General features: G+C 34.1%; 7 protein-coding genes across 15 annotated transcripts; 3 read left to right on the forward strand and 4 right to left on the reverse strand.

Annotated features, from left to right (window-relative positions):
- The first annotated feature begins 1,025 nt into the window (after positions 1 to 1,025).
- On the forward strand, positions 1,026 to 27,210 carry LOC144843169 (inverted formin-2-like). Of its 2 annotated transcripts, XM_078699901.1 has the most exons (18): positions 1,026 to 1,148; positions 6,996 to 7,396; positions 8,390 to 8,505; positions 12,888 to 13,081; positions 14,340 to 14,357; positions 15,441 to 15,585; positions 15,893 to 16,709; positions 16,818 to 16,957; positions 17,317 to 17,481; positions 17,744 to 17,829; positions 18,040 to 18,140; positions 18,231 to 18,301; positions 18,583 to 18,761; positions 18,987 to 19,107; positions 19,388 to 19,552; positions 19,691 to 19,852; positions 19,992 to 21,363; positions 25,694 to 27,210. In XM_078699901.1, the coding sequence occupies exons 2-18, from the start codon at positions 7,012 to 7,014 to the stop codon at positions 26,314 to 26,316; spliced, it is 4,860 nt and encodes a 1,619-aa protein (XP_078556027.1). In that variant the 5' UTR covers positions 1,026 to 1,148; positions 6,996 to 7,011; the 3' UTR covers positions 26,317 to 27,210. The 2 variants fall into 2 exon arrangements, with proteins under 2 accessions (XP_078556027.1, XP_078556028.1); XM_078699902.1 differs by lacking the exon at positions 14,340 to 14,357.
- Positions 27,211 to 29,061: 1,851 nt separating this feature from the next.
- Positions 29,062 to 32,959, forward strand: LOC144842561 (uncharacterized). Its single transcript, XM_078699015.1, has 7 exons — positions 29,062 to 29,166; positions 29,284 to 29,480; positions 30,122 to 30,418; positions 31,065 to 31,867; positions 32,040 to 32,265; positions 32,456 to 32,599; positions 32,707 to 32,959. Exons 2-7 carry the CDS (start codon positions 29,324 to 29,326, stop codon positions 32,922 to 32,924), a joined length of 1,845 nt encoding a protein of 614 aa, XP_078555141.1. The 5' UTR covers positions 29,062 to 29,166; positions 29,284 to 29,323; the 3' UTR covers positions 32,925 to 32,959.
- A 1,789-nt stretch (positions 32,960 to 34,748) lies between these two features.
- On the forward strand, positions 34,749 to 49,437 carry LOC144843192 (monocarboxylate transporter 13-like). Of its 2 annotated transcripts, none has more exons than XM_078699966.1 (6): positions 34,749 to 34,859; positions 38,319 to 38,615; positions 38,937 to 39,241; positions 46,527 to 46,752; positions 46,941 to 47,084; positions 48,674 to 49,437. In XM_078699966.1, the coding sequence occupies exons 1-6, from the start codon at positions 34,772 to 34,774 to the stop codon at positions 48,895 to 48,897; spliced, it is 1,284 nt and encodes a 427-aa protein (XP_078556092.1). In that variant the 5' UTR covers positions 34,749 to 34,771; the 3' UTR covers positions 48,898 to 49,437. The 2 variants fall into 2 exon arrangements, with proteins under 2 accessions (XP_078556092.1, XP_078556091.1); XM_078699965.1 differs by lacking the exon at positions 34,749 to 34,859 and adding an exon at positions 36,922 to 37,136.
- LOC144842249 (uncharacterized) lies at positions 40,110 to 44,982 on the reverse strand. Its single transcript, XM_078698661.1, has one exon. It carries the CDS (start codon positions 44,875 to 44,877, stop codon positions 40,630 to 40,632), a length of 4,248 nt encoding a protein of 1,415 aa, XP_078554787.1. The 5' UTR covers positions 44,878 to 44,982; the 3' UTR covers positions 40,110 to 40,629.
- On the reverse strand, positions 44,989 to 45,485 carry LOC144842295 (uncharacterized; the record flags this gene model as incomplete). The annotated part of the gene is made up of 1 exon (XM_078698728.1): positions 44,989 to 45,485. A coding segment is annotated over exon 1 (495 nt), but the record flags the coding sequence as incomplete, so codon positions are not given.
- Positions 49,339 to 59,149, reverse strand: LOC144843177 (uncharacterized). The gene is made up of 15 exons (XM_078699943.1): positions 59,034 to 59,149; positions 58,386 to 58,768; positions 57,765 to 57,857; positions 57,150 to 57,272; positions 56,584 to 56,700; positions 55,422 to 55,568; positions 55,107 to 55,232; positions 54,513 to 54,656; positions 54,032 to 54,280; positions 52,888 to 53,061; positions 52,415 to 52,540; positions 51,630 to 51,809; positions 51,059 to 51,245; positions 50,643 to 50,893; positions 49,339 to 50,094 (listed from the first exon to the last, which is right to left on the reverse strand). The coding sequence occupies exons 1-15, from the start codon at positions 59,084 to 59,086 to the stop codon at positions 49,853 to 49,855; spliced, it is 2,595 nt and encodes an 864-aa protein (XP_078556069.1). The 5' UTR covers positions 59,087 to 59,149; the 3' UTR covers positions 49,339 to 49,852.
- A 6,522-nt stretch (positions 59,150 to 65,671) lies between these two features.
- LOC144843172 (short transient receptor potential channel 4-like) lies at positions 65,672 to 133,920 on the reverse strand. 7 transcript variants are annotated; one of them, XM_078699909.1, is made up of 13 exons: positions 96,627 to 97,142; positions 81,421 to 81,826; positions 77,336 to 77,842; positions 76,659 to 77,016; positions 76,269 to 76,408; positions 74,617 to 74,726; positions 73,670 to 73,909; positions 72,677 to 72,872; positions 72,246 to 72,434; positions 71,847 to 71,888; positions 70,446 to 71,448; positions 69,172 to 69,244; positions 65,672 to 66,008 (listed from the first exon to the last, which is right to left on the reverse strand). In XM_078699909.1, the coding sequence occupies exons 1-12, from the start codon at positions 96,671 to 96,673 to the stop codon at positions 69,195 to 69,197; spliced, it is 3,288 nt and encodes a 1,095-aa protein (XP_078556035.1). In that variant the 5' UTR covers positions 96,674 to 97,142; the 3' UTR covers positions 65,672 to 66,008; positions 69,172 to 69,194. The 7 variants fall into 7 exon arrangements, with proteins under 7 accessions (XP_078556035.1, XP_078556038.1, XP_078556037.1 ...); XM_078699912.1 differs by having other exon boundaries at positions 70,581 to 71,448; positions 96,627 to 97,141; XM_078699911.1 differs by lacking the exon at positions 65,672 to 66,008 and having other exon boundaries at positions 69,004 to 69,244; positions 70,581 to 71,448; positions 96,627 to 97,160.
- Positions 133,921 to 136,454: the final 2,534 nt, after the last annotated feature.

Raw genomic sequence — 136,454 nt, forward strand, 5'->3', positions numbered from 1 at the left:
TCTGTATCAGCATTCTCAGAATGTACGGTTGTTAGTTCAAGTAGTTTTTATCCTGAAAAATGAATTAATAGTATTGGGATGCATCAGTTAGACAACTTTCAACCATGGTTAAACATTAATTTTGTTAACCCCAAAGAACTTTTAAAAAAACTGAATGTACAAAGGTACGTTATGCTAATATAAACATATCTATTTGGTTAAGGGTTTACACTAGGTCAATATTTACAGTGTAATAACCTGATAAACTACATAGGCGACAGACTTTGGCCATTCTACCGTAATTAGTCAGTGGTATCATATATATGTTACTGCCGTTTTTTTTATGAAACATTTTCTGCTGATTGGCTTTTGATAGATGATCAACGTACTGGCATTTAAATATTGCAAAGATTTATGGCTGTAAGGTAAAAAAACATTTACCTGAACTGTCTGTTATGCTAACAATTTTATCATGTACTAGTATTGCCAATTGCTATTTAAAGAAAACCTAGATTTCTGTGGTAACTGATTAGATGAAATTACAAATACTGTATATGTATAACTTCTAATAATAAATCTAGTTAAATAAACCCGTAAATAAAACAACAAATGAATAAGTTGAATATAGACTGACCCTTTTATAGTTTAGTCTGTTATTTATAAGCATTTTTTATTTTCATAATATATGAAATAAGAATATACAAGAAAATATATATATAAGAAAACACATAATATTTTGTAAAAAAAAATTATGTAACATTTATTAAATTAAATTGAACTTGAATTTAATATATTTTTAAAAATATTAAATTTTAATGTTCTTCTGTTTTTCTACATAAATTTACATACTGAAAGATTATTTGTATTTTAGCTAATCAAGTTCATTTAGCATATATATATATTATACCTGATCAATAATTGATTTTTATTTAATTTTTTCATTGCATTTTTTACAAGTTTGCTTTAATTTGAATGGCTGTACGGTATCTTATGAATATTCATAAGCCAATTTAAAGTTGTTGACCTTTAACCTATTTTTTTGGTAGTTAATCAGCAGTGAGCAGTTGATCACAAGTCAGTCAAGCAAAGGTACTTGGTGCTTCGCACAGAAACCGATTTAAAACTAATGTTTAAAAGAACTTCCCCTTTTGTAAACGCTGTTTGTAAAGGTAAGAGTTGAATTTGAAATATATTTGAATTACAAATACTGTATTAAATTTGTAAGAAGAAATAATGCTTGCTAGCTCCATCATGGTCATGGAGGTGAAAAGTAAGTGCACACCACCACAGGATCCAGGTATTGTGTAGGTAACTGGCAGGAGAGGCACACAGTAGCATAGAATTCTTTCAATTCACTTTAATTAGAAGTATTGGCTTAGAATTTCATTTATTGTCAGTGGATTAGAGCTTAGAACAGTGTACAATATTCAATAGTGTTTTGTTTAGACAAGCCAGTTAATTCAAGTACACAATTCATACTTAACAAGAAGGGATAGGAAAGACATTTTCAACTAAAATTGTAACCACCCGTTAAATTTTAAAATAATTTCGTAAATTAAAGTAGGCATACTAATTCTTCTATTTCTTTCTGCAATACTTCATACATGTTTTATAAATAATAATAGAATGAAGGAAAATATTTTCTTTTTATTTATGCAGACAAATTTTTTTCTAATTTTGTGTATGCACAAAATGAGATACAGTACTCCAATTTCAATAGTTTGCTATCTAGATACGTTGTAGGTTATAACATAAGCTTCAACACCACTGTATGAGCTTACTGTAACAGAAACTCCCTGCTGTAAATTTTATAGTTGCCAATTTTGTGGACTTGAAATTTAAGATACCCTAAAGCAAAACACATGTTGAATGCATTGTTTCTGGTCAAAGTTTTGAACACTTTGTATACAATTACATTCAAGATACAGTAGTAGGTCAACTTCCATGGACATGTTAAGTTCAGTTGAGTTAACTTATTGACCACAGGAGGCCCAGATCAACTCAACTTCTTTGGGGCCATACCTCATGTCCTATAGTCACAACCGTAAGTGAAGTAAACATGAGCTTTTTTACATTTTATACTATACATAATATTTAAATTACTATGAATTAAAACACATTTAATTCCTGCATTATTACTTCCTGATGATAATAAATTCCATCTATTTCGTGCCTGGCTTGCCAGGATATTATTATCAGGCAATGCCTGTCCTCCCCGCAAGAGAGATTCTGTATATAATAAAAAAAGAATATTTATTGAAACTCCATAAACAATGTACAGTTTTTGCATTTCGCTATTCTACCACACACATACACAGCTAAAAACAAGTCAGAGTAAACTTGTTTAAGAAATTATGTGTAATATTTAAAAAAATGTACTGTAAAAAAAGACTTTGAAGAGGCCATTTTGCAGTTTTAATCAAGTTAATCACTTCCATAGGAAAAACAGTTTTTCACAGACAAAATAAACGGTTAAATTCAACCAAAAACACTCATTGACTCGACCAGTCATTTTGTTGATTTAAAATTTAGTGGTTCTAATAATTTTTAAAAAGCCAAATAACAACCATATTTCTTAAATTTTCTTCTTTTTTTTTTGCATGTAAATGGAAAGTTACATAGTATTAGTAAGAAATATGAAAAAAAATATAAAAAAAAATATTTAAACAAATTGAAATGATGTTCCAGCGAAATTTTTGTATCAAATAGTTAATTTATTATTTGATTTTTATTATGTTACCACATGCTGAAACTGAGTACATAATCATCATATAGGATGTCACTAAACTATAAGATAGATTTCATCTTGTTGTAATTGATTTAAGAAAGTGTGGTAACACAATGAATAAAGCAATTATCAACAACATTTGAAATCTGTAATGTTACATTTACTGATGGAACAGGAGTGGAGTTGTACTGTAGCTGGTGCTTAAAAAAGAGCTTATAAAAAAAAATTGTCCAGAAAAAAAGTTAATTAATATGCTGAATAAGTAAAAATTCTCTCTACAAAGCAAATAAATATGGCAATAAGAAATTGCTGGTACAGTGGTAGAGGCATTTCAGCATAAATACAATTTTGTTTTTAATACAGAAAAATTCAGTAAAAATTCAGTAATGAAGCATAACTATTGATTAACTTGTATTTAAAATGCTTTTTAAAAATGGTTTGGATGCTTGATCTATGGGTCATGGGTTCAAATCGTGCATTTTATCACATGTTTAATTCCAATCAGACTTGTTTAAGATTTTTTTTTTGTAGAGCATCTTTGTTCTGTGAAACGGATTTCCACCTTTTTGGAGGACAGTGAAAAAAAAAAAATGTTTCCTAAAATATTAGGATTTATACAGTAAAACTGGCACAGGTGCCACAAATTTCCATTTTGAAGTGGACCAATACAATTTCTTGAATCATGAAATCAATAAATCCACAATAAGTACAGTGAGTTTTGAAGTTCCCCAGTGTACAGCCAGCCAATGGATGTCAACAACACTTGTAGGATATTCCAAATAGGGAAGTTGTGATGTCATCAACACTTCATCTTTGAGATGATGATGTCATTTCACCAGAAAACGATACTTTTATGTATTAATGGGGTCATGTTTCTCACCCCTACATCCTGAATTAAGATATAAAATAGGTGTACAATCTTATAATGAAGTTAGTCTGGAATAGGGATACCTTTCCTACAATCTTGTTTTTACAAATAATAATATTTAAGTACATTTGTGGATGGCATATTTTAGTAAGTCATGTTTTTTTACCTTCTTCTTGTTTTTACTTTGTTTTAAATATTTTTTATTTTATATTGATTTGTTTGTATTTTGCATAGTGATTAATATATCATTATTATATTATAATGTACAGATATAAATTCTTGCATTATTTTACAGTTATTTCTTTATTTGTAATTGTTTTACTTTTTGATGTTTATACTTTGTACAGTATAGTTACTGCACTATTTTATATTTGTCAATAGAACTGAAGTAAAAGCGAAATATAATATCCCCTCCATCATATATAATGTATAGGCCTACTGTTTATATCTTGCCATGTAAGTTTTTGTTGCATGCAAACAGCTCACTATGACGGTCGGTTGGTTGGTTGGTTGGTCGGTCGGTAAACAGCTCAAATTTGCGCATGCGACTGCCATGTATATAGCCTTGTTTTTCTTATAATTTAAGCTATCCAATCCAATAGTGTTTGAAATCTTTTGAAAAAAACTTGAATAAACAAATCAGGTAAATTTATAGGTGCAGTTTATTGAGATATTTGAGCATTATTTATTTGGTTGAATGAACTTTACATATGCTTCAGAACTATAGAATACTAGTGTTTGTATATATAGAATATCTTTGTGAGTTTAAAATGGATAGAGAGGCTTGCTACAGGCGGAATTATCCCTGTATCAACCTTTATAGGTGCAGTTTATTGAGAATATGTAAGCATTATTTATTTGGTTGAACTTTACATAATATGCTTTAGAACTAGACTACTAGTGTTTGTATATATGTCTTTGTGAGTTTAAAATGGATAGAGAGGTGGTTTGTTACAGGTGGAATGTTCCCTGTATCCATGAACAGTGTACAGTATTTACTTTTAGGTTTGTTTGTTTCTCAGCAAGGTGTAAAGACCAAGGCTTTTGTACAAGGATAAAGTAAAAGCTTTTAAGTTTTATAAATTGATTCAGTATGGACAGATCTTGTTTAATATCCAAATTAAATGTTTGGTATGTAACAAAATATGTTACTTGATCATTGAGAATAATAAGGCATTGTTAAGGGGATAATACTTTCGGTATCAAGCAAAGGTTTCCTTATTAAAAAAGCTTTTGCTAATCAAAGTTTGACTCCTGTAATAGTGTATGTAGTCTATGCCCAGAAAAGTTTCCTTTTAATAAGGGTGACCCCTGAATAAAGGTTCTATCTGCATACAAATGTCACCTATAGTAAATGTGATGTCACCATACCTAAAAGATGTCACCTCTGAATTGGTGTAAATAATAAAAAAATAATAATAAATAAGTGGTTGTTTTTATTAACTGTAATAAGCATGCTTGTATACTAATACTATTTTTAGGACAACCAATAAATATATTTAAAAGAAATAATATTGTTATTAATATCACATGATATTTCCATATGATGTTGTTTACAATGAAAACCTTATTTTGCAATCTTTTCACATGATCTGAGATTTTTATATTTTGTTCCTCTTTATTGTCAATGAACTATTTATTTTTAATATGTTCATATATTTATTATGCTACTCTGTATTTTGCCCTATTTGGGGAAATAAATGTTATTATTATTATTATAACTACAGTACAGTATGTTATCGTATGAAGTTGAATAAATATGGATTTTTTAGCACAGGTATCCTTGTTGCAAACCCTAACCTGGCCTGTGGATATTGTTGGCAGTAAATTGTTACTGCAGTTTGTTATTGTTTACAGGTGACAGTCAAATCTGTTCCAACAGGTTTTACCTTGATCACCTTCTCTGATAACATTCTTCCCCACTGAGCACCAAATTATATACAATGTTGAGAAACTGAGCCCTAAAGTAGTAGGTTATCACCAAAAGAAGGCATTTATTGAGGAAATAAATTAGTTCAACATCCAACTACAGAAGGTACATACATGTACTAACAATTATATCAAAAATAAAAATAAAAAAACTTGGGTACTTCGTAGTACTTCACATACATGTTACAGACATTCCAACCCCTGGACTTTCAAAAGCGGGACATATTGATTTTTTTCATTGCGGAGGGGTGGGGGAAGATTGTTTTGTGAGGGCCAGGGGGCGCGGGAGGTGTGGTGCGTTCTTTTTTTAGAAATGCTTCTGGACATGTAGATCTGTGCCTGGTTACTTTTCGCCTGATTAGTGTGTTTAGCCCTGCTAGCATGAAACAAATTTGCCGTGTAATAAAGCACTATGAGTATGAAGTAACCAAGTTTTTTCTTTTTTATATATACTGTATCTAGCTCTACCAATGGTATCGAGCACTGTAACTAGACGATCTAGTTATCTCTTACTTGCACATGTACAGCAGCTATGTATTTAAATAGGATTTGGGACCTATTTGTGCATTTGTTGACATGGATTTGTGGTCAATAGGATACCCATAGGCTAATAAACAGGAGATCCAGAAACGTTTTCAACCTTGACTATTTCCAAGTACTGTTTACAGTACTTTGATAGGCTATAGTGTGATACTTAAATTTAAATCCTATGGACAATACATTGCTACACTGGAGGAAGCCGTCAGAGTTCACAGAATACTTAGTTGTCCGGGTGATTCGGTTGTTATTTGGGTATGAAAGTTAAATACAGGAAACAATACTGAACTGTGTAGGTAGTTTTTAGGAAGTATTTATGCATATATTACCTTTCTATAACAGTTTAAACTACTGTAAGTCTTTTTGTTTACATTATTTTAATATTTCTAAAACCAGCTGAGAGAATCTGCACTTCATTTTAGTTGATTATCATTGCCACTTCATTGTTTACTTAAAAGTGTCCTAAGTATTGTACAGTTTTTTATTCGTTTATTCTTTGTATTGATGATTGAGTCGCTGGTATGGGCTATAGTTTAATACAATACTTTTTTTTACTTTAAAATAAAACATAGTTAGGCGATAGACCGTGTGACAGCATCATAATGCAATGAATATTATTATCACAGTACTGTTAGTGTTACGTCTAGTGAATACTGGTGGTATTCTAACTTTTGGTATATACCACAGATGTCATCGTTTAGGCTGAAGTTGCTGATTCTAATATTGTAGTCAGTTTTGTTTTGTTGACGGTATGGCTATTGTATGTCGATCTCTATACAACTTTGGAGATTGTTAATGTTACTGTATGTACCATAGCAGTATGAACTTTCACTCTACAGAATGATATCAAAGAGCTAATTGGTCAGATGTTTTGTCTTATTTACATAAATTCTGATAGAGAATTTTTTTTGCACAGTATATTTCTAACTAATTATATTAAATTTCTTTCTGCAGTATGATTGCTTAAAATATGGCATTGATGTGGAAGAAAGCAAAAGATATTCTTTTTAACAGTCCTGACCTTGATGCCACAGAAGGGAGTGGTTCAAATCTTGAGAGCAGTGATCCTGAATTATGTATCCAGTTACTGCGCATTCCATCAGTGAACAATTACAGTGGTTTAAGAAAACGAATTGCCACAGCCGATTCAGAATGGATGCAGAACTTCCTCGAAATGGACGGGTTGGGCGTGTTGCTAAACACGTTGGAACGGCTCTCGGAACATAAATACTCCGGAATTGCTAATGCGTATTTACAGCTTGGAATTGTGGGAGTCATCAAGGCTATCTTAAACTCTAAAACTGGAATGGAATTTGTTATAAATAATTCTGAAATGACTCGGATGCTGGGACGTGGTAAGTGTGTTTGATTTATATATGGATTATGGAATTCAATTTTTTGCATATATTTACATTTTTTGATTTCTTTAGAAAAATCAATATTAAAATTTATCGTGTGAAACCCTGCTGCAAGATATAGTTGATAAAGCTAGTAAAAATTAAATTTAAAAAACATTTTATAATGGTTTTCTGTTATGGTTTCTATTAAGGGACAAACAAAATGTCACCGTGTCCCAAACAAAATGTCACCGTGTCCCAAACAAGTGTCACCGTGTCCCAAAGAAAGTGTCACTGTGTCCCAAATGGATTCTACTGTATTATCGTAGTTCGTTTCATGTGAAAGTGTCCCCTGAATAGAAGTGTTCTTTAAATAAGGACCCAAAAGTCTTTATAAAAAAGAGAAAATATGAAAACTGTACTCAAAATTTTGTTGCGGTTGCCTGATTTGTGTTTGTTTACTCACTTAATTTGTAATTATTATTTTGAATTAGGTAACATTCGTTTAGATTTTCCTTATGAAGTATGGTTTTTAAATTTTCAGGGTGATTGGTTACTGTTAGGTAACATACATTATATAAATATTGTAACATTATAACTAATTACAAATGGAAGTAGGCTTTAGTAATATTATCATAATTACTGTGTACTATGTTACAAGTATATATAATTAGCTTTAGCAGGAAACATCAACATTTGACATAAAATTAATGAAAAAACAAAATATGCTTTTTTTTTATATGCAGTTTTAAGTTTTGTTTATTATTCCTACTGCAGTTACTGCAGTAAAAACGTTTTTTTTACTGCAGTAATGATTTTAGTTGATTTCAATGTAGTAAATTATTAGGATGGAATAAACAGTGTACAGCATTGTATGATTATCTAAAATAATTGATATTAAACTGTTTTAAATTAAATGTAGTTACTGCAGTAGCTGCAGTAGAATAATTTTCACATGGTAAAATAACATTTTTCTATTTTCTAATTTAAAATATTGTTTTTGTTTCTTAGCCTTGGATACCAAAAATGAAATGGTGAAAATTCAGTTAATTGAGTTGCTTTCAGCTCTGTGTGTCCACTCAATGAAAGGATATAACCAGGCTATAGACTCACTTGAACACTATAAGGTAAATAATACTAATTGTAATAGATTGTGATGTCTTGAAGCTCTGTAAAACCTTGTCTACACTATCAAACTTTATAGGACAAAAAAAAGTGATGTGCCAATATATGAACATGATGATGTCATATCACTACCATATTTGTGCATATCACTATATTTGAGCACATCACACTTTTTTTTATCATACTAGTTTGATAGTGTAGACAGAGCTTAAGAGATGATTGCAAAATGTACTATAAACTACTGTAGATATTATAAATAGTAATATGTTGATATATAATTTGTTGAATTTTGAATGAAGATCTGGTGCTAGAATTTATACAGTAGAATCCCTATTAAAGGGACAGTTTGGGGCCCAACAAAGTGCCACTTAATAGGGATGGCTGTATAATAGTGTTCATACTTCGTTGCCCCTTATTTGTGTCATCGGAATGAGGATGTCCCAAAGGAGAGGTTCTATTGTATTGGATGAATTCATTTTATATTTTCTTGTAAAATGCATTATAATCAATTTAATTCTAACGCAATGACTATGATATATTTATTAATGAAGCCATTCACCCATATCCACTTTAAACCATTATGATTCAAGTGACTGTTATTATGATATACAGAATAAGAGATGTTTTAAACAAACGAAAGTTAGTAGACCGGAACTTTCGCTTCGAGAATAAAAAAGGACTTTTATATTGGTAATTGTTTTGTACTCTGTAAAAATATCATTATTATCTATTGTTATCATGACATCAAAAATATGTCAAACTATGTACACCTTATTTTCACACTTTGTGTTTATTTTTAAGGGTTAATATTGGTCATGTTTACTTTTTACAAAATTATATTTGTTCATGTTTTACCTTTAGTCTAGATTAAAGTTGATATTAATAGTGGGACTGATTTATGTATTATTTTCAGTATTTAGTTAGGTAAAATAAATTTTATACATCTTCGGTAGGGTGAACAATATTTGTTCATGTTAAGATGTTATGTGTTTAAACTAAGTTTGATACAATACTTTCAAGCTCACATAGCCTAGATTTTTTCATGATTCACAGTCAATCTCTGTATTTTTATTTTTCGCATATGCGCCCGAACTGTGCAAGGAGAAGGCCGACGAGAATCATGTCTATTTCCTGTGGCCTATATAAGATCATTGAGGTTTTTTATACCTCCATGATAAGATCTATTATCCTCAATAATCAATAATACATACATACATACATATGGGATCCTCCTCTTCTACGTCGTAGAACTGGAGTCGAAAACCTATTCGGCATCAAATAGCCTACTAAGGTGATCGTTAAGATTTTTCTTTGATTGTGTATGGCTTTGGCTTGCCTGATTTCCATACTTAAAATATAATTCATGTTTACATTCAAAGTCATGATTATAAATCAATTATTGTATTGGTTGTAGATTATTTCCTTGTGATGGATATAAAGACACTATGATAATTGTTTTGTTACATCTGTTTCATATTCTGTAACAATCAATGCAGTATTGTTCAAATTCTATTTATAATATATTCATTATTCTCTTGAGATGAAAATCTCAGTATCTCAGATTCAGTAAATTTCCGATATGAAATCATATTCCTATTTTCTTTTATTAAAGTGTGCTGTTTCACATTAAAGATTAGTATGATGGTAATTAAATTTAAAGCGATATTATTTTATACCATTTGTAGTAGCATACTCCATACCCTCGTAACCTCACTCATGTTAGAGTCCATATGTGATGTTATTGTTATTTTGAGTGAGTCAAATGGCCAAGCGGCTAAAGAGAACAAAATCGGAAAGGGTTCGACTCTCCTAGTTCTGGTGGTGGAACAAGTCTTCTCGGATAAGGACTGTAAACCGTAGGTCCAGTGTACACAGTTATAACCTGTGTGCACTTTAAAGACCCAGTTCATTATTCGAGAAGAGTAGGGGTTACCCCGGTGAACTGGTTTACAAAATAGCCCCTGTATCAGGGGGATTACCCCACCATCTGATAGGACGGGGATTAATTTACTATTGGTAATCCTTGGCCACATAGCCTAAAGACATAAAATAAAAAAAATAAATAAAAATATTATTTTCCAGATGCGGAACATTGTCTGAGTCGAAAAAATGACTCGGCACCAGAATTGTCCTTTTTTTAAAGTCTCTTTTCGACCATTTAAAAATGAAGTATTCTAGAATTTCTTAGAAAGAGTTTTGAAATTAGCATATTTTAAAGGTATTATCTGGGCATTTTTTTGCTGTATCTTTGTACTATACCATTTTTATCAAATTAATAGCTATCTTCCATACTGTAGTATAAACAACTTGGCATGGCTGGTTATATATTTATTGCACTGTAATGGAATATAAAATTCAATATTGAATATTATTATTAAAGCAATTGTAGAGAATGCTATTATCCAATGTATTGACCATGAATATTGAATAGATAGTTAGTCCCTCCATTGTATGTCTCAGTATAGTTTATTTCACTTCTCTATTGTTAAATTAATCTATTGATCTACGAGTCAAAGTTTAAGTACTGTATGTCTGGTAAAGAGTTTCTGCACATACTAAGAAAAAGAATAAAAGACAAATGTATTATGAGGTTTTCCTGGTTATGTTGCCTCAAACCATAGAGATTATAGTGAACAATATCATCCAGTATGAATAATGTGAAGGGAGAGTCTAAAGATTGTATGTAAATAGAGTTTAGAACTATGTCCTGATTCATTAAGTCTTGCTTGTTACCTGGATAAACAAATATAACCCTGTTTATAAGCCTTTTCTCCTCCAACCAAGAGGAGAACATCATTTTAAAAGAATGTACCAACTTTGAACGCCCCTCCCTGTTTAGGCCTTTTCTCCTCCAACCAAGAGGAGAACATCATTTTAAAAGAATGTACCAACTTTGAACGCCCCTCCCTGTTTAGGCCTTTTCTCCTCCAACCAAGAGGAGAACATCATTTTAAAAGAATGTACCAACTTTGAACGCCCCTCCCTGTTTAGGCCTTTTCTCCTCCAACCAAGAGGAGAACATCATTTTAAAAGAATGTACCAACTTTGAACGCCCCTCCCTGTTTAGGCCTTTTCTCCTCCAACCAAGAGGAGAACATCATTTTAAAAGAATGTACCAACTTTGAACGCCCCTCCCTGTTTAGGCCTTTTCTCCTACAAGAGGAGAAAATAATTTGAAAAGATGTACCAACTTTGAAAGCTCCTCCCATGTTATGTTATAAATTTACTTAATTTTGTCATTGTCATGATTCAAATGGAATAAAATAAATATCAATATCATGATATCAATACCTCACCATTTAGAAAATATTGCATTACATGAATGATATTCAGTTTTTTAATAAGCATCCCAGTTAGTGATTTATTAACAACATAGCAATCAACGTGTCTATTTAAAGTCTATTGCCAAAATAAGTTAATAAAAGACTTGAAATAAACAAGGGTACTCATAAATAATAATGATATTCAGTTTTTAAAATACTAATTTGATAATATCATATCCATAGTCATATTTAATACAGTAGATAGAAATTCTGTATTTATTTTTTTTAGTATTTACTTTTTAACTACCTAATATATGTAAACAAACAAGTAAACATGTTTATGTATATTTAGTATTCAGAAGATCCAATGAATAATTTGAAGTAAAATAAAAACAAGGGTACTGCTCCAAATAAGGAGACACCATTTAGAGAATTAAAAGTTTCGATCTATTGGATTATATCTGATTCTTGAAAATGATCACATAGATCGTAATATTAAAAATTCTTTATCTGATTGTGTATTAGTACCCTTGCTTTATTTCAAGTCTTTTATTAACTTATTTTGGCAGAGACTTTACATAGACAGTTTTATTGCTATGTTGTTTTAATAACTAACTGGGATGCTCTGTCTTGCTTGTACAGTAGCCTATGTACCATTTCAGACACTGTTATAACTACAATAATCAATAATAAATGTTATTTATCAAATAAAAACAAAGTACAGAAAACATTTTCTAAAATAATACATAATAAATGAGAAAAGGGATACCCCACTGGAAGCTTAAGCTTTAAAATGTGGAGTCCAGTCAACATATTTAAATAAGATAAGGTAAGAAACATGTAAAAAAAACAATATGATAATGAGCAAAAAGGCATTTAACTTAACGATTGCAGTTATAATTTAACTTAAAACATATATATTATTAACTTAAACAATAATTAGTAGAAACAAGGTATTCGTGTAATTTTAAGTTAAAACAAGATATAAAATTAATAATTTTGAGTTCTTTTTAGAGAATTCCATATTTTGGGTCCTTGAAAAGTTATATCATGCTTGCCAACCTCCGTATTTAAGCAATCATAAGCATAAGCAATATAATTCTTTTCCTTATATTTTACAGATTACCAAACAACAACGATATAGATTTAGTTTCATAATTAATGAGCTAAAACAGGATGTCATTATACCGTATAAAGCTTCGTTAATTGGATTTATCAACGCAATACTTATATCGACAGAAAATTTTGATGAACGCAATCGTTTAAGAAATGAATTCATTGGTTTAAAGATTTTGGATATCCTCACCCAGTTACGGTATATATAATTTGTTGATATTGTAGTGAGGAATCTAATGTGATCTTCCCTGATATGCTACCCCAAATTAATTGCATTTATTGGTAAATTAAAACTGTTATTATACATTAAATATGATATGTGTAATGAATGAACAATGCCGTAGCCACCAGTACGGTTGGTAAGGTTTCAACTTTTCACAGAGGTCTTTGACAACCCAGTGGCTTGAACAGAGATTGTTCCCTTTTTTTGCAAAAACTGCACCACTTTATTTCTTGTGGCTACATCACTGATGAAATTGTTCATACAGTATCATATTGAAGTCTAAACACACTATATTTTGTGTTTATGCCAGCCTATTTAACTTAAAAAAATATAAATACAAATAATTGATTAATTATAACATATACATGTATCAGAAATTTACACTAGGCTCCTCACTAAAATAAATAATTTTTATTATTCTTATGGTAATATTGGAAATTAACCAAATTACTCAAAATAAAAAATAGATTCTTTCTTCTAATTGAATAATTGCCTTTGTTTAATATTTGAATATTATTTACATATTGCATGCTTAAAAGTTTAATTTGTGTTAATGTAATTCTTTTTGAATAGTTTTAAATTTATATTTAATATTTAATACTGAAACTTTAAACTTTGCTTAATATCAATGTTTAGGTTTTCTTAATATTTTGATATTAAATCATAACTATAATTGTCTTAGTATGTATGTCTGTACATACAATGTTGCAATGCTTTACTTTGTTGTGGTATAGGGTTCGAAATACTGGGTTTGATGCTTAATTTGCATGTGATTTACATATATATTACATTAGAATAATGAATGTGTTAACTTCCTAGAATTGTGTTCTTTCAAAATAGAGGGGGCTATAATGATTTTTCATTATAACCCTGAGCATTTGCCTAATGGTGTGTTGGGCATTTTTTGAAAGTAGGCTCAGCTAACTTCCTTCAGTCCCTATTAAGTTTTCCTATTACCCACCATGAAAAATGTTCGCAACCCACTAGTTCTACTAGTAGCCCTACTGTAGACTACTGGCTTTTTAAATCCCAGTAATCATACATTAATTCTTGGCAGTCAACACATAATGCTACCATGGACCTATCTAATGTATAGGTCCATGATGCTACTAATTAATGATTTAGATATTACAGCACTTTTAATTCTTCAAGATGCCATGTTTTATATTGCTTAATTCTACTGTTTCATTTGTTAACTTTTTCATGTTTTTGTCAAATAATATCTAACTTGAAGACTGGACTTGCTGGCAAGGTGAGGAACGCAAAATATTTGTTGTTTGTTTGTGTTCTTTTATTTATCAATGTTTTGATACCATTGACTTGTGTTGCACAGTGCACACCCCATGACTGACATTGGGGAAAGCAAGGCATCTAACAACAGGACACTGAGCTCGCCTTACCAAGATGGAAACTTTGATCTTATGTCTAGCTGCAACAAATACCAATAAAACTGTACTATGCACATATTCCCTGTGGCACAATATCTGTTAATGGTCGTGGAGCAGCCACAGATAAACCATTTGATCTCCGGAGCTCAGTATCCGGTTGTTAAATTGCCTTAAATATAACAATATTTTTTCTTTTTGTTTTTGGGGAGAATTCTGTTGCTATTTAATGCATGACGCACTACATTTTGTTTATTGTTATTAATGTTTCAGCATCAACATCATATTATAATAGATCAACTTTGTATATAGTTTTCCTTATACTGTACAGTAGAACCTCTATTAAAACACCTGTTGGACCCAACAAGGTGTTCCCTGAATAGGAATATCCTTAAATAATTGTGTTAAAACATATATTTTCCCTTGTTTGTTGTATGTGTAAGTGTCCCCTTAATAGAAGTGTCCCCTGAATAGGGGTGTCCCAAAAGAGGCATTCTACTATTTCTCTTTCATCTTTATCGTCACCATTCATTCATCCTTACCTCTCCATCCCTGACATTGTATAGCATGTGTTAACTTCTTTTGATTCTAAATATGGAAACTCCTTGTCTTCACTATCAAACTTTATGTGATGTGATGTGCCCATATATAAACATGATGATGTCATATCACTACCATATTTGGGCACATCACACTTTTTTTGTCAAACTGGTTTGATAGTGTAGACAGAGTTTTTCAATTGTTCTGTGCATGTGCACTGATCATTTGTATGTGATCATCATAACATTCTAATCAGTATGTCTGTAGACTTAGTATAATCCTTAAATATATAAATAAAAAGATATCATCAAACAATACCTACAAATACAGTGTCAAACATTAGCACTGAAAAGAAATCATCCTTGTCGAAAAACTGTAAAGTATTTATCATAACTTATGTTGTTTAACAGTGATATTGATAAAGATGATCCAGACTTGATAATTCAACTTGATGTATTTGATGATCAAAAGCAACAAGATGATAATGAATTACAACATCCAGATGGAATTGATCTAAACAGCCCTGTTCATGTTTTCGATGCGGTCTTCAAAAAGGTATATTTCTATGTCAACACAACACACACATTTTAATAGAGCTCTGACTACACTATCAAACTTTATGTGACAAACAAATGTGATGTGCCCATATATGGACATGTTGATGTCATATCACTACCATATTTGGACACATCACACTTTTTTTGTCTAGTTTGATAGTGTGGACAGAGCTTTACACTGGATAATCATGGCTAGAAGCTCCAATCTTGTATGGTGTTCAGCTGCCAGTATAAGACAACGTAATTATTTTAGTTTGACCCATTTAACTTCTACATGTCAATAATTGTATCAATATGTTTTCTAGGTTTGCGAAACTCCACAGGCAGCCAGTCTTTTAGCAATTCTGCAGGATTTATTGCTGCTAGAGGGTGATAGTAAAGATGCAGATGCCATTTGGAACCTTATAGAAGTACTGGTTACAAAAGCTGTACAAATGAACCAAGAAGAAATATTGAAAGTTTTCACAGAGAATAAAAACCATGTGGTTGCCATGCTACCACCAAAGAAAGTTGTAAAGAAGCAAAAGATGGAAGATGGTAAATCAGCTGGAAGAAGACGATGTAAAGACGGAAGTACACAAACTGATATGAAAGGGATCGAGTGTGAATTGGGACAAGTTCAAGGGTCAGATACTCCCAGCCCTGCTGCTGCAGCTCCACCTCCACCCCCACCGCCGCCACCACCACCACCTCCTGGTATGATACCACCACTTCCAGGTGCAGGGATTCCACCACCACCGCCACCACCTTTGCCAGGTGGGGGTATACCACCTCCACCGCCATTCCCTGGTGGTGGAATTCCACCACCACCACCTTTACCTGGTGCTGGTGTGCCCCCACCACCACCTTTACCTGGTGCTGGTGTACCTCCTCCACCTCCGTTTCCTGGTGGAGGTGTTCCTCCACCACCTCCATTTCCAGGTGGTGGTGTACCACCCCCACCACCATTTCCTGGTGCTGGCCCTCCACCACCTCCACCACCAGGTGGTTGGATAACACCAACAGCAGCAGCAACTACTCAAGCAGCTGCTCCTCAACCAAAGCCAAGTAAGAAGCTGAAAATTGTCAATTGGGTGAAAATCAAGCCAACTGAACTACAAAGACAAACCACAGTATCTGAAAGTAAGTACACACACAGCCACTGATCAACTGGGCCTTCTGGGAGACCAGTCTTTTACTGAAGAGGTATAATCAGTATAAATGAATAACAAATTTTGTGTCTTCTTTCAGAGAGCAATGTATGGATCAAAGTAAAAGAACTAGAATCACCAATGACACCAGATTATGAAATTCTTGAAGAACTATTTTGTCAGGCACCAAAAGTTGACAAGAAAATGTCTGATGAAAAGAAAAAGAAAGAACCAACCGAGGTAGACCACGCTCTACTTAACTTATAAAGCTCTGTCTACACTATCAAATAGTTTGACAAAAATGTGTGATGTGCCAAAATATGGTAGTGATATGCCCAAATATGGTAGTGGTATGACATCATGTCCATATATAGGCACATCACATTTTTTTTCACATAAAATTTGATAGTGTAGACAAAGCTTCTTACAAGAAGAACTAGAAATCTAGATAATTGATGTTTAAATTTATAAAGCAGCGAAAAAGTAAAATATTGTGAAAAACAAGTGAAATATATTGAACGAAAGGGGAATTTTTGTTGAATTTGTAGAAATATATTTAAAGAAAACTTGTTAAATCATTGAATCAATTTTTTCTCTAGATTAATCTACTTGATGGTAAGCGTAGTCTGAACGTGAACATTTTCCTGAAGCAGTTCCGTAAGCCGAATGAAGTTATAGTTGGTATGATCAAGACAGGTGACAGTGGAAACATTGGTGCAGATAGACTGAAAGCGCTTCATAAGCTGCTGCCCGAAAAAGATGAGGTATGTAAAAACATAGAAAGAACAAGAAAGACCCAGTGGTCTAATGGTAAGGGTGTCTGCATATCAAGTAGCAGAGTCCGAGTTTGAATCTTGGTTGGAGTCACTTTTTACACTTTGAGACTACTGTTTATTTTCAGCAATTTCACTGGCCAGTTTAAAGTTTCTCTGCCTTTAAATTATATATTAATTGTAGATTGTGTAATAAATATCAATATTCAATATTCTTGATATGTCTGGCTGACTTTAATTTTGTTTCTTATAGTTGAATATGCTCAAGTCATTTGATGGTGATCGTAACAAGCTTGGTGCGGCAGAGAAATTCTTAATTCTTTTAGGAGAACTGAACAGGTAAAAACTAATTACTTTTCCCTACTATGCCGCAGTGAGGGTATATGACTTTTTATAGTTATATATGTATGTGTATACATTGTTGAAATAAATGATGATGATAAATGATATATTTTCATACGTAATCCAAGTTAAGACTCAGACATTTCTTTGTTTACATATTATAGTATTTATTTATGTTTTATTGCTACAGTATTATTTTTTTTTCAGTTATAAATTAAGAATAGAAGGAATGTTGTTGAAAGAGGAGTTTACTGAAAAGATGGACTACTTGAGGCCGTCTTTACAGACCATTCAAAATGCATGTGATGGTGAGTCTTTTACATTTCAAAAGATCAGTAATGTAGTCAAGTTAATAAATTAATTATGTTTTTAATATCTTCTTATTTTATTCTTTTCAGATATTCTTAGTAGTAAAACTCTTGAAGAATTTTTATTACTTATTTTGAACATTGGAAATTTCATGAATTGTGTAAGAATCGTTTTTATTATGTTGCTCTTCTATTTTTTTTACAAAACTATACTGTATATAGATATACTTTAGAATGTCTTTTAAAGCTTTCTTAAATATATTTAAGAACCATGTTATTTAAAAACCATGTATAAATACTTTAGATATATAATACACCAGGTATGTAGTTGTTTTAAAAAGAACTGTTGACTAACATTATGCAAACTTTCAATCAATCAATCAATCTATATACTGCTTAGATGTAACTACAATATTAATCTTTGATATGGTATTTATAATAGGGTGGTTATGCAGGTAACGCTGTTGGTTTTAAGGTCACCTCTTTGCTAAAACTAATCGATACAAAAGCAAATAAGCCTAGGATGAATCTGATGCACTATATTGTAGAAAGAGCTGAACAACAAGATAAAACCATGCTGGATTTTCCAAATGAAATGGAAAGTTTACAAGAAGCTTGCAGGTAAAAGTAGTTTGATAGGAGCGAAATCTGATTTTAAAGCTTTGTCTACACTATCAAACTAGTGTGATGTGCCCAAATATGGTAGTAATATTACATCATCATGTCCATATATGGGCACATCACATTTTGTTTATAGTGTAGACACAGCGTAAGAAGAGCCAAACAGTAATAAATATTTCTTTGATTTGTTTTAACTGAATCTCCTCTTCAATTCTGTTATTGTAGATTATCTATAGATACACTAAAGGCTGATGTAACTCAGTTAGGTAGAAGTCTAGAGAAATTAGAAGAACAGATTTCAAAAGAAGATGATGAAATAAGAGAGCAGTTAAGTGCCTTTATTGAGGTAAGTACTAAAATCTTTATTTTATTCTCATCTATGGGAACATTTTTACATTGCTTGATCTACTATAATTATTATTAAAACATCAATATAAAATAAGAATATTTATTAAAATGCGTAAAAATGCAGGTAATAAATATATTAACCAAATCTGATGTTTCTAGATTTCCCCTTTCTATCGAGTTCTAAATACATACTTACTAATAATTATCTCCTAGTATTCAGTTTACAGTATTTATTCATTCAGTCAATTAAAGTTTAAGTTTAATTAATATTTTTCTAGAAATCGGTAAAAGAGGTTGATGCATTAAAACAAGAAATTGACTGTATTGAAAAGCAGAGTGTGGAATTATGTGATTTCTTTATGGAAGATCCAGGAAAATTTAAATTGCAAGACTTTTTAGGAATTGTCAAGACTTTTGCAGAACGAATCAAACAATGTCAACAGGTAGGAAATCTATTGCAGAACTCCTCACCAGGAAAATCTGGGTTTACAGAAAATAATATATTCCTCAATGCGTTTATTTCCTTTCTGTATCTAAATTAACTTTGTCAAAAAACAATTCTATTTTTATTGTTTTCCAAGGAAAATGAAAAAAGACGTAAACTTGAAGAAAAACAAAAGAAAAGAGAAGAAGAAAAACAGAGAAGACTTCAAAGTGGTGAAGGAAAGAAAAAAGGAAAAATACCAATTGTACCAGAAGAGGATGGGTGCATTGTTGACAATTTGTTAGCAGATATTCGAAAGGTATCATTTGTTTTTATCTTTCTCCATCCTCAGGGGAAAATTATATAGCTTGGCTAATGAAGTAATCATAATTATAAAACATAACTTTACTAATTTTTACTTTATCCTAAAAGTAAACAAAATTTCTTTTTATTTGTAGGGTTTCAAATTAAAACGACGTAGTCTCCAGGATGGTCTGGAATCTGTAAATCCAAACAAGAGGTTGTCACTGAAAGATACTTTGTCACCCACCATCATCAAAAGAGGAATATTTAGTGAAGACTCACCAGCTGCAAAAGAAAAAACCAAAGACGAACCAAAAGTAAATGGGTTAGATGTTGATCATCTCAGCAAGTTGAATGAAAAAGTAAAAGAGGATTCCTTAACAAGTAAAGATAAACCAAAGCAGGAAGTGGTTGAGAAGTCGGATTTAGGTGGAATTAAAGACAATCTTGAATCAAATAACAAAGATACAAGAGCATCTGGAGAGGAAAGCAGCAAGGTGAAAGAGAATGAAGATTTGATAACCAAGAAAGACACAACCGAAGAATCAACAGTCCAACAAAATGGAGAAAGTTCAAATAAAGATGCAAGCAATAAATCAATTACAATAGCTGAACCAAATCAAAATGGAGTTGAAACGAATTCTTTACACTCAAAAGATGAAAAGGCTGAAGAACATGTAAAGCATGTAAAACCAGAGCAATTAAAGACAGAATTGAATTCCACTGCAGAATCTGATGATTTATGTAATTATGATATTATTGATGTTGAGGAAATAAAGTTGTCAATACCATCTAACAAACAAACTCCTGACGAAGGAAATACAAATAATAACATAGGTGGGAATGAGACACCTATACAGACTAATGGGTCCCATCATTTCAATGGTGTGGATGATTTCAGTGAAGTTTTGGAAAGTCCTACTAACGAAATAATTGAAGAACAGTCGCCAAAGACTCGCCAAACAAATGGTTTTCATAGTGAAGATGTTGATGAACATAAAGATGTTTTGCCAAATGGCGTTAAAATAGAAAACTCACAAAAAGACTCAAACATTGACATTGACGTTGTGAGTGATAAGAATGCATCGGTTAATGGTGAGCAAAACAGACAAATACCAAAACCAGTTGAAACCAGTCTTGCTAAAACTGCTGCTACTTCTGAAACGCCACAGAAAGTTCAAGATACTCAAATTAACCGGACAAGCATTCCAGCTGAACTAGCCGTCAAAGATCAGAGGCCAGAATCTTCTGCGTCGTCAACCTCAACAAATACAGTCATCGAAGTTTTACCAAAAAGTCCTCCTGTCAAAGAAGTCCCATCAAAAGAATCTGACAATAATAAGACTGTTGTCAATGTTGGACTTGGATATCGTAATTCTAAAAGAAATAAAAGTAATGTGCAAAAGACCGAGGATGGTGGTGCGACTGAAAATGGTAGCGGAGATGCTGAACAGTTTGATCCATGGGTACAGAAAACTGAAAATGTCAATATCAAAAACAGCCCTTCAAATATATCAACATTCAGAGGTGAGTGTTGGAACAAAATTAAAGGTGTTCTGTCATTTGACAACTGATACCAACACTTAGTCAAATATCTGCATTTCTTACACTTTCATGATGTGTGTTTTTTTATTTTTGTTTTTTTTTTGCATATGGATGCTTGCCATTCCTTATAGCCATTGTGTACATGTCTAAATTTGCTGTATATAGTATCACACAAAGTATTATACAAGTCTCCTCCAATTAAATAACTTAGCTCTAATTTTGAACCTGCACTTACCGGATTATAATATTGTATATACATAATATATACTGTACTTCCATTATTATACAAAACTATTTGGTGAACTAAACAAAAAATAAATTTTATGAGAAGGCAAGAATATCAATTTACATGACTTCTTCAACTCCAATGAATATCGCATAAATATTTGCTCCTAAACATTGAATATATATAAATTTGGATTGAGGCTTGTAATTATACTTAAAAAGCTAGCATTTACTTTATCAACTTTTTATTTCAAATTAAGTTCACTTAAGCTCTGTCTACACTATCAAACGTTGTGACAAGAAATGTACCCATGTACATGATGATATCATATCATATCACTACCATATTTGGGAATATCACCACCATATTTGGGAATATCACCGCCATATTTGGGCACATCACACTTTTTTTGTCACAAAGGTTTGATAGTGTAGGCAGAGCTTAATATTGCTTTCTGTATGCTTTAACACTTGGTTATATATCACTATATTATACACTCTGCTATAAACATAGAAAAACACTGCTTTTAAATTCAAGTTTGACAATGTAATATTTGTATATTCTCTTTGGTTTTCTTTTTGCTATCTCATTTGAAAAAGTAAATGTGTATTTACTGATGTATGAATGACAAAATATAAAGCCTCATTCGCACTGAATTTTATTTGAAATTAACCAATTGGTTCGTTTGTTGACTTTAAATTGTTATTTAATGTGCTTACTGAAAGGCCACTTTGAAAACAAAGAGCAAGTGCTCTGTTCTGTGTATCAAAATCACAAAAATAATTATAGTACGAATGAGACTTTATAGTAGTATTTCATTTATCATTCAATAAAGTTTTCTTTTTATATATATCATACAAATTGTATCTGTCATTATATATTCAATTTACTAAATGCTCTTGCTGCAATTGCTTCAGTAATAAGACCTCTGATCTAGTACTAATACTGCATAATTACTGCAGTAATATAGTGAAACCTCATTTATTTTGGATTCTCTTGTTTCAACTGATGGCACAAAGAATATTTTACTTTAAAAAAAGAATTTTTTTATAAAAAAAAATGTTTTCGTAGAAAATTGATTGCAGTAAACCATAGTAATACTGTAGTAATTGTGGTATGAATATATTTTTAACAGGGTTTTATATTCTTGTGGTAAAAGATTTACACTTTATGTGCATGTTTTTGTACAGCCTTAGTTAGTACACATCAGGGTATCAATTTCTTCTTTCACTGTCATTATCATGATTTTATATACTTCTTATTTATTATAGTATTACATTATTGTGTTTTCCTCTGAAATTTCGTAAAAATTTAATATAAACCATTTAAAATGAATGAATTTACTTAAATAATTTGAAGCAACATTTTTAATGACGTCATAGGGAAAAAGAAGAAAAGAACATTTTTGATATTTCACTTATTCATCATTACATAGTAGTTTGTCTCCATGCTTTTCAATTTAAAATCTTCATAATTGAGTGCTTTATTTTTAATTTTATACTTTGTTCTTCTGTACAGATTCTTTATCCAATTAAATACTACAATCAGAAAAAAAAGTTCAAAATTATAGTATTAATTGAATAAAGATCTGTATGTATTTTTTAGATGCATTGTTTTGCTATTAGAAAATGTATATACTTTTGCATGGTTTTATTTTATATTCTTTTTCGTATTCAATAGTGTTATTGTACTAGTACTGGTTTACTGTGCATTTAATTCACCAGATTCTCGATACTGTATCTCATAATTTGTCCAGTATCATAGGCAAATTCTATAATACAGTATCACATATGTATCACATGTAAAGCCTGTATCATAGGCAAAATCCATAATACAGTGTTACATATGTGTCACATGTTATGCTTGTATCATAGGCAAATTCTATAATACAGTGTCCATATGTAGCACATTACACCTGTAATATTTTTAGGTCAGGTTAGGTGTATGGCCTATGATACAACCGTAACATGTGACACTATATTACATAATTTGTCTTTGATACTGGACAAAATTATACATACAGTACTGCGAATCAGCTATTTTTAGTTTCTGTTTCTTCTTAATTCGGTTCCTTTTAGTTGTAATTTTAGTCATTTATATATAGATATTTTGTATACAGTTTAGGTAAATTGCATTTTTAAAACTTAATTAGAGAAATGTTTGAAGATACGTTGAACGTTCCTTTAACGCATTCTATTTTTGTATATATTAGGATGCAATGTATCATGGTTAACATTTTTTTAATTTTGCTCTACTACAATTTTAATAAACGATTCCTTCCCTTACTGTTAATTTCCATTGTTCTTATTTTAACTGCAATTTACTAATTAAATCTAAATAGGAAATCCTAATCAATACACATTAGTAAATTTTCGAGTATTCACTAACCCGATATTCCCAGTGTTATATCTCCACTGTATGAAAATATTATGCCCAGGATATTGCAGGAAAATTCGGTAATACAGCATCTCATGTGTATTATCTGTATTATCACCTTTTTAGTGCTTGTAAAGGTTACACGCAATCTGGCCATTGGCGGCAAAGTGTAACGTATCGTTGCATTACATACATTTTTTGTATAGGTTATGGTCTATGATACATGGTATTGAACACCATGTGATTCTGTATTACCGAATTTTCCTATGATACTTGAGAAATCTAGATAATTGAGTGCACTGTCGGTCCTACTAAACACCACACGCTACCACACTCGCACCGGTACCACACACCACACAGCAATAATATACTGTATGTTAGGACGCTATGCTAATGTACTCTTTAAAAGAGAATATTTTGAAAGAGAAAAATGTTATTTTAAGTGTTGATAATAACTGCATTTACGTCTAGAGTTAGACGCTTGTGGCATTATAGTGTGACGTGTGGTGTTTAGTAGGACACTTCACGGATTGTGGAGTGGTTTTGTGTTTATAACCTGTGGGTTCAGGTTTTCCATTTTCGTGTATTGTTTGTTTATTGTTTGTTTATAAGCATATATGGTCTGTATTCACCACACGTAAGTGCGTTATTTCCCTTAATAAATCATTTAAATCAATAGATAATTAAGTATTCACCCAAAGTGGGAATAATGAATATACATGGCCACAGTCAATATAAAGTATAATGTTATTATGATAGGGTTGTAAGTGGAAGTTGTTTATTAGAAAGTTCATTATTCATAAAGCGTGGTTCCCACTAGCGACGCAACGTAAGCAAATGCCCTTATAATAATTGTGTTTGCCCCCGCCTGCGTGAAATCGAATCTGCGATATTTGCAGCACTATTGCGTCATCGGTTCCCACTAGTGATAACGCAATACAGCACTTTGCGTCGATATGTCGCTGCGTTGCGTTGCAGTGGGAACCCACGCTTCACAATCAACTATGTCAGGATCACTAATTGTTAATATCCTACACTAAAGCGTGGTTCCCACTAGAACGCAGGCGGAGGAAAACCCAATTATCGGAGGGGCATTTTCTTACGTTGCGTAGGTTGCGTTACGTTGCGTCGCTAGTGGAAACCAAGCTTTAGACAGGGTACCGTATGGATGATAACGTTTCACTAAATTTAATGTTCATAGATGTTATAATAGTCCGCCTTCACAAGTAATAATAAAGTTAAATGTAATAATCAGTACCGTAATACAATTTAAACAGTAAAATAAGGAGGACATAATAAATATATGCATTTTAACGAACTTATCTCCTTATTGACAAAATCATTTATTTACATATTGAATTGTATAAATTAGGTTTGACAAAAGGCCATATTTGGATTGACTAGATGTGTATACTCAGCTAGCAGATGCAATTAGACCTAAATAATAGAGCATAAATGCCAAAAGAATAAATTAATATAATAGAAGCACAAAATAAATGTCACAATAGAATTAATGAATAATAATAACGCAAAAAAAGTAAAATATTGTTAATAAAAAGCTGAATTTCACAATTACTATTAGGCCTGTAAGTGTAATCTTTTTAGAAAAATTTGTTTTTTCAACATATTTTACGATACGATATTAGTTATTGTCATTTTAACAACGAGGTACAAATTAATGTTTCATTTGGTATTTATTATTTATTTCAGGTAATAACACAGATGATGTGTCATTGAATTCACAAATTAAGGCCAATCCTACTCCAAGCGAAGTTAGTTACAACGATTCAGAAGAATCTAATAAAAAGCCGTCTAAAAAATCACGATGGGGATCGATGAAAAAGAAATCCTTAAATCCTGAACCAGTGCAAGAGGAAGGCGATCCAGTCAAGAGACGTCCGAGCTTGATTGCCCGTTCGCTAAGCTATTTGCGGAAAAAACGAAGAAGTTCGAAAGATATTGGCGACCTAGATCACAAACGCGCTAAAAGATACAACAGTGCGAAACGTAATCGACAAGAGTGCGATCCATCTACCAGCGATATCGAACCAAAAGATTCAGGGAAGAAAGAAGGAGGAAAAGCTAACAAGAAAGATAATACATTAAAAAAAGATGCTCCGTCTTCCAGCAAAACATCGAAAGGCTTAGAAAAAATAAAGGGAAACAAAGAAAAGGATAGAAATAAAGTACGTGCGAAGGAGGATAATAAATTAAAAGAAGACATTCCACCATCTAGCAACACTTCGTCAAAAGGTTCAGAAAAAATAAAGGGGAAAAAATCTAAAAAGAAAGTACAAGATGACGATAAAACAAAAAGAAAGTTTAAATTTTAATTTCCCCTATGTTTAATTAATCCGATGTTTGGGGTATTATTGTGGTAAAAAATTGACTGTCTCCATAAGTTACGAAATAGAGCTGTCTGTGACGTCATCCTTGAGTCTGACAAACTAAATTCTGACAACGTTCAAAACTATTCTACCTGACACGTTTTAATGGTAAACTTGTCCTGACTGAGATTTGAGACAACGAAGGTGTGGGAGGGGGTGGGTGTGTCGGACGGGTGGGTGGAGGTTATCAACGAATCAAAATAGATAAAATAAAAAGGGAGGAAAGCTAACAAAAGCAACTACACGCAATATGCTTTTTGGAATAAATAATGCTTATAGGGGAACTCCGGGTATTGTAATTGTTTAAAACAGATTCAACAGTAATAACATTTGTAAAATAATATAAGTAAAGGAACATTCCATTTAACATATTTTTTTCAGAGAGCTAGTTGCAATATTGTAAGAATTGGATATGATAATTTTATTTTGTATGATTTTTTATGTTTTGCGTATAGTTAATGATGAATTGTATAGTTTAATTGTAATTTATTCATAAATCAATAGCAATACATACATTTTAGTTACGTGCAAAACAACATAAAATAGCACTTTGGTTATCGTGCACGTGCCTGGCTTTGAGACTTGTTTTAGCCGACAACCCGCAGGTGATCGGGATATTATATATATATGACAAATCTAGCAGATTCTCTGTACAATATCTGTAATTTCTCCGGTATCATAGGCGGATTGTGTAACATACGTATCACATGTTACGCCTGTATCATACAAGCGCAACATATACATTGTACATTGACATTGTATTACAAAATGTGCCTATTATGATAACGGCGGACAAAATGATAAAATCACCGCTTAGTCGATTAATGCTCTTGAATAGAGGATTCAAACCGTACATGTATGACGTTATCGTAGATAGTACCTACCAGTAAATTTATGCATCTAGTTGTCTATTGAATAACAATTGGCTCTTTAACATACGTTTTTTAATATTTTGTATTTAATGATGTCTAACAATGAAATGCCTGCAATTTTAAGTAATAAATAATATTATGAATACAAAATCACCGTAAAATCTATTTTGTAAGCCTATCGTATTTATTTCATTCACATTTATTTAAAACAGTCCAAGAAAAAAACAATAATAGTAATAATAAGAGGATTTAATTGTGAAGCTGTTTGGGTGAGTACAGTAGTACTAACTTCTATTTTGTTGATTTTTGTTTGTTATACATGAAATAGACTTGTCTTTACAGTCTACATCTCACTATGTCGGTCGGTTGGTTGGTTGGTCGGTCGGTTGGTCGGTCGGTAAACACTGACTCAAATTTGCGCACGCGACTGACGTTTTGATTTTTATCTGAAAATACAGTTTAGTTTACAAGCTCAAGTAGTATACGTATGAAACGCCATATGTGCCAAAATATTTATCTTTTTACTAATATTAAGTCAAAATCCGTCTGGAACCCAGACTATACATGACATAAAACGAAGCCATAAACTTTCAATAGATGAAATACGTACCAGTAAGCTGCTGTATTATTGTTATTGAGATATCAACACCATTCATGCATCACCATCCTTTATACTTACCTTTACGAATTGTAGATCCCAAGGATCTGATAATAATGGGTATTTTTGTTATTTAAATATACTTTTTAGTTCACCTTAAAATCGGCAGATTTCACAAACCGTATTGTGATTTTGATTTCACTGCGTGTATTATTGCCAACGCCATGAATTTTATGTTGCGGGTATAATCGGTGTTAGTGGTAAGTTTAGTCTGAAATAGGTCTATCTTTTAACTTAACGTTCAGTTTGCCGTACTGATACTGCGATTAGGTCTACCGTTTGTGGCACTGCGTTTTCCGTTTGTGGTACCGTGTCGTTTGTGGCACTATGTCGTTCGTGGCACTATTTGTGGCACTGTGTTGGTCGTTTGTGGCACTATTTGTGACACTATGTCGTTGTGACACTGCGTTTTCCGTTTGTGGCACTGCGTTTTCCGTTTGTGGCACTGCGTTTACCATTTGTGGCACTGATTTTGCCCTTTGAGGGCTGTGTTTACCGTTTGAGGCCTTGTTCTTGCCGTTTGAGGCCTTGTTCTTGCCGTTTGAGGCCTTGTTCTTGCCGTTTGAGACAATGTTTTTTCCGTTTGAGCACCGTGCGACCCGTTTCAGACACCGTTTTTGCCGTTTGAGCACCGTGCTTGCCGTTTGAGACACTGTTTTTGCCGTTTAAACACCCCGTGTTTGCCGTTTGAGGCATTGTGTTTGAATATATTCAAATAAACAAACTCCTCCCCCCTCACCCGCACACAAACAAACGCCCCGTTTCCATATGAGATTCAGCTATATGGTCACGAATTTAAAACGAGAGAAATTAATTCTATCTCCGATTTTTTGTTTTGTTTTTTTAAAGTAATGTTATTTATTGAGCACTGGTGGGTAGGCCTAAGTTCTTAACAAATTAAGCGTATCGCCTCTCTAGTGTGCAGCGTGTCCGGTGATTCAGTCTGATTACCAATACAATTAAACTTGTGAATTATTATACCCTTCCGCGAGGGTACGAGCGAGGCCTTGTTGAGCTTACAATGGAATGTCTTTTATGGCTGTTTCCTGCTTACGTGTACAATAGCCCTATGGTTGAACGACTCTTGACACTTATAATGTAATAACAATATTGTCAATTATTGACTGACTTGACCTGTATTATTGAATAATCTGAATTTTATGAAAACATTTTCGAAACTAATCGCGCTCTTCGACTATCGAACACATCAATCGCGCAAAGAAAGTGCGCATAGCCTAGTGTGAAATAGAAGAAAACACACGTTGGGTACGTTGGATTTTTATTCTGTACATGCTATTGTATTTCTTATATATACAAACACTGCTGTTGAGCGTATAACAATGAATTATGAATAATCATATTGTTGTTTTTTTATCATTTAAGCTGGCAGAGTAATAGGACCAGAAGCAAGATTGCTGTCGGTATGGTGGTGCTGAGTACGTCCGTACAGCGTCGGTGGTGGTGGGCAGTTACGGTTGTGTGCATGTTGAATGGTTACTTTATATACGGCATTGTATACAGCTATGGGGTCTTATTTGGTGATCTTCAAACCGAATTTGATTCATCGACAATAGTTACAGGTATTGATTAATTCTTTTTACTTAATAGGGCCTAGCTAGGCCTAGTCTAATCATTGTTATTATTAGGCCTAGGCTTAAGCAAACGTATTTAATTGTACCATGGATTAATGATTAATCCATGATTGTACTAAGTCTACAGTAGACTTAGGCCTATGTCCGCTTTGAGTGCGGTTATTTGCCATAGGGTAAATCCAGTTTTTAAAAGAAGCACTTACAGACGGTGGGCTCCAGAAGTAGTCGTGCCTATGCCTAATTGCGTAGTCGTTAGGGCCTGGCCAGAAACTTTTTTCAATAAAAAAAAGTCGAATTTATTTCTAAAATGCTTACTAGCATTTATAATCTCTAGGTCTTTTGTTAATGTCAGCCCTCTTGTTTAAGTTCAGCGTATAATTTGAATTATTAACGTATTTGCTTTACGCCTATTTCAGTTTAAATATATATTATTGAATTATTGACCCGTTGTAAATGTTAGGCATACTTATATACATACATATATACTGATGTATATACCATTGCATACAATTCAAACTCGAAAGAGTGTTGATTTTAGTAACGTAATGCCTAAATCCATCGTTTTTTAGTTAACTGCGTAAGTATACAATGATCATTACTATCACGTGACCTTTTTTTCCCTTTAACAGGATGGGTGCAGTCACTTTGCTTAGCATGTGGTCAACTGTTCTCAGTGCCTGGTCAGATGTTGGTAATTCGGTTTGGTTATTTCAACGTCATCATATCCGCCGTTTTCATGTATTCGTTGTGTTTACTTCTGAGTTCATTCGTTCCGTCAATAATCTACATGTACATAACGTACGGTCTTGGTGTTGGTATAACGACTGGAGTTTCTACGAAGCTTTTTATACAATTCTCTTTTGAATGGGCGCCAGTTCAGTACCGAGTGAGGGCATCAACACTAGCTACTCTTGGTGGTACCATTGGTAAGAAAACAATCTGCGTATAGGGCCTACAAACGTCGCGTATTTTCTTCCAAAGATTGTCTCTGCTGAAAATCAAGATAGCTGATATTTTCTAAAATGCAACAACCTAACTCTCTTTCAAATTAAAAAAAAACACTGTCAATGGGTTTGCAAACTTGGCTTATACAATTCAGCCAAATAAAGAAGAAGAACTTCTGTTGAAATCCATTTGATCTGTGTTCCTGTCTTCGGTATGCATATTCATGTACTGGCTCTGGTGTATAAAAAATGCAGCAACTTCTGGATGTTTTAGCAAAAATCTTTGAGAGTTTTATAACTGGAGTTCATAGATAAATTATATACCTGTTTGATCTCTGTAATATTTTGGCAGTGCGTGAATGACTCAAACCCATGAATATCACTTCCCGTACCACCTCTGTCTACACTATCAAACTTATGTGAGAATAAAGTGTGATATGCACAAATATGGTAGTGATATGACATCATCATGTCCATATATGGGCACATCACATTTGTTTGTCACGTAAAGTTTGATAGTGTAGACAGAGCTTAAGTTTAGACTCCACTGACTGATTAAAGACACTCACTAAAGCAGTATTTGAAATATTTGTGAATGAAATTGTATTTTTTCTTTTATATAAAACAGGATTATTAACAATAAGCCCAGTCCTAGGAACTTTATTGACACGTTTAGGATGGCGGTGGACGTTGAGGATTTGCTCGGGCCTGGTGTTTGTAATGGGTTTGATCATTGCACCTGTGATCTACATAACACCGAAAAAGAAAAACCAAAGTTTGGAAAACACTGATGTTGGTGCATACTCGAAAGTTTCTCAACGAGATGGTGACGTTGAGAAAGAAATGAAGTCATACTCAGAAGTTTCTCAACGAGATGGTGACGTTGAGAAAGAAACGAAGTCATACTCAGAAGTTTCTCAACGAGATGGTGACGTTGAGTATAAAACGAATGCATTCACGGACGTTTCTCAACGAGATGGTGCCCGAGATGGTGACGTTGAGAAAGAAACAAAGTCATACTCAGAAGTTTCTCAACGAGATGGTGACGTTGAGACAGAAATTAAGTCATACTCAGAAGTTTCTCAAGGAGATGGTGAGGTTGAGAAGGAAACGAAGTCATACTCAGAAGTTTCTCAAGGAGATGGTGACGTTGAGAAAGAAACGGAGTCATACTCAGAAGTTTCTCAGAGACGTGTTGACGTTGAGAAAGAAATGAAGTCATACTCGGAAGTTTCTCATGGAAGTGTCGAGGTTGAGAAACAAATGACGGAGTCATGCCCTGAAGTTTCTCAACTAGAATTAACAATTGATGAAAAAGAGATGGAATCGGAGGTCTCTCAGCGAGATATACTCAGAATTCCAGAAACATGGCTGTTTGGATCAATGTGCGCTGTCGTAAGCTGTGCTACCGGCTTTACTATGATTAATCTTGTAAGTCATGTCAGATAGCGTCGTACGACGATTCCCGACGAATCGTCTCGTCGGGACCTAAAAATTACGCCCTACTATAGACTTTTAATAGATTATTGATAATTATTATTGACTGATAAGACATTTTTACTATACCAATTATGACAGAAATTATTTTGTTTTTCTTTGAAAGGTAGATTTTTCAACAAAAGCCGGGTTTACACTTAAGCAAGGCACATTGATTTTAAGCATAAATGGTGGAGCAGAAGTGATCGGGAAAGTGTGTATTGCATCGTTCATAGACAAGTTACATTTTCACAAAATATTGATTTGGCCGCACGCTTGTATTGTGGGAGCCGTTTCGTGTATTTTTCTACTCTACGTTACATCGTTTGAAGGAATGCTCATTGTGTCTTTCGGTATGTTTAAAAAAACTTCTACTGTCGTACTTGTTAGTGACAATGTGAGGATGTAGTATTGATGACGTAATGTTGTATTATTAATTTGTGTCATGAGATTTTAGCATGGAGAACCGAAATTACTCCATGGTATTATATTATACAAACTAATATAATAGAGCACTTTAAAATAATATTTTTTTTTCTATAGCTTTTGGTATAGTTAAAGCAGTATTTAATGCCACTCCATACGTTGTGGCATCAGAAGTATTCCCGCCAAAATATATCCCAAGTGCAGCAAGTCTTGGTTCGGTACCATGTGGAATCGGATATCTCCTCGCAGCTTTACTAGGAGGTAAGTACCGTAAGCCTGTCAGTAGGCCTATCATTATCATAATATGATGCACACCAAAATGTGCTCTCTGAGGCTTTTAACCACGTAGTTGTCATCCTATACTTCAGGTTTTAGCTACGACTACACTGGTTCTTATGATTCAGCCCTCTACGCCTGCTCGGGATTATACCTGATTGGTTGTGCATTGGCGCTATGCACGCTGTTATGGCAGAAAATGTGCGCAGTTGAAAGATTTCGACCTACGCATGGAATCAAACAAAATATAACAGACCCACCTTCTAGATTGAATACAAACGATAGGCCTACAAAAGACTCTTTACTTTAACTTTTGTAATTTTCATACTAATAAACAGATAAAGTAGAAATTGTGGGTGTATTCATTAAAAAAAAATTATAATAGAAAGAGCATGTTGATATATTCGAATCAAAATGACCAGTCCAAATTCAACATCCATTTGTCAGGACACGTAGGCCTACAACGAATGTCTCCTTTTCCCCGCATCCTATGGTAGCATGTTCGCCAATTTTTTTAGCGATATTTTTGATATTATAGTTTAATTTGTATGTTCATCCAGTTTTTATGCAGCATAATAAGTAAACCAAACGTTTTGTTGTTTTGATGTTGTCCTTGTTTCCGTTCGGTCTCACTCAATTTAAGGCGCCAACTTTATCTGATTTGAATGAGATAATTATCGGTTAATTTTTCTCGAGCGGAATCGGTTCAACCCCTGTTTCCAAAGGCGCTTTATCGGTTAATTATTATCGGTTAATTTGTGGCTGCGGAACACGGCCATAATGATCGAATCCGCGCCTGACTGTCGAGGGAAAAGGCACGGAAGCACATCCAACTTCTCCGCATGCGCACATCACTTGGCATTTTCGTCACTCGATCGTCGCAAATTCGAATAGCTGCCTACACCTAGAGTAGAGTATCAGGAGATTTTTTTAGAGTATCTTCTTTCATTATTTTACCGATCCATCATCATGAAACAGCTACCTACCAATTTTCTATTTTTACCAGAGCAATTTCGTATGCCCGTTTATTTTATTGTGTTCGATGGTCGATTTTGATTTTCTCTCTTTTAAATTAGGCCATGGAGGAATTTCCTCCATGATTAGGCCTATGTCATATTTGTTTCAGTAATAGTTCGATATCTATGTAGAACTAGAACGGGGGGGGGGGGGGGGTTTACTAAGAGAGTGCATAGTCCGCCTACTGTAAAATTCTCCTACAAAGATTTCACCGGAAAACAAAAAAAAACCCATTTATTTTTTGTGTCTTAATGCTGTGTGTGATTATGCTAATTTTACTACATACAACCATCGTGTATGCGAATTTGGTGTAATGGTTATGTAACCAGCCTTTCTACTAACAAGCATGTGTTTCCATATTTGTGTAATGGTATATGTAACCAGCATTTCAACTAACAATAGTTTCAGTTGACTAATATAACAATAGAACAGCAACGCCAAAAACAAACGGGTGAATTTGAAAAGAAATGGGGTTTTTAACCCGTATCAAAAAACAAATCAAATTATGTTTTACAATTACAAATCACAAATTTTTTTTTTTTTTTTTTTTTGACAAGTACGGTAGGCCTAGTATAGGTCTCGAGAAAATGCAATTAGTTTAATTACTTGTTACTTTAGGACTGCTCGCCGGCTTTTTGAAAATTGTCTCCTATCTTTTAACACAGCAGGCCTGCAAATAATACTAAAAAGTGGTCCAGAATTGGGACCCTGATCCGGATTTCCTCCAAAATTTAATGGAGTTGTCCTTGACCACAAATATATCTGTATTTTCATTTTGGTAAAGATCTTGCAATAACTTTTTTTAGTAATCCTGCTAACAAACAGACACGTACAGGCGATCGATCCTTCGCGGAGATAAATATAGCTCAACTGGCCCAAGGACAATAATTCAATAACTAATAATCGTTATAGGCCGACACGCGTAATGTATTTGAAAACCAGTTTGTGAATGACCTGAAATGATCTTATCATGATCCGATATCTGATCTGAGTCATGACGGAGCTTATCAGAGCGGAGAGACTGCTCTGGGTCTGTCAGTGCTTTATTGATGTACTGTACTTTGTTGTCGGTAGGCCTAAGACCATGACAGAACATGGGTGTCTCTGAAGTGGGTGGTGACGGCCACGGCTGTCCTAATTATGTATTGTGTCTTCGGATCATTATACTCTTATGGATTGTTTTTTGGAGAACTTCAAACGGAATTCAACTCAACTACACTAGTCACTGGTAATATATTTAATGAAGTAGGCTACGGTTCTGGGACGATTCGGCCCTGAGACGATTCGGCCCGGGACTATTCGGCCCACTTTTGGTGGGACGATTCGGCCCACTTTTGGGCCGAAACATCCCACTTTGTGGGCCGAAACGTCTCACTTTAGACCAAATTCATATCCATTTTTTTTTTATTTATCAAGTTTTTAAAGGTGTTTAACAATCCGTATTTTATTGATATTGACAAAGTTGATATATATAATATATATAATAAATTACTAAAAAAACGTAATTTTATATTCAATGTATTACAGTACTTCGAAAACCTTGTTTATTTCGTGCATTCGCCAAGCGGCCAACAGAGGGCGTAACTTGTTTACATCGTTCGCGTGACTAAAAAATGATTATTTTCGACAATGTTTTCAAAATGTTTGCTTTATTGCACCTTTATCCCTAGTAGTGCTATTTTATGCTTATAAATGCATATCAAAGCCAATAAATGTAAGTGTGCCGAATCGTCTCAGGGCCGAATCGTCCCGGGCCGAATAGTCCCGGGCCGAATCGTCCCAGGGCCGAATCGTCCCGGGCCGAATCGTCTCAGGGCCGAATCGTCCCGTTACCGTAGGCTACAGTAGTAGGTCACGGAGTAACCAAATATTAAGAAGGGGTCGATCGCTATGTGTTGTTCGCAAGTTTTTTCGATCCCAGCACAAATGATTGTACCTCGATTCGGAATTTGTAACGTCATTGCATCTGCTACATTTATATGCTCTTTAGCGTTGTTGCTCACTTCGTTTGTGCCATCAATGGCTTTCCTCTACGTCACGTATGGTTTTTGCTTTGGTATTGCCTCAGCTATTGCGACAAAACCTATGGTGAAACTAATTTTAGAGTGGGTACCTGTTCAGTATCGGATGAGAGCTACGACCATTGCGACTTTTGGTGGAACAATAGGCGAGTTACAAATATTACAGATGACCTAAAGCTACGTTTACAGTGAACCAGTATTTACATTGTTTCGGTGACCGGAGAAAATAGTTTCACTTGAAAACATTGAAAATTAATACACAAACCGGGCAGCCATAGTCGTTTGTTCCTTTGTTGATGCAGGATCCGTCCCTGATGGTATTAGTGATATTTGGCCTTAAAGATGTATTGTCCCCCAAAACATGAACAATTAAGATTAATTAATTCAGACTTTAGTAGTTTTAATAAAGTTAATTACTTCAGTAGAAAAAAAAAAAACAATACTGTTTTTAGTTATAAAATGACAAAACGGTTCAACCAAAAACCCATTTGCTGCCAGTTTTTTAGGTAAATACATTTTTTCGATCCAATTTTTGGTCAAAGTGGATAACTATTAGGTCACCGTAAATTGTAAATATTTATTTTTTCAGGATGACAATACATCTGTAATGATGATGTCATATCACTACCATATTTAAACATATCACTACCATATTTGGGCACATCACACTTTTTTGTCAAACTAGTTTAATAGTGTAGACAGAGCTTAATAGTCTTTGCATGTTTTATTCAGTTTGTGTGCAGTATAATAATATTGAAGTAAACCAAACGTTCATTGAGTTAAATTTAGTTTGCATGTCCTTTCCTTGCTTCCGTTCGGTCTCACTCAATTGAAGGCGTGCCAACGGAAGAATCGATTCAAATATTGGAAATACAAATATTATTAATAGGAAGCTTTTGATCTGCGACGACCTAAGACCTTGCATTGACGCGTTCTCGGTCGTAGCCTTAAAATAACAAACAAACAAAAATGTGAAGAAAAAAATTGTCGACGAAAATGGCGAGGAAGCACGACATCCCAACTTGTCCACATGGAAATGTAATTGTTTTTTTTCTTAATGATTCCATAACACGTTTCCTAGACAGGCCTGGTATTGTTTCACTTTATTAGACTTTCGATATCTATGTAATATGAATAGTTACCTATGGGTCATAATTCGTGAAACAAAGGGCAATACATCGTTATAGTAAACACAATTTTGTCAGCAAACGTTGTTTGTCAATGGCCTACGATTGCACAATGACCTTCACTCATGACGAAACACCTTATCTCAGACAAGCTACTTCAACAGCTTTCATGAATGTTATGTTGCGAGAACTGTAGAGCTGCGATGGGGGTGTACGAGGCGATCAGTCGGAGATGGTGGTGGGTGATGACATCAATGGCTGTCTTCATATCTTATGCTATCTTTGGATCATTATTCTCGTATGGTTTGGTTTTTGGAGAGCTTCAAAAGGAATTCAACTCAACTACACTGGTCACTGGTAACGTATGATAGTATAAGAGCACCAAGGGTCCTTTGTTTTTGTTGTGCTCTCTTAATTCCATCGCTTTGGTTCAAGTCTCTTTGGAGGCAATAACCAGATAGTAAACCTAAATAAAGTATAATGGATTTTAGTAGAAGTATTTAATAATATAATGTTAAACTCTGGTAAACTAATTTTATTTCAGTGGAGAATACATAACAGTGTAGGCATGTGTAATTAGTTTCCGATATGGAAAGGGGTGATTTATAGAAAAGTAGTAGTCGTCACTCCTGGAAAGGCACCACCGAATTATAACGGTCCTGTTAGCCTTTAAATAGGCCTATCACCGTTATAACTGGAGGCTACGAATTGTTTAAGGCCGATGTTTTATTGATTAAAGTAGGCTAATATTAATAATTTATAGGTAATCACTATTGAAATCATACAAGAAGATAAAGACACAGTAACTAGTAGTATTATCACCTAAAGTTATCTGCGGTGAAAACAATACGCCCAGTAGGCCTAGTGGTGGATCAATAATAAACAGTTTGTATAAAGTCTAATTCCTCGCTGCTGAAGAGATTGAGTTGCTAGTTCATGTTTTTAAAACAGATATTTAGGCCTCTAATACATGTACAGTATAAACATGTCATTGAGTCAAGTTTATTTCGTCATTGTTTCCGATGTACATTGTACACTGCCTGTGTGTAGGCTAATTGATCGAATTTGTTAGAATCCTCACCCAAGGTCTACTTTAAATGTAATCGCACCTTTAGCCAACTTTAGTCATAGTTCAACATATATTTTTTGTCCCTTCCCTTTTCGTCCCTCCCTATACAGGCCTATTATAGCCTATACGGTTATTGTAGGCCCTATTGATTTACAGCGATTAAGCCTAGATAGATAGATAAAAAAAATTAAATAGGTTATATGTGTTATAAATTATTTAATTTTAAATTGCTAGTATAAATATAAGCATACTAACTACAATGTGCTATAGTGTATACTTCTGCAAACTTGTATACCTAGCCAACTTTGGAAAACTTGTTTTGAGATTTGACAAACTCGAAATTTGTAAACAAAAGTTTTCCAGTGTAGACTAGAAACTAAATAAATCGTTCAATTATCAATCTATAAATCAGTTTCATCTATGAAGTAAGGGGTACCGTATAATAATGATTTATGTTTTACTGTTTTTAGGTTGGGCGCAGTCAATCGCTATGTGTTGTTCGCAAGTTTTTTCGATCCCAGCACAAATGATTGTACCTCGATTCGGAATTTGTAACGTCATTGCATCTGCTACATTTATATGCTCTTTGGCGTTGTTGCTCACTTCGTTTGTGCCATCAATGGCTTTCCTCTACGTCACGTATGGTTTTTGCTTTGGTATTGCCTCAGCTATTGCGACAAAACCTATGGTGAAACTAATTTTAGAGTGGGTACCTGTTCAGTATCGGATGAGAGCTACGACCATTGCAACTACTGGTGGAACAATAGGTGAGTTACACACATTGTAATATCAGCTCGAATAGGCATAGTACGCTAGGCCTACCCATGGAGTAAATCTTTCTTCACGGGAAATGTTACGATTGCGAGTACTACCATTATGCCTTTCTATTTCTTCAGCTATTGTATTTACAGTAGTAGACATAGTGCGCTAGACCTACTACTCTACCTACTATATAGAACCTCCACCCTTTCCCACCTTTAAAATATAGGCCTTTCATATAATTTATCATCTTCATGGGAAATGTTATGATTGCGAGTGCTACAGTATGTGTTGGTAACATAGTACGTTTTGCCTTTCTCTTTCTTCAGGTGTTTTAACATTAAGTCCTGTCCTAGGATTAATCATCGTACAAGTAGGATGGCGTTGGACTTACAGAATATGTTCAGCTTTAATATTCGTATTCTGGCTGATAGCTATACCTTTAATAAAACTAACACCAGAAACAAACCCTATAAACACCCAAACTCAACAGCAAATGAGTATGTCTGAAAAGGAAGAACAGGAAACTAAACAAGTTTCTCAACGTGATGTGCTTCGCTTTCCAGAGATGTGGATGTTAGCAGTGACCGTTGCTATCGTAAGCTGTGCTTTTGGATTTACAGCGATAAACTTGGTATGATTATGATTTTATAGCTAGCGTAAATCTTTGTTTTTGTTGTCAGAAAAGTGTAATCAAATAACTTGCCCAAAATGGTGTATCACATTATTGAATAGTAACAGCAGTAGTCCACCATATTATACTTTAAGCTCTGTCTACACTATCAAACTAGTTCGACAAAAAAGGTGTTATGTGCCGAAATATGGTGGTGACATGCCCAAATATGGTAGTTATTTGACCTTATCATGTCCATATATGGGCACATCACGTTTTTTTGTCACATAAAGTTTGTGTAGACATACGGTAGCTTTAGAGTTACACAGTCCAACATTGTTCTATTTTTTTAGGGTTTAATTGTGAGAGTATTACATCATCTATTTAGTCAGTTAAATATAAATGCATTCACCATTCGTTTTGTGTGTTGTGTGCAATAGCTCTGTCTACACTATTCAACTTTATGTGACCAAAAAATATGTGCCCATATATGGAAATGATGATGTCATATCACTAACATTATTTGAGCATATCACTACCATATTTGGGCGCATCACACTTTTTTTGTCAAACTAGTTTGATAGTGTTAATAGACGGAGCTTTACACATTTTCCGAAACTAAAAAACGAAAACTAAATACTGTAAGACACAAAAAAGAATACACTGCGTCCTCACTGTTGTTATACGACTCAATCTCAAACTTTAATGCAACGTAAGATATGGTACACACGAAACATTAATTTGTATGGTATTTGGTTCGAAATCTGTAAGATATAATAATAATAACTCGCAAATTAAGCAATTGCTATAGCGCCATCTATATGGAAATCACTCAAGCGTGACGACCGATCTACGCTACAATCAGTACAATCGGACAAAAATGAGTACGCTATAAATAACCAAACTATAGGAATACCGTCAGCGGTGGTTCTAAACAATGTAACTAACCACATAACACATGAAATATAAACACTATGATTATCAAAATTCTATGTTAATAAATCCAGGTGATCTGTAAATATGTCTACGTTAACATGTTATTTCTGTATTCTAGCTATCATTATACAAGTTTGTGTACGTAACATTTACACAAAATGGATGCCAAAGGCGAAAACTACATGCATCCTCATCAACACTTATGCATAAACTAATTATTAAATATTATAACGTTGTTTCTGATTATGATCTAACAATGATTAACTATACTACTACTCACTCTTGAGCTCTCAATTAACAACCGAAAATTAAACTGTAGTTAACAATAATATGCCGTGTCTCAGAACATCACACACGTGCGTCTATTACTGCTTCTCGTTACCTATACTAACATAAAAAATCACAACATAAATATAGAGGGCGTACTTCAATATCCTAAACGATACACTCCCCCACCAAAAACAACACTAAACTTATTGTTCTTCAATTGGAAGGATTACAACTAATCGTTGCACAGCTCGTTTTAATGTTGTTACTAAACCAGTCTCTGTATGAACTCGAACTTCCACATTCCTCACTCTATCATCAGTATTTTGGTATGTTTCTGTTACCCTGCCTAATCTCCATTTACCTCTAACTGCATTACTATCTTGTATCAACACAACGTCACCAGTCTTCACATCACGTCTTATGGTATGCCATTTCTGTCTTATAATCAATGAAGGAAAATAATCCCGCGTCCACTTCTTCCAAAACCCATTTACCAAGCATTGTATGAACTTCAGTCGATCCTTAATGCTTACGTTATCACTCCATGGTTCATCTGGTACCTTTCCAGTAGATCTGCCCAACAATAAATCATTTGGAGACAGATATGACCCATCCTGTGGATCTGTAGGATGCTTTCCAATCGGCCTCTCATTTGTTAAATTCGCTACTTCAAACATAACAGTCTGAAGTTCACTGAAGGCAAGCACCTGTCCACCGATTGCATGACTAAGCGCTTTCTTAATCCCTCTAATCAGACTCTCAGTCACTCCATTCTGCCAGGGAGCATCAGGTGTAGAAAACTTCCACGTTGTGCCATGGTTCACCCCAAAACTCCTCAACTGTTTGGCTGCTGCACTCAGCTGTGTCCCAGCATCGCTGTATATTTCTTTGGGGTATCCTCGAAGTGAAACAAACTTTCTGAACACTTGCAGGAACGCGTCTGTACTATAGTCAGTGGCTATGTCGATGTAGACTGCTCTCGTCACAAAACAATTAAAAACTACACCGTATGCCTTTCCTCGAGCTCGCTTGTTAACTTCACCTCTTGTTGTGAATGGCCCAAATAAATCAACCCCTATATACATCCATGGTGGTGATGGTTTCAGTCGAGTAATTGGTAACGGTCCCATTTTCTGAGCTGCAGTGTTTTTCTCAAACCGCCTACAAGTTACACAATGGTACTTAATGCTTTTGACCATTCTCTGTACGTCAATTATCCAGTATTTCGATCGAATCTTGGCAACGGTTGACTGCACTCCCAAATGCCCTTTACTATGGATTTCTTTAGCGTATAGTTTCGTAAAAGCGTTATCGTATGGCAACAAAGGTACTTCTTGCTTATTGTAGCTGAAATGTACGTTTCGACTTATCCTTTCTCCCACAACAATTACTCCATCTTCACGAATCTTAGGCCCCAAACGAGCGTATGTCTTGTCAAATTTAGTTTTATCTTTGGATAATAGCTTTATCATTATTTTCTGCGATTCCTTTATCCAGAAATGTTCCGCACCTTTAGTATCCTTGACCTCGATCTCTTCTAATATACTCTTTAGTCTCCTTTTCTCATACACTTTGAGAACTCTGGCAGTCACCCTTAACAACTTCTGATACTTGCTCTGCCGTCTAATTATTCTATCAGCTAATGAGTCTTCCTCTTCGATGTTCACTGCCATGACTATCTTCACTCGTTCTGGAAGGATCTTTATATTACAACTTTGTTCAATTGGCCAATTCTCAACTGGCTGTCGCAAAAACTCTGGTCCCCTTTGCCACTCACTATTTGGCCCAATCTGGGATGGATTCATCCCTCGTGTGATTGCGTCCGCTATATTAACCTCTCCTTTACACCACCACCAATCTTGAGGTTCCGTGTCTTGTTGTATCTCCCCGATCCTCGTGGCGGCAAATGTTTTGAACCCATAGCTTTGTTTTTGTACCATGGCTCGTACAATCTCGCTGTCTACAATATAAAAAACTTGGTCAAACTTAATTCTCGTCTCATTTATGATATATTGTGCCAATCTCTTACTCATCACCGCTGCACTTAGCTCCAATCGCACCACGCTAATAATCTCTATTGGAGCAACCCTGCTTTTACTGGCAACGATTTGAGATGAAAATTGTCCGTCCCACTGTTCGTAACGGACGTATGCCACTGCGCCTAACGCTTTCTCGGACGCATCTGAAAACATAATCAAACTTGGTAATATGCCCGGCTTTGCATCCAACGGTTTAACGCATCTCCTAAATTCGACGCTTGATGTTGTACTTAAATCTTCAAATAAATCTATCCACTCCGCTCTCTCACTCATGTTTATAGCTTCATCCCACTCTAATTTAGCTCCCCACAGCTTTCGAAGTAGAATCTTTGCCCTCACGGTGATTGGAGTTATCAACCCCAAAGGATCATACACAGAATTGATTTTGCTTAGGCATATACGTTTGGTTAACACTTCTGGTATCTCCTTGAAAGTACCAACGTTGTCAGTGAACGCAAGAACGTCATCACCTGGTTTCCAACTGATTCCTAACACCTTCTCTTCCTTTGGATTCCATGTTTCTTCAAGCTTTTCTCTTCCCGAGAATATCCAATGCTTTATGGCGAAATTTCCTGGCTGTATTAATTTCTCTATTTCTTCCGCTCGTTGCCTTGCTTTCTTTGCGGATTCTTCACACTCCAGAATGTCATCCACATAAACATTGTTTAAAACTGTCTCTGCGGCTTCAGGTGTTGACAGTTTCCCTGCTTCTGCCGTTTTCCTCAAAGCCACTGTTGCTATGGTGGCAGATGGACGGTCTCCAAAATTTACAGCAGTCACGCAATAGGTTTTTGGTAGGGTATTCTGGTTCAAATCTCTCCAGAGAAACCGATGACAGTGCTGGTCCAGCTGGGTGATAGCAACACTATGATACATCTTTCTTATGTCACCTACCAGTGCATGAGGTTTTTCTCTGAATCTCAGTAGAACAGCTAACAAGTCATTAACAAGGTCGGGTCCTTTGGCCCAATAGTCGTTAAGAACATGTCCCTTGTAGGCCGCACTGCTATTAAAGACGATTCGCACTGGGGTGCTGGAACTATCAGGCTTTTCTACTGCATGGTGAGAAATATAATGTATTGGTCCTTTGTATTCTTGCAATTCCGTTTCCTTTATTTCTCTCGCCACCCCTCGTTTCAACATATCTGCTATTTGCTCTTCGTATATCCTTTTCTTTGCTGAGTCTTTCATTAATCTTTTCTCTAGCGCTGCTAACTTCGCCACCGCCACCTTTTTGTTATCTGGTAGATTGTTTGGGTCTTTGATCCAAGGGTACCTCGCGGTCCATTTACCTGCTTCATACAGTAAGTTGTCTTCTATCAACTTTAATTCACGTTCTTCTTTCAAAGTGTACTTCTGCGCTCCACTGGGGCATTTGCCGCATCGACACGAACCACATTTAGGCTGACAGTTAACCCCCATACTTTCTATCGTCATAAAGTCGTCAAAGGACGTTGTCTTAACATAGTTCACTAGTATTCCTGCCCCTTCTTCCCATTCGATAGAAGGATGAGACCCTCCAATACACTGACCAAACTGGTTTTTCAGTAGAACTAGATGACCACATGCCTTGATCTTCGTCGGATGGTAACCAGCATACTCGTATCCAATTAACAAGTCGACCTCTCCAGTTGGTCTCTTGACCTGCTCAGGATATACATTAAGTATTTTGGCGAGGTTTCCTAAGTTCTGATTGCCAATTTTTGCCGTTATCTTCGGGATCCCATAGGCTTCTACTGCAACACAGTTTCCCATATTATCATTCAGTAATATTTTATATTTCATGCTGTCGATGCATTCGGTTTGCCCGCCTACTTTGTTCATGCTTATTTTCACTGGCCTTCCCTTTGCCTTTATGCGTTTGGCCGCATCATGTGTGATTAGTGACGCTGTCGCACAACTATCCCAAAGAGTGTTGAGCTCGTTCTTGCCGCTCCTCACTTTCATCAATTGTAACAAACAAGGGTCAGATTTCATCTGTAAGCTATTTTCAAGGGACGACACTGTCGAAATTGGTTCTGTGTTCTGAGTCTGCTGATGTAACAGCTTGTGATGAAGTCTCCTGCAACCATCCGTATCGCATTGCTTCTTCCCTTTACACTTAGCAATGATATGGCCGGCTGTTAGGCAGCAGAAACATGCTCGGTTTTCTTTCAAGATGTTCAGCCTCTCATCCACAGATTTGTTCAAGAAGGTTCGACAATTCTTGGTTTCGTGTTGACTTTCTTTGTGTAGAAGGCACTTTGGTCTGCTAGATATTTCTACCATGTGCATCGATGCGGCTGCTTTGGTGGGTTGGTTTGTCCGTATTGCCCCCATTGCATATTCTACACTTCTTCTTTCTCTTGTCAGAAATTTCAGTAGTTCTGGGAATCTATCAGTTTTATCGACACCGTTGGCTTCTTCATGCATATGTCGGACCCATCTTCCAAACACTGATGGTGGTAGTTTCTTTTCTATCTCTCCCACCACCTTGGAATTCGATATTTCTCTTTCTAGTCCTGCTCTTTTCAGGTCGTGATAACTTGCTTCCACTTTGTCGATATATGTCACTAGTTTGTTATCTTCGCCATCTTTAATTTCTCGTTTCTGTTCTAACTCACTTACAATTGTATCTACCAATTTCACTTTGTCGCCGTATCTCTCGTCAAGCCTTTCCCACATTAAATCAATATTATCTTCAACTGGTCCCAGAATTTTTAGCGGTGCTTGCCCTAGAGTTTGCCTCAAGGCAAACGACAATTGTTTAGGATGTGTCACAGGAATCACGAAAGTTTTGAAGTCCTCCTTAAATCTAGCGTATCTTCTAACGTTACCTTCAAATCTAGGCAAATCCATCTTTTTTAGTTGCAGTGTTGATCGCTTTTCCTTTGGATCTCGTTCATCTTCCTGAACTTTCACTGGTGGGTTTACGTTAGCTTTATATTTGATAACACCACGACGGACGTCGTTGAATCTGTTCTGTACCTCTTCTATCCATGCTGCTTGTTCAGCATCTTCTGGATCTTCTATTTTCATTTGAATCTCTACATGTAAGTCTTGGATTTTCTTCCAGATCTCAGTCATATCTACAATCAGAATCTCTAGATATTCTACCGGACTGGACTCTTCCATTGCTTGCTGTATTGTCTTTATGACTCTGGTCATAGCACCTTTCTGCACACTACGTCTTCTTTTTATCTCATCCATTTCAATGGATTGTAGTAAAGATACGAATTTCGAATGTAAGACACAAAAAAGAATACACTGCGTCCTCACTGTTGTTATACGACTCAATCTCAAACTTTAATGCAACGTAAGATATGGTACACACGAAACATTAATTTGTATGGTATTTGGTTCGAAATCTGTAAGATATAATAATAATAACTCGCAAATTAAGCAATTGCTATAGCGCCATCTATATGGAAATCACTCAAGCGTGACGACCGATCTACGCTACAATCAGTACAATCAATCGGACAAAAATGAGTACGCTATAAATAACCAAACTATAGGAATACCGTCAGCGGTGGTTCTAAACAATGTAACTAACCACATAACACATGAAATATAAACACTATGATTATCAAAATTCTATGTTAATAAATCCAGGTGATCTGTAAATATGTCTACGTTAACATGTTATTTCTGTATACTAGCTATCATTATACAAGTTTGTGTACGTAACATTTACACAAAATGGATGCCAAAGGCGAAAACTACATGCATCCTCATCAACACTTATGCATAAACTAATTATTAAATATTATAACGTTGTTTCTGATTATGATCTAACAATGATTAACTATACTACTACTCACTCTTGAGCTCTCAATTAACAACCGAAAATTAAACTGTAGTTAACAATAATATGCCGTGTCTCAGAACATCACACACGTGCGTCTATTACTGCTTCTCGTTACCTATACTAACATAAAAAATCACAACATAAATATAGAGGGCGTACTTCAATATCCTAAACGATACAAATACCAAATGCACCACGTATGCGGCAAAACCAAATCCTCTATACGATACTCTTATGCACTTGTTAACAAATAATCTTGTTTTCTGTAAAGGTTGACTTCGTAACCAAAACCGGATTTAGTCTAGAACAAGGAGCATTAGCATTGAGTCTAAATGGAGGAGCAGAATTGTTTTCTAAACTTTTATTATCAATCTTTATGGACAAAATACGTTTTCCAAAGATGTTGTTATGGCCATTCGGCGCCATCGCAGGCGCACTAACATGTTTTTTCATGACAGTCGCTACAACCTTTGACACAATTCTGATATTATCAATAGGTTTGTTTGTTTTATGTTTATGTCATCAGTATCCACGTATCTGTAGTTTTTTTCTCTTAACCTATAACCTTTAACCTATAACCTTTCAAAGTATACTCTAATACACTGCCCCTTATTGAAATTTGTAAATTAGCTGTAGATAATGAATTTATACTAATATTAATTTAACGGTTTTTTTATTACTCAAGTTCTTGGTTTAGTAAGAGGTATTTTTAATGGTAGCTCATACGGAGTTGCAGCAGAGTTGTTTGGACATCAGTACTCCGCCAGTACTGCTAGCATGGTAGCCCCGCCGGCCGGCATCGGGTATTTGATGGTTGCATTAGTTAGTGGTAAGAAAACCATTTATTTTATTAGTACTATAGAACAGGGATTTTCTCGGAAAATTCCCAAAATATCGACTTTTTAAAATTCAATGCGACAATATAGGCCTATATTGCTTTGTATCGTATTTTAGCGAAAAATAAAAGGGTCGAAATTTTGCCATTATGAAACGATATAGCCATATTTTAAATAAACTAGCAAAATTTCGTTCCTTTTATTTTTCGAAAAAACTTGTTACTATGGCTCCATAAGACGATACAAAGCAATTATATAGGCTTAGGCCAATATAACCATATTATCGCATAATAATTGAATTTTAAAGAGTCGATATTTTAGGTATTTTTCTAAAAAAATCCATGTACTAAAATAGTACAGGGATTTTTTCCAAAAATAGTAAAATTTTGTCCCTTTTATTTTTCGACAAAACTGGTTACTATGGCTCCATAAGACGATACAAAGCAATATATGGGCTTATATAACCATATTATCGCATAATAATTGAATTTTAAAAACAGGGATTTCTTCCAAAATTCCAATATTTCGACTCTTATTTTTTATTATGGCTCTATAAGACGATACAAAGCAATATATAACCTTATTATCGCATAATAATTGAATTTTAAAAAGTCGATATTTTGGGAATTTTGCGAAAAAATCACTGTAGGCTACTATAGTACAGGGATTTTTCCAAAAATGGCAAAATTTCGATACTTTTATTTTTCGACAAAACTGGTTACTATGGCTCTATAAGACGATACAAAGCAATATATAGCCATATTATCGCATAATAACTGATTTTTAAAAAGTCGATATTTTGGGAATTTTTCGAAAAAATCCCTGTACTATAGTACAGGGATTTTTCCAAAAATGGCAAAATTTCGACACTTTCATTTTTCGACAAAACTGGTTACTTTGGCTCTATAAGACGATACAAAGCAATATATAGCCAAATTATCGCATAATAACTGATTTTTAAAAAGTCGATATTTTGGGAATTTTTCGAAAAAATCCCTGTACTATAGTACAGGGATTTTTCCAAAAATGGCAAAATTTCGACACTTTCATTTTTCGACAAAACTGGTTACTATGGCTCTATAAGACGATACAAAGCAATATATAGCCAAATTATCGCATAATAATTGAATTTTTAAAAAGTCGATATTTTGGGCATTTTTAAAAAAAATCCCTGTACTATTATAGTACAGGTATATTTTCCAAAAATGGCAAAATTTCGACCTCTTTTATTTTTCTACAAAACTGGTTACTATGGCTCTATAAGACGATTCAAAGCAATAATAGACAAATTATCGCATAATAATTGAATTTTAAAAGTCGATATTTTGGGAATTTAAAAAAAAAATCCCTGTACTATAGTACAGGTATATTTTCCAAAAATGGCAAAATTTCGACCTCTTTTATTTTTCTACAAAACTGGTTACTATGGCTCTATAAGACGATGCAAAGCAATATATAGCCAAATTATCGCATAATTGAATATTTAAAAAGTCGATGTTTTGGGCATTTTTTGATTTGATAGTGCAGGCAGCCTAGCTGTAGACCTACAGTATAGGCTGACGAATTGTATCTTTTATTTCAGGATTTAGTTATGACTTGACTGGTTCGTATAACAACTCGTTATACGCTTGTTCCGCAATGTGTTTGGTCGTGGCTGCACTCTCTCTATGTACTCTAGTATACCAGAAAACATACGCAGTTGAGAGATATCAAAGTATGAGGCGCACTTCACTGGCCGTCACTAAGATTCAACGCGAAGGAAGTTACACATACAGTGCTGTACAAAAGAATTCTTCTGTAGTTTGAAAGAATCTGCTATTAACTGTACTTTTGTATCAAAATATCACAGAATGATTGCCATAGTTCTTGTATACGGCGTGTGCTAAAGCCGTGTTACTGTACAAAACTGTTTTGGGAATTCCCTATTGATAGAGAAATATTTTGGCACACATGGCATGTCATATATACTTGAGGAATACTCAATAATACTCATTATAAAAGACAATTATAGCTGGAGTTTCAGGCAAGTCTAGTACAAGTATTAATTGTATACAATTTTAAAGTTTATATAGCTTTCATAACGTCTACAATATGTTCATACTTTCAATATTGTCACTCCCCATCATTTTTGGGACGCAATACATTTCGCACAAGTTCGGAGAAACTGTTTCATAAAACCCTTCATTCCGTACACTAAACTTGTGCGTTATGTTGTATGATTATTTAAAAGTCGTAAGCAATACAGTATATTTAATCCGATATTTATTAGCAAATGTATCAAAATTAAAAATATTACAGCAGTAACAATGTAAACGGTTTTAACAAGTGACCTATTGTTTAAAACAATTCAAACTAAAGCATTTTGTAAATACCACACCAAACATATCGTACACTGTATTTCGCTTTGAAACCAGACATCCGCGGGAGCTGTGGTTTCTATGCAGATTACAGTCAGTTGATAAACTAATACAATACGTACACAACATCTTACCTATCTTTACACGGTACTCGTACGTAATTCATTCAATATTTTGAACACGAAAAAGAGTGTACGTTATCATAGTACGACAGGAAAATGCATTATTATATATACAAACTTGACACATTAGGCGACATATTTAAAATCACAGTTATGCTAAACGATTACACAAAATGACACCATAGGCCTACAGAATAAACAATTGCGGCAGCACGTTAGCTGAAAGTACAATTATTTAAATAATAACACCAAAAAACACCAAAACAGTTACATCGACCTGATTTAAGGGAAGAATTCGCCATTTTCAATTTCGCTTTGCCCGCTCGATTCATAGTCTGTAGGAAAGCAGTGAGGCTGACTTCCGCTCCAGTCGCCGCATGAATGGCACACACGTACAGGGCTTCCAGACCCTGCGTTATAATTACTATCACAGAAGAAAGTGACATTGCTTCCGTAAGAGAAATCACTACCAATTCTGACTCCGTTTTCTATAGAGCCTGGATCAGAACAATCTTGTGAGAAACCTGAAGCAAAAGACATATTAATTTAATTATATTACTGCAGCTAAAACTGATGTTCTTTGATTCTTTGATCATAAGTGAGTGAGTGTGGCCGAGCGGTTAAGACAGTGGAACCGAAATCCATAGCCATAACATTGGCAAGGGTTCGAGGCTCACTCGCTCCATGGTTCTGGTGGTAGAACAAGTCTTCTCGGATAAGGACTATAAACCGTAGGTCCAGTGTACATCTGGCTCATGTGCACTTTAAAGAACCTAGTACATCTTTCGAGACGAGTAGGGGGTTACCCCGGTGTACTAGTTCATTCATACACACACACTGTCGTGGACAGACGAATTGGCGCCGTAGTTGGCTGCCGATGTCACAATGGGACCCTTAATGGAGCAGTAGCCTTCAACTATGAAGTTTGCTCCTTAAAATTGAAGAAGATGAAGAAGTAAAGGCAAAAACACCTTCCTAAATAATTGTATAAAGATCCACTTCCGATGTAAACCCTTCCTTACTTAACTTCCTCCCTTTCACCATAAAACATGGAAGTGATGACTAAGCTTACCTTGGAGAACAAGCTTAATGCCTTGGCAGGCAGAACTATCCACCTCTCCGATGTTATTTCCGGAGAAAATGCTTCTGCCGGCTAGAGTAGCTGGACACCTTGAGTACTCCCCAGTGCCAACGACAAATTCTTGGCTCCCAGAGCAAGGTGCAGTCAGAACGATGTTACCACCCTGTTTAAAATTGAAACACGTCTGACCATTCTCGTCCGTTTGTTTAGATTGTGTATACGCAAAATCTGTTCCCGAAAGACTGCAAAGAAATTTTAAAATAATAAAAATATTATAATCGAATACGACAGCTTCAATAGTGTTAATGGTCACTGCAATGTCTCAATTAAACCAAATAAACACATAAATTGTGTAGGCCTACAAATAACTAACATATTCACAAAAAATTCATAAAAGCAAAGCCTACGTGATCATGGTATTGCCGGCTGGGCTGATACAATCGGGATCGTTGCAGGCTGTGACGGTAACGCAATTGGAATCGGAAAAAACGCGATCAGCGTTCCACCATGTGAAATGCGTCGCATTGTAAACCCACACCGTGTCACCATGTACGTTGGTCGTAACTAAACCTTCACCGTCCTCGATCCAAAGGCCTAAAAAGAAATGGTAACAATTGATAATATATTGTCACTAACAAAATGTAGGTTAGGCACTAAAGGTTGGTTCTCACTAGCGACGCAAAGTAACGCAATCTAAGAAGAAGTAAGAAAATGCCCTTCCAATCATTGTGTTTGCCCCCGCCTGCGTGAAATCAACTATGCGATATTTACAGCACTGTTGCGTCGTCGGTTCCCACTTGCGATTACGCAATACATCACTTTGCGTCGATACGTCGCTGCGTTACGTTGCGTTGCGTTCTAGTGGGAACCACGCTTAAACGGACAATGGTATTTATAATATATTATTAATATCATTGAAAAATAATGACAATGTGATTTGTTAATCACTGAAAAAATGTATCCATTCAAGTTTCTTACCTTGTTGTTTATCATAAAAATAAGCGCCAATTTTTTCACCGACGTCTGGTGCATTTTCAACAGAATTCAGGGGAAACTCTAATGTAACCTGGCCAAGTAAAGCTACTTCCTGGCGTCCAGATTTGACAAGTACTGTAATTTCAGCCATTCCAAAACTTTCCAACGGCTGACGTTCATAATCTGTAAAAGTACAATAGTTATTATGACTTAACATTTTACTTGCGTAATAGAGAGAATCATGTAACGATGACGCCACTATCTTGTTGGATACAAATTGGTTTTGTATTCGGTAGATTTTAAAAAGGAATAAGCATAAGACCAACATCATATATTATCTTGCACACAGTAAGCTAAGACTACACCAGTTTCTTGAACTCTAATGTACCGTATAGGAAGTTAAGTCAATTTAGAAAATTTAACCTCTCTCAAATTCTAATCTACCGTAATCCGTATAGTAAGTTAAGTAAATTTGAAAATTTAACTTTCTTCCAACTCTAATCTACTGTAAAGTAGGCCTAAGTTAAGTAAAATTTTAAAATTTAACTTATCTCAAACTCTTATCAACCGCATAGTAAGTTAAGTAAATTTTTAAAATTTAACTTCTCTCAAACTCTAATCAACCGCATAGTAAGTTCAGTATATTTTGAAAAATTTAACTTGTGTTTGAAAATATAAATTCGTCAGAAAGTATTAGCTTTTGCAATATTCATCAATTAATTGCAGATGCTTGTTCGCCATTTCTGTCTATTTATAATACTAATACAGTAATAACATGTTTCACACACCGGTACCACTAACAGCAGAAGCACCAACAAGTTCAGGAGCTCGAGCCAGTATCAAAGGATCACTGATGTCTATGTGTCTCAAAGCCACCTCTATTACCTGTCCATCAAGATCGTCAGAAAGTGAGCCTGTAAAAACAATTGGAAGATTATAATACGTTGAATACAGTACACTATTCATAGGTTGATCAAAATTTCCAAATACACTAGTTGTGCGATATTGATGATTATTCGAAAAATAAAATTCCCGTAGGCTACTATAAATGTTTCGAAAAATTGCCAATTTTCGAAAAAAAAATCACTGTAGGCTACAATAAATGTTTCGAAAAATTGGCAAATTTCGATCTTTTTATTGTTTGACGTAACTGGTTACCATGGCTCTATAAAAGGATGATAATATGCGCATGGTCAAACTATTGAATTTTGAAAAGTCGATATTTTCCCAATAAAATCTATGAAAATTCATATTGATTTACCTGCAGGGAATGTCACAGCGTAACCGCCATCTTGACCAACAAACCCCTCATCACCTCTTCCTGTTGAAGAGGGATTGAAGTAGAACTCCATACGCTCCGATTCATCCTTGTTGTAGGTGAAATCCTTAGTCAGTGAAACAGATGTTCTATCCAATTCAAATTTAATGACATTTTCTGAGTAAAAATGAAAAAATATTAATTAATTATGTGTAGAAAAAATTATTTTCTCAAATGTTTTCATTTTCACGCTGCTGCTTTAGCCAGCTACGTCCCAAGAGGACTACTCATTCATAAGCTGAAAGCAAGCAGCAGTTATAGAGGCCGACGTTTTTGTTTTTTTGTAAACTAGGACACGTCATGCTAAAATTACAAATCCCAAAGCAAAGCTGTCAGATAATTATTGAATTATTATCAAAACAGTCCATTAAAGTTTGTTTGTAATAGGATACTTCACACTTGAAGTATCTAGGCTTGATGAAGTGACCCCCAGACTTGACTTTATCAATAAAATAAACTAAAGTGACAGAAATCGAGTCTGTTTCATATCAAAGTAGGAATTCTTGTTGTATTTTACTTCAAATACAAGTTATTCACTTCTCTAACAAAAAAATAATATTTACGTATAAAAAGAGAAAAGAAACGTTTAATTATAACCAAAAAACCATTGTCTGACAGACAATTTAAGTATTTTTTTGCTTTAAATTACATTTTTTTCAGGTAAATAATTGTTTGGTAAACGTGAATAACTATTATGTGACAATAAAATGACACATTCAAAAACAAATTTTAAATAAAAAATAGTTTTCAGAGGGACAATATATCTTTAAAACTGTTACGTCAATAAGCGAGCAGCGTTTTTTGTAAAAAATATTTCTTGTTTACTCTGGCTTTTCACTTCTCCCTAGTGCAAGCAACAGCAGCCAGTTATAACAGTACATGCGCAGTTAAGAAGACGTTTATTTTGTAGCATTGTGGGCGGTACACGCGCTGTCGGCAAGAGACAATGGACATTTGATCTCAGATTGATTGTACTGTTGGCTATACTATACTGCGTTTAGAAACGAGGTGAATATTATTAGGACCAGGTTTGTCTTTTTGTTGTGCAATAAACTATACATCATAATGCATCTCGTTAACCACTTACTTCCTGGAACAACGCTATATGTTTTTGAGGAGTCTAAGTATCCCTTCTTGGACACTGCAACAATGAACGCTTCACCAGTGGGAACGTTGAGTTCTGCAAATCCTTCATCATTTGTTGGTCTTTTGTCGAATTCTTCAGTGACGATTGATGCGTCATCACTCATTGTAAAGATATTAACGGTTGCCGCCTCTACTGGAACCCCAGGTTGCTTCTCATCTTCTACTACGACTATTAACTTCTTCTCTACCTCTGGAAAAGTAAAGGGAATTTAGCGTTACGCAGGACATTCACGATGTTAATAAAATCTAACCTATAGCATTCAATAGCTCTGCGAGATACTGTGCGCCCTGTACTCAGATTGTTGATATTAAATAATATGGTTTTCTTTTGCCCTTATAAAATTCTTTAAATGATGAGAATTATGGGTGGAGTTGCATATTCTTTTAACGTAAAAATTGTTTATGCCTTGACAAATGCTTACTTATACAAGTGATACCATCTCCAGCATAACCAACTGGACAGATTCTGCAGACGAAGAATTTTGCCAAAGGATCTGCAGGGTTTGGACCAACATCTATGCATTCAACTCCATTAAAGCAAGGATTGTCATCACAAGTTCTTTCATCTAAAGTAAAATCATAAATACACAGATAAATACATATTTTCATCGCCAATACTGCAACCACCATATCAACATTATAATCATTAACAAAATTAACGTCATCATTAACCACATAAACGTCATTAACCACATCAACTTCATCATTAACCACATTAACGTCATCATTAACCACATTAACGTCATCTTTAACCACATCAACGTCATCAATCATCACATTAACGTCATAACTTGATAACTTCATAATAACCACACCATCATCACTATCATACATTTGGTTCGTTATCATAATCATCACATTCATATTAAATTGTTCAAAAACTGTTATTTGTATAAAGTACAGAATAATCATCCTCGTCGAAATAAGTGTTATCATTTAATCAGCGTCATTATCTCTTGTCACTAACCATAACAACTAGTGGCTATAGCAAAAAAACAACCTTCGAATATACGTACCTAACTTAGTACATTTTACACCATCACCGGTGTACCCAGTTTTGCACTTGCAGCTGTAGCCTGGGTCTTGGTTGATACAGTCTGCATTGACGCTACAGTCGTTAGGATAATCACATTCATTTCGATCTATAAAGTAAATAAATCAATACTTATATTTCTTGGAAAATTAAATAACAATTCACTTTTCAATGATGAATACTTTTAATTGCGATATCGAGAAAAACAAATCACAACAAGCTATTCAATCGCAATGATTTTACCAATCACAATCGATGCATTATCTGTAGTGGGAACCAATGCGCATTATATACGTACCTCTACATACGAGTTGTTTCTTGCCGTCAATGACGTCATAATTGAAACTAAGACCTTCAGGGCATGAACAGAAAAAGTTACCGAATGTGTTCCTACAGACACGATCGGCAGCACAGTTGTCCAGCTGCTCTTTGCATTCATCAATATCTGAAATTTTCGAAGAAGAGTATAAATAAGACCTAAAATCATGCTGTATCACGTCTTCAGTAAGTGTTTAGAATTACATATTAATAGCAATGGATCATCAAGAGTATATTATGTAACACCTAAATAAATTCCTGTCATTTGATTGGACGAATGTGGGTCACATGGCGTGCAATAGTAAGCACGATCGTTTAATAGTACTTTTTTCCGTGTACGAAAAAAAAATCTGTTTGCGTTTGGAAAATATTTGTTTTATACTATTGCTGTTGAAATACAACAGCGCCACCTATGTTGTACTTTCGCCGATATTTGAATGTTATGACTGTTTTTTGCGATGGAAGTACATGTCTGGAGATATATATGTAATAGGCCTAATTTAGTTCAAAAAGGCATTTAAATTAGCTTTAGATCGTTTGTAGGATTTTGATTAATTAATGGGAACATTCCTACAAGACGTGGAATTGTTGGAAAAAACATAATTAACCTAGATGAGTTCCAGTTGTCGAAGTGTTGCCTTTCAGCCAAGCTAGTACTAGGTCTAGCCTAGGCCTAGGCCTGTTAGTGTTAGTATTAGGCTAGGCCTAGGATTGTTTGGTCGTTTGTTGACATAATTAATACTAAATTAGGTGTGTCTATAAAATCCATATAAATATAACATTTAATATAATATTATTAAAAACCAAATGTTACTGTGTGAATCAAATGTATGCCTTCGCTAGGGCTACCTTTTAATTGATGGAAATGACAGGAATCTATTTAAATGTTATATAAAACAAATAATTAATGTTATATATTCGTGTAATGGTACAAATAATGGCATTTGGTGAATGATGAAAGGTTGAATATCAACTCGGATTTGCCTCGTTGATATATAACCTTTCATCATTCACCTAATACCATTATTTATACCATTACACGAATATAAAACATTCATTATTTGTATATTATTATTATCACATCAATTCTAAATCTGCAGAAAGCCTTATGAGCCCATCGCCTCTCCTTTCCCGTTACTTACCAATGCAAGAGAGACCATTAGGAGCTAGTCTTAGACCGTCGGGACAGATGCACCGGAAACCATTGTCGTACTGCTCACAACCAACAACGCACCTGTAAGCATCACATCTGTTATCTCCTGTTTATTCAAAAAGCATAAATAATATCAGAATGCAATAAGTAATGTAAAATGGAACAGTGATACAAATATGAATACGCTTAATCTAAAGCTCGGTCTATACTATCAGACTAGTTTGACAACAAAAATGTGCACAAATATGGTAGTGATATGCCCAAATATCACATAAAGTTTAATAGTGTAGACATAACTTTAGAATGGTCAGCATAGATATACGTTCTTATAAACTATGAAATATGGTAGTGATATGCCCAAATATGGTGTCATCGTGTCCATACATGGGCACATCACATTTTGTCGTCACATAAAGTATAATAGTGTAGACAAAGCTTTAGAATGGTCAGCATAGATAGAAGTTCTTGAAAATGGAAATTGTTAGTTACAGTATAGAAAGTTTAGATGGATGGACATTTATTACGGTACTGTATATGAAATGTTGTGGATCTTACTTGAGCAGGTATACTGATCTTGTTGAAGAACATATCCATGGTCACAGTAACACTTGTAGCTACCAAGTGTATTCATACATCGTTGGGTACAACGCCATGGCATATCACCACATTCATTGTAATCTATAGTAAAAAAAACATTTTATCAATCAATTTCTATTTATTTCCACAATATAACAACATATAACATACATTAACATAACGATAAACTAGTTAGCTAATAGATAAACTTGTATTATATATAAAATGAAAACAAAGTATTTTAGTCACGTGGAAGAGGGTCAGATATATCAGAAAGACCATCCCAATATATAACATTAAATACGAAAACAAAACATTACATAAAATAATCAAATAGAAAATAAAACAAAGCTACAGTTGGTTTCTAAAAATATAATTAGTTTAGGAATTAGAGTAAAATTTCTATGTGATTAATGGTTCGAATCTGTCGGATGATAATTTAAAGAAAAGAAATTTCAAATCATGAATAGAAATTTCTTTGGCAAAGTATTTTATACTGTAGTAACCACGATTGCCCAGAGATGAAAAGTAACGATTTCTTTAAAAATGTGTAGTTCTTTATGTTACATGAATGGAGCGAAGTTTTAAGCTTACCTTGATTGCAGATGGGACCAGTGAACCCTTTGTCGCACTGGCATTTGTTTGGACCCACACACTTGCCGTGGACACATTCCTGCTCACAGATAGCTGTGGTTTAAAAAAAAACACAAGACAAAGTGTTACCGGAAGTACGGGGCGCCGTTTGAGACCATTCTAATGTATGCTAACAATAACAGTCTGTCTGGACATCGTAGCTTAATTCTGTTCAAACTTAAATTCTTCACGACAGAAAGCTAAGTAATCTAGTTATTTCTAGTTATTAGTATGTACTGTGTACGGGTTCTGCAACCATGTATTGCGTAATCCTGGAGGATGTGCGCCTCCATTATACATTCATGTTCAGGGTCAAAATGTGTTCATATAACAAAACATCATGACGGAAGCTGCCATGGTCTGATCTTTCCTTTTAAACAAAGGATTCCTAAAAAAATACTTCTTACTTCTTACGTGTTAAATACATTAACTTTATGCTACGTATTTTAGGTCCAAAATCTGTTTTTAGATTGCTTTACTTCTAATAATCAACATTTAGTAATTTTTAACAATGGTCCAATATTAAACATAATATTTTTGATACCAAATATGTAAGGTAAGATGTACTGTTTCTATACTTACGAATACATTGACCGGCTACTCTTTTCCATCCGTAGCAACAATCTCGTTTTGAATGAATTCCATATTTACAAAGAACATTATTGATAGATGGTTTTGATTGTTTGGTAACCTTAGTTGGTCTTTCGGCAGCGGCCTCTGTAACGAAACCTTGCCCTTCAACACCGAATATTCCGCTACCGGCTGCACCCGATGGTTTCTTTGTCGGGGCTGCTTCTGTTACCTCGTCGTGGCTCACTACCCCGAATCCTCCTGATGGTTTCTTTGGTGGTGGAGCCTTGGTGGTAAGTTCAATCTCATCGTGGCTAACTACCCCAAACCCTCCTGATGGCTTATCTGGTTTTGCTGGTGCTTCAGTAACTTTACCTGAACCAGAAACTCCAAATCTGAAGGTAGATAATTATTACCAACACATTAACAATCCATACAAATTGTATTTATTTATTAAAACATATTTAGGCAGGATAATATAATTCAGAAAAGAAAAGATCACAACATTTCTGTAGCTAATTTACACATTTTCTATATACTGATTGCATTTTACAGACAGAGCAATTTGCATTACGAAAACTGTAATCAAATAAATGCTTTTAAGAAAACAAAACTATAAACCCATCGATAATTATTTTTAAAAGGTGTATTTATACTTACTGGGCCAAAGAAATTTGGAAAGAAACTGCAAATATGAATAACTTGAACCACATCTTGACGAGGAAAGTGTAAAGATTCCTAAGAGACGTCTTTCGGTACTCTACCCAGCTGCGGATGTGTCGGGTAACCTGATAGTTTTACCATGTATTTATCACTTACATGGCCACAGGAAACTCCTTAACCAATCAGACAGCAGATAATTACAATTGCTTTACCAAATGTTCTGGTAGTGATAAGATTACTTTGTTTTACCTGAGCGTCTTTAAATTTTCTTAAACGGACTGATATTAAAAACAGATTTTTCAAACTTTTATCAAACATTTGTATTAAAACTACATGTGTATTTTCTATTTTTGAACTATCCTTACATAGTCCATGGATAGTATTGTTAACATGAAAGTTTCCTATGAAACGACCAAGGGGAAATGTTTTAACAGGCGGCCAATGTTGAGGGGATATCTCGCTTTGCTGGGTCCTGAGCGGCGTCCCCTTAATAGTACAGTACTACCAAGTAGACATTATAGGACGTCATTTAACGCAATGTGGACTGGTGAATTTTGATTAAGTAATCAAGGGCAGCCTGATACAGACATAACATGCATGCCGCGTATTCCTGATTGGACATTAAGCCGTAGTACAGTAGTTCATGTGTTCGTTGTTAATTTATCTATTATACATAATTCGAATGTTTTCAATATATGAAATAAAAACCAAGAAATCATGATATTTATTATTAATGATTTACTTGTAAAGTTTTACTATTATCGTTGGCCTTACGATTCCCATTAAAGACCCACATATGACCTTTGTTATTGTTCTACCAGCTGTCGCTTCTTTTAAAGTTGCGATGACAAGATAACAGACAAAGTTTTTTGTATATTTTTAATAGAATTGTATAGTAAACGTAGGGTGAACAAAGACGTTTAAAACGACAGCAAACTTTAACGATTATAACGTCTTGTCCTTATATCTCAGTGGCTCTATTGTTTAACTACAGCTGCTGCTAATTACTATGCTTATCAGCCTATTACAATACTTAGATATATTGCAATATACATGTTAATAACTATGTTTAATGCGGTAATTATTGTAATATTTATGTAACTAGGAATCATATTCTGTATATGTAGCCTAAATCAATTGTGTTGCGTAGCACTGTGTAAATTATATATAAATCATACTGTAAATTATAGAAACAGTGCTCATATTCGGAACACGATCTCATAATCGCGTCGAGCATAGCTCATTGGCAAAAGTCAATCGAGCTATGCTCGACGCGCGCGCGATTATGAGATCATGTTCCGAATATGAGCACTGTTTCTATAATTTACAGTATGATTTTAGGAATCTTATTCGATGTACTGAATCATACTTAGATTTATATTGATTGTTTCCCGTATTTATAACTTATATAATTCGTAATTTTGTATATATTTTCTTAATTTGTTGAATTTTTCAACTTCAATTTGTGTTTCAATTTTGTTTTATAAATTGCAATAAGGTTTTTATCTATCTATCATACATGGAGTAGACTTACAATGATAAATGTTTCATACATTTAATTTATATAGTATTCCGTAGCATGTTTCAAACAAAGTTCAGATAGTTGAATAGTTTCGAGGCTATCCGGAGATAGTCCTTGTTGTTGTACCCATATTAAAACTAGGTTCTTATTTTCCCTTGAGTGCTATATTAAAAGGTACGTGAGTATTTAGGATTAGGCTTACATATACACATTTTAAAACCGGAATCAGGCATTATTATACAGTAGCCGATTGATTACACCTATTGGCAAAGTTCAGCTTATAGTTTAATTGTTGAATTGCGAGGCTGTTTTTCCAAAGATAATCCACTGTTTTATTTGTACCCATAAAACTAGATTCTTATCCCTGGAGTGATATATTAAAAGATAAGTATTAAACATTACAAATACCTATTTTAAAACCGGTATCTTGGTATATTATACAGTAGCCGATTGAATATCATGGGCCTTGAACCAATGGGATAATCACCGAATATACTTTGTTGCAACTACTTCACGATTTTATGGTTTCCATTAGTTTGTAAATCTACGCTATTTCCTTTCAAGAATTTCCGCGTTTTATCGACAACTTCCTGTTTCTGCATGTAATCAACATCGATATCAGGATTGACACGGTTGTGCACATTGTGAAAATGTCTTTTTAGATAAAATTCCAAAAAATTGAAAACTTTCTTCCAGGTAAGAGTGAGATTAACACTCGTCACTGATTTTCAAAGATTTTCCATCCGAGAGATAAGAAATATTATTCCTAACTCGAATTCAACACATCGTCAACTATACATAGGCCTACATTTCCTCTTTTTCAAATACGTTGCTCCCACTATACATTGCCTTTCTTTAAATATGTTATGTCGCATATATTTCTGGAAATGCAATGGATTAATCGCAACCATACTTTTGCTAAATCTGTACAAAACCTTATATAAGAAGAAACACTGGTTCTCTTACGTTTGAAATTAGGATTTTCGCATATACAAAGAGATCACCAATCAAAATGAATATTGAAACTAAGTAGGCCTAAGTTAAATACTGCGGTTAGTATAAACTTTATTTATGATTCATTATGGCGTCTTAATACAATTGTTTACAATAAGTAACAGGAATCTGGTCTATAACCATAACCACATACTGGGTAGTTGAACCTGAATATTTAAAAAAACACCACAACATGATTTTCTAAACGACCTTGTTTAACAGCTAAATGTAATAATGTTATTGTTTGTTTCATTCAATTTATACATTTACATTACATTTCACTAGTAAAGAGTTAGGTTCATTTTATGTTTCCAAAAAGTAAAAAGTAGGCCTAATGGTTGAGAAGGTCTCGATTTGATTTGATTATTTCAGCATAAAAAAAACAATTCACAGATAAAACACAATGAATTTATCAGGAAAGTGTAATTTCACTCTTCCCTGGAATATATATACAAGAAACAAAAAGATCAAAACATCAACAACATACAAAAACAGCGATACCAAGGATAATCCATAAAAGTCCTAAAAGACTTCTTGAGAGAAAAAATCAAGAATAAAAAACAACAAAACAAAAAAACCTAAATAAATTCTAAAGCAAGAGCAAGGATTTTTGTTTTAAAATTGCCTTTCGATTTGTTGGTTGTTCCATTATGCTGCAACCCTCGGATTATGTCACTCTGGACTGTGTTACTCCTATCTCTTCTTTTGTGTCTGCTTCTCTATTTCCTTGCATAGCTACTATCAATTGAAATTCACATCATAGGGGAATTTTAAGAAACACTGATTGTAAGTTTTTAAAATTGCATAAACACCATTTAATATTATTAATGATCAAATGGTCCATTAAAGTACTTAGATATTTTAATTCGTAGAATATATTATATATTTTAAAGTACGCCATTTTGATTATTTCCGTTGAGGATATAAAGGAGACACATTGAACACTTGCGGAATGTACTGGTACTGGTGTTATATTTTTCTTGGGCATAATATGTTTATTCACCGCCACTAGACGGGACATTAAGCTATTAATCAGATATAAAGTGTCGCAGTAAACATTATCTATTTACTTTTATGTTATAAATAAAATTCATTGAGTAAATCGCTGTTAAGAACAGGAACGGCGGGTAAATGGCATAATCTTAAGAACGAACAATTTAGGAGTAAACTCAATCTTTAATAAACTATTATATATTAAAGATGTATTGTCCCCCTGAAAAAATAATTCTTAAAAAAATGTTTGGTTGAATTTTGACCATTTTGATTTCAAATAATAGTTATCCACTTTGACCAAAAATCGGATCCAAAAAAAATTATTTACCTGAAAAAATGCAATTTAAAGAAAAAATAGTCAAATTGGCTTCCAGCAAATAGGTTTTTGGTTGAATTTAACCATTTATTTTGTTATTTTATAGGTGAAAACTTTATTTATTTTTTCTTTTTTTTTCTATTGAAGTGATTCAATGTATTAAAACTACAAAATAACCTATTCAAAGTCTGACTAAATTAATCTTTGTTTTTCATGTTTTTAGGGGACAATACATCTTTAATATATTATTGATATTTTAATTAACATATTTGTCCTTGTGTGGCCAAAATATATATTTTTTTAACGGTAACTGTTCTAAAGTATACAAGTAAACCAGCGCATTTTACAATAATAATTTGTTACTACCGGTTTTATCAAGTCGATTACGTAAAAGTCGGCCTAGCTATTCTCTTGACAAAGAATGATAATGATGGGATGATAACAATTTTAGGATCGAGGACAAAGTATATATAGATGCCCTTGCAATAACTCCTATTACAGGCAATAACTATCCTTTAATCGCGACCAGCTATGCAAATCGTTGTCTCCTTATTTGTATTGTCTACCCTTCTTTCAAGGATTTAGCATTGGTAAAAAGGAAGTTACTGTTTTGTGGACCGGTAACTTTTCCAATAAAATCAACTATTATTCAGTCTAGGCTGAGTTAACGTGTGAAAGCGACGATTAAATGTGGGAAGCAAAATCATCGAAGACCGCCTAAATGGTAATCAATAGGCCTCAATGATGTAGCCGGTATTATTTTCACACAATAGTCCTATATTCACCCGATTCTACCGTAAACTAATAATATGTTAAGGTTAAGGTGTATAGGTATTAGGCTTGTGGCATATGATACGCGTCACATGTATCTGCATAAAATGCAGATACATACAGCTACCTATTTTTGGAAAAATAGATCCAATTCAAATTGTAAAATACTGAATCAAAACCGAGAAAATAGATTTACAGTATAACAAAGCGTAACAAATATAATTGTGTATTGTTTATTATTAACAAAATGAAAGATACTCTGTAATGAAAACAATCGTGTGAAAAGCATCTTAATAAATGAAATGTACTATTTAATGAAAACAATCGTGTGAACACATCTTCCCTCATACACAATTATAGAGATACAATAACCAAAATGCATAGAAGAATTATAGAAGGACAGACGACCGAGTAGCGAGCATTATGCGTGTGGTTATACGTGGCATAGTGCAAGACAATCTATCAATGTCGTAAATATATTGTTTTAATCTAATTAATAACATATTATATTTTAGAGTTGGGATTTGGGAACTTTTCGAAACACGTTATAAACAGAACCTTTCCAAATCGCGCGCGTATTGCATGTGTTTCAAACAACTTCGTAAAATGTAAACGCAATTGCGCATGCGTAAAAACGATATTACCGTACAGTGTTAAAGTTCACGTTTATTTCGTGAACAAAAAGTTCATTATACGAAGATTCTAGCTTAATTAAATATTTTACTGAAACAGTAGTAAAACAACAGCAGCTGTCATTAGATTCGCATTAACTGACTAATGCAAGTCATTGATATACGAGCTTATATGTATTAAATAAGTTTTATGTCAATAACTTGCGATAGACCGTTAAGATGTGTCTAATAACAGCTGTAGAATCTGGATTTTAGTAACATATACAGTATTATCGTTCAATGTGGTACCTAGGCCTGCAAACTCAATCTTAAACTAGTTTTAAAAGAATTCTATTCTTTGTGTGTACCAGCCGTCGCCTTCATAATTGTTTATCTGAAGGTTTCTTTCGCGTCATTGAATATAAATATTTACATATTTGATAAAAATATAAATTAATTCAAACACACTAAAAACCTACCGTAAATGGTTTCCCCTAAAATATATATCATTTAATAGCGTAATTATCGTTTTTAGATATTATTTTTCCTATATTTTCTATAAAAAGAACATTTCTTAACACGTTTCCTCTTTCAAAATTGTTCAATTCGCAGTAAAAAAAATTTTAAGTTGCTATTTATATTTAAGAATGTTCTCGTGATTAATGTTTATTTTACCTATAAAAAACATTTTGAACAAGATTATTCTCGTATTCGTATTCTTACTACCAGTGTGCAGTATGCTAAAAGCCAGTCTTTGTCGATATCATAAGATCGGCAGCGGTATTACATTTTGGAGATGCTATTAAAACCGACACTCTCTGTACCGGTGGGACAATAGTAATAGGCCAAAGAACTTAGGCCTAAACTAGGCCTAACTAATAAGAGGAAAGACGTTGTAGTGCCTATAAATTAAGATTTTTTAAAGATATAGGCATAGTTGTGTATTCTTTTTATGATTTAGGCCTAGCCTATGTATGGAATGATTGCCAATAAAACCTTTCTGTTTGTTTTTAAACCATCACCTGGTCTGTTCAACACAAACAGTTTTGCATTGTTCGCCTTTTTACAATTAAGTTACCTCGCTATTTATTTATAAACTATATAATATTACATTTTAAATACAATAATGTACCTTCTGGAGGCACTAGTAGGCGCTGTTTAGCGATAACATGTTAGTTATTTTATTTTCTAAAAATTGAATTCTGTCAACGTCATAGAGACCATCCACTAGTTCTTTATGTAAGTTTAATAGAAAAAGAAATAGTATAATGTGTACTAGTCTAGGTTCTACATATTTTGGCACACATGGCGTGTCATACGTATACTTGAACTGAGTTACGAGTTACAAATAAATATCAAAACTCCGGCTGGTGGCGCTCTTAAATGAATACTTTCTGAATACTTCTGAGTACTACTTACTGAATGAATACCTAACAGTAGACTTTGAGAGAGAAAAGCGTATAGCGCCATCATTATTAACAAAGTTGTCTTAAAACGTATCTATTTCAATATTGCCGATTGCACATTGATACAAACTGCTGGTATTATCACACAAATTAACTGTACAATAAAACTAAAGCATTATATTCCTGAGAAGTTAAATTTACATACGTGAAGTGTAAGTATAATTACACCATGTGACTTCAAGAGCGCAGACTATATAAACAGTGCAGACTACACGAAATAATCGCGGCAGAATTGTTACCTGTTTCTGGTACTTAACCGTATAGTGTATCATCTACACACTATCGTATATATCAATGTACCTGGTATGAAAAAAGAATATAAATATGAGATATTGCTTACTGAGTTCATAATTATTTCTAAAATATCTATATTTATGAGTGCACAGGAGGTGTTAATATCCATGTTTTAAATACGAATAAGTATGTCATATAATATACAAATAAATACGAATATGTCATATAATATACAAATAAATACGAATATGTCATATAATATACAATATGAACAAATATTATACAATGTTAAAGTATTAGTATAAAAATAATTACTGTAATATGGTATATAAAATGCTAAAGGACAAATATGGCACTATTACTGAAATTATTCACTGAAACTATGTATTACCATACTCGCTCGAGTAAGTACCGCGCCCCCTACCGAGTCCCACCATGGCTATATTTCCAATGTTCTAAACTTCAATCGAGCGAGAACGGCATTTCGCACACTTTTTGTGACAAAAGTGTTATAATATAATAAAGCTATGGTAATTAACCATGAACCGTAATATTACCGTAATTCATTATGATATAATTACAGTACGTATAAGGTATCTTGATCAGCTAAAATTGATTACGTGTATCTAATTTACGTACAGTATATGTACTATGTACCATCTATGTCAATTGTCTACGTAAAACGTATTGTCATCTACGTAACACGTGTTTGTCTTCTACGAAACACGTATTGTAATCTAAATTTCTCCATGTATCATAGGAATATTGGTTATACAGCATCACATGTGTTTCACGTGTATAGTATACCATAATCTAACCCTTAACCTAATCTTACATGTTACAGGCGTCACATGTGATACAAATGAGATGCTGTATTACCAAATATTCCTGATACCGGACAAATATTGTAGTGTGTGGACATACAGCACTGAGAATCAGGAATCTATGTAACATGTACAGTATTGTCATCTACGTAACACGTATTGTCATCTACGTAACATACGATTGCCATCTACGTAACACGTATTGCCATCTACGTAACACGTATTGCTACCTACGTAACACGTATTGTCATCTACGTAACACGTATTGCCACCTACGTAACACGTATTGCCATCTATGTAACAGGTATTGACACCTACGTAACACGTTATGCAAACCATACATAGTTGGTATACGATGGATTATAACAGAAGCAACAATTATTTAAAAGCAAATTAGTAATTAGTGATTGGTTCAGACTATGGTAATAATGCAACGCAACTAATAAAGATAAACAAACAAAATAAATAATGGTAATAATAATAATAAGTATTAAAGTGGGATACAATGATGTTACGATATTATAATTATTAGATAACAATCATAAAGCTTTGTTTCCACTAGGACGCAACGCAAGGACGTAACGCAACGCAACGCAAAGTGATTTGACCAATCACAAGCGATGGATTATTCGAACAGTCGCATGTGATTGGTCAACTCGCTTGCGTTGCTTAAATAATTATACTGCAAATGAAAATCGAAATTTAGCAATACTATCAGGGCCACTATAGTTTTTTAATGTTACGATTTATTTTGTATTTATTATCCAATCTGCTTTTTTCCTGTATTTCTCTTTGGATTTAAGAATGTACAAGACACTTTTTCGTCAACTTCAATGTAACCACACCTTTTATATTTATGATTTTGATAGTAACTTTATTTAGTAAATTTGGTCAACACTTGAAATGTGTGTCCCGACTGACATACCAGGATATCAGACGGGTAAATATCAAAAATCAAAATGACGTATAAAGTTTTGGAAAACTTCAGTTTCCATCTATAGCAGTAAGAATTAAACTAGCAACTTCCTAGTGAAGATGTACAAGTGATTGATATTATTTCCCATGCAAGCTATGAAGCTAATATTATAATTAAAAGCGGCATATACTACATTCTGAAAGTATAAGAAATATGTAAAATAATTATTTGAAAGTGGGGATGGGGAAGAAATCAGTAAGGACTTAATATTAGACAATGTTTCCAAACTTATGTAAAAAGAAGCGGAAATGACGACAACAGCTGAAATAGTTTGAAGAATTATGGGAAGGTATTTCAAGATTGTATGAAGCGCTCTTGATATCTCATTGAAAGATTAGGAAATTGGAAAAAGATTTTTTCTTTTCTAAATTATTATCGGAATTAAAAAAAGAAATGTTACCAAAACCAATCTTTATATAGGAAACATGCGACGCAGTGGCCCAGATTTTGAAGTTGTTAATAGCCTAATCAGAATTAGGAAGTGTTAGAATGAAGTTAGTATAACCAAAATCTAAGAGTTAAAATAATTGTTAAAAATAATTGATTAAAGAAAATAAAAACGGCGTTTTCCTTCAGATGCTATCCAGATATGTGGTATCTATATAAATGGAAGTTTTGTATACATGTGTGCAAATAATTGTATTACGTCATCTACTGTTTTTTTGTATTCTATTTGTTGAAGATTACTTAGTAATAAAACAGGATTGACTTGCATTACGTTGAATCTTACTAAATTATAAATAAATGTAATTTCACCAATTCATGAGGCCAATGAGCTTTCATTGCGACATAGATAATTAATTTTTAATCGATCTGTGCATAATTTGGACAAAAGAAGACATAAACAAATGTGATTCTCTGTAAAATCAGTGAATATAGTGAGTTCTACGGCTTATGAATACGATGTTCACATGTTAACAGGATTAGATATTAATACGCACACAAATTCGAATAGCACCCGTCGGGAAAATAAAACAAACAATATAAAATCTAAGAATGAATCAGGCAGACAAGAAACATCACATATTCCCGCCTAGTTTTCTGAACGACTGTTTTAATCGTTGCTGCCTTGTGTATATTTGTTATACACATACAACTGTTTCGAATTAAAATAATATATTTAAAGATTTTCTTTACATTTTTTTGGCACCAAAAAGAATTTTTAGTGACCTTTTGTTTTCACTATCGAGGTCAAATGTTCTGTTCACGCTCTCAGAAACATTTGAACATGCGCAGAATAGGACCCACTAGTTGCGTTAGAGTCCCGTGAAAACGAAAGGTTGCTATTACACGACGAGTGAGGTGCACTGTATGTTGATGCACCAGTCAAAAAACTAGACATATTTGAAAATGTGATGGCGTGTGTTAATATGTGTTAATATTGGTATTAGTTAAAGGAAACATTGTCTTTCACCCTCCACCCACTTACGGGTGTCCTCGGTTCGATCACAATCAAGGAACGGAATAACGAGCTTTCGGTCTTGTTCTGGATTTCATCTCAACTGAAAAATGTGACACAACAAAAAAAGAAAACATTTATATCAAGGTTTACAGTAAATTGAATGCATCAATAAAATAATCAGGATAGAGACAATGCATTAAATGGTATAAAGTGCATATTGGTCATGTCTTCAAAGTTTAGAAGATAAAAACAAGAAAGGTAAATAGGATATCATAATGCATAGGCTTTCAAGGAGAGTACAATATTTACAGTAGGAATTGTGCAGAAAAATAAGACAACGTTTGGATGTGCGATTAAAGGGATATACAGGGATGGATCGGTATATTGTTTTTGTGTCTACTATCATTTACGACAGTTGTCATGCTCGAATTTTAAAGACGAAGCAATACAATAACACTGAAGTTATCGTAGGAATGAATACGTCATAATTACCAACCAGTCCTAAGCCAGTATTTATCTTATCTCTTCCCATTTGTTTCGAACCGGATTGTTTAGGAGAAAAAATAGCAATATTGTGTGCCTCTAAAATGTTATATAGAAAAATTTTAATTTTTCCATATTCTCGAATGTTTACACAAAGAATTCCATGATTTTGCTAGCATAGCTTGACTTAAGTTCAGCTTATTTTACCGTACGGGATTATTTATCTCTACGTGCATATTATGAATAAAAACATAATGCATGTCGTTATCATCTGTATGTGGCCTTTGTTGTATAATTGCGATATCATGTCAGGAATAATTCACCTTGCCATTATGTACATTATTATGTGCTTAGTAGATATTTACATAATTACAATTAGTTTACTATTTCAATATTTTTTTTTATAGAATTATAAAGCAAATTATCAATATTTTTTTAATGGCAAGGCTGTTGACAATATTGTTAAGCCTCAACTGAGATAAAAAAAATGTCTAAATCTCAGCTAAAACTTACAAAAGAAATAAGTTTATTTACAATCTATCAACGTTTCTGAGATTTTTCAATACTAAAACTTGCATACATTTTACCATAGAAAATTGAGATTAGTCTATGGTTGTAAAAAAACAGGGGGAGGGTACCTCAAAGGGCGGAATTTTGCATGGTCATACCATTATACACATAACGAGTAACCTGCTCGTCCGCCAATTGCGCTTTATTTGTGTTACCCCATAGAAAAGACGATCGTTTAGGAGGCCATTTAACCTTGGGGCATCCTAGGCCGTCTTTTGGAATATCTAAAAGAGGGTATGCACCCTTACGTTGGTTCATATTTAGATCGTCACCATTCAAATCATTCTCCATAAACTTGTTATCCTGTTCCTCTTCCTCGACGGAATCTTGCGATTGAAAACTATTGTTATGAGACCCAAATCCAGACGTACTCTGGGACTCACCTCCCGCCTCTGGGGACGGATTCGGACTTGGTGGTTCTGGTAGGTTTTCCGTATCAAGGGATATATCAGCTCGGTTGGCGAAAGTCTTTTCTCTCTTCCAAGACGCTGCAGATGTGTCGTCCAATATAGTTAGACCTAACTCTGTTTCCATCTCGTCAGTTTCGCTTAGCCCGATGGGCTCAACCCGTTTGCCTAAAGACGTAGGCTTCGGAGGAGGAGTCGGTGGTTTAACAGGAAGTGACATTCCATTGGATCCGTTCTTCCTTCGTGGTTGTGCTGACGGTATCGTAGGTACAGGCGATTTCGGTGGTTGTGGTATTGATTCTACCGTTTCCTCCTCTTCTATCGGATCTACTGGCATAATTCTTGATTTTAAAGCAGCTTCACTTAATCGTCTCCTCATAGAAGTAGCTTTCTTTAATTCATTCACCGCTCCTATAACGTTCTTAACATTTTTAATCTTTAAAAAGTCAGGTAAAGCATAATCTTCGTCTTGAATCGGATCCACTTTCAATGGTTTGTGTAAACTATCTCGGTGTTGCGGGCTGCGTTTAGCTTTCTTGGGTCGATGTCCAGATCCAAGAAAATAGTCCGGTATAGTGTCCTCTGATGACACCATTGATACCGATGACCACGGACTACCTGGTAGAGTTTTGACGGGTTTGTGTCCAGCGCGAGAAGCGTTCGACATCTTGGTAGTATCTTGTGGAGTGCTAAAGCCTTTGCTTTTGAGAATTTCAAGCATTTCGTAACGGAATGCTGAGATGTCCACTTTAATCTCGTTCAAGTCGTCTTCACTGACACCGGTCTGTTGCTGGCCTCGTTTCCTGAATTTCAAATACCGCTTCACAAGATTGCGTACAACTTTCTATTAAAAAAAATATCACAAAGAGTGTTAAAACAGATATAAATATTACGAATTGCTTTGTTTTAATTTAATAAATTGCACCAACTGATTATTTAGTTTTTTATCAATCAGTGGACGTTCTAAATACATTCAGCCGGAATGACACTTGAGTAAATCTGTAACTTTTCCAAATCATTGCAAACTTTGGGCGATTGGCGAACAATGCTAAGCCTACATACCGCAGTGTAAATTAGACTAATGAACTTTATTTCGGTCAGGCTGCGAGACATAACCTAACATAATGAACTACCCAATATAGCTAAAATGTGTGCCAATTATCCTAAATATGCAGGCTACGTTATTACATTACTGTAACTTTAGCCACCAACGCTAACTCTTACAGAATATAGACATGTTACCTGATAGTTCTCTTCATTCTCTTTTCTTTTCAATGCAATCCTCTGAAACAACAAAATCACATTTTATTTAATCACACTCCTTCATTAGATAAAAACAATCGAATACGTTTTAATTAAACAAATACAAGCTCTATTAAACTAAAAAGCTTAATACTTATTAATAATAATCATTGTTATAGCAGCTTGCCCAGTTCTTATGGCGTTAAACAATGGTAATGCATTCAAGCTTATACAGTCTGCGTTATAAGGGTGAGGAAATTATGGCCATAATATTTTATTCGATAGACAGTACGACGCCATCATTTTAAGCACTTGCCTGGCGATGTAACGTGTAATAGATAGCTTATAAATTGGTCATTTCAAATGGATCATTAAAAAAAGCAACTTGAATAATCTTACTCTCAAATCTTTCTCAGTGTTACGTTTAACAGTAAGTGTACATGCTTGTCGCTTAAACCATCGCAGTATATAGTAAAAAGTTTTTGGCGTTGGAATAATGTTGAACGGTGGGGGCAGGCTTCCACTCTCGTCGAAATAACTGATCCATGTTCTTGACCTTGCAAATTTCCAGTTTTGGTCAGCTTTCTCCTATTAAAAAAAATCAGAAAAATGATACAGTATACAAAAACAGTTGTTATTGGGACGCAACGTAATCACAACGCAACGACGTGTGCGCAACGTGAGCAATTTGACCAATCACAAGCGATGATTACCCAAACCATCGCTTGTCATTGGTCAACTCGCTTGAATTTCGGCTCATTGCGTTCTAGTGGGAACCAAGCTTAAACTGTATTTATTTTAGTTTAATTTGGGTTATTAACAAAACTTACCACGATATGCTGGAATGACGTGTTCATCATTGCGATGAGAAGGTTAACCAACACGATGATTGTTGTAATGCAGTATACCCCCAACATCAACGCTCCCACAAACTCTGTGACGTAATGATTTGGTTTTACCCGCAGTACTTCTAAACTTACAAGACCAAACACAGCCCATACTAGGGCTTGTAGAGATTCAAAGAGTCTGAGGAAAAATAATAATTATTAGGCCTACGTAACTTGTTATAGTAAGCTAAAGTACAACTCTACATTTTGTAATTAGAAGTAGGCCTTTTAACTGTACTTTACAGAACATCATGTATTTGTAATATAATCCTCATGATTAAACTTAAACAAACCATTTGAGGACAAGGAAGACCAATTACTTATAAGAAAAGAAAACATTCTTATGTAAATGTAATATGTTTTGTAAGACGATTATTGTTTATTTATGGTAATAACACAGCTTTTCGAATGTGGTCGAGATTTCCAACAGATGCAATTACCAACGGAGTCTGCTAAAAGAGATTTTATTAATCGTCTCCTAAAAGAGACGACAAATGATGTATCTCCGATACACAATTAAGAAAGGAGAAATACAACTGCTGACACTATGCTGAAAAAGTACAAGGAAGAAGAAGTTTTCGTCAAATGTTTTACAAAAATCTCAGTAATCAATAACACTCTGCTCACCAACGACAACGGCAAACAAACAGGAAACTCTGGAGTACAAATGGCCATCAACGTCTGCAACCAGACAAGATACCAGGAAAAAAAGAAGAAACAACTCGAGGAAAAGATCACCAATATTAGAGATAATAAATAAGATTTATCGCAAATAGTGTGAGCGATGCATGATGGGAAGGAATTGGGAGCAATAGCGCCACCATCAGTATATAAAGTTGTTATTATACGGTGGCTTTAAAACTTTATATACTGGTGGTGGCGCTATTGTTCCAAAACCCTTCCCATCATGCATTGTGAATTAACGTTCATACTTACTTTGTAAATGCATTATTCTGATTTTCACACATAATTCCAAAGCAAACATTACCGTCTCCGTCCATCTCACCGTCGGTTTTATAGTACAAGTAAAGCTGATTTAACCCGGCAGAAAACGAAAACAGTGCTACCACTATCAAACACATAAACTTAATGATATCCTCTACCATTCTTCCAAGTGATATTTGCAATGGTCCCAAGTGTGAATTAGCGGTGAAAAAGTACACCAACCGAAGCATACTGTAAACAACAATAATAAGAATATAGCTGTAATAAATTGTTATATAACTCAGTTTCAACATTTTTCAAAGTATATTCATTACATTTATGCCATTTGATTCATTAGTTTACTATTCGTTATATTGCATTGTTATTTAATAGTTCAATTAGGCCTACACAATAGCTTTTTGCAAATGCCAACGCCAGGATGGGCACATCACATTTTTTTGTTAAATAAAGTTTGATAGTGTAGACAGAGCTTTAGAACAGTTAGTTCAGACATAGACTAAAGTACATGGTTCAGGATAATTATACAAAAATGAATGTTTCGTTTATACATTGAATGGGAAGAATATTCGTTGAAAGCCTGACTGTCAGTCAATCTTTCAACTCATGAAAATATCCATCCTATTCAACTCTTAAACATTCATTATTTGTATACTATTGCTTGGTCATAGAGTGCCATGAAATGGTAAGACTATTTTGGCAGTCTAGTTTTTAATACTAATCAGTCTGAATCGTTGTATCATTTTTGTTTTAATTAAAGAAAGTAAACATAGAAACACGTGTTTTTACTGAGTAACCTGCACTTCAACACACTTGTTTCCACGTGTTTATGTAATATTTCATATTTAAATAGTTGCTTTTTAAGGTGTTGGCAATTCGATGAAGAGCACTTAACAGACAGATGTAGGCTACGTATGGTACTATTAACCACACATAATTACCTTAATATATTCGCTACTGCAAACATGGATTCAGATATCAACGTTGGATCCCATGCACTCCACTTTTCTCTTAAACAGTCGGTTGGATATTCTTTCGCCTTAAATTGCGTCTGAAGTAAAAATATAACAATAATAATAAAAAAACTACGGAAAGATAAAACTATTGACATTTTCTATAACAATATTTCCATGTTCAAAATTAAGGTAGTTTGTGCTATTTATTTATTTTTTTGTTCTTGTTTTGATTTTCTGATCGTTAACTTTGTACATTTTGATGAGTAAGTTGTTATATATATTTTAATCTTATGTATTTATATTTGAGTCTTTAAGGCATCCAGTAATTGGATATATCGCTGTTGGATTTATGTGAAATAAAATAAGATAAATCCATAAGAAAATAGTTAAAACTAACAAACTACAATCTCTATTAAGGTATTCACTTTTTATATTTTAGTTATTATTATTGTAATATAAACAGTGTACAGTATGAACTAGAATATTCGGATTTTTGCAGTGTAACATGTACCGGTAAAAAACATGAGACACAGTATCAGGGAACTTACCTAGATACTGACATACATTATGATACAGGAGAATCAGGTGCAATGTTACGTAATATGAGATGTTTATATAATTAAATTTATTTTACTTTATATTATATCATAATAAATGCCAAGCATTAAAGATCAAAATTGTACAATATACAGTTAATTCATGATATTAAAACCTATTCAGACATACTAATTTCTTAACAACAATTTTTATTAGATTCTCTTATGTAATGGCACCATAAAATAAATTAAACATTATTAACAGTTCTATTTATAACATAGGTTGATTTACCAAAGTAAATGATTGTAACGTTATAGTGACTTTCGTTTTATTTAGCTTGGGGAGTTTAGTGGTTTACGGCAATTACTTTAACATTATTGCGTTTATGATATGATCATTTTATATACGCTTCGGGAATTTTAATGTTGCTAATATATAAACAATGCATAAACCTAAGAATATTAAGCCAATTATAACAAATATAGATTGACAGATCGCGTCATTATTAGTATTAAGCTCTATATACACTATCAAACTAGTTTGACAAAAAAGTGTGATGTGCCCAAATATGGTAGTGATATGCCCAAATATGGTAGTGATATAAACATCATCATGTCCATATTATTATGGGCACATCACATTTTTTTGTCACATAAAGTTTGATGGTGTAGACAGAGCTTTACATAACATAAAAACGGTCAAACGTTTCTGTGTTCAAATATTCCAAGTTTGAAAAGCGATATTTCCTAAAAGACTTTTTCTATTAAAAGTAATGAAAATGCATGTGAACATACTAGTCGAGGTTCTAGACCGTATTTAGAATTATTATAAGCAAAAATATAATATTTTGGCACATATGGCGTTTCATACGTATATCACTTCAAAGTGTATACAGTATTCCAGAATCACCGACGGGTGGATAACATAAAAAAAGACAATAAGTACAGTGACTAAAGATTATGTAGAGGTTTGGTTACAGTTATATTTAGAAAATATGAGCAATACAGAAATCTCTCGGAATTTTCCAGAGGAAAAAAAATACTTTGGGGGGGGGGGGGGGCGGTTAACCATCTTAATTATGATTTAATTATAATACCAACCAGACAATAGGCGGTGACTCGTAATCCTATGACACTCATGTACAATGAATTGGTCATAAAGTCCAGTATGTTCCACCAATCACTCATATATTCCATAAAACCATTGTCCCATAATTCCTTAACTTCCGCCCAAATGTAACCTAAAATAAATAGAAAACACGATTAATATTTGAAATACGGAACAGTATATATTGTGACAGCTTTCTAATTTAAAGATGTATTGTCCCCCAAAAACATAAAAAATTAGGATTAATTAAATCAGACTTTGAATATGTTATTTTGTAGTTTTAACAAAGTTAATCACTTCCATAGAAAAAAAAACCAAAAAAAAATTAATAAAATGACAAAATAAATGATTAAATTCAACCAAAAATTAAATTATTAACTTACCAAAAATCCACACTAGAATTAAAACCTCCACGTCGGTTGGAGGAGGCCCTCTGGTGTCAGTGCGTATATGTAACGTGCTGCTCGAGCCATTACCGACGTCTAGTGACGCAAGAATGAGTAAAACAAGGAAGAGAAGGTACGCGGAACTGTGGCAGAGGAACTTCAAGAATGGAAGACGAAGCAACTTTCCTATCTTGTAACACGGTAAAAACATATACATAATACATAACATTGGATAGGATAGTCCGATGAAGCAACTAATCATTATTTTTAGTGCCCAATGTTGACGTCTCCACCCAGGCAACCCTCGGTACCACACCTCGGCAAGCAGTTGTTGGCAACTTGGATGAGCCGTAAACTGAAATATTACAAAAAAAGTTGTAACCGTAACAATGATAATTAATATCGTATCGTAACAAATAAAAGATCAGTTGTAAGAGTCTTTAGCCAACATAGTAGGACCAAGTATAATCAGGGAAGAGTGAAATTATTGTAATTTCTTCACTCTTAATTTCCTGGTATAATCATAAATTTTTTCTGCACTTTCATTGTCATGACGTGTAGGCGGAGCCCACACGTTTATGCACAGCTTAAGTGTACCACTTGCGAATTATAGGCCTATAAAACATTTTCCAAAAGAGATATATCATAAATATACATAAACAATAATTACTTACCGCTTTTTGTTTGTATTTAATTGCGAGTTTTAACCGACTTAACGGTTCTACTCCTACCGGTGAGTCGGCATCTCGATTTAGAATGATAGCCAGTTCCTGAGACCCCCTAGTTTGGTCTAATAATAACGTGGCAAATTCTTTACATTGTTCCACAAGTACCTCATAATCCTCTTTGAATTCATTTTCCAGTTTACTAAGGCGTCTCAATTCGCCGCTTAATTCAAACGCGGTTAGTATAGGATCCTCACTAGAGAGTGCTATAAGCGATGGACTAGCCAAAGCTCTGTAGATATTTAAACGAGACCGGGAATGGCGCAAACCGTCGTGTTTAATGCTTGATATACAGTCATCACAACCACATTTTACATCGTGTGGCTTAGGAATTGTGGCTCCTCTTTCAAGAAGTAATTTTAAGATTTCATAGTTATTTCGATGGGCAGCTAACATAACGGGACTGATATCAGCTGTAAAATCCGATTCCAATCCTTCGGTTTGGAGCATACGAACCTGGAAAAGATAAAACGAAACCAAGTAATTTAAAATAAAAATAGAACAAAAACAGTACACCAAAATGTCAAAGGAACATGTACTGCTGTTACCGCGGGGTAGTGTAGGTTCTCGACATCGATTCGACCCTTAACGTTGGTAAAAAGATAAACATTTTGACACTCTTGGCGTGTCATGCTTAAGTTGAAATTACCAAAGAACAACCCTCCAATGGTACAGTGTGGTTTTTATTTTAAATCAATAAGAGAAGAAAATCGGTTGTGACAAATTTGAGTTGGTTTAACAAAATTTAAACAACCCCCACATCAGCATGTGTTGTGTTAATCTAAAAGGTAAGCATTATCTACGTGTAGGTCTTACAAGGAAGGCACGCTTTCCCACAGAAAAGATAAGCATTATCTACGTATAGGTCTTACAAGGGAGGCACCCTTTCCCACAGAAAAGGTAGGACTATCCATGTGTAGGTCTTACAAGGAAGGCACGCTTTCCCACAGAAAAGATAAGCATTATCTACGTATAGGTCTTACAAGGGAGGCACCCTTTCCCATAGAAAAGATAAGCATTATCTACGTATATGTGGAGGCATCCTTTCCCACAGAAAAGGTAAGGGGGCTATCCACGTGTAGGCCTGACAAGGGAGGCACCCTTTCCCATAGAAAAGATAAGCATTATCTACGTGTAGGTCTGACAAGGGAGGCACCCTTTCCCACAGAAAAGATAAGCATTATCTACGTATATGTCTTACAAGGGAGGCATCCTTTCCCACAGAAAAGGTAAGGGGGCTATCCACGTGTAGGCCTGACAAGGGAGGCACCCTTTCCCACAGAAAAGATAAGCATTATCTACGTGTAGGTCTGACAAGGGAGGCACCCTTTCCCACAGAAAAGATAAGCATTATCTACGTATATGTCTTACAAGGGAGGCACCCTTTCCCACAGAAAAGGTAAGGGGGCTATCCACGTGTAGGCCTGACAAGGGAGGCACCCTTTCCCACAGAAAAGGTAAGCATTATCTACGTATATGTCTTACAAGGGAGGCACCCTTTCCCACAGAAAAGATAAGCATTATCTACGTATATGTCTTACAAGGGAGGCACCCTTTCCCACAGAAAAGGTAAGCATTATCTACGTGTAGGCCTGACAAGGGAGGCACCCTTTCCCACAGAAAAGATAAGCATTATGTACGTATAGGTCTTACAAGGAAGGCACCCTTTCCCATAGAAAAGATAAGCATTATCTACGTGTAGGCCTGACAAGGGAGGCACCCTTTCCCACAGAAAAGATAAGCATTATCTACGTGTAGGTCTGACAAGGGAGGCACCCTTTCCCACAGAAAAGATAAGCATTATCTACGTATAGGTCTTACAAGGAAGGCACCCTTTCCCATAGAAAAGGTAAGGGCTATCCACGTGTAGGCCTGACAAGGGAGGCACCCTTTCCCATAGAAAAGGTAAGGGCTATCCACGTGTAGGCCTGACAAGGGAGGCACCCTTTCCCATAGAAAATGTAAGGGCTATCCACGTGTAGGCCTGACAAGGGAGGCACCCTTTGCCATAGAAAAGGTAAGGACTATCCACGTGTAGTAGGCCTGACAAGGGACGAGGAACTCTTGCCCAAAGAAACCAAATATATTACTATTATTATTGTTAAATGTATTATATTATCATACTGAGTCGTGCTTTTATTTATGGCTTTAGAAACAATTTCTGACCTACGCATTGTGGATTTATTTGAGTCAGAGTCAAAGTGACGCTACTAATTAAACTTTTATATTTTATTAATATGATAACAAAAATCCAATAATAAGAACGAGTTACTTATTAGTATACTAAACGACAACATTTAAGTCGAGTTATCATAAACTAAGATCACCGTGATTTGAACTCCACTGGCGGTACAATTGTAAGTAATTATTCCAAGTTCTTTAAATCACGGATGACATTAACACCAGTGTTCTGATTAGTAGAGTTCTTGTGGGATATACGATTCATTTCTTCATTTAAGATAGAATTACATGTATATTACTTTTCAATATGCGACAGTAATTAAATTCACCCAAATGACCTTTAGTTTATGAACTTTGACATATTGATCTAACATTTTCAACTCAAGAAAACTAATGTTTATACATTTTCCAACGAACAGCTAAATTATGCCAGTTTCAATTTATTCCTGTACTTTATTATGGTAATAATTTCAAAAACAATATATAATATAAAATAAATACACAACACGAATACCACTGCAAAAATGATTAGAAATTAGAGTGAAGATTGTGTAAAACTCAGTCCATAACGACCTACAAAACACAAAAACATAATGTACTATTATAACATAACAATATTAATTAATAGGCCTACATAACCTTTGACATGTGTCTGTCTGCCACATATGAACCGGGTATGGTACTAAGTGTAGCTAGTCTTATTTTTGCTTCACTAGTTTCATTTAAGATACCTCCCCGCACATCTTCCTGTAGTGTTTTGTGCAGACTACCACCTTCTTCCATTAAACAACCAGTAGTCAACAGGTCGTGTTTATTCATTTTACTCCTTCATTATTTGAATAACAATCCGTGTACTATATAAATAGGCCTAGGTGGTATGTATAAATGTCCTACTGAAAATACGGTTGCTTCTTTCTACAAACCTTGATACTGGCCACATAATGAATGTCGAAACAAAATTATAGCAAAAAATCAACATGCTGTTTTGATAAACCGACTAAATTTTATTTTGCCAGCAAAAATATAAACAGATTCAGAACAAACATGGCGTCATGGATATTGTTTATACAATATAGAATAATTAAGAATGCATTTACTCTCTGCGATATGAGAAAACACTGACTTTTAACGTAATAAATCTCGATAAACAATCGACTAAAATCTGTATTAGTAATTCCAGAGTTTATTGAAATCGATACATCGTATACCAGCCAATAATATTGGTCATTTGCTGATGTATCGATCACAAATATACTACTTAACATAATGTTTCTTTTTAGTAATATAATTATTATTAGTATTATTGGATCAATTATATGTTGAAAGTCCTGTTTTACAAAAAAAAATCAACAATAAATAGCAATACATACTGCAATATATAATAAATAATCATTTATCACAAAGATATAAGGTTTGGAGATTCGAACTCCATGAAAAGCAGAAAATACAAAATGAATAATAAGTTTATAAAAACCAGTTACAAATACAAGAGCATTGTACAGAAAGAATTAATTGTATATAAGTGAACATTGCTTTATTTTCTATTTTCAGTTTCTACCCACTCAATTTTCGGAATTAATATTATTCAAGATAGTTCAGGGAAATGGACTCATAAGAGTGCGTGCAGACAATGTACGGGGCCCACTGAAGGGCAGATTTCGATATAAATGTTGGGGAACTAAAAGGTCTCTTTTGACTGTCAGAAGAACATAAACAAACAATATTTTGGTAGAGTAAAACGTTCATTCTACGCATGCTCATGTGTTTCCGAGCATGCGCAAAACTATTTTATTTACTCAAGCGCGTATGAGCCGCGTGACGCGTCGTAAAAAAGAAATATCGTTGGAACTTACCCGTATGTCTTTTTTAGATGGTGGTTTTTGTTTTAAAATAAGTTCAACTGCCTCTACCACCTCCTCATCAATAGCGTGAAGTAACGCGTCTCCAACATGGATATTGTGACGTAATAATAATTCCGTGACTTCAATATTTTCATTTTGTATTGAAATCATAAGCGCAGTACGTCCTAATGGATCCACGCAGTTAATATTGATATTAAAGTAAATCTCAGCCTCCTCAAGGAATTGTCGGACACTACCAAAGTCGCCACGTTCGACAGCTACCAGGTACTGTTTCTCGGCAGGTGACAGCGGAGTTTCCTTACGCACTATGTGCAAAGGAATCCGGTCACTGCTCGAATCCACTCGGTAATACGCAGGCATCGCGGCTGCTTCTGAATCAGAGTCTGTCCATAACGACCTACAAAACACAAAAACATAATTTACTATTATAACATAACAATATTAATTAATAGGCCTACATAACCTTTGGCATGTGTACTGTCTGCCACATATGAACCGGGTATGGTACAAAGTGTAGCTAGTCTTATTTTTGCTTCACTAGTTTCATTTAAGATACCTCCCCGCACATCTTACTGTTCTTTGCAGATTACCACCATCTTCCCTTAAACAATCAGTAGTCAACAGGTCGTGTTTATCCATATTACTCCTTCATTAATTCCATAACAATCCGTGCAGTTATAGGCCTAGGTGGTATATATATATATATATGTCCTACTGAAAATACGGTTACTTCTTTCTACAAACCTTGATACTGGCCACATAATGAAAGATGTCGAAACAAAATTATAGGCCTAAAAAACATCAACACGCTGTTTTAATAAACCCGACTAAATTCTATTCTGCCAGCAAAAATATAAACAGATTCAGAACAAACATGGCGTCATGGATATTGTTTATACAATATAGAATAATTAAGAATGCATTTACTCTCTACGATATGAGAAAACACGGACTTGTAACGTAATAAAACCTGATAACAATCGACTAAAATCTGTATTAGTAATTCCAGAGTTGATTGAAATCGATACATCGTATACCAGCCAATAATATTGGTCATTTTGCTGATGTATCGATCACAAATATATACTACTTAACATAATGTTTCTTTTTAGTAATATAATTATTATTAGTATTATTGAACCAATTATATGTTGAAAGTCCTGTTATACAAAAAAATACCAACAATAAATAGCAATACATACTGTATGCAATAATATAATAATTAATCAATTATCACAAAGATATAAGGTTTGAAGATTCGCTGCAATTGTAAGACTAATATTATTGCGTAATAAGCTCAAACAGCGTTAGCCTAAACTTCCATGATACAGGCACCATATGATACACAATGCTGTATCAAGCTGGAAGTTCCATAAATCCAACGTTTTATAAGAACGGCAGTAAAATATATATCTCTACCTGTTGACCTAAACTCGGGGGTGATTATGTCGGGGGAGTGGGTCCCTCCTTCTTCAGAATCTTCACATTAATTTTACTAATATCCCGAAACAAAATAGATTACCCATTACAACTATAGAATTGGTATAGCCATATACCGCAAGTATACATTGAAATGGTGGATATAGACTTAAGCTCTGTCTACACTATCATACTTTATGTGACAACAGATGTGATGTGACCATAATTATTTACACGATGATGTCACATCACTAACATATTTGGGCACATCAATGCCATTTTTGGGCACATTTTTTTGCCAAACTAGTTTGATAGTGTAGACAGAGCTTTAGACAACATCAACACTATCTCGATATTATAGTGATGTTATAATATTACTGTCAGCGATACCACACTAAACCGACCTCCATTTTGAATGTCCCTATCGTGCTGTTATAAAGAGGACATTAAATTATTTGTAAGAGAATGTAATGTTTTGATAAAATGAATTCAGTTGAACTTGACATTTTAAAGTGATGAATTAAATTGAGCATGTGTTTTTATTTTAAAAGCTGACCTTTTTTTCTTTGAAATACTGTATTTTAAATATATATTTTATGCAATGTTTTAGTGATAATGCGAAGAACTGTAAATAATTAAAGGAAAAAACAAACCAGATCCATGCGGGGATCGCTTGGTTCCTACGAATTAATAATGAATCGCTTACCTGTGATTCATTTTCTCACAAACTTGAAAACAGAGCTTTATAGTACAATATAACCAATAGCGATTGTTGCTCTATGATATAATTAAGTTTGATCCGTCAAACTCTCATTTCGTTCAAACATAATTAACTTGGCAATATGACTGTATATATTATATTATATTGTACAAGAAAATTATGTCACGCTACCTGGAAATTCTTTCGGTTCTGTGCACACTGTCAATAGTATTATAATACCACTACTACAACGATCAAAAGTCAATGTTTACAATAAATTATTATCATAAAAGGTTATAAATAACTCTAAAAAGCACAAAATAATCATCATTGATCACAATCATCAATTTAACAATGGCAGCCATCTTGTGCCATCACCTCTACCATTGTGGTTACAACAGATAACCATCATTATCAAAATTATCTATTATCATAACTTCTATCCTAGCCACAATTCATCGTAGCCACCATCGTTATCATTATATCATTAATGACTTCCTCATCCTAATCATTATACTTTGTCACTGACGCGACAGTGGTATTCAGATTACAGATATGGCACGCTCTCTGTGTCAAATTTGATGTAATAAAACAGTGGTATTCAGATTACAGGTATGGCACGCTCTCTGTGTCAAATTTGATGTAATAAAACTGTGATATTCAAATTACAGGTATGGCACGCTCTCTGTGTCAAATTTGTTGTAATAAAACCATTTAATTTCAACTAGCAGAAAGTTCGGACAATTCTAGTCTGTATGATGAATATCGATTTTGACATGAATGTCAGCGGTATGTAGGTTACGTCTATATAAACACTGTCGAGTGTATTTACCCATAAGTCATCATTCTGTCCGTATACAGTTCATATCATTCACGAGTGTTTTGTGATAGAAACCATTTTAATATAATAATCTCACAAAACAACCCTTAAAATGTGTCGGTGACGACGAAGAGATATACATTTGACGCGCGCGTACACAATTCTAGCCATCAATGCAAGATATGACGTAATATTAACCGAAATCATTATAGCACTAAAGCTCTGTCTACACTATCAAACTTATATATGACAAAAAAATGTGATGTGCCCTCAATGGACATGATGATGTCATATCACTACTATATTTGGGCGTATCACTACCATATTTGGGCACATCACACTTTTTGTCAAACTAATTTGATAGTGTAGACAGAGCTTTGACATTTAAACCAATCTAATGTTTACTGACAAGGACACGTGCAGTGCATATTTCAAACTATTACAAGACACGTCTTATTTTATTTTACAAAATTCCAGAAATTTTGATTAAAACATTATTATACATTCTACTATTTCAAATTAAAGAAACACAATTCCAAAAATGTTTAAACATTGCCACGTACTATGATACTTTGTATTAAAGTGACAACAGTCTAGAACATGTGTTTTAAAACATTACTTTTCAAATATCAAATTATCATACATTTAGTGAATCTGTGAGATTCAAATCTGACAGTATAATTTACATTACGGAGTATGCACAATGTTTTCGATAAAATGGAACTTAACTTGTTCTCTTATAACATTAGTTAATGTCATATGCACATTATAAGGATGTACAAATTACGAGTGTTCTTTGAAATACAAGCAACATAATTCCTAGACGTTTTACAAAGTTTAAAGGATCATTGATTCGTATAGCTATAGGTTGTTAATTTGATTTTATTGCCTTGCGACGGAAATGTCTTAATGTACATTCAAACTACCCCTGAAATCATAATACACCATACACTATACTGCACTGTTCACAGCTCTAAAGGCAGGACTGAGCCTGCTACTGTTGAGGTTTTTTTACCCACATTTTAGCTCTTTTAAAGCTCACATAGTAGGCCTAACATCTAGCACAGTTTAACTTCCTCAGAAACTATTTGTATCAATAGTAAACATCAATATCTTTAGGCCTACAAAGTATAGCGGTATATAGCCTAGGCACACAGGTTATAACTGTGTACACTGGATCTACGGTTTATAGTCCTTATTCGAGAAGACTTGTTCCACCACCAGAACTAGGAGCGAGTCGGCCTCGAACCCTTGCCGACATTGTTGGCTCTTTAGGCACGGTAAACGGCGCCCCTGCCTTAACCGCTCGGCCATTTGACTCGCTGATTATATAAAACTATATCTTTTGGCCTACGAAATAGCATATAGCCTAGACGCCATTTCCAATCAAAATTCCTTTAATTAAAGCATATGTAATAATAACTACGAGGTTGCGTATTGCAATACCATCAGTCATCATCTCCCGCAGCTACTATACATGTTATTATGGTAATGAGCTTATATTTTTCCCCTCATAAAAAAGTACACTATTGAAAATGTTGATAACACCTGTGCAAATTTCCTGCTAAACGCAGTGTTCAATACGGTTATTGCATCTGCAAACTGAAATAATGTATAGAATATAGTTGTCATTGTGACCTAGGGACGTCAGTAAAACCTACCTAACAATTGTGCTGGGAATTGCTTTACTAATTTTAGAAACGCAATTATGAATCATTAACTAAAAAATGTTGCATGTGACGCAGTTACTAAGTACACATAGTGCTTAGAGTATACGCTATCAAGTACAAGACTGGTATACAAATGTTGTATACGTTCTCTGCATAGCAAATAGTATAAACATGTCAAAAGTAGACGCATGACAATTTAGAGACGCGCGCACATACACATACTATACACGTGCTGCATAGATAGGCCTAGATGCATAGAATGACACAATTCTGGTAAACGCTTAGACGCATTTAGACGCAGATGCATCACATGATAGATGCAGTTCAAGCGTAGATAATGACACGATTAGACACCTAAACAAGTAGACGCTTAAACGTATGAAGGGGTATAACACCATGATACAGCCGTAGTTAGAGTTGACGCTATACGTGACTACAGTTGACACGTGTTTAATCGTTAAACGCGTAAACGTTAGACTATACGCTATCCAATTACGAGACGAGCACATATGCATCGGTTTATTATACAAACTGGCTCAACCACATGCTGTAAAAAGCGTAAACTATAAAATGTACACGTACATACATATATACATATGTACATGTGGATATGTAGAAATATGTATATGCTAAATTGCAAACAACGTTTAATTGATTTATACCTTCACCTTATTGAGATAACATACACATCTATCATTTTTCAGTAAATCAATACATGTTACAATTTGTCTAGCATTAATGAGATTCTTTGGTAATTTATAAAGAATATACGACGAGTAGCAATATCAATTACTTAGTGTGTACATAGCATTTCTGTGTTTCTTTTTATCACTATTTTACATTAGTGCTATATACCGTATTAAGGCAAATTCCGTAATACACAATAATATGTGCATCACATGTGCTGCCTGCAGGCGTCGCATGTGAAACATGTGTGAATTTGTCTATGATAATCGAATCCTTGTCACAATTCCGTTCATATTCGTCCAACACCTTCTTACCTAATACTAATTATAGACCTACTTATGATCAATAGGCCTACAGTACAACACGTACTTGCCTGTATAAACAAACAACGTCGGTCACAGTGACCTCAGCACGCGCTTGACATAATTATAAACGTTACATATGGAACGTCAAAATAAAGGTATGACAAGCATAAAGAAAATGAACGGTTATCATGTAAAAACATTTTGAATTTAATTTCTCATTTAAATAAATTGTGGCTGGGCTAAATTTAAAAATTAATATCTTTTTAAAATTAAAGAACAATCTGAAGACATTCAGTGTTATGATACGAAATCAGAACTATAGTCTGAACATACCTTACCCCTCATAAACAACCATAAATACATATATCTCGGTATCTTTATTAAAAAAAAACAATAACATATAAAAATACAAGGGCAGCACAAGTGCTGAATTGGCGTATTCTTTACACAAAAAAGAGAATCAAAAATTACACAATTAAAATATATAAAAGTTAAAATGTATATAAATATATATGTCAATAAAAGAATTTAAAAAGATAGGTTCCAATTGTTGAACCCCAATATTTAGTTGTTTATACTTACTACGATTTTCTAATAATTTCATTAATAAAATACATAACTTATTAATGAGGGATTATCAATGGTATCGACTCATGAACAAATCGTAATTGTAGTAAGGCATGATAATATTAATTACTTTGTTATGACGAAGAACATATTTTTTTCATTAAAAACATCAGATTCCAAAACTAATCTTATAAATCTATAATATCCTGTAAACATATAGGCCTTTAAGCTATGATAACTGATTGTGATATTTCATTTAGCCATAATCAACATGGGAAAACAGCAGAAGGAATTTTGTACATTATCTATAATAATATAATATTGAATTGTACTATGGGCAGTTACTAAGAAATGAATATCATATTCACTGATTACAAAATTAAATTTATCGAAATAATATACAATAAATCAACATTTAGAAGTAATTTTAAGAACATTTTCGGGCTGAAATCGAAAGTTTAGAACATTAGGAACTATGCTAGAATAAGAAGATGAAGTAGTAGTAGTAGTAATACAAAAAGCAAATTCGCGTTATGAACAAAAAGGTGAGTAATCATACCTATCTGGCAATATTTGTTTAACAGAATCTAAAATACCTAAAAATACATTAATATGTATTCATTTCTGCGTTATTATCAAATTAAATAGTAATAAAAGTCACAAAGCAAATATAGTTTTTTTCAGTAAAACGTAATTTTCCACTATAGTCAAGGACGAGTACTGTTATGGATTATAGATTTTTAAAATTACTAATTTACTTCTGCTAATATAGCGTTCCTTGCGAAGTATCAATTTCCATACGTCCATGACATTCTCGGGTATGTCGATACCTATCAGTTAAGCTTGGTTCTCACTAGCGACGCAACGTAACGCAATCTACGCAATACGTCGTTGCGGTGCGTCCTAGTGGGAACCACGCTTTAGGAGTGGGGAATATAAACGACTTTTGGAGAGGCAGGGGATTAAAATGGATCCGGCTTGTGTGGGGGTGGGTCCCTTATTAAATTATAACAACAATATGTTTAATCAAGGCACACACAAGCACTATATCACAGCGTCTGCCTAGAAGCTACCTAAGTAAAAAATTGCTTACAGTTTTCAAGGGGCGTCGCGTGACACTGAATGTCCAGGGGCGTCATATGACACTGAATGTCTACGGGGGCATATTTGAAATGGGGTACAAAGGGCATGATTTTCTTCGAAATACTTTTTTTATTTTGCATTGAATTTCACGGCTGTTGGTTGTTATTATTGGGCTTTCGATTTGTGATGATCGGAGACCTAAGAACTAGTTACGGTACGTCATGTTAATTCATTGTGCGCATGTGGGGAAATTTGGATCACTCGATTCCTCGACACTGTTTTGGTTTACGTCCAGGCGAAGACGAATGACACAACATGTGTACTCAGGTTCTATGTCGTCATATCGACCATACCGCCTCGTACGTTGGTTTATTAAAATAAATGAATAAATAACTAATAAATAATTTGAGTTAACTGTCTTAAGTGCTCTTGATGTATATGTGATTCAAATGTACTATAGACAACTATAGATTATGATTAATATCATCTTTATGGTATAACTCATTGTCTATGAAACATTGGTTGGCGCGCATAAACTTTTAAGTCACGCGTAATATATTTTGAGCGTAAAAAACTGATAAAAAAAAAACGGTACTGATTCATGATATTTAAAAACGTGATATTTAGTTGGCAACATATCCGCTCAAAGTGATTTATTATTAACGATCGTATTCTGACGTTATAGCTTTATTTCAATCATGACAGTGTACGCGCCAATCAATCCGTCTGTTATCAATTTATAGAAGATTAAAGACGATCAGACGATATAAAATAAACGTTTCTTGTCCCCGTCATCTAAATCTCACAACGAGGTCAATAATATGAAATAGCGATTATAATAATATAGATATGTATTATTAAATTATAAAAATAATATATATATCTATCTCGGTATCTTTATTTCAAAAAACATCAAAACAATTCAAAATCCGTAGCAGCCAAAAAAGCTGGATTGAGGATTTTTTTGTACAAAAGGCCTTCAATTAAAAAACATCAATTACAAACAATTCCATACAAAAAAATAAAATAAATGGAAAAATAAAAAAAATTAAAGAACTATTTGATACAATTCACATCGTATATCGATACAATCCAATATAGAATTATATAGGCCTAAACGTACTAGAATTATAAAATTATTGATTATCGGTTTGCGATAAGCTCAGAAAGTATAATATATCCTCTCATACGATGTGTGATAATCACGTGATATTGCTGAGACGCATCGACTTGCAAACGAATTATTAGAAAATATTACAGTAATAATATAATACACCATTTCCCTATGATACTGAACATAATGCCGTATTGTGTGGAGATACAGCGGCGAATGCTTTCAATTGTCATGTATATACGAATATTTTTCATAACGTATTTACGAATAATTATGGTGATTTTTTAATTAACGAAAAAAGAAATTATGTATGCAGATAAGATACAATTAATTCAGGTTAGGGATTAGAGGTAACCGATTTAAATGTAATTTATTTGCTGTTGATGCACTAAATATCAGTACAAAATTTAAATTTAAGAGCGATGTGGATGTTTTAAATTAATTAAATTCTCGTTTTTATATGACAAAAAAAAAGATTAGACTTGCAGGTCCCAGTAGTGGCGGTACACACGATTATAAGTACTGTATTTAAACACATATGCCATTTTCTGTCAAGTATCACAGGCAAACTTTATAATACAGTGATGCGTTACATGTGGCGTCTGTATTTAGAATTCTGTATTATTAGAATTTGGGCTACATTTTTTAATACCGAGAATCTTTTTTTTTTATTTCTTTATACTGGGTAGCCTCTTCAGTCTAAGCCTGTTCTTTCAGAGCACCCAGAGTATATATATGATGAGTTTGTGACAGTGGCTTTGTGTGAACTAGTACACCGGGGTAACCCACTATTGCATGATATGCCTAAATCTAAATCTCAGTAAGCCTATACCATTATTGGCCTATTATAGTGCTTGCCTACCCACATAATTAGAATATAGACATTCACGCGTCAACCTGGGAGACCTTAATTCACAATATTGGGTTGAAATGGCTAATAATGATGATGAATTTAAAAACAAAATCCTATATTTTTCAATCTTTACGGTATTTTTTAAATCGTAGATGATTCGTTTTAATAATCACGCAGGAAGCATTTCAATTAAGTAACGAGAAAAGGAGGTTCAAAATTGATTACCAATATATGACCTTTACTTGACCCTTCTTAGCAAACCAATTATGTTGACAACCATCTTGGATGAGGCCGACTTGCACAGTTATGTGCTCTTTTTTAAAAATAGGCCTATAAAGTATCTCTCAATTGCCTAACTGTTATTATAATCAAATATATTAATAAAATGTTACACTATATTAATTTATATACAAACAATGTTATCACAGATATTACATTATAATCAAATACATTTTCAAGTATGCAGTTAAAGGAATTATACACATATTTTGAATGAGGAGTTTTTAATATCATCATCATCATATCATCATCATCATATCATAGAGGCTCCTAACTGTAAAAATAATTCCTCCGAATCCTTTACGTTGTAGGCCTATACCACAGAAAGTTGCTAAACTGAAAACGTTAATTTTCATTTTTCATTAAATATACGCCGGACGAATAGCATGGGATGCTCGCAATTAGGCTGAGATGAATAAAGTTGATCATCTATCTTCTGACTTACGTTTCGGATCAACAGTCACCATAACATAAACGTGTAAAAATCATATTAATATAATATTAATGATAATAAAATTAATATTTTGTTCAGATATTGAGGTCTTCATGGTATCTTGTTAAATCATATCAATTAGTAATTAGTACAGTCTTGTTTATTTTTTTCATTTAAATGTAATTTTACTTTCTATGGACCAGATATTCCGAAATAAAAGATTGAATGAATGAACGAATGAATATCAATTCAAATAAACATATCTTTTTATACCTTTGTTTACTCCATTCATTCTATTTTGACATAATAGAGAATACAAATAAATTCGAAAAATGTCGTTAAACGTCATTTTATTAATCTACGTGCGTTAAACAATTAAATCTTATTGCCAATATCGTAATTATATTACAGAAGGAGTATTAATGATTTACCTTTACAAAAAGGTCAACGTAAACTACACGCTGCACTTTAAGTGGAGATGAGATTAAATCTTATGTTTATGTCTACCCATTGCTAACTTAATTTATATCTTTGCGTATAGGAAAATGTAATCGTACAACCAACGATGAATTTAGAAGTGAGAGAAATATAGAGCGAAATTTCCAAATCGACACTCTTAAAAATTCACACTTTTAATTTTAAAACGTTCGGTGCTCTAATCGGAAAGGCTTGCTCGCATGTCATTTATATCTTGAAGGTCTAAAAATACATCAATAAAACGGTCATCAATAATAATGCAATGAAAATATGACAGGATAATTAACAAAACTGTGTACACGGTTTATATTCTATAGCTCCACCACCAGAACTAGGAGCGAGTCGGCCTCAAACCCATGCTGATATTGTTGGCTCTTTAGGTACGGTAAACGGCGCCCTGCCTTAACCGCTTGGAAACTATTGGAAACAATACGATACAGTACAAAGGAGCGTTCATTATTTAAAAAACTAATAAAACTAATATTAATACAACCCCCTTAAACAAACATACAAAGTACAACAGAACACGACAGTTATGAATAAAGCTTGGTTTCCAGGAGGGTTCCAACGCAAGGACGTAAGCGCAATGCAAGTTGACCAATCATGACGCGATGGATGAGCTTAATATTAGCGCATTATATTCAATAGTAAAGTCGATAATACAAACAACCCTAATGATTGAAATAAAAGGACAAACTGTTACACAATAACCAGAGACTAGAGACTAAACTAGAGACGCAACGCAAAACCAATCACAAGAGACAGATTATTCGAACTGTCGCTTGTCATTGGTCAACTTGCGTTGGGTCTACGTCCCTGCATTGTGTCTCTAAAGCGTGGTTCCCACTAGGACGCAACGCAAGGACGTAGACGAAACGCAAGCGAGTTGACCAATGACAAGCTACTGTTCGAATAATCCATGGCTTGTGATTAGTCAAATCACTTACGTTGCGTTACGTCCTTGCGTTGCGTCGCTAGTGGGAACCACGCTTTAATAATAGTTCAATGTAAAGTAATGTTCAACATGTTCACTTTCGCATTAGCTGACTTGGCATAACGCCTTTGAAAAAGAGGCAAACCATGAGGCTTAAGAGTAAAAACATGCGAATTCAATTTTGTAGTTAGCAGACTTGAAACTTCGTGGCTGTTTATTGCCGCTAGACATTATACCGCATACGACTTAGGTATTACAGTAATATCAGTATAGAAACCTAGGTAACTTAAGTACGGAAATATTAAAATAGCAGCGGTTCCGTCTACTTGGTAATTAAATCTCAAGGAGTGTCCAACAAATCGTGTGTTGTAGCATATGTTCAGATTTATATATTGTTTACAGAGAGGTGATATGCTTCTACTAATGATTTTGAATCGTATTACACGGTTTGTTTGACGTAACGATGGTGATACAATTGATGAAGATGATATGTAAGATGATGCTAAAGTTAGTTAAATGGTAACAATGATAATGATGGTGATAATAATAATGGTGACAATGATGACGATAATGATGATCATAATAATGGTGATAATGATAATGATGATGATAATGATGGTGATAATAATGGTGAAAATGATGATGATGATGATAATGATAGTGATAACAATAATGGTGATAATTATGGTGATAATGATGATGATAATGATGATGATGATAATGATGGTGATAATAATAATGGTGATAATGATGATGATGGTGATGGTGATAATAATAATGATGATGGTGATAATGATGATGATAATGGCGATGATAATGATGGTGATAATATGATGATAATGATGATAATGATGATGATAATGATGACAATAATGAGGATTATAATAATGCTAATAATGATGATGATAATGATGACAATAATGATGATGATAACAATGGTGATAATAATGGTGATAATAATGCTAATAATGATGATGATGATGATAATGATGGTGATAATAATAATAATGATGATGATGATGATTGTGATAACAATGGTAATAATGATGATAATAATGGTGATAATGATGATGATAATAATGGTGATAATGATGATGATAATAATGGTGATAATGATGATGATAATCGGATAGCAGTGATGATATAATGATGTTGGTAATGATAACGACGATAATTAGTTGATGATAATGACAATGATAATGATGATGACAATGATGGTGATAATGATGCAAATATTATGGTGATTTTATGATGCCGATGACGATGATGATGACGATGATGATGATGACGATAACGATGGTACTATTGAATGATGATGATGATGATGATTTTAAAGATGCGCATGTGTAATGTTGATAACGACAAATGCCGATAGAGTCATTATTGTGATAAATTATATTAATGTTAAAGATGAAAATCAATACACGATGGATGATGTGAATGACGATGATTAAGATTGAATTGATAAGATGATGATAATTGATAATCGATGATTAAATGATGATGATTTTGGTGATATAAAATACCGATGGTTAAATAGATATGTGGCAAAACATTATTTTAAAATTATTTAAACCTTTTTTCGCATACATACTTTCTTAGACATGATAATAATAATGATAATAATACAATATGTATGGTGTTGCTATGACGATGGCCAATCACGAAGAAGCTTGTTACACGGTGATAATAAAGTAAAGGTAAAAATAGCAAAACACAATAAAATAAAATAGCATTATGATGTATCATGCATTGCGTAGGCGATTGGTGTATTTAGGTCATAAATGCCAAATCAGTATTCAACAGCCATAAATGCACACGCCATTTATATTATTATGAACTTGCCTATGGTATTAATTCAAGCACATTAAAACACAGCCTTAAACCATTATACAGATATAAATGCATTATATTTCAGATTGAGCATAATAAGTCATTATGAATGTTTTTGTTATCATTTTACAGTTCAATCCGATATGTTACATGTAATGATTATTCGATTATTGGGAATTAGTTAGGAGTATTGTTGCACATGACACAAACATGATATATCTATTCTAATTACACAATGTTTATATTACATAAAAGATAGCAAAGCTGCGAACCACGCTTCAAAAGGAAGTTTATAATAACATTAACTGGTTGGTAGTACGTAGGTTGGAATAATAACGCAACGCTGTAGGCCCAACGCAAGTAATCTGACCAATCACAACGTTCTTCGCTTCTGATTGGTCAAATTGCCTGCGTAGCGCGTGTACGAGTTGGTAGCAAGCCAAGATTATAATAACATAACCTGGTAGTACGTAGGTTGAAATAAAGCTTGGTTCCCGCCATGACGCAACGCAACGCCGTAGGCCTAACGCAAGTAATCTGACCAATCACAAGCAAAGTTATTCGCTTCTGATTGGTCAAATTGTACGTCCTCGCGTTGCGTGTATGTACTCGCGTTGCGTGTACGTCCTCGCGTTACGTGTACGTCCTCGTGTTGCGTGTATGTCCTCGCGTTGCGTGTACGTTCTCGCGTTGCGTCCTAGAATTTGCACCAAGCTTTAACGAACTACAGACTACAAATACGAAATCAGGTGAATCATATTATCACTAATTTAATGCACAGTGTGCTACTTTGGTTTGACGCTTATTCAAATTTTATATTTATTAATTAACTTAAGTGAATTAAATATTCACTTATTTAAAATCAGTTTCTGATTATTGCAAACCAACACATACTACGGAGAGAACATATAGTGCATTTCCTCAAAAACTGTCTTTCCCTTTTTACATTTTAATTGTTACCATTTCATCTTTTTTTTGTGTATATTTTTGTTATGTTTCTGCTTTAATGTATATCCGTGACCGAACTGTGGTACGGTATTGAAAGTGTTATCAAACAAAATACAGAAATAAATAAATAACAGCCATGTTATTGGCGGTTCGAACAGGAAATTCCGGTCGCTAAAGCACTCTAGATCCACTCCTATTATACCAGATATCTATAATTGTAATCCGGAAAAAATCCATTGCAGGTGTTTCAAATATATATATACATACAGACTTATATCGTAAATAACATTATCATTAATTCTAAATACAGGTACACAAAACATGTTGGTTACCATGGAGTAATAACATGTTTGAATAATTACTTGATCCAAAAATCATAAAGGTACAAGGAAAGGACGGACTCCTTTTCTGGGAGGAGCAATACATCGCCAAAAGGCACTAATTCTAAAGTACATTTTCGTGCTCGTTTGCACTAATGTACTAAATTTCTCCGATCCAGACAAATGAGTCCAAACTTAATTATGTCGACTAGACTCTATGTTTACATTATTAGTTTACAGCCGAACTGGGCACTTACAACTATAACAATCTCAAAACTATAAATTGATATATAATAATAATATGATCGAAGTTGATGATTGTCATACTCCTCTTTCAATTTACCATATTTTGGGTCACGTGATTGACGGTATCATTTGGTTTTAACATATTTTAAAATGTTATTATCTTGCCATTTAATTTTAAAAATGTGATGGACATGATGATGTCATATCACTACCATATTTAAGCTTAGCACTACCATATATGGACACGTCAAATTGTTTTGACAAATAAAGTTTAATAGTGTAGACAAAGCTTTAGAAGTATTGTCTAAACAAGATATCATTATAATAGTTGGCCAAATAAAATACCAAGGCCTACTAGATGTTTATATAAAGATGACAGAAGCTGAGAGAAGCTGTACGAAGTGACCATCTCCCAACAAAATTGATTGAAAAAGCACACCACCTTAAAATCAACAGTAAAGGTCTAGCGCCTGTAGGCTAGCTTTAGGAGGCCTATAATTATATCTTACCTTCTGTATTCATCATCCACCTCGGGAGGATATTCCGGTGCCTCCATATTTATTTCTCTGTTTCAAAGCTTTTAAACAACAATTGTTTGACACACTTCAACCGTCCCAAAAAACATATTAAATCATACTACTCGCGTAAAATATCTCACGTAAATGGCACAAACAAATGCATCGTAGAGAAAGTGGAAAAAAGTACAGAAAATCTTGCAGAAAAAAAGGTTTAAATTCACCGGAACATATTATTAAATAAATAATACACACATTATTCATGAAGATGACAGGTATAGGCGCTATGCTTAATTAGAGAACAGCACTGCTGAATGGTATGATTATAAGGTATAGTCGTGTGCTGCTGGAAGTAAATTATCATTAGCTGCAGCAGCAAAACAGAACGCCACCTGCCTCAGGTAAAATCGAACCGAGAGTCAACAGAAAAGATAATCTCCAAATACATCACAACACTTTTCTGTCTAAATACCAAAACAAATTAATCTTAGACCGCTCAATTCCGTAAAGGTTTTCACGAGAAATAGTCCTTTTCTGACTGTTTCGACGCCGTCTTTTAATTTCTTTTTTGTTTATGTTTGAAATACAAAATATTATAGGCCTTTTTATGAGAACGCTTAATTCTCTGTAAAGGCGTGCATTGTGTGTTCACGATAAATGCCTGGTCTTTTTCTGGAGTTTTCAACGCTGTTTTTGATGGTTGTGATATTTTCGACTTCTGTGGAAATGGTATTATCCAAGCTGAATAAAAACACCGGTAAATTGTTTTCAATATAGAAAAAACTTCATCTACAGAACCATACGTCCATCAGTGTTTCGGTAAACCATGTGACCTTCAGAGTACAAAATCCGTTGTCAATACTACCTGAATTAATCGAAATCCTTCACAAATCCTACAAATTATTTCCATTTTATTCAAATCATACATAACGTAGAGCACGGTGAATATCTCAGTTACCGATAAAACCTAGATTTCTTTTAAATTATATAAAATCCATTTATGTCCAAAACTACTTCAAAGATAAATAGGTAATTTATCTTATAGGCCGTGTGACATCCTTTCCAATCATCAAATTTAGCCAGCAGTATGTACTATTAAATCCGTTTTTAAATTGCATCACTGGACATATCCGTTTGACATTTCTTGTTTTTCAATATTAGTATGTTTTCAACTTTTGGCTCGATTTTTAAAGTTATCGAATTTTCGTTTGAGTCGCTTTTACAATGTTGTCTACGTGTTTTACCGGTTTGCCTGCTAGGTTTGTCTGTACATCTACGTGTAAATCTTATTAGGCCTACAATACAACCAGGCCAACATATCGCAATCATGAGTAATAAATTGCACTCTCGGCCACCTGTGCTTCGCACTATTGGATATCTTAGATAATATCCAATAACGATCACGCTCGAAGTTAATTGTCGGCCACAAACGCGACATAATGTTCATATTTTAGTTAAGGTGACTGCTTTTCCCGTAAGCATAACTAAACTGATGAGTCACTTTGGTTATAAAACTAGTATGCAATTATTTCAATATTGGAAACTGTTTCATACTTTCTATACTTAAAATTGCGTTGGTATTACAATGAATGAAATACAAATTGGATATATATGGTATAGACTAATATGATAATAGAAGGTATTATAATTACACTCATAGCAAATATTATAAATAGTGATGGAACATCTATACGCAGCACGATAATATGGAACACCATATTATCTTTAGCGACTCATGATTGACCATCGTCTTAAGGCTGCTTCAAATTGTGACGTAACGCAACGACGTATGCGTAACGCAAGTGAGTTGACCAATCACAAGCGACATTTGTGATGATCCATCGCTTCATGATTGGTCAAATTACTTCCGGTGGTGCGCGCTTAGTCTTTTGCATCCATGGCCAAGAGGGAAAGAGATGTCAACGTCATTTGTGTGTCAGGTAATGTATTATGTTTACATGAATGTTATAGATGTAAGAAATGCTAAGAATGTTTACTTCATGAAACACCATTCTCATGTAGCTTCTATAATTTAACATGCGCTCGGCGATAAAAGAGAACTTAACTGCCAACGGCATTTCGAACAGCGATCACTAGTGCAATGCAGAATTCAGTTTTGCATGTCTCTGCAGCAGCGCTTGCAATGTATAGTCAAAAGCTGTGCATTCAACAATAACATTTAATTTACTCTTGCCGTCAGGAAAACTGATTTAGAAAGATAGTAAAGTAGACACGAAATTAAACGAATCCACTATTTGCAACACACCTGGGTAGAATTGACAGTACAAATACTTACATAGGCAAATTGAATTCTATATAATTGAAGGAGGTGGATGCGTATCGGTTTCCCCGCTCTACAATATTTGCATATTGAGTTGAAAAACACCATCTGCGGAGATTGTCCATCTCTCTAATGAACTTTAACATACAAAATATATATACACATATATAACAACAAAACACACTTTAAATGGATCGGAACAAAACATTAATTTGAAAACATAAGTTTCTTTACATTCTTTAAAGATATATTGTCCCCCAAAATCATGAAAAATAAAGATTTTTAAAATCATACTTTGAATAGGCCATTTTGCAGTATTAATGAAGTTATTCACTTCCATAAAAAAAGGCCATATATACATGGATGCAGTCGCGTGCTCAAGTTAGTGTTTACCGACCAACCGACCGACCGACCAACCAACCGACTGACTTAGTGAGCTGTAGGGTCGCGTTGCACGTGACTAAAAACGAAAAAAAATTATGATTTCACTTATAAAAAGACAACATAAACAGGTAAATTTAAACAAAAGTTATTGTAAATAACTATTATTTGACATTAAAATGGCATATTAAAAAAAATTAATTTTTTTTTCAGGGCCAATTATTATCTTTAAATCCGAAAGTGTACTGTGTAATCATTAGTTTTACTATTTCTATAATTTTATACTACATGTTATCTTTTATACATTACATTTGCGAAATAATAGTTTATATTAGTATTCCGAACTACGAAGTGTAGTTAAATTTAAGTGTGCATACTTTTGTTAATTTTTCAATTTTGTTTTGTATTTTTTTTAAATTTTGGATCTTTTGTTCTGGGTCCTAATAATAATAATGCTTTTTTCGCCTTTGTATATTTTGTTTTATATCATTATTAAATAATTAAAATAATAATAAAATAAATGTTGCTGAAAAAACATTACAAAATGGTAAAAATACATTTCAATATCGTTACAGTTACAAATCTAAATTATATTTATCTATCTCATTAACAAAGAGAATAACTGTATAAATTATGTTAAATTTTGTGAAATGAATTTGATTGATTTCCGTTGGTCAGTCGTCCAGTTGGTATTCCAGGACAATGTCCATCTGCCAGCTGGTATATTATAAGAAAGGGATGTTACAAGATTTATACAAAATGAATTAAATAAACAATATTGATTGTTATTAGATATTGACAAATAGTAATTGGAAGACATGTTTTTTAAATCGTACCTAGGCTGATATGATTTCATGAAGTATAGGTCCTATTTTAATTGTTATTTTGAACACGGTTGATGGGCTAAAATTTTAGACAGACCAATACCCCCATCCCCCACCCGCTCATCTGAAAAACTAATTAGTGCTGTATCCGCCAGTGATTTTATTTATCTAATTGTTGTTAATTTATTATAGGCTGCTACACCGCAGTATCAAAGGTGAATGTTTATGAAACCACACTGTCAATAACTTTATAGCTATATTTGCTTTGCTAATGAATTGGTCGTTCTTGTGGATATTTTAAACTTGAGTGAATCAAGTTATTGTTTATGATGACGTAGATGTGCCTTGGCCATAAAACTTGCTTTTAAATTAGTTTATTAAAAAAACGGTCCATATACACAGAAAACGACCAAAAACAAATGTATTGCCAAGCCTCTTTCCACGAATTATGCGCACAAATCAAGCATTCCTGAGTTCTGATTGGTTGTGCCAATTTGCGCGTCACAAAAAAGTGCTCACGCATGCACATTACTCAACGCTTTCGATTTCTAGTATAGAAGACAGGGTTTAAACTTTATATCTGAACAAGTATGGCGGCGATCGACAGGTAAAGGCGCGAAGATTAAAACGCTTAAAATGTTCAGACTAGAAAGTCACAAACGGAAAAAAGTGTACCATTAACTATGAAACGGAGAAGAGCAACATTCTTTATGTACTTTACCGTATATAATAACATATTATTATTTTTATATCAATTTTGTATTTTTAAAAAGTGCATATTATTAATAATAATAATGACACAGGTTAAATATAGCTATCAAAATCAAGAATATCATACATTATTAAGGTTAAACTGTATACTATGACTTTACAATATCATTGTTGACTGATGAGCAACGAAAACACGTTTGACATTATGATTTATTGTCAAATTGTTTGTTCTATCATGTCGTATCATTGGCGAAATGTAGGCCTATAAAACATTGCTGTTTCCACGTCAAAATGTTTAATTTCATTAGAATGCAATTTTCATTAAATTGGAAAAGCTGTTAAATACTGACAGAACCAATATATTAGTAAAACAACTCAATGCAAACACAGCATGTTAACATAGGACGGAACGCAACATATTAACCTAGGACGGCAAACACGACATATTAACCTATGACGGCAAACACGACATATTAACATAGGACGGCAAACACGACATATTAACATAGGACGGCAAACACGACATATTAACCTAGGACGGCAAACACGACATATTAACCTAGGAAGGCAAACACGACATATTAACCTAGGACGGCAAACACGACATATTAACCTAGGACGGCAACACGGCATATTAATCTAGGATGGCAAACACGACATATTAACCTAGGACAGCAAACACGACATATTAACCTATGACGGCAAACACGACATATTAACCTAGGACGGCAAACACGACATATTAACATAGGACGGCAAACACGACATATTAACCTAGGACGGCAAACGCGACATATTAATCTAGGACGACAAACACGACATATTAATATAGGACAGCAAACACGACATATTAACATAGGACGGCAAATACGGTATATTATTGACACCAACTGTGTGATGACACTGAGTGAGCATGTAGGAATAGTATATAGGAGAGTGAAGATGTAGGGCTTGTAGGCACCACCCTCCCCTAAATAAGTAATTATACACACTGATTTGTCAGAGGAGATGTACTCAGTACAATACAATTAAATAAATGGCCTGATGAGTCCTGGCCCACATGCCTAAACCATTCTTAGGGATTTGTTCTTACATAAATAACCATAAAAATGTTATATAATTTTTTTAATGTTACGTAATTTTTACTGAAATACAATAATAAGAATACATTGTTAAATTGCTTCGGTAGTCGGTGGCATTACAATTAAAAACTATTTTTAAAACATTCATGGCAGTTTAGGGTAGTTGATTACGTCAATCTTTTAGTTTTATGCCAGAAACAATCATAAATAATTTATATCAAATTAGACATACACATCGAAAAAGTAATGAAGACAATTTATAAGCTAAACAAATATAGACCAAGAAATAGATAAAAAATAGTCACAATCGTCACGAAAAATACAAAAGTGTACAACTGCATAATCATCCTATTTCAGAGTGATCTTGGGTTGAGATACGTGCATGCGTGACGTGTATGTCGTCAGCTAGGCCTACTGGCAAGAACAAAGTAATTAATGTAGATAAAAGCATTTAATTTACTCATTTAATAAACTAGAATACGAAGATATCGATATTCGCCCGCAGCAAGAAAGCAAAATAAAGAGAAATATATCATCGTCATACGATGATGATATATAAAAAAAATGTTGAGGTTTGGTGTTGTAAGACTGTTTGAAGTTGTTATTTTGTTTGATGTTTTTATCTGTGTCTATTTTAATTGTTATTTTATATATTTGTTCACTCATAAGCCAGAATTGGCTGGTCTTGTAATTTAAACAAGAGTATGAATAAATAAATAAATAGAACTAGTTTGACAAAAAATGTGTAATGTGCCCAAAAATGGTAGTGATATGCTCAAACTTAGTAGTGATATAACGTCATCATGTCCATATATGGGCACATCACGTTCGTTTGTCACATAAAGTTTGATAGTGTAGACAGAGCTTTAGAGAGCCTATCTATGATTTTAATATCCAAAGTCCATTATAAACGTAACTAAAAGTTCCTGGCTCAACAACATACCAATATATCATGTACAAATGCTATTCGAAATCCCGGCTTTTTGTTAACAATCCTTAACTTATGTTACAGGATACAATATTTATAGTCTCAAGGTGCAAGTATCTTTATTGATATTTTGTTAAACCAGATTTACTGATTCATTATAACGCAATGATGTGTGAATGACATTGGACACTATAATAATACCTGTGCACATGCGCACTTCATTATCAGGAAACCATGAGCAATTTCTTTTGTATAAGGATAGAATTTGGAGGATCGCCCTTTTAACTACCTTGAACTACCTTTTTATACACGACTGTGTAATATAAATAAAAATAAATATAAATCAAAATATGATATTATAAAATTATCATTAGTTACGAGTCGTAGCGATAGTAGTGCACCGACCCCCTTCCCGACTAATGATCATAGAGGTGTGAGTGGCCAAGCGGTCTCTTCTCGGATAAGGACTATAAACCGTAGGTCCAGTGTACACATCTGGCTCATGTGTACTTTAAAGAACCTAAAGAACCCCCACTTCGAGACGAGTGGGGGTTACCCCAGTGTACTAGTATATACACAGCCACTGTCACACACAGTATCGTATCATAACTCAAGAGGGCCCCTTGATTGCCAGCATACGCTGTTTACGGACACACTCTATAAATAAGGTGAAATAAAATAAAAACATGTTGATTTCTATGACACTCCGCCTCTAACCGACATACATGAACAATACAACGTGGCTATGACAGCTGACTATACACATTTATATGAAATAAAATACTGTATATAATTACATGTTAGTTCAGAGACTATATTCATAACACTGTAGGCCTATATGTATGTATCTATATAGTCACTAGTCACTTGGTGTGATACCTTTACCTTAAATAAAGTATTTCACTTAAGTCAATATATAAGGAGTGGTATTCACTCATTTCATTTTATGGTGCATCTATATTGAATAATGAATAAAGCCACTGAAATCCTTAATATGAGAGGTCTATCTTTTCTAAGTCGATTCGTACCAATATTACGGCTTTCCGGTATTGTGTTATAAGTCGACCTACAGTAATACTTTTACATGGTAGATATAATTCAATGTCATTTAGATATAAATGAACGGGATTCACCAACCTGATAGCTGAAAATGTCCACTACGGTAACACCTAATGACCAGTTGAAAACTAAATGGTCAAACATCGAGATTTCGGCAAGCGACACATTCCTATGATATACGGTAATAATTTTAGATTTTTTCGTTCGTATTTCAACAAACAATATGCGTGGAAATCATTGAAGCGACAGGAAGTTAGTATTAGGTCTATTCCAAACAAAAGCGCCTGGTTCTGACTGACCGCATTCGTATTATTAGTAATAAAATGCACTGAAGTACCAAATTCCTAACGGGAAAGTTGTTATTCTTTCACCGTCTTCTTTTCATCGCACACCAACTAAAGTAATAGCAAGTAGGGCTACAATATGTCATGTTTTATCCCGATGCCTAATTAAATTGTATGATAAAAATTATGAGTTCAGAAATTGTGGGCCTAACACAGGGCATGGAGAACAATACACGTCAGAGGGAAACATGTCCAAAAGGACGTACACAACAAGGTTCGGACCGGCCGAGCTTCACCGCATTAGGCCTAGGTATTCTGTACGGTAGCTCTACATTATACACTATTGTGTGTCAGCATAGATTTCCTTTTGGACAAATAAAATGAACTATGACATACGATAGGCCTATACCTCCATCGATCAATGTACTGCCGTAAAGTCTATTATTCTGACTCTAGATTGCACATGATCGATAGCACATCAAACACTTGTTGATCGTATACTGTTAATATTCATAACAATTCATCACGAGTTTAATTATTTCTGTCACACAGGTTAATTGTAAACAAAATCAAGACTTGATGAGATGAAATAGCCTACACCAGTAAGGCTATGTACAACCCCAACACTGCCTCCTTAACAGGGATGTCTCATGAATAGGAGTTGAAATCTAAGATATTTCCCCTCGTTCGTTTCACGGGAAAGTGTCTACTAAATTAGGGGCATTCCAAATGAGGAGTTCATTTTATGGTATTTCCAGAAAATGAACCCTTAAGGCCCATTTACACTAGGACAATAACGATCGACGATAAATAGATAGACATACATTTTTCTTTAAAAAATAAATTGGAAGAGTTTTCGTTTTAGAACTATAGGAAAATCATTTATGCTGTCATTGATAAAAATAATATTTTTTAAATCCGATCAAATGACGTCATGATCAATAAAAACAATAACATCGTTGTATTGCCACGATATTATTGCTCTTACTGATCATGACGTCATTTGATTGGACATATTAGTTTCATCAAAAGCAGCTAGATGGTTATCCTATAGGCCTAGTTCTAGAATGAAAATTGTTTAGATTTCCTTTATTTTATGTATGCAAAATGCATATTCTATTTATCGTCGATCGTTATTGTCCTAGTGTAAATGGGCCTTTAATCTAGAATATCTTTATTGCGTCTTATTAGCATTCATGATCGTCCATACAAATTATGGATACCACTTTAAATTGGACACATTATTAGTATATACAGCAATTAACACAGGTCAATGTGCCATGTTTATTGGCGTGCATGGTATCGCAAAACTGTTAATAAATTTTCATGAAGTGCTCTTTCTTCTATTAAGAAGCGAATATAGTAATTACTAAATTCTGTTATGGAAATGAAAAATTAACTCGGTTACCGGCGCCAATATTAACACGCTAAAAATGATTTCTCATAACGCATGAGAGACCTGGAATACGTGTCGACATTTCAGGGATGTTTGAGTGATAACTTACTTTATATATTTAGTATGCGCTAAGATGATTATAATTATAATTATATTCATCTTTCTGTAATCCAATTAAAATATTATAAATGTATACGTTTCTTATCGCATTAAAATTGAAAATCTCCTTCCAACAAAAATCATTTGATAATAATTTCGTTTATGGTGAAGGAAAAGGGTTACGTTGAAACTTATCCAACGTTTCGTGCGTTATCATCGCACTTTCTCAAGGTTTTGATGTCAGCTTGGTTTGCCGACACTGATTAGTTTTACTTTAGTGTTATTATATTATCTATAATAATTTTACAGGCTCAGATTTAGAAATATTGAAGGGGGACGTATCGTATCGGTATAAAGCTATCAAACTTTATGTGGCAACAAAAAATGTGATGTGCCCATGAATGGACACGATGACATCATATCACTACTATAATTAAACATATCACTACCATATTTGGGCACATCGCACTTTTTTTCTCAAACTAGTTTGATAGTGTAGACAGAGCTTTAAAATGAAATATGTATATATAATAACACGAATACTATAACGAAGAAGATCGTGAATAATTGTTTATCTTTATTCACGTACGCACAAATACAATACCAGTATTTTTGTTTACCAAATAAGAACAGCATTAAAGTAAATCTAGGCTTATAACGGTATAAAAATCCAGTAACATAAGAATGCAAAAGAATTTGAACATAATCGCAGGATATGATATAAAACACCAGCCACTTTCCATGAACTACCATTTAAAAAATATGTCAGAAAAATTATCTTCAAACACTAATAATTCTTCAAAGTTACGAATTAAAATTTAGTCATAATTATACTGCTCAAAATCAGTGTATAATAGGCAACTTCTTAATTTAAGATTACTTTAAGAAGACCCGATGTGTAAGTATCATGATCTGGGCAGAGACGATAGGAAACCAAATCATTCTCTTTCAAAGAATAATATAAGAACTATTGTAACTCAATTAGGGGTTATCGATATTAATAACAAAACAATAATCTCGGTCACTGAAACAGATACGTTCAACCAAGATTAATAAGTGACTTAGCTTGTAGAGCCAAGTATGCTCATTTTGTATTTATTTCTGACTGATTATGTAGGCCTAATATGTATGATAAATCAAAGTTCTGTGAAATTATCGGTGTTAAGTTGTTAATAAATGCTTATTAATAACATCTTGTAATAAATTACATCAATTAATAAGTATATTAATCATTATGAAAATTAATAGCGAGTGCATAATGTGCCATAAGTATTACCGAAGTTTCGTTCTCACGACTACGCAACTTTTGAGTCCTACATTGTGCGTGCTCAAGTGTTTCTGATCGTGTCCAGAATAACTTTTCGACCCGATAGGCCCTTGTGGAAAAGTATATTATGATACACGTTATAAGCAAAATCATAATTCGATTAATTAATCATGAATGTTGTTTGTACGGTCTAACCAGCTTCCGATGTGTAAACAAAATTTAGTACTCCGCACCGCTACCGGCGCGTATGACGTGTGCGACGACGTCACAACTAGGACCAGTCTACGTGTCGGATAAGTTTAAATTTAATTTATATTGATTTATCGTAACATTTTATTCCAATTCGTCTTTCCATTTGTAGTATATATCGCATATAAGCAACTCTCAATGCACTGCACATTATTACCACGGTCATTTATTGGATCAAACGCGTATGGAAACATACTCCCATAATAATACAGCTAGTATTAGTAATCAGCGCAAAGTTGTGTCTTGATCTAACCCGGTACCCATTTATACACTTAGGTGGAGAGAGGCAATTGTAAGTAAAGTGTCTTGCGGCGAGAGTTGGATTCGAACCACAATCTCACAATCAGTAAACCAACGTCCAACACACTGCGCCACATGCCTTCATTAATTGAAAAGATACAGAGTAGGCTACCAAAATGTACGATGTCATAACTGAATTGATGTTTCAACAATGTCCCGAAAATCAGCTGAAAACGTGTAATAAAAAGTCTTAGTGCTGTCGAGCTTGTTACGATGTCAGCGCACCACACTACTATTCGGCACGTAAGATAATTTACGATGAATGTATCCTATGTGTTGATTGATCAGTGTTATCATCATGTTGAAGTAACATAACTTTGTTATGGTCTAAGGTAAAAGGTCTTAAAATCTAGGCTACATAGCCAGGTCGAATGGTTTATACTATAAAGATTATATGAAAAGTACAGACGCACGACAGGATCATATTGTTGTGAACCTACGATTTTAAATAATCCACTTAAAGCATATTATTACTGTATTAAGTGTTAACATTACATAAACATGCAATTTGTGTATACGTAAGCAAAGTTTGATTTATACTGTAAAGCCTTGTCTACACTATCAAACTTTATGTGACAACAAAATGTGATGTGCCCAAATATGGTAGTGATATGCCAAAATATGGTAGTGATATCATCATTTTATTAATGTAATTAAGCTGTTGCTTTCATTAACGCGCGTTGTGAACTAGGCCTACAATAAACAGTGTTATGATTAGTCAAAAAGCTTGCTGACATTGCATAATCCGGATAAAGAGTCAACTTAAAGTGTAGTTACTGAAGTAACTGCAGTAGGATAATGTTGGTATTATGGTCCATTAAGGCCAACGCAGACAGCGTCGTACGACGAGGCCCGACGTCGAGTCGTCTCGTCGGGAGAAAATTAAACATGTTTAACGTTCTCCCGACGACCTAAAAAACTACACCCGACGCTATCTCAAGAAGACTCGTCTCGTCGGGATTCAACTCCGACAGCAGCGACGAGTCAAGACGTTTTGTCGGGCCTCGTCGTACGATGCTGTCTGAGTTGGCCTTAACACATGAGAATGTGAATATGTGTCGCCTATACCTTACAAGCATGAGGATGGAATTAAAACTATGATAATTATAAATTCGATCTCACTGTATTCCAAGAATTATGTACGATAATGTGTTACCACTTTGATCAAGATCAGACTAATCAGTAGAATTAGATCACATAATTAGATCAGTTTCACACTATGAAGATTGTTTTAATTGGAGTTGATAGGCATGTTTAACAACTGCATGCCTACTGCGTACATACAGAAAAGCAACGTGGTTAAATGCTGATATGTCAGCATGTGTTTGCCCTAAGATGGTAGGATATTCGACCTAGTGTTTAGGCCTAAGCCCAGCTAATTAAAAGTAGTGTTTATATTATCTCAACTATGATCATATCAGGTAGACCTACTAAGGATTAGTGATCCCACTAGAACGAAACGCAAGGACGTACGTACGCGCAACACAATAAGTGACCAATCACTATAGAGACGAATAAACCTAATTGTATCGTGTCATCATTATAAATCTCTGTCTACACTCTCAAACTTTATGTGACAAAAAATGTGATGTGCCCATATATGGAGATGATGATGATACCATATTTTGCACTATCACTACCATATTTGGGCACAGCACACTTTTTTTCAAACTATAGTTGATTCAAATAACGTATTATCTTATATAAAAGAAGGAAATACAATGTTTTGTTTTGGCCCCAAACTTGTTTGACAAAAAAAAAGTGATATGGCCAATTATGGTAGTGATATATGGCCAAATGGTAGTGATATGACATCATCATGTCCATATATGGGCACATCACATTTTTTTGTTTGATAGTGTAGACAGAGCTTAAGAGTATATTTTCTAGCACTTAGGGCCTACTGTAAGTATAATGTCAATATTAAAAGTCAGGTATATGCCTAAACGTCAACCACATCCTCTGACACTCACGGTACACGTCACTGGTTCACCACATAAACGTAAATGGTACATACATATTATATGACAATCCTACATGTTTCATATGTTTGTATTTTCATCATACAAAACGTACACATATTGTTTTTAGCCAACTTCATAGTTTTTTCATTAAGTCTATTTGCACGATGCGTGTCAGAATAATAAAGGTCGATTTCAAATAAATTTTGACAAGATGAATTACAACAACAAGCAAGAACTTATTAGAGATGTGATAATTGAGAATGTCACGTGAAAATTGGTTATTAATTATGTTGCATTAATAATAGTAACTCGATAATGACAAATGCGTAGTGGAAAATTGAGGGCGCACAACATTATTAATACAGGTTCGGTGTGTGTACGTGTTTCAAGTTTATGATTTCCAAGACTAAATTAAAATTTGCGTAGCGTCGAATAAATGTAATTATATTTCGTCATTAGACCTATATTTTTCACGATTAATATATTGATCATTGGGTAACTTGTAATAAGTGTAATATTTTAATAGTATTTTCCTTTATAAAAAATTGATAATTTTTTTAGATTTATAAATTTGTTTTTAAGTAAAACTGCCTGAAATTTACGTAAAATAAAAATGTAAAATTTCCTGTAGAAACACGATCTGCTAAATGTTGTGCGTTATTAATATTGTTATACAGTTATTTTTGTAATACCATACCATAAAACCCCGAAAAGAGGCCCAGTGGGCTTATTCTCGAGGTTTTAAAATAATATAAATTTAAACCCGGAGCTACTATACCCTTTAAGTGTTTAGAAGAGCCATTGAAGTGAGCGCAAATGATATCAAGAAGTTGGTGGCGCTCTTACCATGTAGGCCTAATATATTAAGCTTGTCATAATGTTTTAAATTTTGTACATAACGCGGTAATACTTTGGATGTAAACGTTATCTAAATGATTCAAATAACAACATAATATTATATATTAATATCAATAAATAAATTTTAAAACTGGATCTATCGTTTAAAGCGCAAAGGAAGTAAGAATTATGTTGGTGGCGCTCTTTCATATGGACACCGAAATTTTGTATGTAACGCGGTAATACTTTGGATGTAAACGTTATCTAAATGATTTAAATAACAACATTACATTATACATATATATAGTATTAGTATACATCAAACAATATAGATTAAAACAGGAGCTATCCTTTAAAGTTCAAAGAAAGTAAGTAAAAATAATATTGGTGGCGCTCTTCCACAGATTTGTTCAACATTGTTGAAATACTGTTACAGCGCTAATAATAAAACAGAAACAATTTGAATATGGATGCTTTACTAGAAAACGAGAAAAAAAATCTATTAAAAAAAATGATACTATTACTACAAATATACAAAAAAAAATTACCGGTTACCAGTGCAATGGATGGGCACCATCTAGTCTGGGTTCCAGGCGGAGTTTTGACTTAATATTAGTAAAAATATAAATATTTTGGCATATACGGCGTTTCATACGTATAATACTTGAGCTTGTATTTTCAGACAAAAATCGAAATAAAAATAATAAATTAAAAAGACAATAAATACAAACTTGAGGCAAGTCTAGGTACTATCTAGTTAGAGAATAATTCGTCATCGCAAGGGAAAAAACACATTTTCACAGAATGTGGCGTTATGGCATAGCCTACAGAAGTCGGATGGGGGTGAAAAGATGCCCCAGGTCAATCGACGGTTTAGAAAGAGAGAATTCGGCTTCGTTCGAGAGATTGTTGAATACAAAGGTTCGGGATTATATATATTTATACTGTACGTCTCGGATTGAGGGAGTGACGTGTATACCTATTACGAGATGAACTAGTTGTGTGAAATTTAATCTTATCTATGTGTTAATCATAGTGTCATAAGGACAATTTGAATTTCTAATAATCTACAGCAAGAACAGCGACGACGTATAAATTACACAATTCTATGAAATGAATCAAATATTAAGATATCCAGTGGACATCATTAGCTAATAGCTAGCATTGTTCCAAATCTTGTCATCAATATTGATATGCAATACAAAACAAGCCGGTTCTCGGAGTTTCGTGCAATGAGGCCTCTCAAACCGTGCAATTGAATGACCGTTTCTTTCAAAAGGCATTGTTACAACCGGTAACGTAGAAAACGCCAGATAATCTCGATACAACCGTTAATGTAGAATAATCCACCGCTAATGTAATAAACCCCCAGCTAATGTAGACACACCAACAGCTTATGTACAGGTAGTAAATGAAAATCATCCTTCTGTATGCGCCAAAACATATTAAGTATATTCTCGATCAGTAAATAATGATTAATATATTGCACGGCTGCGGTAGGTCTATACCACTACAAACAATATTAATTAACTTGTAATCATGATTAATTTCTAATTGTTTTGAAATGGTAAATACATGTTGTCAATATTAACTGTCTTCTCTGAGACAATGTCTAATACAACTGCCTGTTTCATTTTTTAGTTTTTATTCTCGAATGTTGAATACCAGATTGACTGGCCTCCCATACGCAATAAGGGTAGGTACGACTCTAGCTGCCGGAAAATATCCCCTTTAATTTTGCATACACTAAATAATGCAAAATAAATCACGGAGAAAATGCGCATACTGATTTCCTATTAGAAAATGAAGTCATATCACTCATAATATAATTCATTACATGCTATAGGCCTAAGTATTTTGTTTCGATGTAACGTGTATCTCCTTATCCTATGAGAATTATTTTACATTTTGTGTACTCATATTACCGCATGTATTATGTTTAGGCCACAATGTACAATATAGGCTTAAAAGGAACACCAGAGAGTGGAGGAAATTACAACTTGGACCCAAAAAAGCTAGGCCCTTGGTATACAGGGCAAAATCATCCCCATTATTATTCAGTTAAAACCATATTAATATAACTAATATTAAATTTAACATTAAGAAGATTGAATATGGGTTTTTTTTAGGTATGATATAATTTCAAAGACCGCTAATTAGATATGATTCTCACATTATTAAATCCTATAAACTAATTTGTATATAAGGTAAGAAAGATACTAGGTTATAATATCAAATTAGTACAGATTTTAACGACGCCTTCTTCAATTACGTGAAACGGAACAATGTGAAAGTAGCTTTATGGAAACGACATTAGGAACAAGTGTGAATGCTGCTTTATGGAATCAACATTCGGAACAAGTGTGAATGCAGCTTTATGGAATCGACATTCTAAACAAGTGTGAATGCAGCTTTATGGAATCAACATTCGGAAGTGTAAACGTACTGTATCATTTTAGATCGAGATTCACGTTTTTTCATTAACTTCATCTGTTTTCCTCTTTTGAAAAATACCTAAATTCGTCACGCCTAAATTCATCCGCCAATATTACAAACATTTTATAGCTCATTGTAGAAAATTATCAAAGGAAAGTGTTCCGAAAAGTCTGAAAATGATGCTTTTCGATTGGCAGTTGATATAGTGTACTGTACTGTACGGTTAGGTGAAATAAACCATGCTGATATTCCTATATTTAACTACTCGATGCAAACATCAACACAACTCACTTTATATGGTAATGATGTGAAGCGATTACAGTATTAAGATAAATGATATATCTTAATAAAGTTTGCAGGTTTAATAGACAGTGCAGCTACCGGTATAGAGAGCGCTGGAAGCTATTTTAACGTAGAATAGACAAGTAAATACTGTATAACGAATGATTCATTAGAGATCTTAATTTGATTAGATAACAACCAAGACAACGCCGCAAAGCGCTAACTTCAAAAGAACTCAAAGAAGTAGGCCTAGAACCAACAGGTTGTACAATCATTCGCTTGTTAAACTGTAGGGTTCGACTCTCGCCCTAGGCTTTCTCTTTTTTTAAGCCTACATAATTTCAGTATAGTCTTAATGAATATTCATGAATAGAAACCCGTCTATCCTATAATACAAATATGCGTTCTGTAGGCTACAACACTTAACAGTAGACACACCATACTATAATGCACAGTTCTCGTTGTGCACTAAAAGCTTTCAGGCCCCGCAAGGGGTTGAAACGAAAGTTAATAGAGTACTGAATATACGAGGAGAAAAAAGAAGATCTATCAAGTTTAATAGAAATTATATAATCAAATAATAGTTTATATAAACACGTATGTGGTAGATTTCCGGTTAATTAGACAGGAAACGCGTCATACCTCAACTTATGTTGCCATTTGATGACGCGAATATTGCTATTAAGCGTCATTTCGGAAGTATTGCCTTACATTCGCATCTTCAATTAGAGCACAGTAGCCACATTGATGATAAATGAATCAACATTATCAACGTTCAATAACTGTCTATTTATCATTATAATGTTACCATCGTACATAAACATCCGTACTAAACGAATGACCATTTGAAGTAGCTAGACCTACATTTCGCTTACTTTTGAAAGTACCGTTTTGACAAAATACGCCTAACGGTACGGGGCGCCGTTCGGGACATTGTTAATTAATTATTCAATGTCCAGAACGGTGCCCCGTAGAACGGACGGCCGAACCAGTGATGTGCCCATTGTCTGATGTTACTACAAATGTTTGCCAGGGTCCATTCACATGATTAGTTATTTACCAGGGTACGTTGGCCATCTACTTGGGTAGTTGCATTGTATAATCATGCTCTCGGAGTTCCCTTAAAGGGGGATTCTGGGTTTAAAATTGCTTTTAAATATCGTTTATTTATTAAATAAAAAATATTATAACAATATAGACATGTCAGAATGAAGAAGTAATAACGAGAAATTAAAAAAATTAAATTTCATATACATTTTAGGGTAAATTCATGGAAAGTCTGTTTTTCAGCAGCTTAGGGAAGCTCATTAATATTCATGAGATATTCACAAAATCACGTCATCAGTGGATTCCAAACTCGCGACGTCATATATGTACGTTGTGTTTGTCAACTAATTTACATCTCTCTCCCCTGTCAAACGACGACCACCCGATCATTGTGAAATACATTTTTTGTAGATTTTCTAAGCTAGGCCTAAAGTGTAATAATAACAGTAATAGCATATATTTATTTGAGATTTAATGAAATACAAAATTTAGTACAGATTATATATAGATTGTATACAGTTATACTATTTTTATACCTCGAATAGTTCAGATCGTATTATCGGCTTCAAGTACTAGGCTAGGCCTAGCCTAAATCATTTTTTGTCATGGGTGAGAGCCATTCTGACTAGGGATTCCATGCCACGATGTCGATGGCTACCCTACGTTTTAAAACATTGGGGCCCATCATGGGCCTAGCTAGCCTACTACTAAACGATTGGCCCATAAATAACAAAACTCAGTGGATCCAAACCCATCCTATCAACCAAACTCCTAAACAATCTAAACCTAAAACGTTCTACAAAATCGGCTGTAAATATTGAGGCAAAACAAGGTCCGATCGCCGTCCGCACGTATGGTGTCCCGATCATCTATAAGTAGGCCTAAAATAGGCCTAGTTTACTCTCCAAAAAAGCGGATACTGCATCAAGCAAGTAGACCAGGTAGTAGGAGGAGACCTGGCCGATCCGGCCCAGTTAAAAATTGAGCTAGCTAGTGTAGTAGACCCTATGCGAATTGATACTACCAGGCCATTTACTATAGGCTACACTTGTTAAAATTAGCAATACTTATGTTTACAAATATTCCAACTCTCTCTCATTCGAGCTATGTTATCTATACCATTCCGGTAGGTCGAGTCGACCTTCAATCAAATACTGTACATCGTTCATGTTGCGATTATAGACGGGGTATACTCGACCCGACCAGTTTGGTATTGTATACTGTATCTGCTTATCACGTGACGATGCCGAAGGCTTTCCCTAAGTCAGTGCGAAAATCGGCAAACGTAAAGTGCAAACATACCTAAGTTTTCACTGTTTTGATAAATTTTCATAGAAAATTGACTTCATAAATGGGAAGACCGACTAAAATTACATCAGATAAGTATAATTTTATAAAAGTAATTGATATGGTTAATGATAACGAGTCGTCGGAAGATTGACCATTTCACGAATTTCCTATTCTGTAACACAGTGTCATATCGCCGTAGCTGCACTTGTAATCTGGCCTCATTTCACAGCCTTCGTTCTGCTTCACTGGGCGCTTATATAAATTGAAACTTTTACCGTTCAAGAGACAAGCAAATATATTTTACATTTTTTACTATTCATTTTAAACCCGGAACCCCCCTTTAAGCTCTGGTGGGCCCCTGGGTTTAGCCAGTGAGCGCTCTGACTACAAATTCACCCCTTAAGCGTGGTTCCAACTAGTACGCGCAACGCAAGCGAGATGACCAATGACAAGCCACTGCACCGAATAATCCATTGCTTGTGATTGGTCAAATCACTAAAGCGTGGTTTCCACTAGCGACGCAACGCAAGGACGTAACGCAACGCAAGTGAATTGACCAATCACAAGCGATGGCTTATTCGATTGTGATTGCTAACTGTCTATAACTTCGCTTGTCATTGGTTAAAACGCTTGCGTTGCGTTTACGTCCTTGCGTTACGTTCTAGTGGGAACCAAGCTTTACGCTGGGCGTTACGTCCTTGCGTTGCGTCGCTAGTGTGAACCCAGCTTTACATGTTTTCGGCGTTTCACAAAGCACTCGTTAAATTCGTTGATACTTACAGACAATCTAATTAAACATCACATGTACATTCACATGTCTCACTGGCAGATAACAACGATAGATTCATGTAAAATACGTCATCTATAATTGCAACCAAGCATTCTCAACATTCACTGTTACGTATTCAAAGAAGTGCCTGTCAATTACTAAAGTACTTTTGAATAACAAGGGTTTTGTCCGAATCTATACACTCGGGAATAAAATGGGCACTTGACAAGAAGACCACGATATACTGTCAGTGAACACGTTTACTTTAAAAGCTTCGAGGCAAGAACTGATGATCTTTTGTTATATAAATAGAAAGATTGAAATTAAATATACCGTCCAACTGAAATTAAATCTTCCCCAACAATTGCTTCATTCAAAGCTAGATATCGGATCTCATTTTCCACAAAACTAAACATTTTTTTTCCTGATTTTTTTTTTATCCAAGACAGGACCACAATGCTGCAAAACAGGTTTTCTTTTACCTGATTGTGTAATCCTGTATAAAGATGTTGTTAAATAAACAAGTTAAATAAATAAATAAATTTGTATTGCATTTTTTGCTAAACAATATTGTTATGAATGTTTATAGTAAGGTAATTTTACTACGGTACAATGTTCCTTGGCTGTAGTATTGTGGCTTGAGAAACTATGTCAAGCCGCGGCCGAATGAACTGTTTGATCCTCCTGAAGGAACTATACCCGCCAGCTTCAAATGCTTTCAGCTCGAAGAGTCGAGCGCGGCTAAGCGGATAAGTAGAAATGGAACAGTGTAAATATTGGCGCCTTAAACCCGAAGGCATTCTCTCTCCTACAAGATAAATAATGTGAATGGAATTCGACCAAATAAATGTTATTTTGTCCTCATTTCTTTTCATTTTGTTTGTAATAATACTCATAATCACATCACCATTCGAATGACGCCTCATTTATAAATTTCCTTAACGTTTGAAAATAGTTCTGGGCGATTAAATAGTTCTGGGCGATTAAAAAAGATAATTTAAATATTTGCGTAATCATTTTATAGAAAGTATGCATGTGTTTTATGGATAGGTAACAACAATGTATATTTTGCTACTCGGAGACTGCGGCAATTAACAAACTCATAGAATAATAAATAAAGACGAATACAACATAAGTTCTGGCTTAAATAGTTTAATTAGTAAATGAACATTCACCCATGTAAAACTGCACATAAAAGTCATAAGCAAATATAAGTTATATAGCAATAATTTTCCAATTCTAAGTAAGCACAACAGGGATGCTCAGAGAAAAATAGCCCTATTGCCATAAGTGTCATAATATTGGGCGGGAGGGAGGGAAAATTGTCTTCAACTTAATGTGATCGTGTTAACAGAGAGGATGCTTGATCAAAGAGGTCGAAAAACCCGCCCTCTCCGTTCTCAAAATAGAATTGTGTTCCCAACCCAATTCTTGATTTTTGCTACTCGGAGACTGCGGCAATTAACAAACTCATAGAATAATAAATAAAGACGCATACAACATAAGTTCTGGCTTAAATAGTTTAATTAGTAAATGAACATTCACCCATGTAAAACTGCACATAAAAGTCATAAGCAAATATAAGTTATATAGCAATAATTTTCCAATTCTAAGTAAGCACAACAGGGATGCTCAGAGAAAAATAGCCCGCGGCAGGTGCCAAGGCACCGCCAAGAGCAGCCCACCAAAGTGCAGGAAACAAGGAAGAATGTTCACTTACCCACATGAAACTGAAATGTAACATGGTGGGACCAAACCCTATTAGTCACACAGGCTATTCACCCCTTATTCTCCCTGATGCCTACTTAACTTGGAAAACTACATTCCAGAGGTGGGTCTTCCAAGGACATATGAATCTCTTGGTGCAAATTTTGCAACCAAACAGTGATTTTTAATATGTACCTATTGAGCTGTTTATCTACTTATAGGTTCATACCAAGTTCATGCAACCCAAGTCTTGTCATCGTCCATTATATAGGAGGGGGGTCAACCATTATGACTATAACTAATTTCCACAATTATTGATTACATGTTTTAACCAAAGAAATTAAAATGACATAAACTAGTATAGTATGAACATTTTCAAACTTCGTAATAATTACCATCTATTAATTAAACAGGTCACAGAAAGATAAACATAACCATTACCCGAGTGATAAATGGTATATCCCAGCTCGCTGGCATTCAAACATAGGTATCTTAATTTTGCAATTGTGAATATAAAAAACGACATATAGAACTAAATAACACCTAATAATTGTTCCTTATATATCAAACATTAGAATGATATAAAAATTAAAATGCTACTTACAAATTATATAATGAAAAATTAACCCCAAACTTAGCTACAATCCAACGGTCTGTCAAGTGAAGGCTTGATAACACAGGCAAACCCTATTTGAATTTTGCCGCGATTTTGAGGATTTTTTAGATTTTTTCAAAATAGAATTTGCTATTTTGCCACGGTCTATTTTAAGCCAATGCTCATAAGAAAAGTATGTAAGGAATCTATGAATATTCAGCTTTCTTTTAAGAAACTAACCAAAATGATTGATGACATACAAGTGATCTTAAATTGCAAATAAAACACTGTGGTACTTTAGAAAATAGGTAAAAAATTGACCTCACACTGTCAGCGGGCAATGGATGGTGAGTTTTAAAACGTAAAATGACACGTACTTTTTTTAACTTTACAATTTCAAACATATATCATAATGTTCAGTATTGTCTACAGTTTATTTTGAGCTACTAACCAAAAGAATCCGATTTATAATAGCCGAGATATTTAGGTGGGAACATGAAAATCAAGTGTTTTGTAGAAAATCACGGTGCGAAATCAGTGGTATTCATGTCCCAGTGTAGTCTGGGCTCCAGACGGAGTTTTGCAAAAATATAAATATTTTTGCACATATGGCGTTTCATACGTGTATTACTTGAGTTTGGATACTCCGTCTGGGGAAACACGCATAAGTCACGTGGTTTGACACCAAGAATTCTTGGTGCATAAATTATCCAGTTGACTAGTTTCAGCCGCATGCCATTGGCTACTCACTCGTACGTCGTTTTAATATTCATATTTCAGAATTTCAACGACTCAACATCTAAGACGATGCGCATGCGCTATGTTACGTTTAGACAATGTGTACTTGAGTACATTGATGAAAGTTTTTGAAGGCTAGAAATGATTTTATATGCCTAGTAAGTAGTAAACATTTGATGAGATTTTTCCCAAGAACATGAAAACTCGTCTTGATATGATAGGCTAGCTTCTCCGCCAAATCAAACATTGAATGGATCATTTATTTAATTCCCACCCAGACCCTGTCCTGTTCTGTGTGGTGGTGTAGCCCTGTTGTGTGCCCGTCGGTGGTGGTATGTACCTTATTGGCGTTTTATTTGGCAGGTCATACGTACAAGTTGAGTAGCCCTACGAAGGAGGCCTAGGCCAGGACTAAACAATCAATAAACAAAACAACTTGGCAACACGATTTTATATTTCAACAGTTGTTCAGTCTCGATCGTACATTCAGCACTGTACGCACTCGATATTTTTCATTTTGAAACAAAATGATCATTGGTTGATTCGAAATCCATATTTACATACCGCCCGCCCCATATAGCCAAATACGGTATGATAACCTACGTCATTCTTATCGGATGTTTGCGGTCTGCAAATCGATTTCTATACGTGTTTCACAAGTCTGTATTTTCAGACAAAAATCGCGGTCGAAATGAAAACAAATAAATAAAAGAAAAAGACAATAAATACAGACTTGGGGCAAGTCTAGTCCCAGTGGAGTGTGTTGAGGCAATTTAGCTATTTCGTTGCTCAAGAGATTCATATGAAGTCAATAAGGATGTGGTACCATTTAATTAGTCATCCTTCCTGTCCCCTTAATATAAATATATGTTTTGTAGTTAAGTTAGTTAGTTCGGGTATTGATTCTTGAGACTATAACATCAGTCAGAATCATTACATTTTCACCTTGTTTTATAATATTACTTTTGATTGAATAAATATTATATTTTGTACATTGAATAATTTTGTGCCATCGTTATTGTCTTGGCCCTCGACACGACTACCGTTACATGTTATTTCTAAACATTTTAATAGTGTAAACGAGTGAAAATTCAATTTTTTTAAATAAATCTTATGGACTACTTCTAATCACTCAAATTTAACGATTTACATCATCATTTCAGTCAAATAACCACTCTTAAAGAGTGAAAACTTATTTTTCTTAAAGCCCTGTCTACACTATCAAACTAATTTGAAAACTGTGATGTTTTCAAATATGGTATAGTGATATGACATCATCGTGTCCATATAGTACACATCGCATTGTTTTGTCATATAAAGTTTGATAGTGTAGACAGAGCTTAAGAGTGAAAACAGTTCCGTCTAAACAACGAATGACACTTGTTTATAATAAGAGAGCAAGGGGGATCAAGAGTGTGGAGAAAATGACGGGATTAGTAAGATTAGTGTATCTGGATTAGCACACCATATTAGCTAATGAATAAGATGATTAAGAACTTGCATTATAATTGTACCTTTTAGGTGGTCTATAGGTGTTACAAATAATAGTATGTAACGAAAGGCCTTCTAAGGTACATTTTTTTAGATTCTAAGATTACTGACACATACATCTTTAGGTCCGTATTGTTTCCAGGATGGTCACAAGTGCGTATGACGTCATTGTAGTGCCATGTTTAGTTAGTTCACAATCTCTATTGATTCATTAAGTGATCCATCTACCTTACACAGATAGACTTAAGTGTTCGATCATTCGTTTGATGTGCTGTATATCACCGATAGTAAACAAGACATCACGTACGGATTACAGTAATGTAGCTGTTATGGACAGTATTTTGAAGGGAGATACTAGGCTTACCCCAAGTCTGTAGTTATTGTCTTTTTTATGTTCGTCACCAGTCGGCGTTTCGATTTTTGTCTGAATACTACGCGCTCATGTATTACTGTATACGTATGAAACGCCATATGTGCCAAAATATTTACTAATTTCGGTCTAGAACCTAGACTAGGAAGGTACTTAACAATGGTACAATACTATATAAACAAGGTTCCCGTTAGAACGCAACGCAAGGACGTAAGTGCACCGCAAGTAATTTGACCAATCACGATTGGTGACCACTAACTTGCAAAAGGATGGTATCGTGAGCGTTTTCGGTTACTTCATCAACCTCTAACAGGGAACCGATGACTCCGTTAAACACACATTATAGTTACACAGCACAAGTACTTTATTTTAAGTAAGGGTGTGGTTTATGTATGTGAGTAGATATCGGAGTAATAGAAACACGTACATTACTGGCACATTGTTTCTACAGGGTAATTAAATGTGAACGATAGACTAGGGAGACACTTTATCACATATGTGTCCAACGGATATAAAATATTTCCTATGATGGAACCTAAAGATCTGTCTACACTATCAAACTTTATGTGACAAAAAAAATGTGATGTGCCCATTAATGGACATGATGAAGTCATATCACTACCATATTTGGGCACATCATCAATTTTGTCAAACTAGTTTGAAAGTGTAGACAGAGCCTAATACAGAATAAGAAAATGAGTTTACGTATCGTGATGCTCAATTATGGAATAGCCTAACCGGTAGATACCTAAAATCTAAAGAAAATGTCAATTGTATAATGTACTTTACTGAATGAATTTTTTTAAATAATATTTCTATTACTGTTATATTTGATTTTGTATCTACATGGACACGGCCTCGTGGAAGAACACATTTCTGCAGGTTAACGAGTTTTTAATCCGTTGCAAAATAAGGATTATTATTATTATAAATTCATATTCTCCTAGAATATTTGAAATGAAGGTTGATTCATAATTCATGAATAATTCATAATTTAAGCATACTAATAATGATGATCTTTTCATTTCATAATATAAACTGTCTAGGCTTCATAATAAATAATAAACATAATAATAAATGATTTTGTCTGTTTAACAATAGGTAGCTAATGTAATAATATTAATATTAATAAACTTACCAGTAATTTTACAGCATTTAAATTACCATGACAATACAGGCCTAACATTCTGGTGAAACCGAACAATATAGAATATGCAAAACAGCGTCATTATGGACTTAAGAATTGCAACCAAAATGATTATGTGCATTCAGTATTTGCTCAATCAATTGCTACAAAAACAAACATACATTTCCGATGTGCGTACTTCACAATACAAAGTGAAGAGAATACAGAGTAGACTATTAAGAAAACCATTGTAAACATAGTTAATGGAAGAATGGAACAATACATGGTTAACTAGAATCTTTCTCGAGGCTCTAATGCTGTTTGTCAGACTGCTTGTAAATGTTGGCATTGTACGCATTTACAAAATTTAAAATAGTAAATAATACTAACCTCACCTCACTAATTTCACATGTTTCTTACTTTCTTTGCATGAAGCTCTGTCTACACTATCAAACTAGTTTGACAAACAAATGTGATGTGCGTTAGTGATCTGCATAAATACGGTAGTGATATGACATCATCGTATTGTATATATGCATATGCATATCACATTTTTATTGTCAAACGAGTTTGACAGTGTAGACAGAGCTTTACGTTATTTTGTTTTCAAGCAAGGGAAGGAATGCTCTACATGAGAACAAATCTTTCGTTTACATAAATGACGCATGCCTACTTCGAATAACTCTCTCAAAAAGTTTGTTTATGAAAAATAAAAATCAATTAAATTCCAAATTCTAAATATTACTTTCCACTAAGCCGAATTGATTCGTGAGAAGTAAGAGTCAGGTATGCGCATGCGTATTTAATTAACTTTTGCGATGTGAAAAGAATGCGCTACTAATGAAAGCTCAATAAATTTTCGATTCCCGCAAATAGATTCGCAAATAGTCGAAAACAAGATGTTTATCTTGTTTTTCTAACCAGATATGTTCTTAAAAGAACATATCTGGTTAGAACAATTAGAAATTTCATGAATCTATTTTGTCTTCATCCAACTTATTCAAGATCCACTTTTAGTAGAAATGCCAAACAGTGTGAATAACAACTAGAAATCTGTATAACTAAGTAACTTGGCACATTATTATATATATGACGTGAATAATCTGCCAAGTTCGACTTCTTTAATACTGTCATTTCATCTCCATTATTTACTCTCTGCAGACAGATAAAATTAGTAGTTATTTGTTTAGACATGAACTGTTGATACTAGCTATAACATTTGCATTATTAATTCTTTATCCGAGGATTTCCAATTAGTCCGTTTGCTTAATACGTTAAAGTTGTAAGTAAGATAAACAAAATAAGAAAAAACGGAGCTGTAATAGTAATAAAAAAGTAGGCCATGATGATTAGACCTAAAAATACTATCATAAAGCTCTGTCTACACTATCAAACTAGTGATGTGCCCAAATATGGTAGTGATATGACATCATCATGTCCATATATGGGCACATCACATTTTTCTAACATAAAGTTTGATAGTGTAGACAAGGCTTTAGGTGTTTGCGACGCGTTCCTACTCAGAAAAACGCGTCTGATTTTATTCTATACTTGGAACGAGGTTCAATCTAAGCAAAAAGTGACCAATAGAGTTACACGTAGGTGGTAAATACGCGCTAACCCGCAGCCAATCACAATCAAGACCTATATAATACAGTTTTAAAGGATAACTTGACCGAAGACCTAAAACCATATGTACATCCGTAATACGTTGTTAAAATATGGTCCTCGGTCAAGTTGTCCTTTAAAGTAAGTCGGATTTAAGTAAATTATGGATTATTATTCAAATTTAACTTTTGACATTCAATTAGTTGAGGAGATGTGTGCTGTTTGATTGAATCGTTCAATATCGTGCAGGTTCCATATGCCTGAGGCCTCTTGGTTGTCAGTCGTCTGTGACTCTGTCGCATGGCTACGTGCCGTCACGTTGCTCTTGAATTGTTTAGTAAATATTCTGTTGGCTGCGTGTTTATAATATAAGACGACACATAATTTGACAATCGATAGATATTATATTAGTTCATTCATCGTATCATGGCATCTAACCCAGTGTAAACGATTTCTGCGAGTGCGAACATGTGAATTTTAAATCAATGATAAAGAATCCGTATAAAATAATACAATTTTTTTTTCTTTCTCGAGTGAACGGCGAGTCACGAAATGAGATATGGGATGATGTATTAATAGGTTTTCTAGTAATTAAAATCTAATTAGAATTTCAATTAGTTATTATCGTGAGTGAGTGAGTGAATGGAGCGAGTCATATTGGAAGGCTCAGTAGCTCGGCTCTGTAGCTCCATGGTAACTCCAAACACACGTTGAAACGATATATTGATATTTATACTTCTAAAGCCCCGTTTACACTATAAAACTTGCTTGACAACAATGTGATGTGCCCAAATATGGTAGTGATATACACAAATATGGTAGTGACATGACATCATCATGTCTATATATGGGCACATCACACTTTTTTGTCACATAAAGTTTTTGTCAAGCATTGTTTCTATCTCTATCTTTAGATAGTATATCAACATTTTTATTAAAATGATGATATGCTATAAATAACCTTGGAAATTGATATTGTTTACACCATACGCTAGATGTCGATAATAACATTGATTAAAAATTACCGAAAGTTAATGAAAACAGTTTGTGTCATAAAGAATAATATTTACGCTATCGTCGTAAATCTAGCCGTTGGTGCTTCTAGCGGCCAATTAGTAGCTACGCCTGGCAATACTTCAGTTTCTAGGCCTATTTCGTGATATCTCAAAGCACAGATCTTTAGGCGAATATCTCACTTAACAAAAGGTTAAAGTCTTCTCGGCCAAATTAGATCCATGTACAAATGTTAACTTTGTTTTCTTTCTAGGACAAATGACAGAATATTCTTGACTAAAGAAACCCTGCTTTTGATCATACAACGTTTCCTGTATGTGTGTCTATTTTTGATGGTCAACATTTATGTCTCAGTACAATATTAGTTTAAATGTTTTCTGTCTAAAAGCGTCCAGTCCAGATTTATTTTAAAAAACATTTTAATTACAAGGAATATTCAAAATAATTTTAATCTAGAATAATCTACATGTCTAAGTACAACACGTTTTTCTCTACTACCGAAACGCCGACTGGTTATTTAATCTATCATTGGAAATATAATGCTTGTGTTCGTAGGCCTACTGGTACTGGCAATTAAAAACACGTGATAGAGGTGATTCAAACTTTAAAAAGAGTTTTAGAATTGTGAAATCGAAAAGTAAATTCCGATCCACGTTTTTTTTTTTATTATTTGGGTTAAAATGAATTGTGTGAATATAAATCACATGAAGACATTCCGTTGCCAGAACAAATTCTGCTCTACTCTCCTGCGCGTGCCGTGATGTCTCCATGGTGATTCGGTTCGTCTGCTTCTACATATTTGTGATTAACTGATGCTTCATCAAATTAGGCCTATATTATAAACAAAATTATTTAATTTGTAATCACTAGCGTGATAATCAAAATAACTAATTCACTCGAAATTGTGTTTAATTTAATAAGATAAGATTACGATTTTACAGACCATTAATTCTGATTTTGACAAAACGCTATAATTACAGATACGTCTTCGTGTACAAAATAGTACGAATCAGAAAAATACTTAACATGGTCGTACAGTATTAATTGCCAATTAATGTCGGCATACATTTCTCTCTACCTCCATATTTCAAGATAAAGATTGATCGTAATGAGACACTGATAGTTGTATGACATAAATGACACAGTTTATCGGCACTCTGGGACTAAGGGAAAGGTTTATTTAGCCAGAAAGAGCAGACAGCATTAAAAACGATATGTAACAACATAGTCAATGGCCGAGCGGTTATATCGTTTACGGTAGTATAAACGGGCCTTAATGCTGCTTGTTAAGCGTGGTTCCCACTAGCGACGCAACGTAACGCAACGCAACGCAACGACGTATTGACGCAAAGTGTTGTATTGCGTAATCACAAGTGGGAATCGACGACCCAACAATGCTGCAAACATCGCAGGTTTGATTTCACGCAGGCGGGGGCAAACACAACTATTGGAAGAGCATTTTCTTACGTTGAGTCGGTTGCGTTAAGTTGCGTCCTATTGGAAACCACGCTTTAGCAGTGTTTGAAGAAATCAAAATACAATATATATTACATAAATGCATTTTTTTTATCTAACCAGTTTAAATCACTTAACTTTGTTTACAAAATATTCATCTTCAATATTAAGCAAATTCGGATTAGGGTTAACGAACGAAAGGGGGGTAATTCTATTAAATAATATATAGCAGCAGATTATTGAAGGGGAGAGTGTAATTCAACTCTTCTCTGACATTCTGCCAATATTCCAGACGTTCATCGATCGCATATTTTTAATAATGTTAGAAATGATTGATATACTGTTAAGATAATTTCGATCGAAGTTTTAATAAGGGCTTGCTATGCAGACTAGTCACCATGGAAAGTATAGTAACAGATAATAAAACAATTCATACAATCTGGACCGGCTGTGCTAGGGCGGTTCCATACCGTCACCATATTTATCGTATAGTGTTATCACAATGATATATTATCCTCGTCAATGTATACCGCACGTATGGTTAATATTAATTAAGTTTTTAATATAAATTGATGCATCCATTGGAAATAGAATAGATTGTCTGAATATAAGGAGAGCCCTGTTTTCAATGGCCCGATCGTCCACAGCTCCGATTGTATGACAATTGTCGACTGGAAACAAATACTAGACCTAGTTCCCCGTAGAAATGAATTACTCAATGCCGTAACGGTTGCCGTACCTGATTAACCGCGTTTGTTCCAATTTTCGTCTGGGTATGGTACATGTTTTATGGATGGTAGGCCTACTGTATCGTATCTGAATGATTTTGTTCTGTCGGTTAAATAGTGACGTTTAAGTCATTCTTAATTTCAGCTAAGAATCAATATGTTTTAAATGTTAATTATACTATTTAATGAAATCACGGGTCACAAACGTTTGATAATTGTAACCAAGGATTTTAATTCTAATTACTTGAATAATTAGTGACATAATTTGTACGGAATACGACATGAATATTTTCAATGCTAGTCCTTGTTGTTTGACACACAGATACAAATACAGAACATGTATTGTAAAGATGATGAGAATTATAAAATTTGAATTAAGCTCTGGCTACATTATAAAACTGACAAAAATGTGATGTGGACACGATGATATATCATAGATATCAATCAATAAATTAATCAACGTAAACATTTATTTTCTTTCTTTCAATCAATTACAATAAAACAAATGAATTTAGGCATTAAAAAAGACAGAGCTTAATATTTTTTCCCACGACTCGGCCGTTTCCTATTTTAAATCACCACCACCACAACCACTTACACACGGAGTGAACGGGCGGTTTCAGCTCAAGATAGATACAGATTCTACGTGGGACGACAAGCTACGCGGTTTTCCGCTTACCGTTACCGCGGCTAGTCTGGGTATTGGCCTTTAATTGGCCTTATTACAAGAAATAGACCTAACAAACTGCAAACAAATAAGTGTTTAAATAATAAGTAGTTAAAAGAACCGAATGATAGATTTAAATTGCGTATTTAAAATAGAATATTACGTTTATGAAAGACTATATAACTCGTTTCACACAGCTAAGGAAAATAGTCTGATTGTCTTGTTCTGTCAACCAATCATGGTGCAATGATGAAATACAGTATTGAAGATCTAGATATACTGTACAACCGATTAATATCTGTACAAATGCTACAATAATAAGCTATGAATATATATAATAGACATTGCATTTTACTAAAGGATGTTACGTCACAGTATCCGTAAAACGTTTTCACGATGATTCAAATTGGGAGTATCATAATTGAATCATTGTCATGCGTCGATTTTATAGGTCTAAAGTCCTTATTTCTGTGAAATCCATTTTATAATGGAACGGCTTGAATATCATTTAAGACTTAAATTTACACAAAGAAAAACTGTGTTATGAATATCTTTTGGATTATATTAGAATAACACGCTATTGTTCATCAATAACATAATGAAAATCCGTATTCAATTATTCAATGTTGAAGTACTTACATATATACATACATATTGGTGAAGTATTTCTGGACTGGATTTTGTCAAGCCTTTTGCGTAAGTTAATATAAGAGGAACTTAAGTGAAAACTGATGCTTTTGATTTCAAATCAGTTCTTACAAGGAATTGACTTTTTCATCATCGCAATTTAATTTAATGAATGTTATCCTTCTCCCATCCCTCTAAAATATCACCATGCTTTCTAACTAACACAACATGTTCGTTCACATCCCTCCAAACGCTTCGTTACTTGGACGCAACGCAACGACGTAGGCGCAACGTTAAGCTTGGTTCCCACTAGCGACGCAACGTAACGCAACCTACACAACGTAAGAAAATTCCCTTCCAATAATTGTGTTTGCCCTCGCCTGCGTGAAATCAAATCTGTGATGTTTCCAGCACTGTTGCGTCGTCGGTTCCCACTTGTGATTACGCAATACAGCACTTCGCGTCGATACGTCGCTGCGTTGCGTTCTAGTGGGAACCACGCTTAAGTGAGTTGACCAATCACAAGCGTCGTTATCGTATAGGGCTTACTGAAAATACGTGTTAAACGCACCCGGTAGATTTGTATAATGTTACGTAATGTCGGCTCATACAAAAACGTTATAAGCATATTTTATTACATTGGCAAACAGCGGAGTATCAAATACCATGCTTGATATTTAAAGATACCTTCAAAACGTACAATCAGAAACTTAAACCCATGATAACATTACTTACAGTCAGGGAGTAATGAACCAGAAATAAAAATAACCAACCATAGAAATATTATATCTGTATGAACCAACTAATCTGGCATTATACTAATTCTTCTGGACTTCATATTGTGTAAAACTAAACAGCTAAATTCATTGAAATAACGTAACAAGCGCTATTAACCAAAATACAGAAGATGGTGTTTGACTTTGAACCTAACAAATTAAGAATCTATCAAGCTTTCTGCTAAATGTATGTAAAGCACGTCTACTTAAAATGATATAAAACACAATGAATCTGACGAAATAACAATAGTTGCATGTTTTTTGTTTTCTATTTAAATTTCAGCCTTGTATGATTGCTATGATTGTTAAGTGCATACATGAATTGTTTTTAAGATTCATGTGCGCATTTTTGTTTTTAAAACTCCAACACTGTGAGCATTTCAAGTTGCCTTGTATGATTTTTTGTAATGAATAAAATATCTTGAATATGAATAGATATATTCAGTATTTTTTATCTGGTTTCGATAAACATTGAGTTTTTTTGTATAAATTCATGTTGGACCAATAAAACGTAATTGTGTTTTACCTTAATGACTTTCGTTGACAACTTTTTCAGACTATTGTCTGGGTTGGTCTGAAGAAGGTGACAGATTGTCAACGCAACGTAACAACGTAGGCGCAACGCAAGACTGAGTTGACCAATCACACGCGAAAGTTCGGATGATCCATCGCGTCTTGATTGGTGGTCAAATTACTAGTGGTGCGCGTATATCTTTGCGTTGCGTCCAAATGTGGAATCGGAAGTTATAAAGCCTAAAGTTATTAATAAGTTAATAATTTGTCCTAACAAAATGTACCCACATGACAACTCCAACAAGGGAAATAAGCAAATGAAATGAATGCATAAAGCATCATGACATTATACGGTTTCGTATTAGATTACACTAACGTATTTTACTGGGGATTTGTAATTAAACATTACATTTGGGACTTCGCTAATTTATTACTGAACTGGTTACCCAAAGTGCCCATATGAAAGGTATAAGATAAACATGAAATACACTAATGACAAATGACAAAACAGTCTCCGTATACTATCGTATGCATTAAGTATGCTACGCGGGATATATTATACTTAAGCTAATTATATTGAATGTTAAATTCATTCTACAAATTAGGTATTTTAAATAATAGGTCCAGAGGAACAGGAATAAGCGAATGAGGGGGATTGAGAAGCTAAGGGCTGGAATTTAGAGGAGCCGTTCTTTGGATGAGTTGGTACGGGTGAATATGGAGCACAATCGGGAGTGAATGAAATAAAACAGTTCAGTTTGACCTAGGCCTATACAAAACGAAATAACTAGCTGTGAAATATCATAAGTCATGGTCAATTAACCGTACAGAATGTCTGTAATATTACTTGCTGGTAGCTTTAATAACAAAATATAATATATTTAGTTCTTCTTTCGGATGAGCAAAACATGAATTTCAACAACGATACATAGTTCCGTAAAATATAGGCCTACCAAAATTTACCAAATACTTATGGTTTCAATAACAAAATAAATTTGAGCCTTACGCTCAGATCCCAATTACAGCGCAACGTAATTACGTATAAACGCAATTAATTTGACCAATCACAGGTGACAATTAGGATTATGAATAAATTAAAGTTGGCGCGCACGTGGCCTACAAAACGCGCGTAAAACTCTGATTAACCTATTAAAGGAATTTTGACACCGAACAGAATGCCCCAATTTGCATCTATGCAAATATATAGATGCAAATCTATACACAAATATAATTGGACATAATTTGATAATTATAGGCATAATATAACTGTATTGTTGATAACTTTTGTTCTATTCTTCACTAACCTAATCATCTGCGTGACGACTATCATATTTATGGCGCGTGCCTCTCTTCTAGTTAATTGCAATAAAGGAGTCGTGATATAAACTCGGTGTTTAGATAATCGTGTTTTGTATACACAAAACACATGGTATCTACTCGAAGTGAGATATCTAGAGAAGATATTACCTACAGAGTAAATATACAAGACATTATACTTAGGCCCACTGAATAATTAAAAGAACAGTAATTACGATGCGTTATGTTTATCGTTATTTCTTTTTGTGAGTTTTAAAGAACATTCCACCAAACAACGTTTCACTCTGTAGGCCTAACCTCACATAGATGTTAGTAAATTACTGATATGATAATATAAACACACCGAGAATTAGGCCTACACTTTTGACTAGGAAATTCTAAAGAAAATCAATCACCTTTATGTTGGTGATTTCTAGTAAATTCGACAGAAATCTGTCTATCCATCTTGACAATAATAAATAATACAGAGAATCCCTCCTTTGGAGCACCCTTTGGAACACCCATATTCAGGGGACACCCCTATTAAGGGTAACACTTTCGTGTTTTGTTCATTGTTTACCACACCATAACGACCAACTCCTATTCACACTCCACACACACACACTTATTAGGGGCCACTTTTTTGGGGCCCCGAAAGATGTTCCCTTAATGGGGTTCACAGTAATGAAATAACAAAACAGCTCCAGTTTTGGTCTTTCTTTCGTCGGTCCAGTGAAGAGTAAAATTACAATTGTAATTTTAAGGCCAATTTACACAGACGAGCGGTAACGGTAAGCGGAAATCCACGTATCTTGTCCTACGTAGAGAATCTGTATTCCGTTGTGTGTAATTGGTCATAAGGAATAACATAGATTCTATATTTATATTACCGTTACCGCTCGTCTGTGTAAATTGGCCTTTGCTCTTATCATAACCCCTCTAGTCTAATTACTTTCTTTTAAGTATGTGTTATTTCTTGGTTTAACATATTTGTTAGCCGATATGATGAATTTCCTACCGTTTAATAAATTATAATAATTTTATAAAAACAGCCTTAAAAGACATACTAATGGTGCTAATAATCATTCTGTCATTATTATTTAAAGGAATCGGTGGTAAATGACGAACGAGTACGTCTTAGAAAATAATGCAGTTATTAATGAATGTTTGACATTATCCGAAATTACCATTACAAAAAATCATTAGTTTAAAAGCTTTTATCTGGCGCACTGACTTGAAAGGCGCCTGCTTATCACGTTTCTTGTAGGAAAATTCCGAAATTGTTTCATTATTGGGAAATAGTTTATGTTTTTTTTTTGTGATATGCTTTGTGTTTATTTGATTTAGACTATAGGCCTATTGCTTATAATTTCACAACAAATTGATTTTTTTATATGACTCGACGAAAAGTTTCTCCAGAATGTCGCAATTTTTAGCAGAATGTCGCAATTTTTAGCAGAATGTCGCAATTTTAGCAGAATGTCGCAATTTTAGCAGAATGTTACAATGTTAGCATTCATGTCACAATTTTAGCAGAATGTTGCAATTTTAGCAGAATGTCGCAATTGTTCAGATTGTCGCAATTTTAGCAGAATCACAATTGTTCAGATTGTCGCAATTTTAGCAGAATGTCACAATTGTTCAGATTGTCACAATTTTAGCAGAATGTCGCAATTTTAGCAGAATGTCACAATTTTAGCAGAAATGTCACAATTTTAGCCGAATGTCTTTTCCATAATTAACCTTCTGCACATTTTATTGATGATAAATCCCACAAATGAGTTGTTTAATATTGTTGAGATGACTCGATAAAAAGTGTTTAAAAATAGGAAGTTCACAAGATTTGACTAACCAGGGGTAATTTCACTCTTCCCTGGACTAATGTTTTTACCTTTCAAACATATTTTTTTTAAAGAAAAACATAAATCAAAAGAAACTCAAATTTACATAGGAATACTTTAAATGATATCAAGTCAAAGAAAATGCAATTTAAATCGCTAAAGACTCACTAAAGTCATGTGTATACCAAAAAAGTGTGATGTGCCCAAATATGGTAGTGATATGACCAAATATGGTAGTAATATGACATCATCATGTCCATATATGGGCACATCACAATTTTTTGTCACATAAAGTTTGATAGTGTAGACCTATTAGGGTTAGTTAACAATGTTTCCTCTTTCCGTCATTGTCTTAAAAGACGTCGGGGTGGAAATATATTGTAGAGTTGCAAATAATGGGAATTTTAAACATATTAACAGTACAGTGTAGGCCCAATGATAACGTGTTAAAAATCTATTACTATTGTTGTTTACCAAACATACAACCAGAAATTGAGCTGATTGTCAATATTCATACTCACTTAACACGTGGAGTATAGAACGCCTACATATAACAAGCCTATACTAGTATAAGATAAACTCGTCGTTCAAAGTCGCAGGCGCTAAAATATGCAATAACTACCAGCTGAAATTAAATATTCCCCAACAATTGCTTCATTCAAAGCTATAGATATCGATCTAATTTTTTTCCCCACAAAACTAAACATTTTTTTCCTGATTTTGTTGTATTTAAGACAGGACCACAATGCAAAACAGGTTTTCTTTTACCTGATTGTATAATCCTGTATAAAGATGTTGTTAAATAAAAATAAAATAAATAAATAAATAAAATGAATCTGTACTAACCTTTAGTGAAAATAAATGCTGACTGTATTCAGATTGAGTATCACTTACAATAATAGACAACGCGTAATTTCCAAAACAAAATCATCTTTCAGTATAGATAATCACAAATAATGTGTTTTTAAATTCAAGAAAGTATTAATCCGTTAGTATTAATTATGAAGTCTTGCTATCAACGAACACAGTCCTCATTATGTTTTCATTTTGGATTTAGTGAAAATTACACCTGTTTTGAAAAAAACAGACAATTGAAAATATCGATGAAATGTTAACGTCAGCTATGACGGTTTCTTGAAAGAAAACGAGAACAAATCTTGATATAGGTCTACTGGTTTCCAAACCATAATTATGTATCAAATTCAAAAGTCAGTTGGTGATTTCGCCCTGAACATGTAAAACTGCAGGCATGCTTCTTCCTGTTCACCTACACCAACACAATTACATGACTCGATGATGAGATACTAAAATCTTTCTAGGACAGATTTTTAGGTAAGCGTGACTGCGCATGCTCGTTGTTTCTAAGTGCAGGGCGATAACAATACACTGTATAAGATTAATATACAGTGTAGTCAGAGTTAACTAATTCTGAAGGCTAGTTTAACAATATGTACATTTTTTATCGTGCTGTGCAACGGATACCTTGTTCAAATGTTTTGTTATCTCCAGCCATAGTTGCTACAAATCAGTTCATTAAAAGCGGATTCTATGTCTATGAATATTTATGAAAAGAAAATATAAAAAAAAACCCCATTATAAATTTGATCTATTAAATCCGTATTGCATAGGGGCGTAATGGTATAGTGATAGTGGTATAATGTTTACATAATGACAAACAAAAACCGGAATTATCTATTATTAGTGACAAATTAATTTATAAATAGGCATTTAGTAGGCATATATTACGTAAATCCGACAAAGCATTTAAACTTACTCATAGTAAGAAAAAAAAATAGAACAGATAATATTAAGATTGATTGTATATCAAACCAAACATAAGAATATGAGGAAGAATACAAGAAAAATATACTTGATTAAAATAGAAAGAACGAAATATTAAAGGGGAGCTCCGGGTTCAAAATTGTAAACCGGGAATTGACTCGTGCAGGCTAATAGTACACTATTGCACGCCATGTGACCCACAATCGTCCAATCAAATGACAGGAATTAATTTAGGTGTTATAATAATAGTACCGCATACTCAATGCAACAGTACGTAGGTGCGTACAATTCTCCCATCGAAGTGCAGAATAGAAATATGAGGGAAACACAAACCGTTGACATCGTCCGACTCTTGGAAATATTATACAATATTCCTATTTATTATATATAGCCTATATATATTAAATTTCAAATTGATATCTGTTATTAAAGATATCTTTACAGACTAACAGAAGGCATTACACAATCAGAAATCTTGGCGAACTATTGGTTTTCTTAATTTCACTAATTAATCAGAAAAAAATCATGAATTTATGGATTATTTTTTACCTCAAAGGGTATATTAATTTATTAACCGGGTTCCTAAAAACTCATTGAATCCCGAATTAATATGTTATAGAATCTAATTTAAATTATGAATCGACAATATAAAATTATGAGTATTGAAATCTGCCAAACCTGCCTTTAATTGGGTAAACAAATACACATGATATCACGGTGTATTTCTGAATATCATATTTCTTCACTTTCTGGTATTTTATCGATTCGATATACTGTACGCACTCAATACAAACGTGAAATTGACATAGCCACATCCCCACAGCAGGCCAGTGTCTCCTTTTAGCACTCAGGCCTACTTGGTAAATAATTCATTAACGGGTGATATCCGTAAAATGGTGAAGGTTGAGAATCATTATGTCTTAATTGAAGTGAATATAAGTGAATTTGCCAAGCAACCATCAAGTATATTCATCCGCCCCCGAATATAAACCACGTTATTATCTATGGCGGGCCAAAGTGTCATTTAATGAGAACATTTCTAAATAAGGCTATTATCTTTGTGTTATTAACATTGCGGACCACAAATCATTAGGAGTTGTTTATAGAAAGATATTCTAATATAGAAATACACAGAAATTCGTTTTATTAAAATCTGTCAAGGACAGACCCGCAAACAGGATGTTAAAAGGGAATTTTCAGAAAAAACACATGATGTGTGTGTATTGACATCGTAGAGTGTTATAGGGGATACCGAGGGTGTGTGCGGGGGTAGGGGCGATGGACGCCACTCAATGTCGGTAATAATGCAATGCAAAGACATTTTACGTTCCGCTCTTAATTTCACAATTTTAGGCCCTCGCTCTCGCTCCCTACCTCTAAGAGTCAAAATCCTGGATCCGCCAATGAATGCATAGTGCAATTATAGTATAGCTGAAGCATAATAAACACCAGACATTGGTGACGAACCGACTCCTTCCGGAAGGGTTCGCGGGTAATGTTTACATAATCCCTACAAAGCCCCAGCCGCGCAACTGATTGATATCAAATGTTATGAATTGAAACTTGCCGGTTTGCACAGAACGTGTATGATGACAATAATGCCGTCCTATTACGTTGATTACAGCAGTTCGGCTTTCCATACTTATCGCACGCATGGTTTTCCAGACCTCGCCTATAGTGTCTAAATATCATTAAGTAAAGTAGATACCAAGCCTAAATGAGTGTGCATCATTACAGTAGGTATTTATCCAAGGATAGTACTCCTTTTAAGCCTAATCGTGTTGTTATTATGGTTAATTATCAATTGAAATTGGTTTTGAAGCCAACAACAATACTGACTAATGGACTTATATTTCCGTCTTCTAATTAAATTTTTTATTAAGGTAGTAGGCCTAATGACGTAAGCCTAAAATATTATTTTAATAATTTCATTAGATGTGTCGTATCATGTTTGGGGTGGGGTGGAGGAAATCAGTTAACACCATGCTCTCCAGAATCTGTG

The sequence above is a fragment of the Antedon bifida genome, chromosome 5 (genome assembly GCF_963402885.1).
Source record: "Antedon bifida chromosome 5, ecAntBifi1.1, whole genome shotgun sequence".
Lineage (NCBI taxonomy): Eukaryota > Metazoa > Echinodermata > Crinoidea > Comatulida > Antedonidae > Antedon > Antedon bifida.

What these genes read in the sequence shown, in the direction of transcription:
- LOC144843192 (XM_078699965.1), top strand. Translation starts at nt 36,953, where the DNA reads ATGTTATGTTGCGAGAACTGTAGAGCTGCGATGGGGGTGTACGAGGCG. An exon ending in CTCAACTACACTGGTCACTG is followed by an intron (nt 37,137 to 38,318) that starts GTAACGTATGAT and finishes TACTGTTTTTAG; the next exon opens with GTTGGGCGCAGTCAATCGCT. An exon ending in AATTCTGATATTATCAATAG is followed by an intron (nt 46,753 to 46,940) that starts GTTTGTTTGTTT and finishes TTATTACTCAAG; the next exon opens with TTCTTGGTTTAGTAAGAGGT.
- LOC144843177 (XM_078699943.1), bottom strand. Translation starts at nt 59,086, where the DNA reads ATGTGGTTCAAGTTATTCATATTTGCAGTTTCTTTCCAAATTTCTTTG. An exon ending in TGGTCCCATCTGCAATCAAG is followed by an intron (nt 57,273 to 57,764) that starts GTAAGCTTAAAA and finishes TTTTTACTATAG; the next exon opens with ATTACAATGAATGTGGTGAT. An exon ending in AGATCAGTATACCTGCTCAA is followed by an intron (nt 56,701 to 57,149) that starts GTAAGATCCACA and finishes TTGAATAAACAG; the next exon opens with GAGATAACAGATGTGATGCT.
- LOC144843172 (XM_078699905.1), bottom strand. Translation starts at nt 96,673, where the DNA reads ATGGAGGCACCGGAATATCCTCCCGAGGTGGATGATGAATACAGAAG. An exon ending in GTGGATGATGAATACAGAAG is followed by an intron (nt 81,827 to 96,626) that starts GTAAGATATAAT and finishes TGTGTTTTGTAG; the next exon opens with GTCGTTATGGACAGACTCTG. An exon ending in CGTCATTCCAGCATATCGTG is followed by an intron (nt 72,435 to 72,676) that starts GTAAGTTTTGTT and finishes TTTTTTTAATAG; the next exon opens with GAGAAAGCTGACCAAAACTG.
- LOC144842561 (XM_078699015.1), top strand. Translation starts at nt 29,324, where the DNA reads ATGGTGGTGCTGAGTACGTCCGTACAGCGTCGGTGGTGGTGGGCAGTT. An exon ending in TACTCTTGGTGGTACCATTG is followed by an intron (nt 30,419 to 31,064) that starts GTAAGAAAACAA and finishes TATATAAAACAG; the next exon opens with GATTATTAACAATAAGCCCA. An exon ending in AATGCTCATTGTGTCTTTCG is followed by an intron (nt 32,266 to 32,455) that starts GTATGTTTAAAA and finishes TTTTTTCTATAG; the next exon opens with CTTTTGGTATAGTTAAAGCA.
- LOC144842249 (XM_078698661.1), bottom strand. Translation starts at nt 44,877, where the DNA reads ATGCATGAAGAAGCCAACGGTGTCGATAAAACTGATAGATTCCCAGAA.
- LOC144843169 (XM_078699901.1), top strand. Translation starts at nt 7,012, where the DNA reads ATGGCATTGATGTGGAAGAAAGCAAAAGATATTCTTTTTAACAGTCCT. An exon ending in CATTCAAAATGCATGTGATG is followed by an intron (nt 18,141 to 18,230) that starts GTGAGTCTTTTA and finishes TATTCTTTTCAG; the next exon opens with ATATTCTTAGTAGTAAAACT. An exon ending in AGTTTACAAGAAGCTTGCAG is followed by an intron (nt 18,762 to 18,986) that starts GTAAAAGTAGTT and finishes CTGTTATTGTAG; the next exon opens with ATTATCTATAGATACACTAA.